Source organism: Trichogramma pretiosum, unplaced genomic scaffold (genome assembly GCF_000599845.2).
Source record: "Trichogramma pretiosum strain Unisexual culture from Peru unplaced genomic scaffold, Tpre_2.0 scaffold20, whole genome shotgun sequence".
Classification (NCBI taxonomy): domain Eukaryota; kingdom Metazoa; phylum Arthropoda; class Insecta; order Hymenoptera; family Trichogrammatidae; genus Trichogramma; species Trichogramma pretiosum.
In genome coordinates, this window is record NW_019641696.1 from 1,430,627 (window position 1) to 1,551,832 (window position 121,206).

Below are 121,206 nucleotides of genomic sequence, written 5' to 3' on the forward strand. Positions count from 1 at the left end.
TAGCGTAGCATATATAGAGAGAAACATCGACGTACGTTCGTTAGCTTTGGAAAATTTGCAACCAAGCGTGTATATATATACGTATACCTATACCTTTGCCACGCGCTATATAGCTATAGCTATATACAGATGCATACGTGTGTTTGCTGCTGCATGGCATCACAGTGAACTCGCGTATGCCCGAGTCCACCTCTCGGGCCATCCCATTCTGTTTTCGCAATGTCGACTCCAAAGTTTAAATCAAAAGCGGCTACTTGCGGTCGTACATCGCTGCTCCCCGCGCAGCCATGCGTAAGTACGTAAACGCGCAGAGAGACAGAGAGAGAGAGAGAGCTGCATAGAGATGCGAACTTTCAACTAATCATCGCGTTATTACTTTTCGGCTCGTACGTACGTGGTCGTTTCTCGTGCAGAGCTTCGAGCTTTTTTTCAACGTCAATTCTCGCAAGGCTCGCAGCCACTTACACTCAGGAAATATAAGCCGATCTAGATCTCTATCGCTCTGTATCTACGTCGGAGACGTTAGAGAGCAGAGAGAAAGAGGTCTAAAACGGCCATGCACTTGTGTGTCGCGTACTCGTGCAGCTTTGAGCATCTTATCGTTTGCTTGGAGCTGTGCTGCAAGGGCCGATCGGCCGAGTCGAGTTCGCAGCTTGTGGCTCGCAACGCTTTACATAGCTGCTTCGGCTTTATACGGCACTCGAGGCGTGCGTCGAGTCTCGGCTGCCTCTCTCGACTCGTCGCCTCTTCGTACGAGGGGAACAAAAAAGGTAAAAAAACAAAAAAAATGGACGTCCCGCATACATAAGAGTCGGGAAAGCGAAAATTTACACTCCAAGAGGATCGACAGCTGGAGAAGTATAGGAGGATGAGGAGGAGGAGGAAACTTATTCGCTCTAACACTTGCCGACAATACTTGTGGCTCTATACAAGCTACATATATAAGCGTGTGTAGCACCGCAAAGAAGAAAAAAACACAATAGATCTTCTCTCTTCTCGCATAACGCTAATGAGAAAAAAATAGAAAAAAATGCACCTGGCCACCACAGAGCTCCGTCATCATTGTTTAAAGAAGATATATACACATAGCCGTCGTTGTCGGCTGCTTTTTTTTTTGCTGCCTATAATGCGCCGCGCTCCCGCGTGGCGAGACACGAAATAAGCGACCCGACGATCATCGAGAACGAGGTCTCGCGCCTCGAAACTATAAGAAGAGAGGTGTCCGTGCGTAAATTCACGTTCTCCCGGTTCTTTTATTTATAATAATACTACCGACGCGCAGCGTCAGCGAGAAAAGGTGAGCTCGACACACACACACACACAGGGCCTCTTCTTGCCTTTTTCTCGCTACCACTCGACACAAATTATTATTCCCATATACGGTATATATAGGTACGTCGCGATCGTTTCGCTAATTAAAAACAAAACGAGACGCGCGGAGCTTTTGTGCGTCCCTTTACATATATGTATATAAATATAAATGACGCGACTCCGCGCGCGCAGATATATATATCAATTGTTTTTCTCTTCGCGCGTTGTAACTATAACATACTGTACACGTGTAGTAGCGCACGTATATATATAGGAACCACGCGCGATTCAGCCTAGATTGTAAATACATAGATACAGCGCGAGGAAAATTTTAATCTCGCTTCGCGCGCAGACGAGCGACGACAAGCGACAACGACGCGCGTTTCTCGCGCGCAGTAATTATCATTGCAATAACGTACCGAAACGGTTTTCTTCATTATTATTGTAATCGTTATTGTTGTTGTCATTATGATTATTATTATGTACGTGCGCCAGGGCCAAAACTCATATGCGTCGCGTCGCTATAGAAGTTTGAGAAATTGCACTAAAACTAAGCGATGATTAATACCTGCAGATACGTTCTTCGATTTTGCCTCTCGAGCTCGCGCGGAGGGCGATTTCGTTAGCAAATATATAATATATATACATCGGCGCACGTGAGTCTGCGTGTGTGGGTGTGCGTGTGTGTCAGTCGCTCTACATGTACGAGTGCAGCACAGCTTGCATCGCCGCCCCATTGTCTCTCGAAACTCGCGCTCCTGCTATATGAAAAGTAATCTCATGAAAATTCAAACTATCTCTCTCTCTCGCGCGCTCTGCCGTCGCCAGATGGATGTGTACGTATAGCATATACCATATATATATATATAATATTACACAAAAGTCAAGCCCAGCTCCAGAGCGAGAGAGAGAGAAAGGCATGACTTTTCAACTCGGCTGCACACCCCGACGAGGTTATTTTAATCAACGACCCTTCCAACAACTTTAAAAAAAAAAAAAAAAAAAAAGGAAAATAATAAAAGAGAGAAACGAACGAAGAGCAAGAAAGAGAGAGAGAGAGAAAAACAACGTCCTCGGGTGCGTTTCTTCTTCTCTTACTATTTTCTTTCTTTCTTCTTCTTTTTTTTTTGTCCATCTGTGCCTCTAATGCGATGAGTATAAAATGATAATTGCACTCGGGGCCTCGTTGTGCACGTATACGTATATGCGCTTGTGTCAAGCTCGAGCTAAAAGCCGAGGTACGAGACTCGCGAGCGCGGCTGGGCGCAAAAAAAAACTGCATTTTCATTAAAGCTCTCTCTCTCTCGTAAAAAAAAAAGGGGCGAAGAGAGTAAAGTACTGCTGCACATGTCGGAGGGACAGACACACATATATACGTACACGCGAAACGCGATGCATTGTTTTCTGCAACATTTGGCCTCTCGCTCTGTTTTTGCGCTGTACACTGTGCTAGACTCGCTCTCTCTCTCTCTCTATCTCTCTCTGATGAGATTCTCGTTGGGCTTTTACAAAAAAAAAAGGTAGAAAAAGAGAAAAAAAGAGAAGTGAGAGAAAGAGAGACGCTGCGCTGCGCCGTTGATGTTGAAATGGCCCGCCGAGACTTTTGTCTTTTTCAATTCATTTTGAATTACTCTACGTAGGCTGTGCAGTGCTGTGCGATGCATATATGCTGTTACACACACACACATACACGACTGCAACGACGATACACCCACGCAGCAGCAGCCAAAGCTCATTGTCGTCGTGCTCTCGTGTTCGGCAAATGTCAATCAATCAATCAGCATAGGCTGGGAATTACTACTCGTATATAACTCATTTCAGTCCGTACTTTATAGCATACTATTATAAAGTCGAGGCGAGCTGCTGCCGCTTATACGTATTATACACAAAAGGAGAGAAATGAAAAAATCTCATTCATCGGGGCGTGCATAACGCAAGCCGCAATCTCGTCGTCACGCACCGTACAGTAGTAAAGACAACGTCGGTATAGCAAACAAAAACGCACCGGCGAAAGCTTATATTTTATATTTCGTGCTGTATACGCGCGCGTGTGTGTGTGTGTGTATCAAGTAAGCGAACCCGGGGGTGGCTCACGCGAGAAAAAAAAGTCAATTAACGAGGCCGCGCACGAGCGAAATCGAAACGTTTTTATATAAAGCTATTGTTTCGCCGCTCGTACATAAATATAGAATACAAGTCACATGCGTACGTAGGCGTATAATAATCGAGCTATAGTAGCTAACGCAGAGAGATTTTTTCCGCGCTTAGCTCGTATGCAGCTTCGATGATTTTTCACTCTTTTTTTTGCTTCTACTCTCTTTCGCTTTATATATCTTATTGTTTTGCTACTCGTGTGCTTGTGCGCGTATCAGGCATACGCTTGTACGCACGCATATATATATAGTGGAGCGGATCAATCCACTTCTATAATCATTAGCTCTCTACTGCTTATGCGCTGCGAGTCCAAAACTCCAATATCCATCCTCTCTCTTTCTCTCTCTCTCTCTCAGCCGGGATGAAGACAAGTTTTCCGCGCAAACAATGAGCTCCGAATCAAAAAACTACACACACACGTGTGTGCAGTGCGGTACAGAAAAAAAAGAGACCATCGTCGTCGCAGAGAAAGAGAGAGAGAGAGAGAGCAAGAGTTGAGAAAGAGAAAAGGAGAAAAATCGCATAACAGCTTCCGATAGAGATACTATGTGCAGAGAGAGGGAGAGAGACGAAATTTTTCCGCGCCGTTTCATATCCGTTAATGCGTCCATGTAGATGATAGGCGCATGATAATACGCGCGGCACTTTGAAGACTCGACTCGACTCGAGCGAGCGAGGTATATATGTGCTACTGCAGCTCGAGTCCCTCCCTATTGTCGTACTGCGAACTTGTGTGTGTGTGTGTGTGTGTGTGTGTGTGTGTGTGTGTGCGAATCATGCGATTTCTTTGTTCGACTGGAAAGTCTCGATTTTTACAAAGACCTCTGCGCTTCGCTACTACATCACCTACATATGTATAGGCTTCTATACCACATCGGCTTAATTATCAACTGTGTGCAGTAGTAGCTGCACTGCTGCTGGAGGCGCACATATTCGCGTATCGCCCATTATTAGCTCTATATGCCGATCTGATCTCTTTTCTTTTCTTTTTTTTTTTTTTTTTTTTTGCCTCGTACTCGCACAGTCGAATAGCTTATATATACGGGTTATTATTGACGTCGTCTTTGATGTGCGTGAAATAATATACGAATATATAGACAAAGAATAGTGTCAATTGATCACGGGCACTTTGAATATTTTAAAATATCAATTTTTTCAACGAAAAAATTTTCTCGTATCGCGGACCTATGTGTATATAATGGACCGCGAGACGAAAAGAAAGGACAGGAGAAACGTTCGTATAGGTGGATAATAATGATAAAAGAATAAAAAAAAAAAAAAAAAGAGGAAGAGGAAAGAAACGAAGGATGTACAGAGAGAGAGAGAGAGAGAGAGAGAATAGGCGGGGCTCTCGTGGCACGGCGCTATACATATTATACGCGCTCCCTTCGCGGGGAGCTCGTTTGAGAGAGAAAGAGAGACTAAACTAATGAAAGGGGGCGTATTATACAAATCTGCGCGCTGTTGTTGTGCGTAGCCTCTCTGCTGTAGCTGCGTTGTCAGTCCTGCACCCACGCGCGTATTACGCAATGTAATATCTTGTCTGACGTATTATAATCTCTCTTTTCAGCCTCGTAACAATGGCGCTTCTGTTTTCGTGCAATATACACATATTCTATGAATATGGCACCGATACATTTCTGTATACAGATTGGACTCTGGGCGCAGAGCCTCGGAATCGTCGATCTAATTACGATTCGTGTATAATTTCACTCGCTTCGTATTGCTAAAAAAGTATATATAAGCAAAAAAGTTTATGCTTTGCATCCTGCACTCGTCGTAATGCTCGCTGATGATGCACTTGCACGGGGCAGCGGTGCAGCGGCACGGCTGCGAACGCGATACTCATCGCCGCGTGACTCGCGGCCCTGCCGGACTCGAGTCTCGAATATTTTTATTTTCTCTCTCGAAAAAAAAAATTCAATCTAGACAGCGGCATCAAAAATAGGAAAGAGAGAAAAGGAAGAGAAAATTTACGCCAGTGACTGGTGCGCGCGTTGATTTTGCAAGCTCGACGCTCTCTCTCTCTCTCTCTCTCTCTCTTTCGTCGGCCTGGGCTACATCTTATAAAAATATATATTACTACTCGCGTACGTGTATTTGTGCAGTAGCAGTAGTCGGTCGGTGGTGGTAGTCGGCAGCGCGCGTGTACACAGACAGACGAAGCCAGAGAGAAGAGAGAGAGAGAGAGAGAGAGAGAGAGAGAAACAGACAGTCGAGAAAAAAAATAGGCGCAATCTTTTTAATTATGAAAACGGCGCTTTGTAAAGGCTGTTTTGTGTCGTCTATGCATATGAGTCATTTCAAGTCAAGTCTCCTAGCGCGGCGCCCGCGCGGCATTATTAATCGAAATTGTTCAATTTGTAACTCGCCAGAAAAGTACCTAAATGCACCCAGAAAAAATATGTGCCATATGATTTTGATAGGAAATTTTCTCAGCTTTACGATGATGAGATCAGATTTTCCAAAATTTCCCATTTTCCCCGGAAAAACTTGACATAAACTTTCAAACTCAAATTTCTCAAAAACGGCATTTTTAAGATTTTTTTAAATAGTGCCAATCGAAAGCTGAGGAAATTTCCTATCGATATGAAAGTTTTCAGAGAGTACTTTTGATAATTACTCAATGAAAGACAGCGACGAACGTGTAAAAACGTGAGATTTTGCGCCGCGCGGGGTACTGCGCGCGGGAACAGCTGCCGCACGGGCCGAAATGTCACGTTTTTACACGTTCGTCGCTGTATTTCATTGAGTAATTATCAAAAGTACTCTCTGAAAACTTGCATATCGATAGGAAATTTCCTCAGCTTTCGATTGGCACTATTTAAAAAAATCTTAAAAATGCTGTTTTTGAGAAATTTGAGTTTGAAAATTTATGTCAAGTTTTTCCGGGGAAAATGGAAAATTTTGGAAAATCTGACCTCATCATCGTAAAGCTGAGAAAATTTCCTATCAAAATCATATGGCACATATTTTTTCTGGGTGCATTTAGCTACTTTTCTGGCGAGTTACAAATTGAGCAATTTCGATTAATAATGCCGCGCGGGCGCCGCGCTAGGAGACTTGACGTGAAATGACTCATATATACTATATATATACTCGCCTCTCTCTCCCTCCCTCTACCCTCTCTGTCGCAAAAGCGCGCGCGCCCTTAACACCCCCGACCCCCTTTTAGCCTCATGCCCCCCATCCTACCTTTTTTTTTAGTTCTTCTTCTCTATTCTGTACGACTCGCTCTCTCTCTCTCTCTCACCCGCGCACTGCTACTGCTGCTTTTTTTCTTTATATTATAAGAGGGAGAGCGAGAGAGGGAGGCACGTAGGGAGGAAGGAGGGTGTGCTATGCCGCTGCTGCTGCTGAGAAGATTGCTTTAGTAATGAATTACATGGCCTCGGGCTCTGTGCTTGCTGCTGATGCCGCTGCTTGATGCTCTATACTAGCACTAATACTAGAGTCACACAGTACTATAGTGGATTTTATAATCTCTCTCCCTCTCGCACCCTTTTCTTGTTTCGCTTATGCGCTCAAGCTGCTTTGGACTTTCGGGCGCGAGAAAATTTCTTCTTCTTCTTATTCTTCTTCCCTGTTGTCGTCGTCGTCGTCGTCGTCGTAGCAGTCCTTTTTTTCTTTCTTCTTTTTTTTTTTCTTTACCCTTTTTTTCCGTTGAGAGCACAAGGCGGCAGCTACACAAGCCTCTTCCATGGAAAAATGCCTACCATCGTCCCTCGGCGCGCTGATGAAATTTTTTTCTCCCGTTTTTTCTTTTTTTTTCGAGGCTTCGTTCCGTTGCAACGTTAAGAGAGATATGCTTTTTTTCTCGCGCAAGCGAGCTTATATATGTATTATAAATTTTGCCGGCTGACGATGCCGCTTACCCCTGATTGGATGATCGATTTTGCACCGGCTCGATGATCGGTCGCAAGCGCGGTCGATAGCTCGTCTTGGATATTCTTCACGATCGATACTCTTTATATGTAAAAGAATGAACAATTACAAAATGATAGCAATCTGAAAGGAAAAAATAGTTTCCGCAATTAGAAGCATTTGAACACCTGACCACTGCTCAAAGATGGAAAAGTATCCAGAAAAAGCAGACGTATGCTTGATTGATTGAAAAAGAAAAAAAAATGATTAAGCAATACAAGGCAAGCTCGTAAGCCGCTACAGTGCACATAAGTGGCGAAGGTCTCGCGCTTGAATTCGGCAAAATGAATCGACGCGTTAGACTACATATAGAGGCATCATCGCTCGCTACGAGCTACTGTACTACTTCGCGTGCGAAAGTAAAAGACAGCTTATGTATATATAAATATAGCGACAAACCGCAGCGCAAGTCGAGTTTGCGCGCACAATCGTTGTCGTCGTGTGCAGAGGCGAGTATTTAAAAAAGAGTAAGAGAGAGAGAGAGAGAGAGAGAGAGAAAACGCAGCGCGAGCGGATCACACAGTTACATAGAAGGGGTTGATACGAGAAGCTCCGCCCTTCGAGGCTTGGAGTCAGCCAATCGAGCTCGAGTCCTCGACGGCGCATGTCACCCTCTGCAAGGGTTGCTGCTGCTGCTGCTGCTGGAGTAGGGTAGGGTAGGGGTTGGCTACTGCTGCTGCTGACAGTGCGTACATCAAGTAGTTTAACCCTGAGTCGAGAGCAGGGATCATCAGTCGCTCATCGACTCGTGACTTTCGAAGGTCGACGACTCGCCAGCAAATACGGAGACGACTACTAAGTGAAGACCTGATTCAGAGCCTGTCGATTTAGGCCTAAGTATCAGTGATCCTTGATAAGTCAGTGCGCGTCGAGTCTCGATTGTGCCAATTGTGACGTACGTAGAATCATTACCTCGAGCCGAGATGGCTGGGCCTTACTTGTCGCCGCTGGGGCCGCAAGCCGATCTGCTGACCGAGTACATGTTCGGTCGACGTCGTCAGGTCAGTGTACGTTTTGTTCTTGAATTTTTGATTTATTTACCCCAGCATGAAATCCCCGACATTCAATTTTGTGTATAATCGATCGTCCTTCGCAATTTTGTCCTTACGCGGCGCAAAAAAAACACACACACGCACACACGACCACAGAGACGGAATCGAACGACGTTCACGCCGCAGCAGCTTCAAGAGCTCGAGTCGCTGTTCCAAAAGACCCACTATCCGGACGTGTTCCTGCGCGAGGAAGTGGCCATGAGGATCTCGCTGTCGGAGGCCCGCGTGCAGGTAGGCGAATCGGCTCTGCCACTTTCTTTTTCTTTTTTTTTTTTTTTTTTTCGTACAAAGGATAAAGTATATACTCGATCGTGCACAACAGGTCTGGTTCCAAAATCGCCGCGCCAAGTGGCGCAAGCAGGCGCGACTGCAACTGCTCCAGGACGCCTGGCGGATGCGCTGCCTCGGCTTGGGTAGCGCGGCGCCTCTGCTGCTCCGACCCCCGCCGCAGCAGCCACCGGGAGGTATGCAGCAGGACAGCGGCAGACTCGAGGACTGCTCGTCGACGTCACCGCCACCGGTGACTACTCAACCGACTTCAGCAGCAGCAGCAGCAGCAGCAGCCCCAACGACGTCTTCCCCGAGCACGACTACGAGCGGATCGACAGCCCCGCAGCCCGCTCTCTCGCCCCATAATCCGACGATCGGCAAGGATTCGCCGAGCAGAGATTACCGGCTACTGCAGGCACCAGCGGCGCCGCTGCCACCTTCGTCGTCGTCCTCAGCGTCGTCGATTCAAGGGTAAGTTTGTAAGAGGAAAAATCACGATAAACGACCGACGGTGTGAAAAATTATAATTGTGTATAGATTCGCAGCGACGCTCACGGCATCGCGAGAAAAGTCGCCATCCGTTCTCAACAACAAGTGCGGCGGCTGCTCGCCGTCCTCGTCGCCGGGTTCCATGTCGTCGTGCTCGTCGTCCTCGTCGCCCGACGACTCGCGCCACAACGACGACTCTCCGCGTCTGCGACCGCCCCAGGAGGCCGAGATCGACCTCACGATGAAGACGACGTCGTCGTCGTCGTCGTCGTCTCAGACGCAGACGGCCCAGCCGATATTGCGCCAGCCTATGATTCAGCCACCCGGTGGTATGACTTTGTCGGCTGCTGCTGGCCCACCGCCACCGGGTTCTTCTCAACTTTTCCACCATTTGGCCGCTCACCATCATTTGCAGCATCACCACCACCACCATCATCAACAACAACAACAGCAGCATCATCATCTTCTCCATCATCATCATCATCATCAGCAGCAACAGCAACAACAGCAACAGCAGCAACATCATCATCAACAGCTGCAACAACAGTTGCAGGCTCAAGATCTGAGCCCACCCGCTGGCTCGCGTAGTTCTCCGATAATGGACGACCAGCCGCTCGACGTCACTCTCAACGGGCCGAAAAAATAATTACCAGTGCATCGAGTTTTCAAATAATCTACAACTGAATAAATGGACAATTGTTTCATCCCACGAGACTAGTCAAAACGCGGATAGCTTTAATCGATATTCTTAGATAGATAATTTTTCTGCATTAGCCATAAAGCTTGAGTCTGCAAAAATCGACCCGTTGTATAAATTCCCCTGCCGGTACATTCACTCGTAACACATAAGGTAAATCATCCTATAAATTACATAAATATTGATATTAGAAGAAAGCGTGATAGACGCAATCGTTTCGAGACCGTGACGCATTTGATCTATGTAAATAATCCCCCCTCATGTCTTACGTGTGCTAACAATCGCATTACATATATTATTATAATACATCGCGTGCGTCGCTATGTGTAATGTAACAATGTTCTTCGTTCGTTCAATAATGTGCCAAAGTGAATTAATTTTAAAATTTTTTTATCCAATGCATCGTGTGAATACATTATGTAAACTGTATAAATTTAATTATTTATCGCGTGCCGCCGCTCCGCTACGCTGCGTCGCAGTCGGTGCGCATAAAAAAGTAGTGGATTAAGCAATATAAAGAACGAAATCGCGCATGCGTGTGCGTAAATGCACTATAACGTTGGATGAATTATATATTCTCTAATCTGTATAACGTCTCTCGTCGATTGTAATTCGCGATTATACAAATATATATATATTATAATTATGTTGTATGATTAAAACCAAAAAGGAAGAGAGGAGAATAATGAGATTAGGCGCAGCGAAGCCAAAGATTCGAGATTGATCAATAAAATTGATACGTAACAAAAAAAAAAAAAAAAAAAAAAAAAAAAAGAACGAATTTTTAATCTCTCGCATGTAACTTGCATAATTTCCTCTCGCGCGCGCGATCGTATGGCATATAGCGGATGATAAATGCGACGATCGCGCTCGCGCGCGCGATAATCGATAAAACGGCAACGCGCGCGTACGTACCGAGGCGCAATCCGATTGTCCATGTATGCAATGCTAATGTGCAGCATCGTCGAGCCATGCCGTCATCGTCATCTTCCGCATATCTCGCGCGTTTACATATTGGACACGTACGCTATATATTTTATACATTCGACAAATCTGCGTTCAATTTTTTTTTCATCTAATTGGACGCATCTGCACCGCGGCGGAGGCGAAAAAAAAATCGCGTCTCTTCTTCTTCTTTTCTCAATTATAAATTCGCCACGAGGATGCGCGTCGATTATGACTTTATATATCGGCATTACCATTTTTGCGAGCGGAGCGTCGTGTGCCGCGACCGCAAATTACCTCTCTACTCGACGCGCGCACGTGCGCTCGACGCGCGGGCATTTGTATTATTTACCGCGTTACGGAGTCGAGGCAAGACAAAAAAATATAGGTCGATGCTGCGGAGACCGTCGTCTCTCTTTCTTTTATGCGTTATTCGCGACAAGACGCGTTATCTCTTTCCGGGCGTTGAATTTCCCTCGCGCTGCCACAACGAGAGCTCCGCGTCGCTGTCGGGACCTATATAATATATATAAACAATGCACTTTTGGTCGTTTGCTCAATTACTTCGATCCAATTATTCGACGTGTCTTTCGCAATTCGCAATACCCCTATACAAAACTTTATTAAGCGGTATTCAAACAGCAAAAATGAAAGTTACACTGGAGAAACAAACGGAGGAAAAAAACAACACGCCAAGCGGAATATAATGATTTAATGACAGATACGAAGCCCGCACACACATATAATATATATAATAAAAAGCCGTCAACGAGTTCACGCTCAAACATATATATATATTGTATAGCTGTGTAAATAATAAAAAGTGTAAGTATAAACGAAGGAAAGAAAAGAGGCAACGGGCTTTCGACGACGCGTACAATATACCACTATCGCTCGCCTATATGGAAACGACAAGCGCCGATAAATGCATTATCTCGAGGCCTGTAAAATATTTAGTCCGCTGCACGGAGCACTTTGTTTCGTTACAAATGTTGCAACTGGGGGGCCGACGCGATCAATTTTTTACCGCGGCCATTATTATATTAAATAAAAAATCCAAACTCGGATTAAAAGTTCGAACGTGAAAATATGAAGACACGAGCTCGGCCGATTCGTTTGGCCTTTAAAATCTATAATATGAAAAGAGGCGCACGAGTGCGGGCTCGCGTCGATCAAGTGCGTGTATCAAAAGATGGATTGGCCAATTTCCATATTGGACGCGTGCAGCCCGGTTATTAGTATCGCGAGTGGTATATATAGCGACGCGTGTGCGCGGCATCTCTCTCTCTCTCTATCTATCGGTATCAAGCGTATATAATATATACAGACATGGCTTGTGCTTGGATCGTCGCGCGCTCATGACGCGGTATAATGTAAACGCCGCCACCAGCACAGAAAGCAGAACTCACACACACACACAGTACACACACGCACACATGTAATAATAAGCTGAATCGCTGCAGCTGGCCTGCGACCGCTGCCGCTGCCACTGCTGCTGCTGCTGCTCTATTATACATTACGTACTTACACACATTATAAATATGAAAGGCGAGGCAAAGATGTCGTTGAGGCAGTAGGCTCGAGACTGGCCGACAGTTCGGGCCGCTCGCGGGACAGTGTAATTATCATCGCGTCGTTTGAGTGTTGTTTTCTTCTTCTTCTTTTTTATTTTGATGTGAAACATCTATACTCGCGTTTGGTGTCAGAGGTAAACCCGTAAAAACCGAGCGTCCGTCCGTCCGTCCGTCTGTCCGAGCGAGCGCAACTTTTTTTGTTTTCATTTTTGACTTTTATACGCGCACCGACTGTCGGAAGGGGGACCAACACGTGCTACTATCTGCTTGGGCATTTCTTCGGTGATCAAAATTTTCATCGACTGTATCTAAAGGTAAGTTCCTTTATTGAATTATACTCGTTTGCGATTGTTATTTATTTTTTTTAAATTTTCTATACCGGCGTGTACGTATCGCCGAAAACTATCTACGCAAGTCGACGCGTGCTGCGGGTCGTTAACCTCTCGGACGATGCAGCGGCACACATGCACCACTATATATATCTAGCTATCTTTTGATCATCTTTTGACTGCGCGCGCGCGACGACTGCGGGACCCTCGTTAAAGAGAGCTCGCTTACATCATTGTGCCTATATATGCGATATGTGCTCTTTCAAATGTATACTCGAGTCGAGTGTGTGTCCGAAATGTTCAAAGACTGTAAGTGACTCGATGGCTGCATTAATGCTCGTTTCGACAAATGAATTTATTAGCCGTCGTCGAGCTCCGAGTGCACGAGGCAGAATCCTCAATTTGACGCTATGGAAGTTTGTACATATACACGAGATTCGAAGCCGGATCTCTTTTTATCGATTTTCTCTCGGTTTATTATGCGCAGCGATAAGGTGATAAGAATCGTATGGAGCCCGAAGCGTCGTGGGGGAATCGTCGCATGGTACGCACAGTGGCGACCGTTGTTTGCCAAAATTTTTGTTTATGAAACAATTAAAAATGTCAACAATTACAAATGTCACATTGAAAAACAAAAACATTAATTTTACTAAAAAAAAGAAAAAAAAATTATTTAAACGTACATTCAGCGGCAGAGTCACAACTAAATGAATAAAAATTTAATCTTTAATTTCATCATTAAAACTTCGTAAAAAATTAGCGAAGATTTGCGCTATTTCACTTCTCTATTGATTGTCGATCGCAGTATTTATTTACGGCCGATATACGCCGTAATATATGCAATAGACGCTCCAAAACGATAAGTTAAAATTACACGTATTAATGGAGGTGTACGTATGACAGATGTCATTTCGATCATTAGTTCTTTATTTACCAATTAAAGTCACGTCAATTGCGCTATCATCGAGTCAATCTCCGCTATATATAATATCGTGATTATCCGCCTATAATTTAACGCGCTCATTGTTCTAGGCATTGACAGCTCGAATTCGCGGGCAAGGCCACAGTGGACGATCGATATGCATGTCTTGCTCTATACTGTTTTCATCGCTGTATATACATGCTGCAATTCGTTTTTTTTTTCGCCAAACTACACAACGATGTATATATTTACATTAGCCGTCGACTCATCGCGACCGAATCGCGTCTATATAGTCTCACGAAGACGTCTCTCTCTCTCTCTCTCTCTCTCGTCATTATGTGTGCCTGTGCATCGGCTCGAGTACATACGCAGGCACGCGATTTTCGCTTCGCCGCGCGGATCGTTATATACGACGACTAAGATGATTTATTGCGCATTGGCAAATTCAAAGAGCGCACGTAAGCTTCATTCTGCGAAATTTGTGTACAGGTATTACACACACGTATCTAGGATTGGACAAAGATTTGAGCGACGCTTCCGCCGCCAGCCGCACTCAGAGGCTCTTTTTTTGTATAAGCTCGCGCGATGAAGCATCTACTTGTCCACGTCTGCCTGTTACTGGTGCTCGACTCCGCATCGTCGGCGCGTCTCAGATCGTAAGTATATATATACCCGTTTAGCGTATCGTAAAATAAATTCGGCCCAGATCGTTGAATCAATCGAATCGATTATCATCTCATAGCAACGGCAACGGCAACCCCTCGAGTCGCAAACCGCCACCGGCGGCCTACCCGAGCTACGAGTGCGTCCAAGGCCTCAGATGCGAACGAGTGACTCGGCCCCTGCAGAGCAGCTGCTCGCAGCAGCGATCACTCGCTGATTCTACCTCGTCCAACAGCCAGCCACAGCAGCAGCAGCAGCACCGCGTCCACGCGAGTCTTCAGGCATGCCGACTCGTCTGCGGAAAGACGGCCGGTCTCTGGCCCCTGCCCACTGGTCGGCTCGTCCTTGGCAGTAACGTGAGTTCGCCTGCACCCTCCACACACATACACACATTTGTGTGCCACTTTTGTTTCGATCGATGCACTAAATTTCTTTTTCTTTGCAGTACGTTGCCTTTCACCCGCGCAATCTGCAATTCATCGTCGTGAACGACCAAATGTCCCCCGAAGCCCGTGACTTCGTGTCCGTAGCCGTCGACACGTTCCTCGACAACATCCGCGCCTACTGCAAAGCCGGTGGGAAGAATCGCGAGTGTCGCTTTCCCCCGGGACCCGAACGATCGATCCGCGTCCACGTCAAGGTCGAGTCGTCGGCCATGCGGCTCGACTGGCGGACCAACGAGAGCTACGAGCTCGAGATCGACAACAAGGGCGGCGGCGGCAGCTCCGACGATCTTGTCTCGGTGCTCGTGACGGCGCAGACCGTCTACGGGGCCAGACACGCGCTGGAGACGCTGTCGCAGTTGGTGGCCGCGAGGCCGGCCACGAATTGCGAGGACGATGGCGGCGACGACTCGACGTCGAGCCTTGGTAGCCGCCACCGCGAGCTGGTGATGCTCGACGAGGCCAACGTCAAGGACAAGCCCGTTTTCGCTCACAGGGGATTGCTGGTGGACACGGGTCGAAATTTTCTGCCCCTGGAGAGTCTGCTGAGGACCGTGGACGCCCTGGCGGCCAACAAAATGAACGTGCTGCACTGGCACGCGACCGACAGTCAGAGCTTCCCGCTGGAGCTCAAGAGCGTGCCCCTCATGTCTTTGTGAGTTTATTGCGATAACTAACAAAAAAACAAATTTTTTTAGACCAACCTTTGATTAAGGAGGCTGCAGCGAAAATAAAAAAAAACTTCAGATCGAAGTGAAATTTTAAGCGATGATAGTTTATGAAAATTACAAGATATTTGGTAAAAAAATATTTCGGGTTTCCAAGCAAACTTGGGAAATAATGAGATCCTATATCCAAATCACTTTACAAGTTAATGAAATTAATATAAGTGATCGAAAAGTTCATTAGCTTTCGAATGATATAATACGAAAAACTGTCAATTTCCATAAGAGCGAATGTTCAATGGCCAAAATTTTGGATCTCATTATTTCCCAAGTTCGCATGGAAATCCCAATTTCAATTTTTTGTTCGATCTAAAGTTTTTTTCGTTTTCGCTACAGCCTCCTCAATGAAATTTACTAAATAATCATAATTAATGATATATTCAGTTAATTTAACCATATACTATTATTGATTCAAGTATTTGAGTAAATCTTTATAAAAAAATTATAGTTCGATGAATTTAATGTTTTGCATAATCAACCAAATGTTTCAACTCATTATAAATACACTATAAACTAAACTAATTATTCAATCGAATCGATACAAATATTTTTCTCGATATATCTTGTAAAGCATATCTTACTAAAACTGTGCGGTTTTGTCACGCACAGATGGGGAGCCTACGACGCCGACAAGATCTACAGCCGCCGCGACATGGAGTCCGTCGTGACGTACGCCCGATCTCGGGGGGTCCGCGTCATCCTCGAGATCGACTCTCCCTCCCACGCTGGGGCCGGCTGGCAGTGGGGCCCCAGTCAGGGCCTCGGCAACTTGGCCGTCTGCGTCGATCAGCAGCCCTGGCGCGACTACTGCATACAGCCGCCCTGCGGCCAGCTCAACCCGGTGAATCCCAATACCTACTCGGTGCTGCGCAGCATCTACAGGGAGCTGCTGGGCGTGTTCGGTCGCGGCGGTCTGGCGCATCTGGGCGGCGACGAGCTGTTCGTCAAGTGCTGGAACTCGACCGCGGAGGTGGTCCAGGGCATGGCTCGCATGGGCCTGGGTCGCGAGCCCGCGGACTTTCTCAAGATCTGGTCGGAGGTGCACAAGCGCCAACTGGAAATGCTGAACGAGGACACGAAGGAGGACGAGGACGACAGCGTCATCCTCTGGAGCTCTCAGCTCACCCAGCCCGAGACGATCGAGCGCTACCTGGACAAGCGGCGATTCGTCGTACAGACCTGGGTCGAGGCCGGCAAGGATCTGAACGAGCGGCTGCTCGAGCTCGGCTATCGGCTCGTGATCTCGACGAAGGACGCCTGGTACCTCGACCACGGCTTCTGGGGCGTGACCAAGTATCACTCGTGGCGCGACGCCTATCGCAATCGCATACCGCAGAAACCCGGTGTCCTGGGCGGCGAGGCCTGCATGTGGGGCGAGTACGTGAACGAGGGCAATCTGCTGGCGAGGGTCTGGCCGAGGGCCGCAGCCGTGGCGGAGAGGCTGTGGGCCGACCCGGACAAGCTGGGCCCGAGCCAGGCCACCGCCGAGGCCGAGCCGAGGCTGCAGGCGCAGATCGCCAGGCTCAACAGCCGCGGGGTGCAGTCGGAGTCGCTGGCCCCGGAGTGGTGCAATCAGCACGAGACGCAGTGCTACTGACGATCGCGAGATAGCAGAGAGAGAGAGAAAGACACATTCCTTTTGTACATAATTTTCCTTAGGATATAGACGAAGTAGCTCGTAAGTTTATATTATATTTTCGTACGCAGACAGATTTTTTGTAACTACATAATATAATGAATGCGAATAAATGTTTATTGTGATATTTGAATATAGAAAGAAAAAAGTAGTCATCGACTTTCATTTTAATCCTAATCCTTTATTGATGCCGATCGATATCGGGTAATACAACAAACACACCTCTTATTTACGCCGGATATATCACATATATCGCACGATTTAGCTGCCGCTACTATCAACGTAAACACTGTGCCGTACTCATCGGCACGTGTAGGAATTTTCAACTTGTGTATTGGTAGGAAAAATACCACCGCGAACTATGCCACTACGTAATACAAATCATTCGCCGTGGCCGTTGGTCGCTACGTCGTCGCTGTCCAGCGCACCCTGCAACGCGATCAGCTTCGCCTGCTCGAGTTTCTGATAGTACTCGGGATTGTCCGTGTCCATGGGCTCGACGTAGAGCTGCGGCAAAAAGAAGAAAAAAAAAAAAAATAAAAATGACATCGATTTTACACGATCGTGCGCGCTGTCGTGGTATATGGCCGACCTCGTGACCGCGATAAGGATAGAAGAAGAAGGTCTGGTCCATGTGGAGGAACCAGTCGCGATAGCCGACGAGCTTCTGCACCTGGCGCCGATGGCTCTCGGCGAGGCTGTGCGCGCTCGTGCCCTGCAGCTCGGCCGGTAGAGCGTCCAGAGGGATGATCCTGGCGATGCTGTCGATCGTCGGGTGCAAGTGAAACTGTACCGATGAACGAAAAATCGTTAAATGCTCGAGTTTCTCGATGACAAGCTCTCGAGAATACTTCAAGTAGACACTTGCCAACTCGTGAAAGTGCGTCTCGATCGACAGCTCCTCGGCGAACTGCCTCTTGCTCCTCCTGCAGAGATTGTCCTCGCCGGGCTTGAGATCGAGATAGTGCAGCCCGTGCCACCTGGCCGGACAGCAGTCCCTGAAGTAGGCGAAGAAGTTGCGTAGCCGCGACACCGAGAGCTCGTTCCTGTGCAGCTGCGTGACGTTGCTCAGATCGAAGAGGAATATGTAGCCGCCCGGATCGCAGCCGTTCTCGTGGATCAGCGCGTCCAGCACCATCGACAGGTACTTGGTGGCGATCAGGAAGTCGTAGCGATGGGGATCGGTGTCGAGCAGACGAGCCAGCACGACGGTGCGGCCCCGATGGCTCTTCTTTTCCAACGGGTACACGGTCCTGAATTCGCGCTCCGATATAACTAAATTTTTTTTTTTTTTTAACACTAGACAGCTTGTATATTGCGTTATACTCACAGGGTGTTGAATAAGGTTCTGAGCTGCGACGAGTCCGGATCCCTCTGGCCGAAGAAGCAGCCCAGCCGCCGCCTCATGCCGAAGAAGTTCTCCAGCAGCAGCTTGGCCCTCTCGCAGTCGTAGTTGCGGGCGTGAAGAAACAGAGCCGCGTCGGACTCGCCGAGCGAGGGCAGATCGTAGCGTCTCTCGGACCAGCTCTTGACCGAGATCACGTCGGCCTCGGCGAGCTTGTGGTTCTTCGAGAGCTCGACCTCCAGCGGCACACCGTTCAGGCAGGAGGACGGTAGCAGCTGCTGCTGCTGCTGCTGCTGCGGCGGCGGTACAGGCGACTCCGAGGGTGAAGGCATTTTTTTAACTTATATTATATTAAAACTCGCGTTGTTTATGCACAATCGCTTGTAACTACATGTATCGAACGGAGCTATTGATGGTCGCGCTGTAAGGTCGATCTGCGCTGATCAGCTGCGAATCCTGATCGATACTGGCGAGAGAACTTGGTACTTTTGACGTTTCGCACGTGCGCTATCAAGACGCAGAGGGAGAGAGAGAAAACAGCTGATCTGCAGAGTCAATATTGACTCCTCGATCTTTCCATGCTTATCGACATGGGTATCAATGAAATATAATTCAAGGAATCGAATGGTGCTTGTATCGCGAGATATGAGCAAAAAAAACTGCTTCATTTTCCAATTTTCACGGCTTTACCGGACGTTCGGGTGAAAAATTATTCGATATTCGGATTTCCGTTGAATTTGGCTTGAGAAATATGTTGTCACGCTCCACTTGCAGAGAATCGATCTGACGAGGATGCGTTTAAACGAAATTATAATCCAATTTAAACGCAAGTTAATCTCCGAGGCTACGCAGTTGAACTTTAATTCTATCAAATCCAAAAACAAAATTATACACTTTGATTATAATGAAAGTTATATAATAAAAATAAGTTATTTTTTTCTAATTTTTTGATAAATTCGAAAAAGCACATTAGAGCTTGGAAACAAATGAAAATATTTGGACATTTACAGTTGAAAAGTATCATGCAAATATCATGCATATATTTTATGGGACTATTACTTGGATCGAGGGTAAAAAAAAGCATCAACTTCTATACATTTTTTAGTTCTTTTATTAAATATTTACATGTACATTTTCCAACGATTTTAAAGAGTGAAAAATTGGTATACCAAAAAACTTTTTTCAGTTTTTGGCTTTTATTTTTATGTAATTATTAGACACAGAGATTTATAAGAAAAAATTAAAATTTATTTGAAGGAAAAATAACGAAAATATGTTCGGAAAGCAACTTTGTTTCTCTTCATGTATTAGTTTATATTTTGTTATCCTCTTCTTCCGTCTACAAATTGTTTAATATATCGTTATTTATGCTTAAAAAAGTGACAGAGTCTAGCTGTTTTTCCGAATGTGATGAAGAGCAAGCACATGATGGAAGTTATCCTAATCCTAATTTTTAAAGTTATACCGCCGCATAAAGCGATCTGAATGCTGCGATGTAAGATAATGATTTTTTTATAACCTATAATGAAATTTGTATTATAAGTTGTGATTTTGTAAAAAATGAGAGTGTATGTGGCCGAAAATTATTTGATTCTAATAAAATGAACATCTTACTGGACTGCAAGTTTCAAAATTCAAATCGACAAAGTTCCCAGCTTGTATTAGTAAATTTTTCTGTGTCCTTATTAAAAGCATTACCATAAAAAGTCTCGCTTTTGGTGAATATTTATACCAATTGATGCAATAACTTCGGGATAGTTCATTAACATATGTGGGTTATTTATTTTGAGCATTTTAAATTTCCAACAAAAATTTTACCTTTCATTAAACATGTTGAAGCTGGCATTATATAGAATTTGACTTGGAGTACACATTGCTGTAATTATTAATATTTCAGTCCAATAAACGAACATCATTTTTTCAGCCAGTGGAAAGTTAGTATTAATTGACATTACTGCCTAAATTATCGAGACATATAAAAATCGTTAAAAACTATACCTCGATAAAATTCAACTTAGAACGAATGGTAGAATAAACAATTAATTCAACAAAACTCCTTACACCCTTATGGGCTCAAAATTTGTTGGCGAATGTAAACTCAAAATTTAATGTATTATAACAGTAAAAAAATTGTTATTGATTCGCAAATTCGTCGGTTAATGATATCAATTTGACGTACGGGTGACACTAAACCAAAACTAAACGTTCGCTTTTCAGGTACCCACACACCCGTACTTGATTTAAATATTTGAAGAAATTTAACTACTTATAAAATTAAAAGTCGCACTATCATCAGAGTTTGAAAAAATTTCAAAATAATTCAACAATATCTTGGACAATTACCGAAGAGCCGCTTGTAACGAGAACACATGAGATGCCTAGAAGCGCCACAAATTTTATTGAATTAGCCAATCCTTGCAGCCTTTCGTGAAGCCTATCAAACAAATTGCGATGTCTTTAAGTTTTCCAAATTTTGGGTTTTAGGAAAATTTTGAAGAAGGAATTAATTTTCAATAGTTTTTAGCCCAATTGGTATTTAATCAGTATCTAATCATATCTGGACATAGAAATCAAATTTTTAATTGTATGTTTCGATATTTTCCGGGAATATTTTTTTAATAAACTCTATAACAACCAAGAGAACACAAAATTGAAGGATACCATAGGACCTTCTAACAAAATCTTTTACAGAAGTTTCAAAGCACAGAATTGAAAATTTATCGAGGCTAGTATAAAATCTAAACTCACTCGATACATTTGTTATGTTTTTTTGAAACATTTGAGTTTCATCTATCCAATTGTAAAATGCTTCAACGTCGACTTGAATATCCATGTTTAAAATATGCGATGAATCTAAATAATTTTTCAAAACTATATTACTTTGCGAGTCTAGCAAGTTTCTTCTTCTAATGCATTATGCAATGGAACAGCCCGAGTTTGAGGAATTGTTTTAAAAATGTTTATTTACTTATTTAGAAAAATGTAGTGATTTTCAACGCACGCGAACTCTGTCATTGTTTGAATGATGCAATGAGTAATTGAAAATGACGAAAAAAGTTATGCATTGGCGTAACTCACAATCCACCTCGAATGCCACCAGGTATACAGCCGATGCATACATAATGGTCATGTATCGCTTCACCGAATCGATGTGAATTTTAAAATTATCTTTTCGTCTAAAAATCAGCTTGCATGTATCGTGTGACGATATGCCGCTAGAGGTCGCTTTGCGGGCGTTAGTTCCCGCAAGTGGCTAGGATTTTGAGAGTATGTATATAAGTATACGCGTCTCTGCACTCAAAGTCAATTTGCACATCGTCAAGCTCATTTTTATGATGTATCCTACATTCTTCAAGCGTCTGTAATGAAATATCGAGTCATATATGTTTACTACATAAATTCTTACTGCGAATAATCTGCGAAGAATCGAATACTTTAGATTAAGTATTTTACCATAATAATTTCGTAATTGAAAATTCTCGTAGAATAAAAATTAATTACATTACCCGCTCAAAATCTCGTTGGCGATTGATTGTTTGGGTAATAATTTCAAATCATTAAGCTAAATTTAATTCAATAATATACTTACAAATCGTCGTATCGAATTTTTGGCTAACCTATGTAAGGAGAGCTACACTAAGTCATGAATAATTATTTTTCATAAATATTTCGATTGAACAAATTTTTTTTTAAAACAGGGAGCTAAGTTTAATTAAAAGCTTGCGAGCCCATTTCCGAAGTGTTTTTTTTATAAAAAAGCTTGTATTTGACACATTTACCGATTTACCAAGATACACCGCGATAACATCAAATCAATGAATCTAAGTTTTCGGAGTACGTTGTATACAGAAAAATGCAAAGTGGAAGAGGATAAGATCGCGCGGCTCAAGGCACACAGCCTCCAACGATTCGAATTCTCTCGAATGCTCGGCCATATGCGTTCGAGTCATTAGAGCTCGTGATAATCGACACCATGTAGTAATTATATCGAGTAGAAAATAATTAGCTTTTTCATCATCGACGAAATTTCGATTAGATAAACTAAGCGGTGTATCGCTCGCTGCTAATTTCGCGAACTGTTGTGCCAGTGACCAGATTGGCGAATTCTTTAAATACGATAGTTGTAGTCCGCGAGATGGCAGTAACGGACGGTAACCTACGGCCCCGCATAACTCGTAATTGCCGTGGTAGATATAAGACACTCGAGAGCAGAAAATGCACATTATATTTCCGATATATGTTTCTTTTCTTCTCGCGATAACCGAGTAAACTACCGCGAATAGCAAATTCGCTAATTTCGGAGTCGATCGCGATTCGTCGTATAAAATCTTCGGGTCATCGGTCATGGATATAGGCAGCCGATCGGCTTGGTACGCACATCGCACAGTGCACCGCGAGTGCACAGTACATAAAGTGAGTCGTGGAATCGCGCGCGAGTAACTTTACCGGTCGAGTCATTGCGCCCACTATCTGCCTATGCAGCGCTGCCTACCTTAATACCTATATACAACTCTTACGGACTTTTTGCCATTTACTGTTGCGCGCTCCACTCTCGCGACGCTCGCGCAACATACATACGCTATACTAGTCACACACCCTACCTACCTACCTATATATCCTATATGTGCGTGTAATAGAGTCTGAAAAAAGTCTCGAAAGGAGCGAGTACAAGCGAGAGAGAAAGAGACGTGACGCTCGCGCGGAGTGAGAGCGCGCCGCGAAATACATTAGTTTGCCATATATTACACAGCATAATACACACACATGCACACAAGGCTTGAGAGAACTGGAGTTATATAGAGGATATGCGTGGACAAAGAAAAAGCCCAAAAAAAGATCAGCGACTGCGATCGAGCAGCAGTAGTTAGTACACAACTTAGCGCGGGTTGCTGCAGGCGCAGGCTATCAATCACACCACATACACACACACACACACACACATCGGAATATTAGCACGCAGTTCGCGACTGCGAGGCAGCAGTGGAGTAAATCACAGTGCCTATATTCATACAAATGAATCCCCAGTGCCGTATTTTATAAGTAAAAAAGAGTGCGCGAGGAGAGAAATTGACGTGTGCGACAAGAGCTCCGATCGAGAGTCGAGTTTCGCGGTGAGGAGTGTATACCATCTCGGCGCGAGCGTCGAGTGTTCCCCTCGAGTATAATATAGTCGAGACTCGAGAGCAGTACAGTGACGAGTGCGAAATAGCAACAACGCCACGCACAGACGCAAACCTTTACTACCTGATATTACAATGTATCGATATAAAGCACAGCGATGTTATTACGAGCATAAGTAGAGTCAACTTTTTCATTGTACCCGTTTTCTGCTTGGCCACGACGATACTACTGTCTGTTAACGGGCCTGCAGTGGCACAGACACATACATGTATATAATTGGTATATACATGAGTACAGCAAATATAGATAGCAGCGAGATAGTAGCAGCAGCAGCGAGTGTGGTGCGTGCGTTTGTGCCAGCGATGCAAGCGTGTTTCGAGGTTATAAAATTTCGCAGCAGCAGCAGCAACAGCAGTAGTAGTATAGGCAGCAGCAGCAACAATCAGGACACTTCCTGAAAGATATAGACATAGATATATATATATTTTTATTTGGAGTTTGGAGCTTGGCTCGCGGGGCACCTGGCGCACGACAACGACGACGATACGCCCGTGTACATAATCTGTCTAATACAGCGAGCAGAGGCAAGAAGTCATAGAAGATCTCTCTCTCTCTCTCTCTCTCTCTTTCTAGTGGTGCGTATTATACATCACGTACTCACGCACGCACGCACGCACGCACATTAAAGAAACGATATCCGATATCTCCTCCGCGGGCGCAGCCATCGCACCTTCTTGTGTGTATTCTAATACAAAACTTCTATACAGGCATCAGTCGTGTGCGAGAAACCGAAGTGAGAGAAGCAAAACATCTAGTATAAGTATAGTGTCAAGTATAGCAGCAACGGCGACGACGACGACGACGACGACGACCACAAGGACGCAGACCTCATGAGAGAACGGAGTAAGAGCCAGAGCAGCAGCGGTCCGAGCGCCGCCGCCGTTGTGGCCCATCAACAGCAGCAGCAGCAGCAACAACAACAACAACAACAACAACAGCAGCAGCAGCAGGCGAACAACGCGTCCAACCAGGCCAACAACATGGCCAATAACAGCGGAGGTGGCAGCGGCGGCAGCAGCAGCAACAACGTCGACTCGCACACCAAGTACCTGAAAGAGTTCAGGGTCGAGCAGTGCCCGCTGTTCATTCAGCGCAAGTGCACCCAGCACCGGCCCTTCACCTGCTTCAATTGGCACTTCATGAATCAGCGCAGACGCCGACCCACGCGAAAGCGCGACAGGACCTTCAACTACAGCGCGGACAATTACTGCACCAAGTACGACGAGACTCTGGGGATATGTCCGGATGGCGACGAGTGAGTACCCCACACACACAAAAAAAGTCACTTCGAACCGGTTAATTCTGGTATTATTGTCTATCGAGCCGCGAACCAGCCGCCCGCTAATACGCGATAATACGTATACGAGTCAGAAGCGGCGCACACGTGCTTGCATTCGTTACATCCGTTGAGAGAGACTCTGATGCAATAGCAAAGTAGATTTCGAGGCACCAATTAAAAAGAGTAATTCTCATCCTCGACTTTCTTTCCTCGCAGATGTCCAAATCTACATAGGACGGCGGGCGACACCGAGCGTCGCTATCACCTGCGCTACTACAAAACGTGCATGTGCGTGCACGACACCGACGCCCGTGGCTTCTGCGTCAAGAACGGGCCCCACTGTGCCTTCGCCCACGGCAATCACGATCTGCGACCACCGGTCTACGATCTCAAGGAGCTCCAGGCCATCGAGAATCCGGACCTCGAGGGCAACGGATCCGGCAACGGACCCAACGTCCTCGACAAGGAGCGCAACCTCATGAACGAGGACCCCAAGTGGCAGGACACCACCTACGTGCTGAGCAATTACAAGACCGAGCCGTGCAAGCGACCGCCCCGTCTGTGCAGGCAGGGCTACGCCTGTCCCCAGTACCACAACGGCAAGGACAAGCGGCGCAGCCCGCGCAAGTACAAGTATCGCTCGACGCCCTGCCCCAACGTCAAGCACGGCGAGGAATGGGGCGAGCCGTCCAACTGCGAGCAGGGCGACAACTGCGTCTACTGTCACACTCGTACCGAGCAGCAGTTCCATCCGGAGATCTACAAGTCGACCAAGTGCAACGACGTGCAGCAGGCGGGCTACTGCCCGCGCGGCGTGTTCTGCGCCTTCGCCCACGTCGACCCCGTGATGCCCGCCGAGGACAGCCTGGCGTTGGCCAGCGGCCGCGACCTGGTCGGCTCCCTGCCCAACTCGCAGACCCTCGAGTGCACCAGCAATCTGGCGGATCTGCTGAGCGGCGCCCTGCCCGGTGCCAACGACGCCGGCGGCAACAGCGCCAACAAGCGCTCCAACAACGATCCCAACAAGGACAAGGACGGCAGCGTAAGTGTTAGGATAAATGACCAAGTCCTTAGCCATTATTATTCTTGTATCGCCAATCGGCCAAGTCCCAAGCCTCGCGAGTATCCTTTATAATTAATATTTTGTCATTAGTTGGCTCCATTGCAGAACGGCAGCAGCGACTTGTCCGAGTCGGCGAGCATCTGCAGCCTCGGCAGCAACGGCTCGCAGAGCAAGGCGCCGGGCTCGCAGCTGCATCACAACAATTCCAACTCCCAGTCGAAACTCGTGGGCTCAAACAGTGCCGCCGGGGTGCTCTTTAACAATGCTCTGTCCAGTGCCGTGAGTACTTTATACCGACCTGTCTTAAATTTTTCATCGATTGAGATTATTTACAATCTTCTTTCTTTGGTCAGGCGGATTTCTTCGATATTCGAAAGCAGTGCGACATTCGCAAACAACTCATGGCGATCGAAAACGATCCTCTGCTCACCAAAGCAGAGAAAGCTCAGAAAAAGCAAAATATCTGTCTCGCTTACAACATCAACCCTCTCACCACTCTGAGATCGTCTGTTTCTTCTCCGCTATCTAACTCTTTCTATCCCAATGATACCGTTGAATCGGTTGTTGGTGCGTATTTCGTTGATGTTATTCTTTTCTCATTTCAATTTTCGAATTTTTAACCATATTTTTAATTTTTTTTCTGCAGGTAACGCGTTGGATGACTTGCATTTAGACGATCCTCTGGGATTGGTCGATTCGCTGCACAGGGATGCCAATTCCCCGATAGCAAATTCCATTTCGGCTGGTTTGGCCAGTTCCGGTCTATTGAGCAGCTCTGCTCCAGTCAACATTCCAGGAATGGCAGAGCGCTCGGTGCTCTCGAACTTCTCGCCGTCTGCCTCGAGTCCTCTCCAACCTCTTCACTCGGCTGCCAGCAGTTTTCTCACCGCGGGTTCGCGATTCTCGTATCAAGACTCACTAGAAACTGTAATTTTACCACTACGACTGGTTAAAGAATTTGGCGTTTACAGTTATTACTTATCTTTATCGTGTCTTTTTATATTCTAGTCCATGTCATCTTATATGAATCACGTAACTGACACATTCAATAATCACGTCTCTCAATCAGCTGGCTCAGCGTCTAAACTAGGAGGATTCAACAACAGTCTCTTTGATTTCAATAATCAAGGCATGTCCCCGTCGTCTCGCACACAACCATTGGCAGCATCGCCCTTAGTCGGTGCCTTTTCGATGAGCCCAAGCAACAGTAACGCGACCGGTTCACTATCGGAAGTACGGGCGTGACTTTTTCAAATTTTTTTCTAAACCATTGAATCATCCAAATATACATTCAATATCAAGTTACAGTTACAGAGACTGAGGGAGGAATTGTCGTCCAGTCGTGCTCAATTAGCTTCCTGGGACGAAAGAATTAATCAGGCACAAGCTGCTTGCTCCGCATGGCAAATAGAATGCGAGGAGTCCAAAAGAAAAGCCGTCATGGCTGAACAGCAAAGAGATGAGGCTCTTATGCAGTTAAAGACTCTCAAAGCTGAAAAAGAAGCTACGAATGGGGGTGGACCTTATTTAAGTACACTAGGAAGAACCAGCGATCTTAAAACATTGTCAATCACAGCTCTAAAATCAATGCAAGCTCAATTAAGATCTGACCTTGAAGAAATAGAAAATGTAAGATAATGCAATGACTCAATTAACATAATTTCTTGTTGATGACCATTATATCTTTATTGTTACCATCATTATAGGTACTATATAGAGAAACCGCAACAAAATGTATGGTATGTGAAGAGCAAAATCGTGCTGTTACGCTGTCACCCTGCAATCATTATGTTGTCTGTTCTACTTGCGCACCTAATCAACGAGAATGTCCTTACTGCCAAACACCAGTTGTTTCGACCAGTTAGTCTCTCATAATTTGTCGGTAGATTTTACTTAAAATTATTTTAATTCTAAATCTTGATTTTTACAATATGCTTAAAAAAACTTCAGAACTTCGATTTTGTTTTATTCCATTGATAGACTTAAAAAAAATAGTCGACTTGTTCTAATTAAACTGATGAAAAAAATCAATCAATTGAGCTATTGAAAACGTTAAGCCGTACTTTTTTACTATATCAAATTATTTACGTAGACTGCAAAACATAGTAGCTTTAGTTTTGATGGAAATATTTTTAGTATACCGTTAAAAATTATTGTATTTGTAAATAAATAGGATTTTTTAATTGTACCTTGTTCTATGAGGTAATTAGAATTTTAATTAATACTGGTAGTATTATTCATTTCGTAACTTTTTAACCGTTTTGGCAACAGTTTGACGTATTCGTATCGTTCATACTGTGTATGTATTGTGATCGTTTGTGTTGATGAATTTAACGGTCAATCGGAATTTATCGATTTCTCCGCCTACTTTATGCCACATTTTATATATTTGGCTCAACTCACTATACAAAGAGGAAAAAGTATTCTAAAAGACTTGATTAGTATGTTCTTCCAACATAATCTAAAGTTTTACGAAAATTGTAATAGATAATGATTAATTTAAAAATCGTTCTACAAATTCAAGTACAAAATTACATCAGGAGTTCACTCTATTTTTATATTCATTTTTATCCTAGTATAAGTTACAATAAATAACTTTAAATTCTTCTCTGTAGAATTTTAATTTCAGTGCATTTAGATTTAAATAAAATTGTAAATTATAGATTATGAAGGAAATTTATTTATTTGTACATATGGGAATGATTCATTGAACATAATCAAATTATAGTTTGTCTAACTATGAATTTCAGAAAAAAAATGTTTACCAAAGTAAAGTAAATGCAGGTTTTTCAATTTAAATAAAAGAGATTGATTCATTAGAAATTGAGAAAATTAACATTGATATTCAAAATTGTGAAAGTTATACTTTTTCCAGCAGTACACTTGCACAATTTTATCTAAAAAGTTTCCTATATAAATGTCTTCACTGGTTACTAGAATAAAAAAAAATCATAGGAACTTAATTTTGATTCAACTATGATTACTTTATATGATATCTTAATATATAATATTATGATGAGGTAATGATATTTAATCAACTATGGAGTTGGCTGATTATCAGTTAACATTTTAATTTACCAATGATCATTTTTTTAAACATATTCTTGTAAAACATGTACTCAAATTAAGCGGAAGAGATTTTATTACTTCTAATAACTCGAAATTATTGAGCAAATGATAGATTTACGACAATAAAAAAAGACAAGCTGACATGTCTAATCAATTAATGTTCGCTTTTTATATTCTTCTACAAATGTTTTGCTTCAAACTTTTAAGCAAATTTTTTGTTAGCAACTATAGTCATTTAAATCAAAGTTATTACATTAGGTACTAACTCTACGGTTTTTAATTTTATCAAATGCAACACATTGTTAGATTAAATATTTTATCACAAAACAAATATGTTATTTATGGCTTAACGTTTTCAAGATCATGCAAATTGTCTATTATTTTTATTTAATTTCTAATTGTATTTTAATATAATTTAATGACTATAATATTTTATTAATTCAATAACTTGCTAGTTATTTAAATGGGGTATGAATTGATGTTATAGAAAATTTTTCAATATATAAAACATTTCAATGTATAATGTAAGTAGAATGCTATCAAATTGTCACTTTGCACTTATGAAAAGACTATAAAAATGTTAACAGTGCCCAATTTTTTAAGACTTTATTATTTAAATAATATATTTTATATAAAAAAAGTTTCAAAATATGTGTGGTACCGTATAAATTACAAGTATAAAAGAATTTGAGAATTACAATACTTCAGAGTCTGGTTTTACTTATTGAACTTAGATATTAGAATTAATTTTTTGGTATTGAAGTTTCATAAAAAAAATTGTTTCATGAAAGCTTGATCTTTTTAGCTTGCACTGTTCCTGCAGGTTCAACTATACAATGTTAAATATTTGTCTATGTCTTTAAGTTTATAAACTCATTTTTACATCATCACTATTATTCTTGTATCAAACATGAGGCCAAAAAGAATAGAATGTTTATACATAACAGTTTTTAATGTATATTGGAAAAAATGTATCAATATGTTCAAAAAGATGAAGTAACATAGAAATTCTAGTATAGTTCTAATTATTTATAACTATGTAATTGTAATTGTCAAATAAGAATTGAAATTTAGATAATTTTTATTTAAATTTTTAAATTCATTTTAATAAATCTCTAATTAATTATTAAAATTAAATATCGATATAAATTATCTAAGTTTGAACAAATTTTACATTGCAGACAATGTATTTTTATCAGATTATTTGTAAGATCTCTAAATGGACTTCACAACCAAAAATTCTAACTGATATCCGACCCATGGTTACTTAAAACGTTATTGTTTAAAGGGTTCGAACATGATTTAAAATCTATGCAAGGAATTTTTTCCACTTTTTTATAGTTTGATCAAATTGTAAAAATTATAAACTTTTATGAGTCTTTAGGCTTGATGCATTTAATCAAGTATGTCAAAAAAATAAAAAGGTGTATGAACACAATGAGTAATTAACAATTTTTAATAGGTTAATAGGAAAATGAAAAGATAATGTTAAACAATAACTATTTTGATCAATAAATGTTTAAAATGATCCAAAAAATTATGTCTGCAAGAAAAACCTTTGTATCACTTGCTGTATTTCGTACAAACAGAAGCGTAACACTTATCCTATTTTTCTAAATGATGTGCGAGTAAAAACTGACTCATACTTGAATGAATATTCATGGCAATATTTAAAATGAACGTTGAAAACTAATAATACAGGACAATCTAGGATTACAAAACTGGTCAATGATGGCAAAAATATACAAATCACTTATAAGAATAAAGTAATATATTTTTGACTTATTGTACATGATAAAAGATACCGATTGGACTACAAATGTCTCTACATCAATGAATTTTTTACCATTGACAGTCTATAATACAATAAAAATAATTAAATTTATTGACATTTTATGACCAGTATCTTCCTAAACAATCGATACACAATAACATTAATGAATTAAAACCTTAGATTCAGGTCCAATTTTTTTAAAGCAAAATAATAAATATTTTATACATGGAAGCAAAAATTGTATCCGAAATGAACGTAGTAAACAAACAACTGCAATAGAGTAAAATGAGCTTTTAAAGTTTGTTACTAATTTTTCAATAAAAAAAGGGAATACACCTCATAAATTCATTTATAAATCTTGAATTGAATTTTTACAGGTAAACGATTCAAAATGATTACGCTATGATGCACGTTGACAAAAGAATTGGGAGTGTTGCGATGCGCTTAACTCTTGAGTCAAGAGAGTGCCATTCATTGAACGAAATAGCCTAAATATTTTCATAAATACTATAAAACAAAAACGCAAGGATTGGGGTATCAAACGAAAAACAAGTACATGATACCCTCAGAGCTTTTGAATTTCTAACGAAAATGTTGTTATTCTAAAAAAGAAACGGCATGATCAATCGCTATATAGCAAGTGCGATCGTAAAAAACATCTCAAACTCTTTGTCTGCTTGGAGTTTTTTTACTCGCGAGTCTTCCTAGAACTGAGAAATCCTGATGTAAATATCTGTATTTATTCGTGTCGGCGAAAGAACAAAGCTATACTGGACTGAACAATTTTGAAAAGTTGAAATAAAAACCTATTGTTAACGATGTATTTTGAATAGAGAGTGCAGTACGACGGAGAGAATATATTTTATAAGTGCATATTATGGAATTTTTGGCAAACTCAAGTAGGTGCCTCTTTCTTATTGCATATAAAGTGGTAAAGCTCACTGCGACAATGACTGCGTGGATCATAATATTTTAAATCTTTCATACCCAATTCCGCAAGTACGTTATAAACTACGTGTGAAATGAAAATCAAAAGTTTTTCGAACCCCAGAGGTGTAAAAATCAATAATTATCCAAAATGTGCTTTTGCCCTGAATGTATCTATGTATAATCAAGCAAATTTCGAGAACCCCATACATTTACACGCTTGAATCTTATAAATGAATGTTGACGAACTTGCGCTTGTAAACAAAGAACTCGTGAAAATCGAAAGAGACAAAAAAAAGTCAAACGACTGCTGCTACAATAGACTGATGAATTACGCCCCAAGTACAAAACACGTGGCTAAAACGTAAACTAGCGCAATGAAAATGTGGAAATTGATCGGAAAAATGAATATCGACGAACGAATTTAATTGTAAAATGTATACGAACAATGTAAAAACTGGACGTTTTTAGTATCTATTTATAGAAACTTGACGATCGCATTATTAGCTGAAAATAATGTAAGCAATTATATTTTTCGCAATTGACAAAACTAATATCGTATGTAAAGCTGTGATATACAGCGAGAGAGTACAAATTTTGCTGTATAATAGAAAAACAAATTCTTAGGGACTCGTTAATAAACGAGTCCCATGTAACTTTGAACAAAATAGTAATGTGCATTTTTAAACTAAAGCGTGCCAATCATCGATAAAAAAAACGTTATGCTGAAAACTAGTACAAATGAGCGATTTATAATGAAGTAAAAATAATGTTGATGGGTTAACCTATGCTTATCAAGGCAACAATACAAAAGAAGTACCCTACTTTTTTAATGATATAAAAATTATAATTTTTATTGCTCTTGAAATAGTAACTAGGAAAAATTGTCATTGTGTGTATACTTGTGTGTGTATATGTCGAGTTGTTGTGTGTCGCTACGGGAAAATTGAAATTACAAAACAATTATTATTATACGTATACGTGTTTCGTGAATGAATTTTCATCTCTTGTAAGGCAATACACAAGGATTCGTAGAACGAATTTACACGAAGAAAAATATTATTAATTAATTGTATACAAATAAGCTTCTGAAAATGGTTTGCGAATTACTCGTAGTTATTATTGTAACTATCATTGTATATTATTATTATTATAAATAAAATTGTGTACGAAATAGTGTTACAATTAACGAATTGTCATCAATTGTACGTAAAAATCGTGGCTTTCCAATCTACGTAGGTATATTTACTTTATAAGCGTCGATAGAGATAAATTAAATACTTGAAATTTAGAGATTATAAACAAATTACAATCGATTAATAAATCAAGGTCGTTTTGTCAAAATCTTTTTGTGCTTGTGTTTATTGTCAATTTTCCATGGCCAAAATCCTCGCTCGACTCGAGAACCAACGTAGAGAACGCTGAATGTATACAGCTATGAAAATCACGTGGACGATGGTGATTAATTTTTTGTTGTTGAGGTTACGAAAACGAAGGATTTCCGGTCATCTTGGCTGACTCGATGACTCGAGAGGATCAGATCAAACATCATTGTTGTTGCAAAAAGATCAAAATTTGTCTATTTAGGGTCGGGTTGGGCATCGCGCTCGTCGAGAGCTCACAAGTACCGAAAATAATTGTAATTTTCATCCTGAAACTACGAATAAACATCTGCATCAAATTGTTTTCAAGCGACGGTTAAGCAAAAGTCTCATTGTCGCATTTCTGCTTCCAGTTCCACCTGATTTTGCTAAACTAGCAGCTAAGAAACGATAGCATGCATTTCATTGGCTACCCTAGCATGTAAACATATACCATCCCTTCATCGTTAAATAACTGAAAAAGTCCTGTAACGAAATAAAACGAATTTCCGAACGTACCACACGCTCGCGAGATTGTCAAAAAAGCTTCGAGCTTCTTCGGGTCTTATATATTATGGCTGCGTGCGCAGCAGCAGCAGCAGCAGTAACAGAGAAGAGAACGTTTCGCCGCGCTCGAATTTTGATTTTGTAAATAAACAGACGAAATGTGCTGTTGTACAACACGGAGCTGAGCGGCGCTCGGGGTCTTGGTGATTCTCGATATACACCTAACACCAGCTGCGAGAGTCGCTACAGTCTGTCGCTGCCCCCACTCTATCCCCCTCCCCCCCTCTCTTTACCAGCTCCAACGACGAGGACAGTCGCATATTTCCATCTTTTTTTCTCTCCCTGTACTCCCTATGCGATCCTCCCCACTCTTCCTCCTTTTCTCGCCGCCGACACCGCCGCCGCCGCCGCCAAGTGTAGCGGCTCGCGCGGCTCGCTCTCCTCGCAGCACCAACATCATTGCTTGACAGAGCGACCGAGCGTCAGTTGAGTTCCATCGTCTGCAGCAGTTGCACGTGTCTCTCCGCTACAGCCGAGCGCCTAGCCCACTACAACCGTCGTACTTCACACGCAGTACCCAGTGTCAATTAGTGCTCGCACAGAACCGACTTTTCAGTCTTTTTCAAACAGCAAACAGAAGGTAAGTCACGGATTCTCGTTTTCTTCTTGAATGTTCTCTCGGGCGCTTCCGTTTATTCTGAAAAATCTTCTACTACGCGTCGACATCAACCGCGGGTGAAAGGGCGACTCGATACTTTGTCTCTCCTTCGCGTTCAAGAATCTCGCCAGACTCTCTGGCGTACCTCGGAAATGCTCTGCTGTCTCTCGTCGAGCGCGCGCGTCTCTCTCTCTCTCTCGGTGCGGCCGCCATTTTCGTTGTTGTTCGCGTTGTGCTGCTGCGCGGCGACGCTTCCTTTTCGATGTCGTTGTTGTTCTCTCTCTCTCTCTCTCTCGTTCTCTCTCGCGGTACAGCAGGGAAAGCCATCTAATGTTCGTGTGTATGCGCCTTTCGCGCCCACTCCCCCTCTATGTACGTATATGCCTTTAATGCAACTTTATCGTCGTTATTCACGGCTCTGCGTCTCTGTATTCGCCGTAGTGGTAGTGGTGCTTGGGCGAGAAACTCGCGCTTCGATCGAGATCAACGTTGAGAGAGAGAGAGAGAGAGAGCCAATACTATCGTCATTGTTATTATAGCGAGAGAGAGAGACCGTCGAACGCGGAAATATCATCAAAGAGTCGCTAGCTTTTTTCGCACTTGCGGTAAATAGGTAAGAGGCTATGTGTGTGTATACGGCGATCGATATTTGGCGCGCAATTGTAAACTTTGTTTATTTTATTTTTGTTTATATACGCGAGTGGTACTTTGACTAAATTTGTAAACTAGCAACAACGAAACCCATCGACGTGAGTCGGCGGAGTGGGGGATATCGCGCCTTTTTATTCTCTTTCTCTCTCGTTCTGCTTGGCTTTTCGACTTATTCGCTCACTTGTGCCTTTCAATACTTTTGTAATTTAGAGACGTTGTTTCGCGCACTGTCCGTGTAGTAGTGCCTAATGGTGCGTCGTTCTCCGTGAAACAAATTTTACTCGGTACACACCTTAGTGCTGTTGCGACTTCCGTACACGTGCCATAGTCAACTCGTGTTTCAAACTTTTTTTTCTTTTTATTTATTTTATATCGGTATTATTTTTTATCCAAATTGTTCATTATATTATTGTTAAACAAATTATTAAACAATTTTTCTTATTCACAGAAATGGCCCGTACCAAGCAGACAGCCCGTAAATCCACCGGAGGAAAAGCTCCCAGGAAGCAGTTGGCCACCAAGGCAGCCCGTAAATCGGCGCCTTCCACCGGAGGAGTAAAGAAACCCCATCGTTACAGGTAAGCGTCTTAACCACGTGATTTAAAAAAATTATACATATTTTCTTGGTTGTGCCACGTTGTGCTAACTCTCTGCTTTGTTTCCGATCAACAGGCCCGGTACCGTCGCTCTTCGTGAGATCCGTCGTTACCAGAAATCCACTGAGCTCCTCATCAGGAAGCTGCCCTTCCAGCGTCTGGTGCGTGAAATCGCCCAGGACTTCAAGACGGATCTGCGTTTCCAGAGCGCGGCCATCGGCGCCCTCCAGGAGGCGTCCGAGGCCTACTTGGTCGGTCTCTTTGAAGACACCAACTTGTGCGCCATCCACGCCAAGCGAGTAACCATCATGCCGAAAGACATCCAGCTCGCTCGACGAATCCGTGGAGAACGTGCTTAAATTATTAATTTTATCCATCATAATGCTTTCTATTTTGTCTCATTTATAATATTCAAACAAATGGTATTAAGGCAAGTAGTTAGCAGCATTTTAGTTTGGTTCGTGTTCGAACGTTTAATTACAATTATCACTGCCAACTATTGGGTGAATAATGCACTTTTTGTTTAGAAATTTATCGATTATTCCATAATAATCTGTATTCTGTTCCATTTAATTAAATTTATTTTTTTAAATCGAAACTCTTTTATAAAACAAAATTAATAGAAAATACACTATTAACGATTATTAAAAGTTGCAAAGAATGTCTTTGATTCAGCTCATAATTAAATTTTACACGGGAAAATTGACGTATTTACGTTTCTTGTACTTTTCTAGAATATATTTCGTAAATGTATTGTTGCTAACATAAGAGACGCACTGTAGTTGATTATTCCAATTAGCTATTGAAAGGCTAGATTAAGAGTATTCAACAAGTAATAATATTGAATAAAATTACAATGCAAGATTATTAATGCATTGACTTGCAAAGTTTCTGGAGCTGATAAAATTCGGATTAATAGTCTTGAACGAATTGGCCCTGTCTCTTTTCTCTAATAAATATAAATAAATCTCTAAGCGCTGGGAACTACTAATCTTGCATCGTGATGAAAATTTTGTAATACTGAATAATCTTTTTGTAGCTTCAATGTTTCAGAACAATTTTATGGGATAAATGTGAAGTCTTTGAAATTCAATGAATTTTAGATTTTAGTGATACTATACTAGTTAACTTATAATTAAAAAAATGAAAACTATTATTTTAGTTTGAAGATTAGATATACATATTGTTCGCAGTTCTAGTTTCAATGTCTGATCTGGTATAAAAGAAAGAAAAGAAAGAAAATGTTAACTTCCGTAGTAAAAACATGTAACCTGTATAACTGTGAAAAAGATCCCTCAAGCAATGCAAAATGGTCTTAGTAATTATCATGAGTTTAATAGAGATATCAAACGAGACTTGTTCATTTTAGGTGTGTTGAACACGACATTTTTAAACTTAATTAACTTGTAACCTGTACATTATTAAAAAACTAAATGTCTGACAATCTGGAACATTTAGCAATAAGATCATTTCAGACAAACAAAATATAATGAATTTGTGACTAAGATCTCAAGACCTTTTGAAAACAACTGCATTGTATGTAGTATAATATTGAAAAATATATACAAATGATATAAAACCTAACCCTGTGACTTTTATCTTGATATCCTAAAACTCAAAATCTCAAAAAATATTTATTAATTGATTTTTAAACTTCAAAATGTCGTTATTACGACTTCTATTTTTGATGTTAAATCAGAAAACGGTACCTAAATTTTGTTACACTGAGTATAGTAAAGTGATTAAAATCATAGATAAATATCAATCATAACGATGAAAAAACATTCAAAATTTATAATATTGAAGTTAAAAGTGATGAACTACCCATCAATTAACGGCCATTGAACATTTATCTGTCGTCCGTGTCGGCGCATCATAACGCGTCATCAATATGGGGCGGTCTCGAACCGCCGCCGCCTGCCTGCAAGTCCGTACAGGCATCGTACAAATCCCAGCCTGTACAAATTTTATCTAATTGCACAACGTTAGATAATCGTAAAACGTTATGCGCACCAATTGTTTAGATTCGAGCAAATCCTTTGAGTTTAGTCGTAACTCGTTATTCGAAAAACTCACTCGATGTTCTTATCAGCGCGAATATAACATCTCGGCACGTAGCTACGAAGCATTAGAGTTGAATTTTACGTTGGATTTACGAAAATGGATGACAACGTGTAAAAGATCTTGGAGTACACAAAGAATATGGACGTTAGCTTTGAAATTACAGAGAATCGATTTTTAATTGCCTGATGAATTTCTGTAGGTATACAGTGTCAGAAAAAAAGTGTATATAAGTAGCGTAGAATCTTTGACCTGTATAGGTGTCGTATAACGAGTACATAAAAATGAAAATTGAGAAGCACTCCGTGTGCCGCACACGTTTTATGTAGTGCATCGTCCAAAAAAAAAAAAGGCAACTCGACACCTCGCTTGTGAGTTGGCACGCATCGAGAAAAGCTCTCAATGAAATTATCATATAGTCATTGCCCGATCCTCGACGACGCACATATTTTTACGATCAAAACTCTCCGCGCAAGAGACTGTCCATAAAAGTAATCAATTTTTATTGGGAATTACACTCTACGGTCGCTGCGCCGAGTCGTTGTTTGTGTGTGTGTGTGTGTGTGTGTGTGTGTGTGCGCGCGCGATCACCCATACTTACGAGCACACGAGACAAAGGAAAGGACAAATGTAAAAGTTTCGTAAGAGATACGATAAGAAATCGTTTTTTATTCGTTCAGCCGAAAGCTGTAATACTACTCGGAAGATTTTTAAAAATAAATTCGAACTCATTTGTTTCAAAATGTATAATCGTCCAGTATTATTATGATTATTGAAGTAAATTTTTATCGAATTGTTTTGATGCACGATCAAATTTCAAGTATCAAAAATAAAGGGTTCTTGATGATTTTACGATGCACGCGAGAAAAGTAACGTTTGTAAATTTATCCAAAAGAGAAAACACGGTTCTAATCTCAACTGTCTCGACTTCGGAGAAAACCAGGTGTTGCGCGCTGCTCTCATTACCCAGCGCCAAGTCGTGCGCTCCTATTGTTTCCCTTTTAAGTTCTCGGAAACGCATCGACTGGACAATAACGTATCGATGATTTTTCATCACAGCATATAGAAAATCCATATGGCATCTTAAGATTGTCATATGGTTCGCAGATTGGAAGCCATCATAAATAATGAGTAATGCACTCCTCGGACGTGCACGTACTTGCGTACCGAGAGAAAGAGACAGATAGGTAAGAAAAGTGAGCCAAGCGGAAACAAATATGGCGTCAATCCAGAGAGAGAGAGAGAGACCCAGAGTGTATGTATACATAAATGTGCTGTGTGCTTGTATAGGCCACCACAAGAGATAGATAGATACGCGGGCCGTGCGCGGTATAACAGCAAGACGGGTTGCAATTGCCCATACAGCGGAGCTCGCGTACAACGTAAAAGAGAGCGAGAAAGAAAGAGAGTCGCAGTCACGGGGGGAGAGAGTAAGAGAGAGAGATAGCTATGAACCCAACTTTATAACATTAAACTCGGGCATTGAAAATTGGAAAGGAGAGCCATGCGAGGCTCTCCGCCGCGGCGGTCCGATCGATGTTTCTTTCTCTCTCTCTCTCTCTCTCTCTCTCTCTCTCTCTCTCTCTCTCTCTCTCTCTTTTTCGCGTGTTGCTGCAAGTATAGAGCCCAACTCGAGCGAGCGATCGAAAAGTTGCACGAGAGATATACACGTATATTATTGCAAGTGGCCCGACATCGCCTCCATTGTTCCTTGTTACACGTATAAGTAAATACGTGGAAAAAGACCCCGTGAATTTTCGCAGGGAGAGAGACGACGCCCTACTGCGACGCTTATCCCAAAAATATTCTCTCTCTCTCTCTCTCTCTCTCACTTTATGTCGCGAGTAATGGCTTTTCGAGTTAGATGCAACTCTGCACAGAGAGAAAGAGCCTAGAGCGTACAACACCAGACGCGTAGTACCGCCGAGCACAGTGCGCTATATGCAAGCCACTTGGTGCTGCTGTTTAGAGCTGCTCCATGCGGGCGCACACGATGTGTCCCTGCAGTGGTGCACACCTCCCACCACCACCACCGCCGCCACCAGTGACCAGCTTCGGCGGCGCGGCGGTGCATTAAAGCTATAGCTGCAGCAGCGCCTGCGCGTATGTCTTAACTCCCGCGAGCTATTCCTCCTCCCCGCTCCGCCACCCGCGCCAAAAAAGTCGGCGGCAGCCTTTTCCGATCATGTTCGAGATCTCTTATATTATATGCATGCAATAATAAACATAATTGCGAACGGTCGTCATCAGGCGTGGCGTGTATGTATAGCTGCAGTTGTATATTATTATTATTATTATTATTATTATTATTACAAGAGACAACCTAACAAAAAGTCACGATGACGCATGGACGTGCTACAATTACATGTATGCTCGATCAAAGCGAGCGAGCCTTTTCTGCCTGCGTATTAATGTAATGAATAATGTAACGTCGTAGTTACACCGACCATATGTTACAAAAGTAAACGTACTTGTTTTATTACGCGCGGACGAGATGACGACTCGAAGGAAAATTCGAGAAAATCTCAAGAAAAATAATAATAACAATGATAATGTCTATGCTATATCGATCAATATCGTCATTCGTAACTGCGTACTCGGTACAATTTATTCAACGACAATTTTCCAATTTTTACTGGCGAAAGCAGCTTTGCGCCTATACGGCCCGCGAGCTTTTCGCGCCAGCCACAGCCCATCACGCTACTGTACATACGCACGAAACGAAGGAGCCAAGTTCGAAAACGCTCTCCTCTCTCGCTGCAATTTTGCGGCGCAATATCCCTTTTACCCTTAGATAATATATCTATATGTGTACGAGGTAATGCACGTCGTCGTCAGGTATATCCGCGCGCGCGAAACGAAGCGAAGCGGCCGGGGGGAGTGGGGGTCGGGCGGCCGACGAAGACCTCAACACTCGCGAGCACGCACACGACGACGAGCATCGGCAACAGCAGCCCTCGAGTACGAGTACATATACAGTAGAGATTACTATTGTGTGTACATAACTATATAGGTCTGCTGCTACCGCGACGAAAGAGCGAGAGAGAGAGAGAGAGAGAGAGAGAAGAGAGAGAGAGAGACTCTCGGAGCGCCTCACACGTACACACACGAACATACGTGTCGTCAGTCCACTGCCAACCAAGTGAAGGAAACGACGCGTCTACCGTCCCAACTCGTGGCTCTCCGTCAACGCATCATCCACAGGTAAAGGTAAGTCGAGCACCAGTGTCCACATTATACATCATCGTCGAGATCGAGTTACCGACCACCCCCTCGTGCTATCAAGGACGATCCCGGGCCTCGTGGACGACGTCGACGAGGCGAAACGTCGCGGCGCGTTTCGTAGTCACAGCTCTCGCACTGGTCGGCTTCCATTTTGTTTGCGCCGTTTCGTGTGCTGTGTGCCACGAAATACGTATCTACCGTTTGTTGAATTTGAAAGAGAGAGAGAGAGAGAGAGCCTCCGCTCTCGCACGTGTCGCGAAATTATTTTATAACAAAAGCTCCTCGTGGTTCAACTCGCCGATGTCAATAACGCGACACCCTCGTCGAGACACATCCTGGTCGAAGACGTGTCAGCGAGCCGAGATGCACCACCTCGCGCCGAGCGAGCGCATATCGGTTCCGCGGACTCTAATCCGTAAGCGCTCGCGCGAGCCAGCCTAGGACGATTTCCCTCGTTATATAGAGTCAATCATCCTCCTCTACTTCTCGTTCGTATACACAGCAGCAGCAGCACATATTGTATTGTGCAGCAGCAGCAGGTAGTGCGCCGCAGTCAACGAATTTCGGCCCGATTCCGCGCATGTCTGCTCCCGCGAGTCTGTTGGCCGTCTGTTATTAGAGGCTTTCTCCTCCGTCCGCTGCCCCCTCCCTTTGTTTATAATACGCGACGCATGCGCTCGGCTGAGTCAAGGGGGAGGCTGTTCTCCGCTCTGCTCTGCACTCTGTCTGTCTCGCTCGTACTCGTACTGCATATAGTCCCCCTTCTCTCGCGCGTTGTCCCCCCCCCTCTCGAACATCTCGCGGCAAGCAAGCAAGCGTGCGTCAGTTTTTTAACCTACCTCGTGTGTAGCGGCTATTCTGTCAATCGCCTTTCGGACTTCGCTACAGTACAGACGTACTTGAGCTCCAGAAAATATCATTCACTAACTCTCAAATCTTCTACGACAGATTTCAATCTTGAACAATGGCCCGTACCAAGCAGACAGCCCGTAAATCCACCGGAGGAAAAGCTCCCAGGAAGCAGTTGGCCACCAAGGCAGCCCGTAAATCGGCGCCTTCCACCGGAGGAGTAAAGAAACCCCATCGTTACAGGTAAGCGTCTTAACCACGTGATTTAAAAAAATTATACATATTTTCTTGGTTGTGCCACGTTGTGCTAACTCTCTGCTTTGTTTCCGATCAACAGGCCCGGTACCGTCGCTCTTCGTGAGATCCGTCGTTACCAGAAATCCACTGAGCTCCTCATCAGGAAGCTGCCCTTCCAGCGTCTGGTGCGTGAAATCGCCCAGGACTTCAAGACGGATCTGCGTTTCCAGAGCGCGGCCATCGGCGCCCTCCAGGAGGCGTCCGAGGCCTACTTGGTCGGTCTCTTTGAAGACACCAACTTGTGCGCCATCCACGCCAAGCGAGTGACCATCATGCCGAAAGACATTCAGCTGGCCCGACGAATTCGTGGCGAGCGTGCTTAAATTATGCATCTCAATATAAACCTAATTATATTTAAATATTATATAATGATTAATCATAGTTTGATCTTAAAATTATTATATATAGTGGATGAGAATGCACATTCATTTAAGTCCACCTACTGTGTTGTGTAGATTATCATGTAAGCCCCCTAACCTTTAGCATCTTAAACAAAGAAAAAGACCTAGCTTCAAACTGTACCATCATCTTCGTTGAATTTTCTCTTTAGTATATATCTTCCATGTGTTTGTATTCTTTCTCGTATCATCAAAACTTATTGTTGTTTTTGCAATTTGTTTATTTTATTTTACTCAAAATAAATTTATCCATAATGCTTGGAATTTTAATTCCATAAAAAATCATTTGTTAAAATTTATTATTTGTATTTAACCAAGATGTTTATTTAAATGTATGTGTAACGATGGTGGCTTATACATGTTAATATATATAAAAAGCACTCATTAAACACGTGCTTATAGAACATAAGATCTCTTTTTATAGTGTAATTTGACATGAAAAAAATGACTGTATAAAAATTACAGCACTGAACCTGGACTATATGAATCAATGTTCTTTGTGTAAGATATGCGTTTCATAAATAAATAAAAGGTAATGCTAAAAAATACATATTTTTATTTTAACCCAAACAATCAACATTTATCAGTTCAAGGATATTGATGAAATGATTCAGATTTAAGATGCAATTAATTGTTTCTTTCAATTTAGAAAGAGACAAAAATGTTTATTAGCCAATGCGTATTTAAATATATTTCTACATGAAAATAATTTTCTTCCATTAACAAAGTGATGTGATTCCGATTTGCTTGTAATTTACAGTTTTCAATACATTTCACTTCTTTATCGAGTTATAGTTTCTATCTATATACAATTGCTAGTTATCAGAAATAATTCATGTTTACAAGTTTATTCTTTTAACTATAATTTTTGGCTGCTCCATTATCAATTATCAAGAGAACTAAAAACTATTTTTACGTTTTTATAAAATAGTCTTACAGAAAGTTATACTAATAAACTGCATTCTTAGTCGATTCTACAACGTGATCGTACGAAACGAGGTAAAGAAATCATTTGCACTCTGTCTAATTTATCATATAACCATTCGATTAAGCATTGCGAACATAATTGAAAAATTAATAAAATTTCCCAACGCATTTTACAAAATATTTTTTGTGGTTTTAGCTGATACATATTATGTATTACCAAATTATTTGGAATTTTACAACTAAAACACAGGCGTTGTCGTTAAGTGGAAATGCCAGTTTTCCGAAAATTTTAACAAAAGTTACAATGCAAATCTTTTGATTGCCTACAACAAACATCTATTAAGATTTTTAAAAAAATCATATTTTTACAGTAACAATATACAATTAGAGAAATTTTTCTTTTGGCGCGAGTGAACATGAACAAATCATAATTTATTTCCTATGAGGATGATGAGATTTCGGATTTTAACGCGCTTAATATCTTATATGGTTGTTGTTCCCTACTGCCGTGGTGGTTCGTGGTTGCCTTCTATTCCTAATGCAAAACAGACATGGAATATCAATTTATAGAATACCACAATTCATAACACCAATTTTTGACATGGACAGATACATGAATAGTTTTCAAGAACAAAACGAAAGCATGTCATGCAAAACATAAAGGTGCAGCCTCTCTTGAAAAAATTACATGAAATCATATTACTATTTTTGTATTTATTTCATCATTATTTTAGAAGCCAGCTAAGAATGATGAATTTTTTATATTTTGTACATTAAAGTAGTTATTGCTTTTACATTGTTCATTTAGACTATTTTTCAATTGAGATATTAATTAAATAAAATTTTTCTAGTCAGATCTATAACTAATTTGAAACTCAGGTACATATATTTTTCAATTGTACATTGAGTTAAAAATTAAATTAATAATATTATACTGCGGATTTATTGCTTTGTTTTCATTTTCATAGAAATGCTTACTATAAAATGCGCTTTAAAGTCAATATTCTGTACAACTACAACTATTAGTGCTACAAATGGAATTGAAATAAAATTAATCGTAGGAAATTAATAGTCAGATGCATGAATAAGTATTCAATGTTAAACCATGTACCACAAAGATCTGTAAGTAATCTCAATGAAAAACTTATAAATGTAAAATTTATAAATCACATCATTTTGTTACATACATGACCACGTAAATATTTAGGTACATGGTTTCTTTTTCCAAAAAAACCATAATACTAATGATTAAACTAAAACTGAAAGCTAACACAACACTTGGTTTCAATAACGTTGGTGTTACCTGTAGAGGTCACGCACAGTCGGATCTTCTCTTGAAGAGTTATTTCTACAAGTGCTCAGCCTATTTTCCAATGCCTGTTAAAAAAAAGAAATTTACATTAGAATTATAAAAATTACTTGTAATAAGCTAGGTAAGTTTAGACTCTATTCAAATTGAATAAACTAACAAGGAGAGCTTTTCAGGTGCGGGTCATGGATTTGCTCCAAAATTTTTTTGCGGGCTCCTGGTACCCAATACTGAAGCTCCCTGTGCTTACTTTAATCCAATGGGCCTTAGGGACCATTTTGTAGAGGATTTTCCACATTATAAAAAAATCGTTGTTATTTTCTATATCGAAATAGAAGTACTTAAACGAAAAAATGGGACGATCAAAAGTCTTAAAATTTTTCAAAGAATCTGCTTGAATTTTTTCAGAATTTTTGGGACCATCTACCACTCTCTTTACGAAGTCCTAAAATCTACTAAAAAAAGCGTCAAATTTGGGCCTCTTGAATTAAGTGATAGATGGCCCCAAAAATCCTGAAAAAATTCAAGCAGATTCTTTGAAAAATTTTAAGACTTTTGATCGTCCCATTTTTTCGTTTGAGTACTTCTATTTCGATATAGAAAATAACAAAGATTTTTTTATAATGTGGAAAATCCTCTACAAAATGGGCCTTAAGGCCCATTGGATCAAACTAAGCACAGAGAGCTTCAGTTTTGGGTACCAGGAGACTGCAAAAAAATTTTGGAGCAAATCCATGACCCGCACCTGAAAAGCTCTCCTTGTAAGTAGAAATTAATGGTAATAGTAACCTTCACCAACATAGAAAATGATAAGATAATAGTGTAGAAATGTGGGATAACCATAAATTAATGGTACATAATGTATTAATAATAACAATGAGTAGGATAAAAAATTGTTGAGTAATCAAAAAACTGATGAAAAACAAAATTAAAACCTGCATTGTGAGAAATAATTTGAATACAATCGTTTCAAGAACATCAAGAACTGTTGGTCTGACAATGAGTTGTAGTCAGATTTTGTGTATTGGACTGTCTACTTTTTCCCCCTGGACAAGTACATTTCACCTTGTGACATTCCATGCAGACCCATCTGTCAATCTATCAATAAACTAGGCTACAGTACATGTTTCACAATAGTGTTTTTTGAATACATTAGTAAACTAGGTGAACTGTTATTGTACCTTATGAAAAATTGCTTTTATACTATTTAAAATGAAATAATTTTTTTGTGGAAATATCAGAACAGAAATTGAGTCATATGGGATGTGTATTGAACTTGAACGATTGCATGCATTTGAAAAAAAATGATTTTAAATATTGAAATATTTATAAATTCACTCACCCCAACTTTTCTCATGAGGTCACCAATCATGTTCATAGCCAGTATTCTTGTACATGGCGCCAAAGGAGGTTGATTGATATTATTGTTGATATTGTTACCATTCACACCTCCCATGCCATTTCCAACTATCACAATTAATAAGAATAATTACAAAAAAGTAAAATTTAAGGTATTAATACAACACAACAAAACAAGCAAAAAAAAAGATAAAAAAAAGAAAGTATACCTTAATTATTATTTTTATTATATGCAAATGAAAAAATATATCTTTTACATTAGTATGTATTTTTAGGAGTTAATTTAGTTCTTTTGAAATTTCGAAATATTAGAAAATTATTCTAATATTTTAAAAAGAACTGGAAGAATTCGAGATTTGTACATAGAGTATTCATTATTACTACAAAAAAAGTAACTTTGGTTTGTTAAGAATTGGAGGCACAGAAGCATAAAAACTTGATTGATCAGATATTAGAGCTTTTGGTTTAGACTTTTTGGTCTGCTGCTTTTTCATTTTCATATTTGTACATGGCACGAAAAAATACTTTGTTTTACGGAAGGCATTACGCATCTTACTTTTCATTGGAGATGAGGTTACATTTGTTGTTGGTAGATTTGTAGAAACATTCATTGGGCTGGCCGGTGGAGTTTGAGTTTCCAGTTCAACTAACAACTTATTACTATCTATATAATTCCGCGACTTTTCAACAGCAGCAGATTTGTCATTATCAGCTTGATGCCGAACTTGAATACTTAACTCTTGCTTTAAATCTATTAAAAGAACAAAATGTTTAAATAATTGCTTGTGGTCTATGAAACAAAGAATAATTATTAGTTTACCTCTGATTTCATCTTTTAATCGTTGAATGGTAGCTCTGAGTGTTTCTTTTTCATCTAGTTCTGACTCTAAAAGTGCAGTCTTTTCAATAGCAGAATTAAATTTAGCCTCCATTTCTTCTTCTGTGACTTTGCTTACCCTGTTGCAAAAAAAAGATTCAGTTAAAAACTTGTTAAAATTATCGAAAATACTTTGCTGCATTTAAAACTAACCTATGGGCTCTTTCTAAATCGTCATTTTTTTGTTCTAGCTCTCTGACGTATTTGAGTAATTGATTATTTTGTACTTCTAATTCTTGAGCCCTGGTCTGAAATACAGAGCAATCGATAGTGTGTTGGTCCAGGCGGCTCCTTAATTGCTCGATCTCTGAGACGTATCGATTATTTCTTTGGCGCAGTTCTAGATTCGTTTTTTCGGCCTGCTCGAGCGATGCCTCCAATTCTTTCTCTAGGAGTTGTGAGTTTTCTTGAAATTCCTCGAGTTCTCGCTCCACATCGTCTTTCCTGCATAGAAAATTATGAGAACCGATCGTCAAGTAACTTCAGAAATACGAAGATAATGCGTGTACCGAAATGATGATAAAAATACCTTTGTTGCAGCTGATGCGCAAGATCCATCCAGTATTGGACCTCGTCATCCTTGTTGTTGAATTGAGGCGTCGACGAGTCAACCTCCATCATGTTGTATTATTGCTTGTTTTGTAAAAGTCGACGATAAAAATATACAATATTCTTCCTCTTCTTCTTGCACAATCCCCTCGGGGTTGTCGAGATGCAGCTATATATATGTGTCGATGCAGAGTGAGCGAGAGCGGTGGTGGCACTTAACTGCAGGCAGGCGGCTCACGTCAAGATAAATCCACGCATAACTCTGAGAAAATAAAAACAGGATGAGACCAACTTGTCTCCGGAAAAAGTACTCGAAGTTAATTTTAGAATTTAAGATGCATTAGTAGGAAATAATGATGTCATTAGAGCGAGAGTCTTTAAGCGAGATAAGAAGGATTAGAATCTATTAGCGCAGGGCCGCAAGATCGGGAAAATAATTATGACAGCAGGGGCTTAGTAGGCCCGAGAGTCATAGTAATGTATACCGATGTCTCGTAAGGCATGTGCGGTGTTTGTATGAGTCACTTTCGAAACGATGGCCGCAAAAGAGAAAAAAAGAGAGAGGCACAGCAGGTCGCGCATGAGACACACGCGAGATGTATTCCAATACATAGATAAATATATAATAAATACTAAAGCCCGAAGATGTGTTAAGGTATGTGAGAGGATGGACGATGGCATACATATATACAGGGAAAGGTGTAAACAGATCTCAAACTCACCTACGTTATAAAAGTATGCTTTATGGAGTAGCTGCCGAACGTCGTTGTATTAGTTGCTCCTCGCAGCAGCAATATGTATATATTTTATTTATATATGCGTGTGTAGTAGTAGTAGTAGTAATGCTGACAGTCAAGCACGCAGAGCAGCAATTGTAGTACTTCACCAGAGAAGGTGGGTTAGAGAGAGAGAATGTATCATGCACACTCAGACAGAAACTCACGCACAGACTATATATAGTATATATTATAAGCTAACGCAACCTTAGTAAACGTCGAACGATAGTCGATTGGTATAACACACAGGTGTATAGGTATAGGACTACCTACCTACCCGCAGTATATAAGAGAGCAAGAGAGAGAGAGAGAGAGAGAGAGAGGGATCGATATATAGGCTCTACTTTATGAGCTTCCAACAAGCGAAGCACTTTTTATACATTATACAACGATAGCCACACGATTTCTGCTATAAAATGTATATATCATAAATAAATCGTTGCAAAAGGTTTCAACGGGAAGGAAATTGCCCCAATGTCCTTTTTTTCACAACGCTTATGCCTCTGCCTGTCACCGCACACAGCTGATAATCAATTCACGTCCTCTCGAGAGAGCAAACTACGTCAAACGGACGGATGGATGCGCGCACATCGAGACAGCAACACAAAAAGGAGCAAACGATGCAGCAGCAGCAAAAAAACGAGGAATGACACACGCGCGAGAAATTACGCGTCGATGATGAATCGAGAGCGTCACTCGACAATATCTTAATGAACTGCACCTCTCGTTCGCACACTTCGGAGCCTCTCGCGGCTGAATAACAGACGCGCAGCAGCAGCGAACGTTACCACGAAATATCGTTCGTTCGTCGGGATGCTAATGCCAACACACGACTGATAAATATCGCGTCGTCGCGAGTATAAGCGTGCCTGAGGCTGGCTGAGCAGCAGCAGCGATTCTACTGTTACACATTACGCTCACGCAGCAGCAGCAGCACACATATACAAAAACACAAACATATCTGCACACATACGCGATGGATGTGTCACATTATCGCGGGCACACGCACACACACAGGCCCCGCGAGTATTATATACGAAGCGAGCGAAAGCTTAGAAAATGGAGGCGGATTACTTATGTATGCGTATAATACGCGAGGTGCTGCTACCTTCGGCGAATGCGCCAAGCTTCGTGATTATAGCAAACTGCTGCTTCTGCGAGCGCAAACGTTGAGAGATCGCAGATTCGCGAGACACGGCGCAATATAAAAGTATAGCCAACCGCGCCGTGTACCGCTATATACGTATTTCATGATACATAACGACGCTCCGAAAGTCGAGCACGATACTCGCTCGAATTCGGAGCAAGAGACGAGGCTAGCTAGTAGCGTCGAGTCGATTCCACAGATGGCGTTACGTGTCGTACTTCGCTCCGCGATGTTCGAATTACTATATGAATGAACGTGTCTCGTTTGAATGGAGCAATTTCCGCGCGCGCGCGCGACGGCGGCCTATGTTTCTCAATTATTCGCAGACTTGAAGTATTGGCTTTATTGAAACAATTTTTTTCTGTATAAAATACGCGCATCGATTACGCAGAATATTATTATAAGGTCCCTCTTTGCCTGGTGATAAATGGATGTACCTACTGCTATACACGCGTTAATGGGGCGAGTCTCTCGATCGTCGTTATTTAAAAGCGTGACGTTAATCTCGTTATGTATTGGTGCTGCGGTTCTTTTTTTTTCTTTGGAACCAATGCTCGTCGATCATTGTATTAAATCGAAATGACCCAGACTATTGTGTCTGCTGCGAGTGAAATTGCCGAAATTCTCTTTCACTCGTTTACTTCTGTCTGTCTCTCTCTTTCAAAGTCGGCAAGTAAATTTATCATCAATCGCTAGATATATAAGGATACACTCTTACAAGGTTATCAATGCGATTCCTCGTCGATATATGGAAATTTTCATACATTAGACGTACACAATGAGCCGGTGTGTAAAAACCCCGCGATATATGGAAGATGTGACTGTTGTGTCTGCTTATATAGAAATGCACGTAGAGCGAGTCTTATCAGTTATTGTCAACAAACGATTGTTCATATTGTATTCGTGTATAATCTGTCACCGAGTCTTTCGAAAGGGTTCACGAGACCAGAAAAGAAAAAAAGATAGATAAAAAGATGCAAAAAGTGCCCTGTCACGCAGAGGCCGTAGACGACGTTGCCGATACATTCAACACCTGTACCTAATAATAAGGCGGGTTTACGGTGTGTGTAATTTAACTTTCAGGGGGCTAGCTCGAGCTCCGTCCGTCTCTCACGTGCTCTCGCGGGTGTGTGTACGCATACCCGTAGCTGGTGGGGGTAGCCAGACACAATGGAACGCGTCGCGCGAGGCCTAATATAGATTTTTCATATTATTAATCGATATCGACGCGGTTGTTTCTTCTCTCTCTCTCGTTCTCTCTCCTCGAAAATTCGAACGGTTACTTACTTGCGTTTTTTTTTTTTTCGTAACGAGATTAATGTCACGGAGTAATTAGGCCCCCAGACAACACTCACGGAGTGTGTAATGGATGAATTCACACGCAGCGCGAAATCGTGTTATGGTATCGGCATATAGTGTATAAGGTGAACGGTTTTCGGCGCGAACCGCCGCATACCGCAGACATCGAGAAAACATTGTATCTCGTATTCTTTTTTTTTTTTTTTTTATGTGATTTTAATATCAGACGCGCGCGCGTTCGATTAAATTTATGATTCGCGAGGCTATTACGCCGCAGTCGAGTGTGCGCGCTAATTGACTTTTTTTTAAATATGCAATTATATTGCCCGAAAACGATCGCGACGACGATCGTGTAATACGTCTGGCGCGCCGAACTCTTTTATCTCTTTCGCAGCTTTTCAAAAGAAAAAAAAAATGTATTTCTGGTAAATTGCCGATGACCGTGAGGAGAAAAAGTTAGTAACATAAGCAGCGCTCGGTTATATATTATGATTAGTCGTTGTTTTTGTTTTCTTTTTGCTCTCTCTCTCTCTCTCGTGTACTTCGAAAAAAGCTCCTAATGCTCCATTTCGCCGCGCGATAACACAATGACTCACTTATAAGTATTTCATAAAGATGTTTTTGCAATGGTACAGTTCGAACTTAAATTTTTCATCGTGGAACTCGTCGTCAGGTGTTAATAATAAACCCCGTGGTATAGCCTCGAAACTCTTCCTTAAATGGCTAGCCCGCCAAGACAAAGTTAAGCAGCTAAAAGTATAAGTATAGTATAAACTATCTAGCCTCGGTGTACGCAGAGCCACCCACGCATCTCACTCATGATGTCTGCCTCGCGCGGCACATATAAACTTCGTACAATTATTATACAATATATATATATAGCAGTTGTAATCTGCGCCGCCGCCGCCGCCGTTTTTAATATATAAATAAACATAGGAACGAGGCGTTATTTTGAACTTTTGCCCATGTGGCGTCGCAGCCTGGAATCCAGATCGCAAAAAGCGAGCCTATACTGCCCGACGAGTGCTGCTACACCTATGAGTATATTATGCGTGCGAGATAGGTCATACACTATTACTCCCACACGTCGATGTAGATACTATGCGTTTCCAAAAAAATATACTTACATCATTGCGCAAAGCTACTTATGGCTTATATGGCGATTTCAAAATTGGCGGATAGAGCACTTAAAGCGCATATTAGCACGAGAGACTATATTTAATACACACATTTATTGTTGTGAAACTGTTTCGATTCAAAATTTTCCAATATTATAAATGTATAAATATTGGTAACCGATCGCTTTGTGTTTAAGTAATGCGATATCGCTTTATGAAAATATTTATAAATCCAATTGGTCTTCTTCTAGGCCACTTACTTACTTAGCCACGCCGTGCCAGAAGTTGCAAAATACATTGAAAAAAAATGTTTCAATGCAACTCCAATCTCGATGCTTTTTTCCATAATCAGAGTCTTCAACCCTATATATGGGCATGGATGTTAAAAAAAAATCGAACGATCCAGCCATGTCGTCGGCCGCTGCGCGGCGGACTCTAGCGGCAGCGAATTGCGCACCCGCGACACCACGACCGTTTACTGTAGACGACGTATATTTCTAGCCTAACTGCAAAGAATCGCTCGCGATCTTGTGTTCTCTCTTCGTTTGCGAATTTGCGAGTTTTTCTTCTATTGCAGAGCACGAATTGTTATTTGTTGATCACGAGTTGTGTGCAGTGCATCCTCGACTCCAACCAACGCAGCTAATCCCCATCGCCGCGAAAATGGTGAGCCAAGTAGAAATAATTACTCAGAGTGAGAGATGTAGAAGATTTGAGCCGAAAGAGAGAGACTTTTTCTGTCGGCGACCATGAGGGCTATGCCACATCATGTGCTCTTTTTTTCCTAGTGCGCTTTGTGACTCGAATTCTTCTTGACATTCTTATCAATTGTTATTGTCACGGCTTAATCCTTTTGTTATAAACCAATTCATTAAAGTATTAACGCTTTAAAATCGTAGCCGCACCTTTCTAACCTTAAAAAATGAATGGCCCCTTTTTCACATGTATGACACGCTGTATTTATAAAAATAACTCAATGGCGTTGGTTTGAGAGTCATGTGCACACATGATTCGAAACCTACTATTTATGAGTTGATCAATTATGTTATGACATTTGTTCAGTCCAATAGAAACAATGTTTTTTTTCTCAAACAGCAACCTCAAATCATTCTCCTCAAAGAGGGCACAGACTCTTCGCAAGGCAAGCCCCAACTCATTTCCAACATCAATGCTTGCCAATCGGTCGCTGAAGCAGTCAGAACGACTTTGGGCCCTCGTGGTATGGACAAATTGATCGTAGATCAAAATGGAAAAGGTACCATTTCCAACGACGGAGCAACTATTTTGAAGCTTCTTGACATCGTGCATCCAGCAGCTAAGACCCTTGTTGATATCGCAAAATCTCAAGATGCTGAGGTAAATGGGAATATAAAATGTCAATTGTTGAAACTAAAAGTTGCAAATTGCTTATAATCTATTATTTTAGATCGGTGATGGAACTACCAGTGTTGTTTTACTCACTGGAGAATTCTTGAAACAAATCAAACCATTTGTTGAAGAAGGAGTACATGCGAGAACAATGATTAAATCTATCAGGAAAGCTACTGATTTAGCCATTAGAAAAATTAATGAATTGAGCATCAAAATTGAAAAATCAGATCCTCAAAAAACACGAAGCACATTGGAAGAATGTGCATCCACAGCTTTAAACTCAAAGTTGATCCATCAACAAAAGAAATTCTTCAGCACAATGGTTGTTGATGCAGTCTTAATTTTGGATGAACTCTTACCATTGTCCATGATTGGTATGAAAAAGGTAAGATTGATCTTTGGACTTTTGACATCAAAAATTTGTTCAATTATCACACTTTACTACAATTGCAACTTATCATGTAGATTTCTGGAGGTGCTTTGGAAGACTCTATGTTAGTTGCCGGTGTTGCCTTTAAAAAAACGTTTTCCTATGCTGGATTTGAAATGCAGCCAAAAACATACTCTCCTTGCAAAATTGCTTTGTTGAACATCGAGTTGGAACTGAAGGCCGAACGTGACAACGCCGAAGTCCGAGTCGACAACGTCAAAGAGTACCAGAAAATCGTCGACGCAGAATGGCAAATTTTGTACGACAAACTCGAAAAAATCTACAAGAGCGGCGCCAACGTTGTTCTATCAAAATTGCCCATCGGAGATGTTGCCACTCAGTACTTCGCCGACAGAAACATGTTCTGCGCTGGTCGCGTCGTCGACGAAGATCTGAAGAGAACGATGAAGGCCTGCGGCGGTGCTGTCATCACCACGGCCAACGATATGAGCGAGAAAGTCTTGGGCCACTGCGAGCTCTTCGAAGAGAAGCAAATCGGTGGTGAACGTTTCAACTTCTTCACCGGCTGTCCCAACGCCAAGACCTGCACTTTCATCCTGAGAGGAGGTGCAGAGCAGTTTTTGGAAGAGACCGAGAGATCATTGCACGACGCTATCATGATCGTCAGGCGAATGATCAAGAACGACGCTGTCGTGGCCGGTGGCGGTGCCATCGAAATGGAACTTTCGAAAACTCTCCGCGATTACTCTCGCACCATCGCAGGCAAGGAACAGCTCATTATCGGAGCTATCGCTCGTGCCCTGGAAGTCATCCCAAGGTAAATTTCAACGCACAAGCACTTTACTAAAAATTGATAAAAAGAATAAATAATTAATTTTATAAATGTAATTTTCTAGACAATTGTGCGACAACGCTGGATTCGATGCCACGAACATCCTCAATAAACTTCGTCAAAAGCATCACGCCGGCAAGTGCTGGTACGGAGTCGACATCAACAACGAGGACATCGCCGACAACTGGGAGAGCTGCGTCTGGGAGCCCGCCGTAGTCAAGATCAACGCTCTGACCGCAGCCAGCGAGGCCACCTGCCTGATTTTGTCCGTCGACGAGACGATCAAAAGCCCCAAGAGCGGCGGCGGCGAGGCACCACAGATGCCCGGTCGCGGCATGGGTAGACCCATGTAAGCACAAAATAAAGAAGAAGAAGAAGAAGAAGAAGAAGAAGAAGATTGAAGAAGAAAGAGATGCTACTTAAAATCATCGTCATCACGTCATCATCGTTTACTGGAGAGAGAGTCCGTGACAGCAGATGGATCACCCTTTATTATACTTATATAATAATAATATATTTATGTTACAAAAATGAAATGCAAAGACTGGTTTTTGTGCAGAAGCATATTTTGTAAATAAATATATACCCACAGACAATTTTTACACGCAAACGCAATTCTCAAGCACTTCGTTCCAATTTAACGCATTTTATTATATAGAAAAAGATTGTGTTAAGAGATTAGTACCGCTAGACACCTAGTGTTTGATAACAAACAAAACAACAAAACGACGAACACCGCTGTTATGTATTTTTGTAAAAGCCAGCAGTCTCAGAATTATTATATTATTTACAAAAAAAAACAAACAAAATAAAAAAACAAAACCTAGCTTTAAGGGCAAAAAAAAGTGAAAAAAAAAATTTTGACTCGATCTCTTCAATCATTGAGACACACACATCCCATACATAACGATAATGATAATAATAGTAATTTTTGCGAAAAACGAAAGCTGTACCGGAGTGTGTTACAAGTACAACGCGCGGCGTGATAAATAGGTCGTTCGTCTGGGTCGTCTGGGTCGTCGCGAGCCATCAGCGAGTCGGCAATAAAGACTTGCCGATCCGGGGCGATCGCGAGACACCTGCATCGAGTGCGTAATAACACGTAACAATCGATCGAAAATCAATCATCGACGTCTGCCTGATTTGCTCTGCTCTTCTCTCTCTCTCTTTTTCCATATTATATACACATCCTTGTATCGCGCGCTCGCCGGTTTCGCGTTATTTTATCATGATGATTATTGGTCGGTTTTGGTAATACTCGGCGCATTTGGGAAATTCCAGAAAAAAAAAGAAGAAGAGACGAATCTTGCGGCGTGCGCCCATATAGAGAGTGAGTACGAGCGGTGAGAGATCGCGAGAGGAGGGCGAGATCCGTTGCGATTGGCGGCGGCGGCGGCGACGGGCCGACCGAAGGCGCCCTCTGAAATCGCCTCGCGTTAACTAACTAACTCGCACAACGCGAAAGTCGGAGTAGCGCAGCGAATCGCGCGTCCATGCCTCCGTATACGTGTAATACGCGAGTCAGTGTGTGCGTGCCGATACTATATATATACAGCGATATACTAGTATATACTGATTTCGCGCGGGTGTGTGTGCGTGTGTGCTGTGCTCCTCGCTCTGGCATTACAAGAGCCGCGCGAGAGACTCGACGCGGTCGCGCAGCGGATTCAGTACGCGCCGCGCTGCCTTGCCGGCCACACACAGAGAGCTTTTTCGAGGGGTGTTAAAGAACGACGACGTTCCGCGCCGAGCGGGGGGCAAAGCCGAGAGAGACTCCGATTTTTGCTCGATTCTTCGTCGCCGTCGCAAGTGTGTGCCGCGCGCGGACCGAACTTAATTTACTACGCGGAGCTGTTGTGTACACAGTGCGTAAAGAGCTCTGTCATCGTAAGAAGCTCTACGCGCGAGGCGTTTTTTTTTCTATTATCATTAATTTTTTTTTTCGATAAATCGCGCGTGTGCGGGAAGGAGAGAGCTTGCACGCGCGTACCTACGCATAAAAATAAGCAACGTACACGCGCGTGTATGCATGCCTGCTGCGATAGGACGTGATGGTGATGTGCAGTGCAGCAGCAGCAGCAGCAGCAGCCGCACGTATCAATGATAAAAAGCGAAAAATTGATGAACGTTTTCGAATAATAGGACGATGCAAGTGAAATAGAGGATTTGGTTCGCAACGTTACCCCGCTGAAAGGGCATTATAAGTGCATGTGCGTCGTCGTGTCGATCGTGTGTCGATCGTCGTCGTCGTCGTCGTCGTCGTCGTCGTCGTGTGGTGTCGTCGTAGCCGCGCGTTTCCCCCCCGCGCGAGTGCAGTGAGCAGTGCAGAACCCGCCTGCTGTAGTATATATACATATACAGTCAAAGAGAGAGAGAGAAAGAGACTGCACCGGATCTGCACTCAGCAGCAGCAGCGAAGAAATCGCTCGCAGTACTGCAGCGGTACAGATAGCGATCCTCCCCCGGTCTCTTCTCGATTTTCGCGCGCTGCGCAACTGCAGCTTTTGTTACATTTATAAATAATAATATAAATCGATGTAAAAATAAGTGCGTCGGTGCTCGTGCGGTGTGCGGCTCTTCGAGTGCAAAGAGACTGATCGAGAGACGAAATCGTGTTCTCAGCGCAGTCGGTTCAGCCAGTCAGTGTGTGTTTTATATATATATCTATAAAATATATCGGAGCGCGCGGCCGCGAGTCAGACAGACAGCTACGTCGCGCAGCGGAAAATTCCAAAGTTGGCGCGCTATCGCAAGCAGCAGCAGCAGCAGCAGCAACAGAAAGAGTCAAGTCCGTCGTCGTCGCGCTATAATACAACGCAGCAGCAGCAGCAGCAGCAGCAGATATAATACGCACACACACACACATTCGGACGACTTTGAGTTACATCGCAGAGTTGCTCGGCGCGCCGATCTGCCATACTCACATACACATGCATGAATTATATATACGTATATAAAGCAGATCTCTCTCTCTCTCCGTGAGCGAGTGAGTGTTTCGCATACCAGTAAAAGTGCTCCGTATATATAACTACTGCGTGTGTCAAGCCTCGCATGCTTATATACAAATACTCACGTATTACTACTACGCTGCTCTAACGTTATAGCAGTGTGTTTGCACTCGGACTGTGCGTGTGTGTGTCGGTGCGTGTGTGTAAGCGCGTCCACATAAATACATACATACGTACGTACGTACACGAGCTGTGCCTCGCTGTGCTCCGCTGCAGAGCAAAAGAGAGAGAAAGAGAATTCGCCTCGAGCACGCTACTATACGGAGGAGAGGAGAGGAGCGGCTAGTCCGTTTCTCTCTCTTTCGTTTTTTTTGCTCTCTCTCTCTCTGAAGACTGCGAGACCAGTAGTATCGTGCGTGTGTGCGCGTGGTGGATCGTGCATATATCCGTGTGTCCGTGTGCCTTATATATATATACATACATATAGCTCGGCCGCTGCCGCCGACGACGCTCCAATTTTTGCGCCGCGCGATAAGCGCAGCGAAACAAGCCGCGCGAGTGTTGCAAAGTGAGTGTGTATATATACGAGTCAGTGTTGTACGATTTCGGCACGAAGATAGGCCGAAGGCACGAGGAGGAGCAGCCGCCACAGCAGCAGCTGGAGTGGTGGCCGCCGCGACCTCACGACAACAGTAGCAGCAGCAGCAGCGGCAGTCCACCCTCCAACAGCGGCCTCACCATTGCCGCCCAAGCCATGGATTTCGAGACCGGACTGATGGATTCGGTCATACCGTTCGACTGCGACGGCGACTTCGGGCCGCAGCAGAGGGCCAGGTCGAACACGTGGCCCTGCCCGAGGCCCGACAGTTTCATCGAGCCCGGCCAGGTCGGGCCGCCGATCAAGGACGTCATGCCCGGCGAGGCCGGGGCTCAGGCCGGTGCTCAAGCCGGAGCCACGGGACCGCTCACCCCCGGTGGCAGTGTCGCCGGTGGTGCTTCGGCCGCCTCCGCCGCCGCCGCCGGTCCATCCGGTCTCATACCGATCAAGAAGAACAGCTCGCGTCGCAACGCCTGGGGCAATCTCAGCTACGCCGATCTCATAACGCAGGCGATCAGCTCGGCGCCGGACAAGCGCCTGACCCTGTCGCAGATCTACGAGTGGATGGTGCAGAACGTGGCCTACTTCAAGGACAAGGGCGACAGCAACAGCAGCGCCGGCTGGAAGGTAAGTCGAGGACTTTCTGTTTTTCTTTCGTGACATCTGTCTCTTTCTGGTACTCCTCGTCTTAAATATTATTATCTCGCCGCAGCGGCGGCACATGTAAATATAAACACGCGCTCGTATACTCGTCGTAGTGTAATACGCGCTACGTTGTCCCTCTCTCCCCCGCCGATACCACGCTTAGTTCGTATACGTACGTAGAGTATATATAACATAATACAGTGCGCGAGTGCGAGGCGAGCGCGCGAAAACTGCACTGGCTACGCTGTGTACTGCTACACGTGCTTTTCGTGGCGCACGTGTCATTGTTGTTGTTTTTGTTGTTGTTATTACACTGCTACCACTACTATTACTACTACGACTACTATATACACTGCTGCCTCTCGCGTTGCTATTGTCGGCGAGCACTTGTCACGAGCGGTGCGGCATTGTCATTCGGTGGCACTCTGCAGTGCGTTGCGTAGTAGTAGCAATAGTTTGACTCGATCGCGCGACGCGCATCATTTCCTTTATTACAATTTCCGCGCTGAACTGCGCACGTCGTAGTAGTCCGATATGTAGCAGCGTCATATATACAGGCTCTGATCTCTGCTCTGCTTTTTCTCTCTCGCTCTGTCTATCCTTCGTGTAACGATAGACAGTATGGCGCGAGCGTGTAGCTATACATGGAGGTCAGGTGTCAAAGGCCCACTATACGCAGCTCTCGATTGTAATGGCAAAGAGTTGCTGGCCCACTTTGAGAGCCGACTCGAACTGCATACACGGCTTTTTCTCTCTCTCTCTCTACGCGAACTACATCGGTTATGTACAGTTAGAAATTGTCGGGCCAACGTCAAAACATTAGCATAATGTAACGACGCTGCAATACCGCGAGTCGAAAAAGAAAGCGCGCGCGGTTGACACTTTTTGACATCTAATACAGCGTAACGCAACGTAAGCGTCGTATATAAAATACGCGCGTGTTTTTTGGAGCCTCGGGTACAAGCTGAGGCAAGGCAGCTGGGCAACGAATGAGAACCTCGTTGGTCGTTGCGAGGAAAGAGAGAAGCAGAGAGAGAGAGAGAGACGACGCGCGCGACCAACGCACAGCGGCGGCGGGATAAATAATAAAATGTAAAATTTGGCGGGCGCGAAGATGCATCCGAGCAGCAGCAGCAGCAGCAAACGAAGAAGAAGAGGAGGCAAAAGACGACGAGGCCTGCGGTATTCCGATACCATAACGCATCGACCTCACAAAATATTATGAAATTCGACGCTCGCAGCCTCGATGAAACCCAAATCGCGCGCGGCCTGGTGTATATTAGTATATAGCGTGGAGCAGCGGAGTCGCCGCCGCCGCCGCCGCCGCGTGAGCCAAACAGAGAGCGAGAGAGAGAGAGACTGCACTAACTGGCCGGTAACTCAACTCACACACGTACACGAACGAACGAATACAAACACGCACACGCTTTAGCTGCCGCTGCTGCTATACACAGCTCTCGGCAATTTCGTCGCTGGAATGCAGTAAGATCAGGCCTCGGCGCTGCTGCTCCTTTCTCCTAGGACTTTTTCGCGGACTTTGGCGCGCGACGGCGGCGGCGGCGGCGTTGGTAGGCAGGCAGGCACAGCACAAGGCCGTGCCGTGCGCCGCGCCGCGTGCTGCATGCTATACAGTAGGATACTACTACACTCGGCAATGGCACAAACTCTCGCAAGAGAGCTCCGTTATAGATTCCTGCCGATCTGTGCTGCAGAAAATATAAGGCGAAGGAAGCAGCAGAGTATATAATATATATATTATATATATACAAGTAAGCCTGCAGTGCGCGCCAATTGCAACGCGGCCTCCTTTTTTCCTCTTTCTTCGCAACACGGCTCTCGCTGCTCCGATGTGTTGCGATTATAAGAGAGTCTCCGCGACGTTAATGAAAGGCCAGCGATCGATCGTCGGAACGTACCGTCCCTCCCGCGAATACACATTCATATACTTTTTGTACGTACCACCGATGATGCTATTCTATTCTGTTCTCTCTGTATACAAGCATATATAAAAAAAAAAAAAAAGCTCCACGCGATGACACTGCTAAAAAGATGCTAAGAAGTGGGCTCGCGCCCGTGCCTATGCACTATTATATAGGAGGGCTAACGACCTCTTTCTTGCTCTGTCTCTCGGCATACTATTTACGATTTTATATTATTATTATCGTTATTATACGCCAGCCTTTGCGGGGCAATTTTATGACCACTACGGTGGCGGCGGGATATCGTCGTCGAGGAGGTGCAGCAGCAGCTTTTAATAGTAAGGCGATCGCAGGCGCTGGCGTATATATACTATATGCATTATAATATGCACGTGGCATTTGGCGCGCTTATACGTGTGCGCTTCGAGGCAGCCGCAGCCGCAGCAGCAACAGGTCCCTCCTCCCTTTTCTGCTAGCGGCAGCGTGACTCTCTCGCGCACACACACATACGTATACACACGTATATACCGAGCTCCTTCGCCCCCTTGGCTTGGCTCCCGCGTTCCGTTGTCGCTGCGCCGATGCCGCCGCTGCTACGTTTTCTCGTTTTACTATAAAACACTGCAGCCAAGCGGTATTTCGTATACCAAGATCTATATGACTTCAATGTCTTGCTTGTATATATATGTAGGAAAATCGCGGAAAGCTCGAAATCAACAACTTCAGTTCCGTCTCTATTAGAAAGACGCATTATTTTCGCGCGACAAAGATCGACTCAGACTCGAGACTCGACTCGACGTTACATAGAGATGCGCGTCGCAGTTCGAAAGCTACGTCGCGATCGTCGTCGAGTCTTAATAATAGCTCTCGACGCGTAATAGCAGCGGTAGCAAGTATATAACATTGCGACTTGCAGCTTACAGCTTGTGCGAGCTTGTGTGCAACGAGGAAAGTCCGAGACTGCGGCGCCGCAGTCGTAGTAGCACAATATATTCGTGTATACACCGAAGTAGAGTTAAAAATATACGAATGCGAGACGCAGTGCGCTGCAGTCTCGCATATATATTATGATGCGCGAGTTAGCTAAGCGCGCGAAAACGAACTACGACGAGGTCCGGTCGCGTACCAAAGCGGAGTTAGTTTGTACTTAAGTGCGCAGCGAAGGAGCCTAGCGCGTGCACAAATGTGTGTGTGTGTGTGCAAGTGTCCCAGAGCGAGTCTCGGCTTTCCTCTCTGTGGCATCTAACTAACACAAGCTCGCTCGACTTGTGCAGACTTTTATCGTCGCACATGTGTGTATATATATATGCGTTCGAGAGCTCTATATAGTATAACTGCAGCTCGAGGTTGGCGTTGGCGCGAGTATAAGCAGCAGCAGCGGGCACACGTGATCTCTTTCAGAACGATCGGTGTGTGCGTGCGTTGCAATGCAAAAAGAACATACACGTATTATATAGTAGTTTAGAGTCGGAGCTCGCTGCGATCGAGCTCTCTCGGTTATATAGTCGTCGGTTATACGCTCGCACAACGCAGACTGCACAAATGCATGCATAAAACACGTACGTGTGTGTGTGTGTGTGCGTGTGCGAGCACACGAGCGCATGTATATATCGTTACTTGCTATATACTGTATAGCGTTTTACACACATGCCTCCTATATATATAATATACTATATATACTACTGCGTAGTAAGCCCGAGCCGACCAATCGGCGTTAGGGGCGCGACGATAGCCGCCGCCGTCGCCGCCGCACTTCGCAACAGCAGTTCGAGTTCGGAGTAAAGTATATATTACGAGAGTGTGTTCCCCCTCGCGTCCCCTCGCGTGCTTGCTACTCTTCGTCGTCGTCTCGTTTTGCGCCGAGCACACACCTACGTTATACTATAATAACACGCTATAGCTGCTGACCAACGAAAAATCGCGTCGTCGGTGTGCGTATATGCCTACTCGCTGTATACGTACTTTACTCTTTGCACTTCTTTTTTTTTTCTTTTTCGCCGTCGTCCACTACTACTACTATATATACTGTTGCTGCTGCTGCTGCTGCATCGCCATGCATGCACGCATGCCTGCGCGCGTATGCACCTTGACGGGCAAGCGAGCAACGGCGGCGCATAAACATCATACTCTTTTCTCGCTCTCTCGGCGTTTCGGAGCGCGAGCAGTGCAGCTCGTTTATATACATACGCGTTCGCTTCCGATGTATATATTCTCGCCAAACACATTATTATCAAAAAAAAAAAAAAAAAAAATTAAGAGATTAAAAGTTCGAGAGAGAGAGAGAGAGAGAGAGAGAGAGAGGAGAGCAGAGCTGAGAGCCACGTCAGGCACACACGCTGCTGCTGCTCCTCGCGCGCTCCAATAATCAAAGCATCGATAATATGCGCGCCTGAAATATCGTCTCGCTGTAATAATAACGATAAGCGCACGCATCCGCCCGCGGTAGCAGTTTTTGCGTTACGTTACGCGTGTGTCGATACTCGTAAGACGCAGCGCGCAGCTCTTTATTATAACTGCATCATCGGTGACTCGCTGCGCGGCACGATAACCCCGCTTCGTTCTGCCTGCTGCTGCTGTCACTTTTCAGCGCACAGGCGATCACACGCGACATTTAAGTTTATAATGCACTCACGCATTAACCGACGCGTCTTGTGTGTCTGCGCACGATTAGTCGGTGTAATATAGATATTATGTGTGTGTGTGTGCCTCTGCACAAATGCGCGACGACCGACTGCGACTCGCGAGAGAGAGAGAGAGAATTGCGTAACTTAGAGGCACACAATTGCAGCATGTACGAGGTAATAATGATCAGCCGCGTCGCGTATATTACTCGATCGATTTCGAAGCTCTCGTCGCCCCGATATTATTATCATTATATATCGTTACGATCGTTATTATTATTATTATTACGATAGAACGTATACACGACACGTGGCGGTTCACGGATATACACGACGATGCACGTGCTCTCCTCTCTCTCTATCTCTCGTCTCTCTCTCTCTCGTTTGCGCACTATAATCCGCGAGCGAGACCGCAACGCGGAACCTCGCGGCAGCATCGTGTGCCAGCAGCTCCGTAATCGAGATAGCGCGTATACGTACGCGTTATATACACACACACACACCTATATGTATATAAGCTGCGAGATCGTGTGTACGCACATGCAGCAGGCAGGCACAAGCTATATAATAATAAAAGGTGCGTACTTCGTGTGTCTGTGTCTGTGTATTATTTATGCGACCTTGGCCTTGTGCTCTACGCCAGTTACTACTACTACTACTACTACTGCTGCTGCTCTCTGCGTGTTATAACTTTATATATATGTAGTATGAGCAGGCTCTGATTGTCTGCTGTACGCTGTTCAAGCTCGCATCTGGCCTTGGACTCATGCTGCTGCTGATACACCTCTCCTCCTCCCACGCACTAGCAGACTTGGTCAGTAGCAGCAGCAGCAGAACTCCGAAGCGTTAATTACGTAAATGAAGTTGGCGCGGGCTTCTTTTGTCTGTTTCGCTCGCGACGCGCCGACTAAAGCAGCGAAATTTATCTATAGCTACGCTTACACACGTACAATAGAAAATCGAAGTCATCGCGCATTACTCCATTGTGCGCGCGATATATTATATTAGGTATAATATATATATATATATAGAGCTCCCGCAGAGAACGCGCGGCAGAGATAACCCGTAATGTGCGTACGGAGGCTCGACCGTCGACACTCGCCTCGTCGATTTTCAAAATATTATTCCCAAAAAAAAAAAAAATAACTTTTTTCGAGGTCGCTATATCGCTTTATATAAGCTTTTGTTACACACACACACACACACACACACACACACATACGCAAGTTCGTCGAATCGCGCATATCAGCTTATATAGCGCGCGTAGCAGCTAGCCACCACACTTCGCTGGCCTATTTATTGCGCGCGTATATATACGCACACGCCTCTGCGCGATCATCTTTTTCCTATATACACACATCGTCAGACATTAACTCATCGACACGTATATATGTATAATATTAGTTCTCGTACTATGGTATATAGTAACGTCGATATCTCGGCGGGCCAAAATAAAAACGAGAGTGTGCTTAATAATGTATAGAGGCTATCCTATACGTGACATCAACAATCACGTGAGAGACTCGCACCGAGAATTAGGATAACAAACATTGGCGATGTGTATCATCGATGCGCGCGCGCGGGGACATCATCTCTCGCGCTAGCTCTCGCAGGGCAGCAGCAGCACTTTACGCTGTCACTACTACCACTACGCGTCGATACATTATACGATATACGATATAATTTGTATTTGAGAATTACGGTCGCCCGTCGGCGGTGGCCGAGCATATGTCGCGACGAAAAAATATGGACTGTGTGTATATATGGGCCAATAATTGCACGTGTATTAAATTTACTCGGAAAAAAAAAATGCATCTCATGAAATGCCCGTACGTCTATATCGATCAATCTGACTATCTTCGTGCGTCGAGTGTAGTAGGCCCACGCGTGGCTGCTGTAGCTACTATCTGCTACTTTACTGCGTAACGTTATACAACCGGGCCGAGAAATCGATAAATATAGAACGACGACGACGACGAGGCAGCAGCGGCAGCGGCAACTTCTCGTTTTATGCGCGAGCGAAGCTGTATCTATCTCCTATAGCATTATGTATAGAACTCCAACAATTCCCAGCTTTCAAGCGCCAATCGAGTTTTACGCATACTAGAAATTCAGCCCGAAATTACTTTACTTCTTCTTTCTCTCTGATTTTCTGAAGTTCGAACTTCGAAATTTATATATATACACGTGTGTTGCCCCATGGATACGAATATATATTTATATTATAATCGTACGATTTAAAGCCCATAATATCGTAGCTTACACACACGCACCCGTGGAATTCCCACGTGTCACCTCCAGCAGCTTCGATTACTGCGACTTTTTTTTTTTTGTTTACCGCGAGTGACACAGGCTAATTCCTATCGATCTATCTACTTTGCGTTCCTTCCCTTTTTTCATTTCTTTTCCCTCTGTGTATTTCTTTTACTTTTTTGGAGCACTAGCTTCTTTCTCTCTATTGCCTCTACTCTGTATGGAAATGCGTCTCGAGCGGGCCAACGACGTTTGGCAAAAGACGGAGTCCGTCCCATATCTCTCTCTCTCTCTCTCTCCTTGCTTATACTTATTATGAATCAATCAGTTTTGCCCGGAGTCGCGAGTGTGCATCATTCTCCGTTGCGGGATTTTCCCCTGTATGCAAAAAAAACAACAAAAGTAATACATCGGCGACTACGACGACGACGGAGGCGTCGGTAAGAAATATTGTGTATCGTCTTCATATCTCATCTTCGCGGCGCGGCGCGAGCGAACGAGTTTGTTTTGTTGTTGAATTGCGCACACGACGCATACACGTGTTATATACTGGCTGCAACGCTCGTCCCTGATACAATCACAATGCGGAGTATCAAGAAAAAGTTCTATTTGCCTAAAATTTCCCTCTGCCTGCGCTTTTTTATGAAAAAAAAGGAGTATACTAGATACAGGGATAGAAAAGACGATCGATGATGCTAGCAGTGTAGCAAAACCTCGACCTTTGTCAAATGACGACGACGACGACGACAAGCGAGACTCGTTTGCAATTCCGTTTGTGTTGCGCACATGAGTTCGCTACTGCTACTGCTACATGCAGCGCGCACACACACACACACACAATGTCGCGCGCGTTGCACCATATTTCTCCTTCTCTCTCTCTCTCTCTCTCTCTCTCTCTCTCTGCCGTCGTCGATTTTTTTTTCTTTTTTTTTCTTTTTACTTTTTTCATGGCTATTTCCGCATACTGCGTCGCGCGCGGCGTACGCGTTGCGTCGATGCTGCTGCAACAAAACGCATTTCTCGTTTCTCGCTGCGGCTTACTTACTTACTATACTGGCGCGACGGCAGCAGCAGCAGCAGCGGCGAGCGAGCGACGACATTCCTGCGCGCGATCGGCAAAACGAGACACACGCCGTAAAACACACGCGCATATGGGTAGAGGTAGGTAGGTAGTAGATATACATGCAAGAAACTCGAACACGTGTACGGCACAGGTATGTATACATGAAAAACGGAAGAGCGAGGAATATAACGCGTGCGTACGAGCTCGCGCATTATAAAAGGAGCTCTCTCACTCTTACTCGTCGATTTTGCATACGTGTGTTTTAATAATCGCTCGGGGTGATCGCAACGCAACGCGAGATATATATCTATACATTAAGACGAACTTTGACCGCTACGCGCTCGAACGAGTTTATATTATGATAATCATATTTTCAAGAATATATATAAGACCCGCTGCCGTCGCTGCTCGCGATTCCATATGCACGCGCGCGCGCGTGCGGGACAGTCGGCGGCTCATTTAAACGATCGGATTTATTGAGTTCTATATGATATTATATAGGCGCGCGCGTGTGTATATCTATGTCGCAACCGCAACGCAGATAAAAAAAAAGAAGAGAAATACGCACAAATGTGTGGTACATTAACTCGAGAGAGAGAGAGAGAGGCTTGCGAAACTCTTGAGAGCTGCTGCTGTTACTACTACTACGAGTTGCCGCTGAGGAGGATAAAGTCGCCAGTAAAAAATCCGATAAGACGCGTGTGGCGTTTCTGTAGTTAATACACACACACACACTTGTATATGTATTAAGTACAGTATATAGTAAGAGGAAAAACGATCGCTACGCGGCCACAGTCGTAAAAAAATGTGCGAACGAGAATCGTCATATTTATAATATACAGGCGCTGCGCGGCGTGTGTGTGCTGCGCTGCGCTGATGCACGAATAATATTATACTCGTTATCAGCTGCTTCTGCTGCTGCTGATGTTGCTGTTGCTGCTGCTGTTGCTGCTGCGCGGGGTTATCGCTCGCTTTGCTCTCTCTCTCTCTCTCTCCCGACGTAGCAGCAGCAACGCAACCGACGACGACGACGATCGAGCGAGCTTTATAGGCGACTGCGACGATCGTTTCGTTCGTTCGTCAACGCAGCAGCCTCTCCGTCAATTGACACGACTCGTCCTCGTTATAATAATAATAATAATAATAATAATAATAATAATAATAATAATGATAATAATGTACGAAAGCTCGAACATGCGTACCTGTATAAGTATCGTATTATCGTATTATTATACGCATGCTACGTGTGTATCGTATGATTTTATTATTATGCCTCGCTCGAGCTTAGCAGCTGATAATTTATTTATATAAGTGTAATATTAATTTCGCGGTAAGAAGTGGGTGTGTTTATTATGGCTATGAGTATGTACACGTATATATTATATATATAGGTGCAACGAGTATAAGAACTCGTGTCGTTGGCTGAAATCTCTCACTGTATAGTAGTAGTAGTAGTAGTAGTAGTAGTGGTAACGTTTATACATCTCAGCTTGCAAATGCGACGAGAGTGAATGACTCGAGAGAGAGAGAGAGAGAGAGAGAGAGAGAGAGTTCAATTAGCCCATGCCACACGATCGTGCATAACTCTCTCTCTCGTATAGCAGCAGCTCGAGCTCAAGCAGCGGCTCAGAGCTGCTCGTAGAGAATGCGTATAACTTGACATTATATACAATTATTATATTATTATATATGCGAGTCGAGTAGTGCGACTTTGCTATAATAATATTGCAGCTTCTCGTATCACGCATACGCGTGTATCAAGACCCACCCCATTCACGGATACTTGCGTATAATATTTTCTAACTTATATAGGTACGTGGGTGCGTGTGTATTTGTCGCGACGGGCCACTTGTTGCTTGCTCGTCGAAAGCCGTGCCACGGAGTGCACTCCGAGCAGAGTCCCCGCGCGGCCTCGTGTGGTCGTTCGCGCGCCTGCGCCTATCTCGGATATGCTCCGTATATATATATATGCATATACGGAGCATTATATTATAATATGTAGGAGCAGCAGCTAATTGATAACGCACGCAGCAGCGGTACAGTACGATACACGCATAGCTCGCTGCAAAGTTGGCATTATATCGAGTATAGTCGTGCAGCTATAATATACTAGCTGGCGCAAAAGTTAAAGCGTTATAGGTGTCGACAACGACGACGTGCCGCGACGGAATCGAGAGAGGCACACGTTATAGCGCCTCAACAACGCGCGTTGACTGTGTGTGTGTGTGTGTGTCAAAAGCCGAATGAGAGCCACTGCAGAGCAGGCAAGTGTTGCTACTGCTGCTCAAACACACACACACACACACACACACACACACATGCGTCCGTCGAGACTGCACCAGTGTGTGCAGCGCACACGATTGCCAATACGTATATATATATATAATATACATAAGACGCGCACTTGCGAGCGAGCGTGTGGCACACTACAGCGGACGAGCACACGACGTCGTGAGTGAATATTACGGCGCGGCATTCCGATGCCCGCCAACCGCCACCGCTACTGCGCTTTTGCGAACGCGCGCGCGCTATAAGCTCGGCGCTGCACACACGCACACACACACAGCCTGTATCATTAAGCGCTCCGATTTTTTTTCTTTCGCTCTGTCTCTCTCTTTCTCTCTCTCTCTCGTATCCATTTTTTCCCTCCTCTTTGAATTTTCATTAAAAGTCACGCTCTCTCTCTCTCTCGTGTGTGTTTGTGTATGTATGTGCGCGCGTAAAGCGAGCTCGACGATAAGAAGAACGAGTCAAACCTGCTGCTGGCCGAGGCGCGACAACGACTGGCTTCTCCTCCTCCTCTTCCTCCTCTTGCTCTCGCTCTCTTACACCGATCGGCCAGAGACGAGAGAGAGAGAGAGAAAGAACACGACTGAAAAAAATTACTTTTTTTTTCATCTACATATTCGCATATTACGTATATAACGTTATAGGCGTTTGGAGCGATCAGCGTATAGCGAGAGCTGCTGCGGTGTAGTGGGTATAATGGCAAGTAAGGCGCGCCGCGATCGCAGCAGCTAACAACTATCGGGGGCTATGTATAAATATATTAATTATATATGCAAGCGCGAGCGGCGAACGACGTTTCCGATGCGCGTCGAAACGCGTGTCTATTCGTCGCTATTGCGTCTGTAATATGCATATAATAGGCGCCGCGTGCGAGGCTAGAACTCCTCGTTTGTGTGCGGTAGCAAGCGGCAAGTGCAAAAGTGCAAGAGCCGCGACATTGCCCACCGACACCGCAGTCCGACGTCGTAGTCGCTCGCAGTCGATTAACAGGTTGCAATATATAAGTAGTAGTAGCTCGTGAAAAAGTCTCGAGCGAGAATATAATGTATTCGTAAGTGTGCGACGATATCGTATAGCCCGCAGCCAGCTGGGCTCGATCCAACTACGCTTATACAATACTATTATATACGCGCGTACACTGCGAGCTGCGACTGCGACTGCTGCTGTTGCACTTATCGCTGCGACGAAAGAGAAGCTCGAGAGAGAGATAAATCGCAGTTATAACGTATTACACATATGTAGGCGCGTCGATCGCCTGTGTGTCGCAGCAGCAGCAGCAGCTCGTCGTCGCGTCGAATCTCGCTCGATTCGCGACGAAGCGCGATCGAAAATCACGGCGTAAATTATTAAGCTCGAACTGCACGCGCGCTACAGTTGCAATCGGCATTTTCGTTATATATACAATATGTGTATAGATGGTTGCGCAGCTTATACGTGCCTGCCTCGTCGATTGCCCGATATATCCTCTGCACGAGACGGATCGGCAATGAAAAGCGATCGTTATAAATCCGTACTGCGACGCGTGCTCGTGCCGCGCGTGTATATATATAATCTATATGGACTTGAGTCCGTTTCGCGAAAAGCGTGGAGAGGCAAAACGACTCGAGTACATATTTTTTGCTCCGCATCATCGCTACGATGCGCCTTTCAATTTCATAAGTACATATGTTCTAAAGCTACCTGAAAGTAGCTTAAAACATCATAAGTTCAAACCTCAACTCGTGCGCGTCTAGTTATAGGCTGGCACAATCAACTTCAAACTAGTTTTTCTCGAAAATACGAAAAATGGACTCGAGTCGTTATGCCTGTCCACCACAGATATATTATAAACGATGATCGTGCTGCGTCACTCTCTCTCTCTCTCTCTTTGCGTCCGATTCGAGGCGACGAGCAGCGAGCTTCATATATATGCGATCTTGGCTCGTCTCTCTTATAAATAACATTATAAGCTCTCGGCCATCATCGTCGCTCAGCAGCAGCAGCAGCAGCAACAGATCGTTGTATATATGTGCCGCGCGAATTCGCGCATATAGTCCAGCAGCAGCAGCAGCAGCAGGCGATCATCCACCGCAGCGATGATCAATGTTGGTCGATAAGATAATATTTAAGCTCGCTCGACCGATCCGCGTGTGTGTCCTCTGCTGCTGCCGCTGCAAAAGTAGATAAGCGATCTATCGCACTCGGCTCGACGCGCGGTTTATATAGTCGAGCTGAGAGATGCGCGCCAAAGGCTAAGAGGCACGTAATGTATAATTACATCGCGCGGCGAGTGGCAGCAAACGTGTGTGCTGGCCGAGAAAACGACAGCAGCATGGCACACACGCGACACGTACGTACACGTATTATACTCGCGGATAGGAAAAAGCCTCGAGCATCGAAATAGCGTGGTTTATAGGTATGGAGGAGCAGCCAAAGCCAGTTTTCCTCGTTTTCCTCGTTTTCATGCCGCTTGCGCGAACGAGAGAGAGAGAGAGAGAACTGCATAATATAGAGCGAGAACGAGGCGATTATGTGTGTGCGTGTGTGTAGCTAGCTCGATCGCTTCGTGCTGGCAGCGGACTTACGTAAGCTCTCGAGCACGAGCGCGCAAGCGGCAATCTCCGCTTCGCTCCGCGCGTTAGTAGCTCCGATATTATATACAATATATATATATATTATATGCAGCTCCGTAGCAGCAGACCAAGCCACGAGGCACACGTGCGTTTGTGTACATGTTGCTGCTACTGCTGCTGCTGCCTGCGATGTTGGGCGCCGCGCAAAAGTAGCCGATTCATCCTGTACACAGCTGAGCTGCGAGCCGGTCGTCGTGTAGTAGTAGTAGTGTAGCATTACAGCAGTAAAGCTACAGAGAACGACGTCGAGCGCCGCACGAGCTACACGCGCGAAACTACCATACCTATATGTGTATACGCCGATTTATTATATATATATATATATGCTGTATCGTCGTTGCTGTGTGCGTAGTAGCGGTGGTGGTGGTGGTGGTGGTGGTGGAGGAGGCGCGCAGGTGTATCGTATACGTGCGACGTTGTAGCCTATAGTAGTAGTGGTAATAGCTTAGCGCTGAATCGAGCGGTAGTAGTAGTGGCAGCGACTCGACGCACTGCCAACGAGCAGCAACGGCGCAGTTACTATATATACTACCACTATATGCTACTATACACCGACACGATCGTCGTATATAGCGAGGTCGTCGCGTATAGTCGCTCAAGGTTGCGCCTTATATTATATAGCAGCAGCAGCACGCAGTGTAGACGGACTATATATCGCGGCTCGTCCGCCCGCCTCGCTAAAGAGCGCAGCAGCAGCAGTCTGTGTATATAATGTATTATAGCGGTGACGCAATCGCGCCTCGTTTCACGCAGCACGGCACGCATCTCTTCAGCTCCCTCGTCCTCTCTCTCTCTCTCTCTCTGATCGTTATAGCATTTATTACGCGCGAGAGAGTCCCGCGCGACGACCGATTTAGTTGCCGTGCGGTGGTAAAGGAAGAATAAGAAGAAAAGGAGTGATCCCGACGTCATCGTGCTCCAAACTACTATTTATGGGGGGTGCATCATCGAGTAGCTCTCCTTTGACGTTAAATAGACAAGGTACTCGTGTGAGAAGACCCGTCGAAGCTACTACTAATTGCCCATGTCGATACGGCCAGCTACGCGTTTCCTGCGTATACACACACACACACGGTGGAACGCAGGGTATTACGAATCGGAATACGGAGCAGCTTCCGCGAGACGCTGCTGCAACAATAGCTCGCGCGCTGGACCCGAGATTTGCGGGACTGTCCCACGGTGCTACTGCCGTACTGCTGCAATATAAGACTCAAGACTATGCGTGTGTGTACATTATGCGTCGCTCGCTCCCTCGTGTGAATGGACATCGTTATATGCACGCGGCGCTTTTCTTTCCTAGTACTATATATAAACAAGCACGAGCGGAAGAACAGTACGCCACATACAGCATCCAGAGAGAGAGAGAGAGAGAGAGAGAGAGTGGCGATTCGCGCGTTATATAGTCGAGTACAATGAGAGACCCGTGCGCGCGCGCTCAAAGACAGAGAAAAAGAGAATGAGAGAGACTGGTCACCAAGAGTCTGCGTGTGCAACTGCTCGTTTCGTGAATACACATAGCTGCTGCTGCAATGGCACAATCCTGCGTTTATATACAAACACAATGTGTAAGCAGCCTCTCCAGCCCCCTCATTCTGGTTCATTTCTCGATTACTCTCGCACTCCTCGCTATTTTTACCCATTCACTTATGTATATACAACAAATTAAAGGATTCTGCCACCACCACCACCAACGCAGTGTGTCGTTGTTGCCTTATATTCACGCTGTACTACAACGTCTTGGAGAGCTTCGGGGATAAATAGTGCCCCGTATTTGCTCCGAAACGATGAAATAAAATGTGCGCGTATATAAGTATACGCGTCGTCGTCGGGTGCTGCTGCACGCAGAAGAATATAGATGACGGTACTGCGGTGGTGGTGCCGCTCGCTCTCTGATCGGGACCAAGGCTGCTGCTACTGCTGCTGCTGCTGCTTCTCGGTCCGGGCTATTTTCAAACTTATACCGTCTATATAGGTATACCTAATGTGCGTATTGTGCGCGATGTCGAGATGCGAACGCAGATCGTCGATCTGACGGCGACGGCGACGGAGGTGGAATGTTACATGCGCAGTTCCGATTCATTTTTTATAATTCTCTCGCTAGGCTCTTGTCACTTTCGAGGCTTTTATATTTTTGCCATTTTGTTTTGTTTTTTTTTTCTTTTACTGATTTAATATCATCGATCGTTGGTCAGTCGGTTGGTGTGTATGTGTGTAGATAGAAGCTACAACGACGTCACTGAAAACGATGCACGCACCTAGATAACTGGTTCAGCTCTCTCTCTCGCCCTGATGTATGCAAATTCGTCTCGTGCGCGGGCGCTAATGATTATTTCAGCGGCAGGCTTGTGTCTGTGTCGACATTCCCCCCCCCCCCCCCCCNCCTTCTATGCCTTTATTATTTATTAATCTTATACAGAAGCACATTTTTTTTGCCGTTACTTGGGTCGCGAGTCGCTCTAGTCGTGCTCAAATCGCAGCGAGCTCCGAGATAATGTAACGCGCGCCGCGTGTGCCGCGGCGGCTGAATTATAATTCATACCTGCACACGGTGCACAGTGCACTGCCACGCGATGATGATACTGCACAGCTCGTATATTAAATGTACGAAGCTCGTGTGTTGGCACTTCATTCATTATTTCCCTCTTATATTATCTCTATATATACCCGATGTACAGATATAGGCAGTGCGCGGCCGCGCGTCGCCTCGCGTGCTGTTATTATGTTGTTGCGCGCATTTATATGCCATGCTCGAAGGGCCAAACGGCAAACACACACAACTCGAGTTCCGGAAATTTGCAAAAAATCGAATGATTGGCTCCCTTGTACCATACGTGCGTGTTTTCAATCAACAAGGAGGAATGCATGCGTACTCCGTTTGTGGAGAAGTGCCGCGCGCGCCTCTCTGCCTATTTATAGGACCTCTTTATAGCAATTCTGCCGCGCACGATCAGGACGTAAACAAGATTAATTATTCCGTATATATATATGTATCTGTTTCTGTTTCTGATGCTGTTGCTGTTGCTGCTGCTGCTGGTGCACGGGACCGCCGGCCGGGCCTCGTTTCCTACTACTATATACTAAGGCTGTCGTATTATTTGCCGCGCGCGAAGAGATGAATGGCCTCTTCGTTATCTAGAGTATGTGCCACGCTGCGGATTCGTCGCGCGGCTGTTTTCGTCGGCTCGATATACATATTTATAGGTATCTCGTGCAACAACAGAGCATCGGCAATAGAGCAACAACAACAACAGCAGGGCCAAGGGCCTCGTGCGAATTGGGAAAACAACAAGGCGCGTGAATCGGTTTCGCGTTCGGTTCAGTGTCCTTGCTCGTCGCAGTGGTCGTATACGTCTCTTTTTGACTTGTTTGTTGGCGCTGCTTAGCTTCTTCGGGCCCAAAAAGAGACGCTGTTTATTCTCTTTATATCCTTGTGTTATATACCTATTCGCGATGATCGGCGCGTGCGATCGACGAGCATAGCTCCATTCTATTCTAGATCTAAACAAAGCGGGCTTCGACAGCGGCTTTAAGGCGGCTTATAGTCGGCGAAGGCGCTAGTATATATATGGTCGGAGCGATCCACGGTTGCGTGTCTCTCGTCGGTACACATAAGCCGGCTATATGTATACGCGCGCGAACCTCCTGGAAGTTTGTTTACCAACACTCGCACGTGCATTCCAGCGCGGCGCAGCACCGAGATCGCAGGCAACAGACTGCTGCTGCTGCATATGGGCAATTATGTTTTGCTCGTCGCTCGCACCGTTTGTTGCCCCTTGGATCGCTGCGACTGTGTGTGTGTGTGCGTCGTGTCCGTGTGCGCAATGTTGTTGTGTACATCGCGCGCTTGTTTGGGCCGCCTCTCCCCAGTTTCACGCGCCACTGCCGCGCTCGGCTTGTTTTTCTCTCTCTCTCTTTTACTCTTTCTTACTCTTTTTCACTTGCTGCTCTCCGTATAGTGCGGCTGCTCGCTCACTCGCGCGCGTCCACTACTACACGCTCTGCTCCTTTCTCTCTCTCTCTCTCTCCCCCTCGAGGCGATGCCGGTGCTACGGCGACTACGGCGGCTTCGTAGAAATCGGGGCCCTTTTAGCCTCGCGTGCTCACCGCTATTATATTCGTCGTCGTCGTACTACTACTACTACAGGCAGGCAGCATATTCGGGGTTGATGCCCCATTGTGCGCTATGTGTTGTTTAGCTCGCGCGTTCAAGGCTTACTCTCTCTCTCTCTCTCTCGCCTTGCGTTGTTTTTCCTCTTACTTATGTACTGTCTTGTGTAGCATAATACACGTACTACGGGGCGGCTATTTGCATCGAGAGACGCGCGCGCGGATTTTAAGTGCGAATTTTGAACACACACACACACACATGATGAGACACTAAAACGATCTCGAGACGCATACACACTCGTTATAAATACCGTGTTTGTTGCTGCTCCATAATAAGAGTCGCGCAGCAGCAGCAGCAGCAGCAGCTTAAATCCGATGAGAGCCCACAGGTGGATTTATCGGTGCGCGCAGTTAGCTCAACAGGTGGGCCTCGCGTCGTCGTCACCGTCGCAGCCGCTCTTCGGTGTGTCCACACTGGTTATATTATATGTATCTACCGCCATATACCTATATATATCACTGTCTGTCGCTCGCGCGGCAGCATCACAGCTCACAGCAGCATGTGCTGCGCTATACATAACGATGGAGATGAATCGATCGCGTGCGCGCTGCGGTGCAGTACGCGATGCAGCAGCCCGCAGCTATATTCGAGCGTCCATCTGCGTATGGCCTAGGCTCGTAGTATAGTTAAGGGGGGGGGTTATGCGGCTCAGATTATCGAACTTCATTTTCTCGCGCGCCAATTTTCCCTTCGTCTTCGAGTCTCGAGCTTTTGTGTATATACACATAATAAAAGAATAGATCGGGCCGCGCGGTGGAAAACGAGTTTGCCGCGCGCGATCGCACCGAGAGTGGATTCTTCCTTCCTGCCATTCGGAGTAGTTCCCGCCGCTCGCTTTTCTCTCTTCTTACACCCTTCGCTTACTTTTGTTTCTTCACATAAATCTATAAGTTGCGCGTCGATAATGATACAAATATCATTCGTGTATGCGTGTATGCCGGTCGAGCCCCCCTGAGTACACATATACGTGTATCGAGTGACGCCCTTTTGCGGAGAGTTCACCCTTCCGCGTGCACCGTACGTACAGAGAGGCGCCCCCCACACGTCCGCTCTCATAATCGAGCGTCTCCGAGACGTTACCGATACAGTAGAGGTAGTATAAGCTTCGAGTCGCAATCGCATACGAGGTACGGTACGTATACGTCGCTAGTGTGTGCACTGGTGCGATCGATCGATCAGTCAATCTTCTGGTCCTATACCGAAGCTTGTGCAGTGCACACGCACACACACACACAATCGATTATGTAGGCCAGAGCATTACATCACGCATACACACAGAAGAGTACGCTGTGCGCGAGATAGGAGTAGAAACATACGCGCGTGCTGTATACGGTATGGGCGGGGGCGGGCGGGGGCGACTCAGTCACTTGGCACGCTCGACTGACTCGTCGTCCTCGACGTCGCCTCTCTATATCAGCGGCAGCGGCAGCTCGAGAAACGTCGAGCCTCGTAGGGGGATGAGAAAGACGAGAAGTGTGCGCAGCAGTACTAGTACCTCCATCCTATTCACTCGCTCACTTATACGATCGTTCGGCTCGTATCTTTGCTCTCTAGACGAGAGAGTGCCTATGTATATAGTATATACATAGTATACCAAGCACATTCATACGGTTAGAGCCGAGAGCTGTAACCAAGTGCGGCTACAATTTGGTTATCTATCGGCGCCCAACTCTATATAGCGAGCTAGCTGGTCGGCCCTCGCGCGAGGAGGAGCTGGAGAGCTCGCCGCGCCGCTAATCGAGTGTAAAAAGTCACGCTGCGAGTTATCGCCAGGCAACTCGTAAAAAATCCAGTCCTCCGCTTCCTCTCTCTCTCTCTCTCGGTTCAGCTCGGCTCAGCGCTTGGCCAGCGATCTACAACTACTCTACTATTATATGGCTCTCGATGCTGCTGCTGCTGCTGCTGCTGCTACTGGTCGATCGGTAATTAAGTAAAGGCTAATAGAGAGAGAGAGCAAGAGCGAGTGGATGCTTCGACAGTAGCAGCAGAGAAAGAATTAGAGGCCGCCGCGCGAGCAAGAAGACTTATCGGTCAAGGGGGGAGCTAGCTAGCTACTATAGGTATAGCTTCGAACTCCGTGCAGTTTTTCTATTATATATATCTATATATATACGCGCAGTAGTAGTAGTAGTAGTAGCTGGGGGGTGAAGCTGCTGCCGAGCGTTTAGAGGAGCTGCTGTATCTGCTACCGAGGGCTGCTGGCTGCGGGGGCGTCAAGTGGCGGATAGACTAGGACCGGGTTAGCTCTGCTGCCGTAGAGCTCTGGCTGCGGCGGCGGCGCCAGAGAAACGCCGAGGCCTGTGTGCAGCGAGAGAGAGAGAGAGAGAGAGCCGCGCCGTAGCCGAGCGAGCATCCGCGCCAACGCGACGCCAGGCGCCACCAGACTTTGGGTTTCAGATTAATGGATCATTTTTCTTCCGTCGACTCGGGGCTCTCTCTTTCTCTGCTGAGCAGCAGCAGCAGCAGCCGCACCTATATAGTCTAGTATGTGCAATGCATAGAGCTGCTACTGCTACACTGTACTATACTCTCTCACTCGCAGCAAAGTCTTCTCTCTCTCTCTCTCTCTCTCCTCCTTCTTCTTCTTCCTACTTCGCCCTCTTCCTTCGCGAATTTCCTACTTGCGGAATGTCTGCTCGAGTTTTACGCGCGCGGCGCTAGAGCTAGAGACTTTGTGTGCTGCTGCTGCTAGCTGCTAGCTGCAAAAGCGCGCAACTTTTCACCCGGCGTATAACGCGAAGTTGCAAGCCCGAGTGAGAGCAGCCCCGAAGAGAAAGAGAGAGAAGAAAACTCTACCTATCGATTACACACTCACTCTTGTCGTCGTCGTCGTCGTCGTCGGGAGTATACGCGCGCCACCGAGAAAGACTACAAGTGCTCGCTCTGCATTTTTTCCTCTCACTCTCTCTCTCTTTCTTTAGAGCTACAAAGCAGAAGCGGCAGCAATCCGGAGATACCCGAGCGCTGATAACCAGACACCGTTCTTGGGTGCGCGCGAGCTCGCGATAGCTAGCTATACGCGCGCTCGCGGACTCGCACCAACATCAATGTAATAAATTGATGAGCTTGAAGCCCGCCACCTTATCGCGTACCTACTTAAATCGGAACTATTGTCTCTGTATCTCTGCTCGTATGGAAATAAGTTCACTTATAGCCCTGCACCCAACCACTCGCGGTATTCCTCCCAAAAAAATTCGTCCGCGTCGTTCCGATCGACCGACCTTTCTTACTTATACTCTTCTCGTCTTTTTGCCGATATCGCCAGCTAGCTCGTCGCTCGTCGCGCGAGCTGCGATTGCGTCCGTCAGCTAGCCGCAGTCCTTTCCCGATGAGTCTCGATACACACGCGTACACCAGCTATTTATCGAGCACACTGTGCTACTCATGGCGTGACCGCGCGCGTGTGTCTCGTATATATATCTGCTGTACGTACGTATTATACCTCCTTCCCTCCTTTCAGCAGCAGCCTCGGGATCGACTTTGATAAACTTTTTCTATATACTTACTTAGCTACTCGCCGCAGCAGCAGCAGCAGCAGCAGTATAGAGTAGAGTCTAAGTGCGCGGAGCCATTGTCCGACCTTGTTCGCGCGACGCCGACGACGACGATCTGCCGATCGCAAAATCCAATTCAATCTCCGAGCGAGCCTTACGTCTATCTATATACACTTCCGATCCGTTTCGCTTATAATCTCGAGCTTCGTGGACTTTTGTTTCCCGACGACATTTATACACTATATTCTATATTGCGTTGCACGAAAAGGCCAAAGAGTAGAGAAAGAAAAATAGTAGAAATGTATAACCGAGTCCTCGATCGCGTTAGCGCCGATCGGATCAGGAGACGAGCGAGGGTGCGTGCGTGGTCGAGGCAAAAAAGTAATAGGGCAAAAGAAAGAAGAGGTCAAAGGAGCGCGACATCGAGGCCAATGCCTCGTACCGCTGCTTGGGAGGGTCATTGCAGAACGAAAAGGGGTGCTCGATCGACCGTATGTATAGCCGCGCGATGATAATGTTAATGAGCTATGTACACCACGGAGGAGACGCAAAAGAATTTTCGGCTCGCGCCCATTTATGTCATTTTGTAAACACATCGCGCGTCGATTACGAACGTTATTTTGGAGAATCGATCGCAGATCGTGTCGCGCATAATCGCGTGTATTTTTTATTTACATCGTGTTTATGAATTTCAAGTAGCTGCGCGCGCGCGCGATTTATTTTTCAATAATTCACTTTCATTTTTTTGTACTTTTTAATTCGTTCGCGCATACAATGTATCGGTATACATGCGTATTCGAGAAATATATAAAGACGAGAGCCGCTCGAGCGCGCGCGTGATTATAATCGAGCCGCTCGCGATGCGCCGCGCGATCTGCCACTCGCCGTTGTTGTGCTGCTGCTGCTGCTGCGGGGTTATCCGCATCGCGTTATAGCCACGATCGACGCGCTACAATCTAATCTTATCGACGTTTATATAAAGTACGAGAGTCGAATTAAACTGTCGTCGATCGGCTTGTACATACATATTTTATATATATTTTTTTTTTTTTACATCGACTGTATGTACTTAAACGCACCGTCGCATTTACGCGATCGAAAGACTCGAAAACGAGGAGAATCGATAAGAAAGATCAAGAAGAGAGAAGAAGAAATTGCGCTAATTATCGGGAGAGACTTGGCGCAGAAGAAAGCAGCGGCTCGAGTTGCGAGTTCCGATCGACGCGTCGCGCGAGCCGAGCCGATCGATGCACTTTCGAGGCATTTCCCGATGAGCTTGCACTATGTAATTACATATTTGCAAGTCTACGCATACAATGTACGGATAGCGGCGCGTAAAAAGTGCGCGCGGTATCGTCCTTCGGATCAAGTGCGAATGTACATTTCGCCTTTCTTAAATTGCTCCTTAATTTTCGATTCGCGCGAGAGCCATATAGTGTACACGAGCAGACAGCACAAACTTTCCATTGATTCAAAAACCGCAGAGGATCGAGCTAGATTTTTAAGCAATCTCACAAAGTACGTCGATCGCGTGTATGCATACTAATTTTTTTTGTTTCCTTCTTACAAATTTTCATCCCGTATATATATACACGCCCCGTTTTCTTTTTTGCTTCTTCTTTCGGTATTACATATACGTAAGCGCGACGAAGATCGCCTGCGCTGCAATCCCAATTGGCTCAATAACGCTTGTATATAATACATAGTATTTGCGAATTATTGAGTGCGACGACGACGTTGACAACGAAGCGATGTTCGTTGCAGCGGTGCCCCTCGTCTCTCGCGACGCAGTTGCACCCGTTATTAACGAGTTGATATTCTATTTATTTATCGCTGCAGCTTATACACTGTGCTGCAGCAGTGGCATCAGCAGCGAAGATCAGAGATTCCCTGACTCGTTTCGTCGTCGTCGGCGCGCTTTTGCATAAACTGCAGAGCCAAACTGCGTGTAGCATAAAAGTCTCCAAAGTCCGATGCCGCACGCGATAAATCTCTGCACCTCGTGCGTAAAATTCCATCTCTCGCTCTCGGTCAGCCGCCCGTGTGTGTGTGTGTGTGTGTGTGTGTGTGTGTGTGTGTGTGTGTTGGTAAGAGATCGCTCTGCTGCTGCTGCTCGTCGTAAATAATAGCCAATAATTGCGTGCGACACTTTTTTTGCTGCTGCTGCTACCCACACGTGAGCACGCACGACCGCACAACTCTTAAATACGAGTGCAAAGTGATAAAAAAATAAAGATGGAAATAAAAATAAAAGAAAAATAAATAAAAATGCTGCTGATGATGATGATGATGGAATTGTGTGTTATGAAACAACGTCTATACACATTGCAATTGCGTGCGTACATACACTTAACACGTTATCGTGTGGCTTTGTTGCTGCTGCTGCTGCTGCTGCTGCCTGCGCCTCTCTCATTAATTCATGTATTTAATATCGTATTTTAAAGAGCTCTCTCGCGAACGAGCGAGTAATAATCGCGCCTCGCCGCCACCGCCGCTGCTCCAAGGTCGAAAAAACGTTTATGTGTGTAGCAATATACGCGCAGCTCGAAAGAGATACATAAATTCGAGCGTTTGTGTGTGTGTGTGTGTGTGTGTATACTCCTATGGTCATTGACGCGCGCCGCGAGGCTCTCGATAGACATTTCATTAGACGCCGATCGTGTATATATATATAGCTGCGAGGACATCGTGCGCGACGATGAGGAAACTTTTTCGAGTTTGTAAAACTCCGGCTTTTTCGAAAGCTGCTGCTGCTGCTACACGATGATCTCGTTTTTGGGACACACTCATTATACATTCGCGCGCGTTGAATGTTTTGTTGTGTGTGTGTGTCCCCGCGATATTATAACGCAGAGATTCTCGGAATGATCGATGCAGCTACGCGACGAACTCGCAAGCTGCGCATACACGCGAGCGACGACGACGATGATTCTCTGAGCGCTCGAGCTATACATCGAACACAACTGCGACTGCTGCCTGCGCCAAGCCGCGCGATCTGCATGAGAAATGAAGTGGCATTAGCCTTGATTCGACTTTGTGGCAGCAGCAGCAGCAGCGGCAACGGCAACGGCGGCGGCGCGCGTGTAAAATCTCTGTGTAATACGTCGCCGTGTCCAAGATAGCGTGCCGAAGCAGCAGCAGCAGCAGCAGCAGCTATAGCAACTCGCACATTGTGTTGCATAATTCACCGAGCTGCTGAGTACAGTAGTATAAGTAGTAGGGAAAACCCGCCGCGCTCTCGTACCAAAAGAGTCCGATGATCGTCGCTGCGCGCGGAAGGCCTATACACATGTGCGCTGTATATATTCCGCACGATGTGCAGGCTATAATACGACGATTGAAAATCATTTATTCACGACGAGCAGCAGTAAGGCAGTATATTGCCGATATGTCGCGTAATTGCAGCTCGTACGACAACACAAAGTCCGCAAGTTGCTGTCCCCCCGCGCGAGTACTTTTCCCTTCAAAGTCGAGTGCGTTGTTGTATGGACAGCTCCCACGCATACTTACACAAAAGCACGTATACGCACGCGTCCACGCGCGCCGCGAGCTTAATTGGCAATCTTATCGCGGTTTTTTCGTCCAGGCGAGGATGTGGTCTATTATATTATGCAGCGCATATATAGCTCTCTCTCTCTCTCACATGACCGAATATTGTACGTATCTCGGCTTATTATATACGTACACTTTTGGCTAGCTATCAAACGCCGTGACCCCTGGCCCGATAAGGAGTCAAAGATAAGGCTGCTGCCGAGAGAGAGAGAGAAGATGTGCCTGCCTTACTTTTATAATAAGTCGATACGAATCGCCCAATGACTCGGCCGTAATTTCTTCCTTCCTATATCTCTCGCTCTCTTTCTTTCTTTCATCGTGACGAAATAATAATATATTTATAAACGCGCTTATGAATTGCGTGATTGCAGAACTCGATCCGGCACAATCTCTCGCTGCACAATCGCTTCATGAGGGTGCAGAACGAGGGCACGGGCAAGAGCTCCTGGTGGATGATCAATCCGGACGCGAAGCCGGGCAAGTCGGCGCGCCGACGAGCCACCTCCATGGAGACGAGCAAGTTCGAGAAGCGACGCGGCCGCGCCAAGAAGAAGGTCGAGGCCATACGCAACGGCAGCGTGGGCTCGAGCAATCTGCAGGCAGCGGCGGCCAGGGCCGCGGCGTCGGCGGCCGCCGCGGCATCCTCGATCGCGGGAGGAGCGGCGGGAGGCAGCGGCGGCATCAACGTGAGCAGCGGCGCCGACGAGGATCCGAGTCCGCACAGCAGCGCCAGCGAGGGATTGGACGTGTTTCCCGACAGTCCGTTACAGACCACTTTTCAACTGTCGCCAGATTTCCGGTGAGTCCGCGTTGATTACTGGTAAAAAAAAGGATATTTTAATGCAGATTCTGTGTAAAATCTGATGTTAAATTTGAAGGGTTTGAGACTGGGTTTCTGGTTCAAAAATGCATGAAGATTTAACTGAATACAATATTTTATTTTTTAATAAAAAAAAAGGAATAAAAAAGATTCAATTATCTATTTAAATTTAAAAATTGTGATTGAGACCGCTCAAATAATTCATTGAAATTCAATCATAATTGAAACCAACATTCACCACTAGACGGCGAGAACCTTTATTTGTAAATCTGCAAATGGTAAAGTCAAAATAATTGTATGAGTCGAAGCAACGTTTACATAAATTCAATCGTTCGGATTTAAAAAGATTCATAATCGTACTTTTTCATAGGTCCGAAAGAATAACAATTAATGAGATATGCGTAAAATCAAAATAATTTTACATAAAATCCCATTGATCTTTGCGGAGGAAAAAGCTTCGTCTACTTTCACACCAATATTGATGGAAATATTTTTAAAAGTGTATTCCATTACACAGTATAAAATTTAATGCTAATTTAATGTAAAATCACACATTAAAATTAAAGTAACAGATACCGAATTTTATTGAATGTGTTTTTATTGCTGTAATTTATTATTTTTTTTCGCGAAAGATGCAAGAAAATGCAACGCAAAAAAGGATTCATGCAATTCCATGCTCGAATTTAAACACATCCATTGAAAATTAATATTTTAATACTGTTTGAGTTTTTGCGTTGATTGTACAAACGATTTAAAAACACAAATTAACTATAATTAAATTCAGTCTCTACCACTAGATGGCGAATATACCTTTATATCTGTAAATCCGCAAGTGTCAAAGTCAAAATAATTTCATAAGTAAAGCGCGATTAGGAATAAATATAACCTTCTATATTCTTGAAATGTTTGATACTAAAGATTCCATCTTTTCATCTGGGTACTTTTTTGCAGGCCGCGCGCTTCGAGCAACGCCTCGTCGTGCAGCCGACTGAGTCCCATTCCGGCGGTGATCAGCGAGACCGACTGGCAGCCGAATTACACGTCGTCCTACAGTCCGGCCGAGGCGCTTGCCGGCAATCTGGCCGAGTCGATGAACATCGCCTCGGGCGCCTACCAGATGTACCAGACCTCGCCGCCTTCCACGAGCTCGGCTCAGCAGCAATCGACGCAACAGCAGCAGCAGCAGCAAACGCAGCAGCAGCAGCAACAGTCACAAACTCAAACTGCGCAGACGAGTCAGCAACAACAGCAACAGCAGCAACAGACGCAGCAGCAGCAGCAGCAGCAACAGAGCCAGCAACAGTCGAACGGCCAGACCGGACCGCCGCCGTCGTACTTCGAGGCGCAGTTCCAGAGGAACAACGGCGCGAGTCTGTGCAACAGTCCGACGGCTTATCACCTACCGCCCACGCCCCAGTCGACCAGTCAGCAGCCCAGGTGTCCGATACATCATCTGCAGCCTTGCAGCTGTCAAATGGTAGATAATTCTCTCTCTTCTTGATGATTTTTCGTATATATTTATGTTGCATGATTATAAATTTTTTGTACATCGCAGCAATCGAACATGAACCTCGTTTCCTCGTACCAGCAAAACGACGCCGTCTCGACTCCAGTCAGTCAAGCCCAAACTGCGGCGATTCAGCAATACTTGATGCAGCGACAGCAGCAACAAGTCGAGCAGCAGCAGCAAGTACAGTCGCCGAGTCAACAACAGTCACAGCAGCAGCAGCAGCAGCAACAAGCGCAAACGAATCAGGCGCAGCAGCAGCAGATCACGCCACCGGACTCGCCGATACCGAGCACGATGATGGGCCAGCTGATGGGCGCACTGAACAACTCTAGCATCCTGGACGACCTGAACATCAACATCGAGAATCTGCAGGGCTTCGACTGCGACATCGACGAGGTCATCAATCACGAGCTCCAGCTCACGGGCAAGCTGGATTTCGGCCCCGTGGGCCTCGGTCCGTTCCTGGGCAACGGCCCCGCGACCGGCAACGGCATCCCGGAGACCGGCGAGGCGAGCTTGGAACAATTGGCCGCCGAAGCCCTGCAGCATCATCATCTGACGACGGCGGATCTGCTCCAGCAGAACGGCATGATCGTGACCACGCAAGCTCAGCAGCAACAGAACCTCGTTCAGCAGCAGCAGCAGCAGCAGCAGCAACAGATGCAGGTGGGTAGCAACGCGGCAGCCGCGGCGGCCGTGTACGCCTCGAGCCAGGCGGCGACCCCTGCGACGGCCAGCGCCGCGGCCGCCTCGCCCTCCTGGGTTCACTAGCACTGGGTGCCCCTGCCCTCGACGCCACCGCAGCTGTCGAGCGAGCAGCCCAGGACTTACCAGGACTTGGCTAGAATCAGGCTCTCCGGTAAGTCCACTTCACAAGCAGCGGAGCATTTTGCGAGCCAACGCGCGCAGCGGGAAGGTCGATGGTGGTGGTCGAAAAGCAGCGCATAGCCTTTGCCTCGAGCGCGCGCGAAAAAAATCGATCCTCCCTCGCTCCATTCCCGGGGAGAGTTGCTTGCCGCGCGCGTATCCATACACGTTTATTAAAAAAGATAGAAGATTGTACGTGCACATACGGGGATTGAAAGCGCGCACTTTTTCTACAAACATCGCAGCGTGGTGGGCTACTACCAACGCTGCTCTACGCGCGCGCGCTTCAGAAAGAAGTAATCGAAAAACACGCTGTAATGTTGAGAGAGGGAGAGAGAACTGCACGCACGCAGAGCCTCGGGTGCTAATAGCCCGAGTCCCGCGCGCGCTTTTTTTCCTCCCTGCGTAGCAGCAGTGCTCCTCTCTCTCTCTCTCTCTCTCTGCGCAAGTTCAAATATTTTTCTCAATTTTTTGTTTATATCTTTCCATTCGCGTTAAATACCTACAGCAGCAGCGTGCGAGTGGTATTTCGATGTTGCGGTTCTTCGAGCTCTCCCGAGCGTTGTGTGTCGCGTTTGACGGGAGGAAAACAGCCGCGCTCTGTGTGAGGCACACGATAATGGTAAACATGAAATTTTGTACCGTGCACTACTGCAAGGGGGGTAGGGGGGCCGGCGCAAGGAATGCAATTGATCTTAGTCGTGCTGCCAGAGTAAGAGAGAGATAGAGAGAGAGAGAAAAGTCACGCGAGGGGAGTTAATAAAAAAAATAAAGGAGACTCGAGCGCACAGAAAAAGAAAGAAGTCTTAGGAACCGAGAGGTAGAGAGGACTCAATTATGGTTTTCTTCCGCGCGCGGCTTCCGAAATTGTTATACGTACACGGAGAGAGAATGAGAGTAAACGAACGAACGCGGGCTTCTCGCAGAACGCGGCGCGCTGGAAGTGATTCGCGGGGTGGATATAGAGGTAGGTAATATCGATCGACCATGTACTTTTGCTCTGGCTCTCTTTTGTGCCCTCTTCATCGCGCGCAATTTCCAACGGCAATTTAGTATAGTGGAAGCATGAGTAGCAAAAGCAGCAGCAGCAGCAGTAGCAACAGAGCGATCTTGACTGCGGTTATAGTATAGGCAGAGAGAGAGAGAGAGAGAGAGAGAGAGACGACGACGACCTTGCTGAATATGCATGAATACGCAGCTTAGTCGCGTCCCGCAAGCCAAGCGCGAGCCAAGACCGAGAGAGAGAGAGATAGAGAGAAATTACACGGATCGCGGCAATATTATATATTATGTATCTCTTTGAATACGCGTGCGTGCGCGACGCAGCGCACAAGTAGGCCGCGAGACGTCCACGGTCACTCCCGCGAGCTGCTTTAAACGCGCGCTTCTTACAATGATCTCTTTTTTATATCCAATATAGTATAGTGTAAATTTATAATAATCATGGCGATGATTAATAATAATAATAATAATAACAATGTACGATAGGCTCACCTCGCCGCTGCGTAGTACATTATAAGATGGCGTCATGCAGTCGGTCGAGCGAGCGGCCAAGCCGCGCCGCAGCAACCGGTCGACCTCGTCTGGTAACCCTCGTGCGATGCAGGAGACGCCGCCGCCGCCGCCGCCGTTGCCTCCGCGTGCGCTTATCGTCGTCGCGGCGCGCGTATAATAAAGAGCCGGTTTTCCCCACCTTTCGAGGAAACAAGACATTATTACGTTTCTTACGCATACACGCGCCGCAAGTACGAGCGAGCGCGTCCTTTAACACGACAGTTTCGTGCCCCGCGCGCATTTATAAGGAATTATGTAAATGGCGCGTTTCCCGTTCGAGAACAGTAGAGAGGAGGTGGAGGAGTAAGAGGGAGTGCGTAGTGTGTATATAAGACGCTAACGCCTTGATTGGTGACAAACGTTATTCTAATAGATTCAAAATGCTCCAGGGCTCTCTCTCAGGCTCTCTTGTCTCGTCGCCAAAGCGGAGCAGCTCTCGGGCGTTATTATGCTAATATGATTCGGTCCTGCAGCTTCGTCCACGCGCGCGCGTTTCTTCGTCGTTGCGTACTTTGTGCGTTTCCGCGTTTATATAATAATATATATAGAGGAGAGCGATTATCGAAAGCCTCCTTCGTGCAGTCAGCTGCGCCGCGACTACTAGCGGAGCAACACAAGGGAGGAAGGAAATGAGCTAAAGAGCGAGAGAGAGAGAGAGAGAGAAGCGAAACGCGCGTGTATCGCCAAGTATCTCTGCCAAGTAGCGCGCTAGTCCAGCAGCAGCAGCAGCAGCACTTGTTGCTGCTGGCACGCGCGTTATTATATTGCCAACTGCTGCTACGCGGAGTCGCGCGAGCGAGGAATCGCAAAACGAGCATCGGGAACAGACTATCCGAATAATCTCGGATAGAGAGCTGCGAGCTTTTTTGCAAGCTCGCGCTCGCAGATAGAGAGAGAGAGAGAGCAACAAGCTCCTCTCTGCGCCCGTTGCCAAACGTATTACAGAGATCGAAGAGGCGGCGCACGCCCCTAGAGAGAAAGAGAGAGAGAGAGAGAGAGAGAAACGAAGCTACTGCTGCCGAACATCGCTGATAATTAGCATTGGCTCGACGAGCTCGATGAGCCATGGAGCTTTCGCGCGATTAGCTCAGCGAGCTTGCAGCAGCTGAAAACTGCCTGCAGTGAGCCGCTCGGCTCGAGATAAGGAAACTGGCTCGGCAAGAGAGAGAGAGAGAGAGATCGGTGGCTCATCGGACAAATCGCATTATGTGCTGCCTGCCCGGCTGCGACTTGGCTCGAGCCGCGCTACTCATTCTTCTTTCCGTCCAGCTAGCTAGCTACTCCTACAACTGCTGCTGCCGCTGCTGGCTCCTTCTTCTTTTCTGCCGGACGATTGTTTGATGATTTAATTTATACGAACAAACGAGCTGCCGCTACTGCTTCCTTATTCGCTCGCTAATCTCATTCTGGGCGAGCTGGCTAACTAGCCCCTTCTCGAAAGAGAGAGAGTACAGTATAGAGCTTTTCTCTGGGCTCACTGCGATCGGTCCGTCGGTCGTCGTCGTCTCTCTCTCCGGGGCGACTTTTCCGAAAACGTCCGCGTCGTAATATTTCACTTAAGCCCGAAAGAAGGAGAGCAACAGCAGCAGCAGCAGTAAGAAGAAGAAGAAGAAGTAAAAGAAGTATAGAAGAAGATGAGGAGAGGGTGGGAGAGAGAGAGGGCAGTAAGTCATTCACGGGTAGTTAGAGCTTGCAAGCTCGCAAGCTCGGCCTCGACGACGACGAGTGAGCGAGCGAAGGGAAGAAATCCAGGGCAAATTATTTATGCACAGAGAGAGAGAGAGAGAGAGCTTTCGTGCATCGTCGTCGTCCTGTGTGTCCGCGCGCCGTCGCGAGCTTTATACATACTTATACATAGATAGATAGATATAGAGAGGATCGACGACATTGCGCCGCGCGTTCCCCGTTTCTCGACCGAGTCTCGGTGTCATCGGTTCGAGAGCTCTGCTCTGCGGAGCAAGTAAGACGACGACGACGACGACGACGACGACGCGATGACGCAGTCTTATATTATATACATACATATTGACGGCGGTGGTGGTGGTGGTGCGCGGCGCGTTCATATGTGCGATAGCACTTGAAATATCTCGTCGCCGGAGCCGAGAGAGGAAAGCGAGAAACTTTGGCCCACCAGAGGCTCTGAGAATGTTGGTGGTAGTGGTAGTTTTAGCGTGTGCGTGGTATAGTAGTCGCCACCCACGGCAGCAGCAGCGTAAGCTCCGAAACGCGAAAGATGCTGACGCAAGCCACCGCCATAAAGATGGCTCGCTACGACGAGAGTAAGACAGAGAGAGAGAGAGAGAGAGAGAAAATCTACGAGGCAAGAAGGGAAGGGGCGCAGAGAAAAGCAGCAGCAGAACTTTTCTTCTTCTTCTTCTTCTACTTCTTCTACTTCGTTCCATCGCTGCTATGCCGCACACTGGAAGCAGCAGCAGCCGTCGTTTTTGGTGATGACCGACTGGTACCTCGAGGTGGCGGACTAGACTCTTTCTCTCTCTCTCTCTCTATCTCTATCTCGCGAGCGCAGAGCACATAGCGCCTTAAGCTGCTGCATCGAGCTCCGCTAGCTCTGATCGCTCGAACTCTCGCCTATATCTTAGCCTCCACTGCTGCTGCTGCTGTCTCTCGCTTTCTCTCTCCCTCTCGGCGTCCTCCTGGCGCCGAGACGGCGCGTCGCCGACGAGCACAGCAACGCCGCTCTCTTTTGCACAGAGAGAGAGAGAGAGGCGCATATAGCTGCTCTGCCTCTCTTCTCTCTCTCTCTCTACTATGCGACGTCGTTGTCGTCGTCGTCGTCGACCGTCGACCGTCGTCATGTGTATAAATACATGTATATCCATACAGCGTGGTGAACAGATAATGTGCACGTGGATAGAAAGAGAGAGAGAGAGAGAGAGAACGACGAGTCTGCTGCTGCTGCTGCTGCTACTGCTACTAGTGCAGCCGTTTCTATGCGAAAAATCGCTCGGCGTTTTAGCGATGAATTTTCTTTTTTTTTAATTTTTCCCAAAAGCTCGCCACGCACCCGCGCGCGTAAATAAGCCGTGCAGTAGTAGTACGTACTGCGAACGCGTTGATCGTAATTTTTCCTGCTCTCGGACAGGCTTCGAATCGGGGGTGGAGTGAGAGAGAAAAAATCAGCGGCCGCGCGCTAAACCGAACCCGTTTCGGGGGTAACGAGCGACAAATAGCCAGTAGTAGTAGTCGTCCTTTTTTTCTATATCCGCGCGCTGCACCGCGACCTATGTGCAGTACCAGAGAGCGAGAGAGAGAGAGAGAGATCACCAATCATGCGGCATCGTGGATACATACATTTATGCAACACTCGCGCGCTCGCTTTTTTTTTGTAGGCGAGACGCGCGCGCGGAAAAAGCCCTACTGTATAGTACGCCGCGAGAGAGAGAGAGAGAGTCGAAAACGTCGTCGCGGCTGAAAGTCATATACGTAGTCGCATTTCTCTCTCTCTCTCTCTCTAATGGATTTGCCACACTCTCTGGGGTTCGCAACTTGCGCAAAGCTCCGTTGTATTTAATATCGCGTCGCACGTCGGGCTACGTTACTATACCAACGCCTCGTGCGCTTTTTTTTCGTTTTTTTCTTTTTTTTTTTTTTTTTTGCTACTATAAATACTTCTAAAACCAATCGATAACGAACATAACTCTAAATTTCGTCGTATTTTTTTCTACGGACATTTTTGCAGATGAACAGCCGATGGTGCGGGGGCCACAATTTGTGATAAGAAATCGAACGAGCCGCGACAACAGATTGAGCCGCCAGCGCTACACGTACAACTACAGCAGGAATCTACGCTGATGACGACGACGTAGACGTAGACGACGATATCACGCGCCAAAAAAGAAGAAGAAGAAGGAATAGCAAGCAGCATCGTCACGCACACGGGGAGCAGCGGACACATTCATTTGTGCAGAGAGAAGGGCAGCATCACGATCAGCTGTGGCGCGAGACGAGAAGCCTACTTTCGGGCGCTTCGCTCGCCTCGCAAGCTCTGCTGCTGCGGCTGCTGCTCTCTTCCCCCATGTACACATGCGAGTACGAACGTGTATCATACGTAAGCTCGAGCCAAATTATAATACATATTATGTGAGTGGAGTAGCGCGTCGTGTATCCGTACGATGTCGCACCGCTGCTGACTTGGCTATCGTCTCGTACTCCAACCCGATGATACGCCGAATACGATTTCATTTGGACGACGATGCCCTACATCATCGCACAGATGATGGGCCGCTGCTGCTCCGCGAGGAGGGTGCGTGCGTGTCTGTGTTGCGTTCGTAGCTTTTTCGTGTGTGTATGTGTGTGTAGTATAGGCGCGCTTTTTTTCTGTTCGTCGACTCTGTTCACACTACGTAGGAATTATTTAATGCTATTTAGGTCGTATACTCTGAATATATGTTACGTTATGTTATTATAGACATATTATAGATTACCTGAATTATGTTGAATCGTGCAAACTACTATTATTATATTTTATGTTTATTGATTATTGCCTAATTTTTTAGATATCGTCTACCTATTACCTATAGTGTATCTTATACATTATATTATTGCCTTTTTTTCATTGTTGTTGATGAAATCGTTATCGCATAGCAATATTTACATTTAGACATGTAAGCATTGATTTACATTATTAAGTTTACAATCATGCTCCTTATTAATTGAGATTCTATATATATTATGGTTTAAGATAATCATTAATACCATGTTACTATATATTGTAAAAGCAGTTACGTTTCGTCGTGCACTCGAGAAACGAGATGAGTTATCTTTCGTTCGAACGCGCGTTGTTTGCCGTTGTACAATCGACACAACCGGTCATGCCATTGAACAATTTTTGATTTGCGTACATCTACGTTTTTGTAAGATTTTTTTTATTGTACACGTCGCAGACGTATATAAAGACGATGCAATTATCGCCATCACAGAAGGTGGAATGATTTTTTTTGGGTGAAAATCATTACTGCGGGCATTTTTTGTTCTATCCTTTTCTCTCTTTTTTTAACTTGCATATAATACGAAAAATAGCTAACGAGCAGAGCGACAGACGCATATGCGTCGGTAGTAGGCCGAAAATCTATAATCTTATAGTCATCTCGCTCAGCCAAGGTCAATACCTATACGATGCGTGTGCGAGCGTGCGCGCTTCGGTGCGTATGTGTGTGTGCGTGTGCGTGTGTGTGAGTTTGTTGGTACATGTGTGCGTGAACAAATCAATAAAGTTTACCATTGTGTCAGAAAAGAGAGGCCGTGCGCTGAATATACTCGAAAAAATCGTTTGCGCGCCTCTACACGTGTGTGAGTGTGTGTAAAAAAGACGTGTGTACTTTGTCAAAAGTACTTTTACCTACGTGAACGATGCTACTCTGCGGAATCAATCGTTGAAATTGCGAGATGCTAATGAAATATAGATATGCATTATATTACGCTACATCGAAGTCCTATGTGCGAAAGAAACACACACACACACAACTTTTTAATCGACAATAATCTCTGCGAAAAAAATCATATGAATTTTTGTAAATTCTTAAATTTACTCGAGAATAGTTACACTATGAAAGTAAATTAAAATAAGTATATTGCTGTATTAATGGATGTTTTAACGAATTAAAAAGAGGCGCGAATGCATTCAGAATTGAGATGCTTTGCATCAGGGCAGACCCGCGGGCGAGTACTTGTTAAAATTGTGTTTGCGTAATGTAATCGAAAATTGATACTTATACATGGATTCGAGCTTGCAAAAGAAAGTAAAAAAAACGTAGTGAACGCGGAAATTTTTCGAGATTCTTATTGCGCACAAAATGTAAATATGTTTAAATCAAAAAATGCTCGAAGATTGATGCCGTAAAATAGCGTACGTACTTGTATGACTGGATCAAATGATGGATGCGATGCAACGCATTCTTCAATATCAACTATTACGCGCGCACATACACGTAAATGTTTTATTAACTAATTTATGCTATAAGGGTTGTTATACGATGACAATAAAAGGTTTCATGGCGAAAGCACGGAGTAGTCAAATTTTGCGCTTGCTTTGGTATAACCGGAAATCCGAATCATTACGATATCCGTTTAGGACACGCACACGCGCATAGCATAAAATGAAATAGGAAAATGCATACGATATACATACATACTTATACATACAAATAATTGTGATCGCGGGAAACGCAGAGGAAAAAAGAGGGGCGTTCGCTATAAACGATGATTACCCGTCATCGTCAATGATAATTCAATAATCAAGGCAAGTTAAATCTGGCTATTACCCGGTGAGGCAACGTTAAGCACTTATTTATAGGGAAAAATGTTCCCTGCAATCGGTAGACAATCATCATTTTACCCTAGAAAATAAATTATACGTATCACACAGACATATATACAGACACACGTACACATACACGTGTACACACTCATATTTAAACTTAGCATTTATTATAAGCTTATACACAACGTAGTGAATTAAAACGAGCCATACATAATATTTATCGATTAGGCCCTGAAGAAAAGATATAAACGAGACGGACACACAAGACAACATTTACACACATACACACACACGTATATATTTATTATTATTGAAATGAGTGCGTACACAACGAAGACTACCCCAAAAAAGCCAAAAAAAAGCTCTCGTGCGCACACGTCTGCGATAAGTAGAAAGTATAATCTTAATGTAGCATCAAAAAAATGTAACAAAATTATATAAGACTTTGTCAATTCTCAATGATTGTGACTGAATTTCAAATTACATCAATGGTAGTAGACGTCTCTATTATTAAAAAAAAAAAAAAAGCTGCGAGCGCCTTTTCACTATCTTAATATATTCATAGCAATCAATTAAAAAACGACGTACGAGCTTTCACGTAGATTTTAGAGAGCCTCTGCCAGTGTATGTAATAATAAATATATCGACGGTGCGCGACGAAGGAAAGTAAAAGACGTTTGTGGCGATCTCGACAAGGGGCTGCGTATTATATAGACACGAGCCACGGCGTGCAAAATCAATGTATATAATGTATGTGTATGTGTGGGTACGGAGTAGCACAGCCCCTCTCGTCGCGTTGAAGACTCGAAAGAGACTTTTGTAAGTTTTCCGTCGCAAGCGCGCGCAATATTTGACTTGTGCGCGAGCACTTACATCATTTATTAATAACACACACATGATGTCTGTAGCAAAGCTTAAACGGCTGTGAATGAAAACGATTTCAACGAAGGCCCTAAACAAAAAAAAAAAAAAAAAAATTAAAATAGATAAAATGAAACGAAGCAAAATTGTGGAATCAATTGTAGTAGAGACATGCATGCCCATCATAGATAATTTTTTGCACACAATAGTGTCGTGGGTGTGCGTGTGTGCGGGCGCCTCGTTGATGTTTTATTATACCCGTATATAAGACAACGAACTCTCTGTCTCGCTTCGTATATATTATTCTTATATATTAAACATGTTCTGCGTGTAAAAGCGATCAGAGACGATCCAAAGCGCAATTAGAGTGTGACCTTTGGCCTGCTGCGTGCGAGTAGTTGAAGTAGTAGTAGTATCATCCGAATTTCGGCGACGATCGGTCTGTTGTTGTTACCGTTGCTGCCGTCGTCGTCGTCGTCGTCAACGTCGTGGGTAATTGTTACACGTTGATGATGCATGAATTAGGTGAATGTGTTCGCGTGTATGGGTGTGTTTGAGTTTGCGTGTGCGTACAAACACCATTGGCTTGACCTGATGCCAAATAAAAAAAAATCGCGTCCGAGCTGCAATGTACATTTATTATTATATGAGATGCCGCGCGCGATTAATTTGTATATCATTTAATATGTACCGTGTTATTCATCTTTAATCGTTTAACCGATCCAATCATTTTTGGCAAATGTGTTCATGCGTATGTACGTGGAGAAGAGTCGTGCGAAAAAAAACTCAAACCTCTGTATGTGGCGTTAGAGGAAAAAAAAAGAGAACTCTGGCTGGGTACCATTGCCCGAACTCTCATTGTGCGACTCATCTCTACGTATGTATTTTATTTCATACGTAATTATATTTTAATTTATTTGTATCGTCATATTATAAATATAACGTCAAAATGATTTTATTTAAGTTTACAATTATTGTGTACATTTGATGAATTTTTGTTGTTGTTTCTACGGGATATAACTACTCTGTATGCGTGTATGCGTGGGAAAATTGCCGCGTCGAAAGTTGTGAGCACGAGAAAAAGTTAATTATAAATATAAATATTAATACACAACGATGCACGAGAGTAAAGTGTATATGTCACGTAACCGTTGAAGCTCTAACAATTATTGTTCCGCGCAGCGACTACGAGGGGTCGAGAGTTGATATTAAACCCCATGGTTGTAAGCTGTGTGTGCAAATGCCGAGAACCCGTGCGAGCGATTGACTCTGACTGACTAACTGTGCGCGGCTTGAGTATCGGAAAACGAGAGAGAGAGAGAGAGAGAGAGAGAGAAAGAGAGAGTTGAGAAAGTGAATTTGTACATTTGTAGAGATATTACAATTAACATATTATTATTATGGTTATACACGTATCGGCATCGCATTCACGTTCGCTTATATGTCGATAATGATGACGATGATATAAGTAACGCGATCGACCGTACATGAGTGTGTAATTTATAAATAAAAAAAAATTATACATATATGAGAATATGAAAATATCTACACATAAAAACATATAAATATATAAATATATATATATTAAATAAACGGGTTGTATAGAAAAAATATACACAAGCTGATTTGTCATTTGCAAAAATAATCCTGCTTATCCTCGAGACGCGTTCCTTCGATCCATACAGCGAGAGAGAACCCCGACGGAAAAAAATTCCTTCAAGAAAAAGTAAAAGTAGCAACTAAAACCATCATATTGAATTGTAAAATGTAATAAAATGGAAAAAAATGTAAAATTACTAGCGATTTCGCATGGCCAATGCATTAAAAAAGGCAGCAGAAAATCACATTTTTCACACTTTTTTACATTTTCTTCAATATGCTATCCGCGCGCGATCGCATCGGCCGCAGCAAGTGATTTTCGTGAAAAAAATGTATTAATTTTCATGAATAAATAAGACAAATTATGATGGATATATATATCTGTGGTGGAAAGGGAGAACCGACCAACTCCATTTTTCATGTTTTCGAGAAAAACGTGTTTAAAGTTGCGTATGAATTCGTAGCTAGACGCAGGTGGCTAGAAGTCTGTAAGTATGGTATTTTAACATACTATGAGGTATCTTTTGGGCCATGTATCTATGAAATCGAAAGGTGCACTAGAGCGTGAGCACGAAGCAAAAAGTATGGACTTGGTCGGTTTGTCCGGGAAACGTTTGTGCGACCAAGTCCACTGGTCGCGGAAACTGATGACTTTAAAATGAATATTTCTCCATAGTTTTGTATTGATTACGTGTTATTCATCTTCTGACTTGAAAAAATAACTCCTAATCAATACGATTGTGTCGAGTGGAGAATCGAGACGCCGCACATCACTAGGCCGCGACGCGCCTCGGAGTGAGCCAATTGTCGCACTGCGATAGGCCGGTATAGCATCCAATGACGCGAAAATTATACTTACACGTCGTCCGAATATTATTTTCTATTATTTTAAACAAAAGTATATTCCATTACACGTTGTGGGTCTCGTTCGAGGTGGACTTGGTCGGTTTGACCGGTCACCGTTTCTCATGAAATGGACTTAATCGGTTTGGCATTGTTCTGTACCAAGCGATTGACGCGATTTTCGGCCATTCAGACACTTGCACATCAAAGTTGACACTAAATGTACATGTTTAACGTCATAAACTCGATTTCGAAAAAAATGGAGTTGGTCGGTTCTCCCTTTCCACCACAGAATATACAAAACCAAATTCAGTCATCTCAGTACTCCCCAGTACATCTATGATGATGTTATAAGGCTTTCTGCTGCATTAGAGTGAATTCAATTTTTTCACGAAAATCACTTGCTGCTGTCCCAAATTGTATCATTTAAAATTATTATTACCGAATTTTATGTTTTTTTACACTTTTTTAGTTTTTCCATGTAACTTTAATAAGCCTCATTCATAGGTTTTTCATCTCTCTAATTATAGGTAAACAAATGTAATAAACTGTAATAAAAAGTAAATAAGAGTAGAAAAAAGTATCACATGTCCGAAGTCGTTAGTAATCTTACATTTTTTTACTTTTTATTACAGTTTACAACATTATTATGCACTTTATTAAAAAAAAAAAAAAATGTTCGCTGGGGAGTATTTAAACGTTTATTTTTTAAGCGTTCCATCGATCATTCGTCAGCCGAGGGCGGCGCAGTATAGTTATATAGTGCACAGACCACCTGTCGCGTCGCGCAATTCGTCCGTGCCCCGCGAGTGATTCGTCTATATATTATATATGCGAGAGCTTGCAAGAGAGCTTTTCATCGTATACAACGGGAACGTACGCACGAGCCACACGATGCAATCGATACAAGATTAAAAGAAGAGGCCCCTCTGGCTTGCCAGCGTCCGATATCTGTTTAAATATCTATATACTACGACTACCAAGCGCATGTGCTGCTGCTGCTGCACTGCTCTCTCTCTCTCTCTCGCTTAAAATGTAAATTTTTCCGTAAAGTAACTTTGCCCCAACAGCTGCTGCTGCTGCTGCTGCATTGGCCATAGAGAGTCAAGACGAGAGCGACTCGCTCTCGCCCTCTCCCGAGCGCGCGCGCGTCTCGGGACTTTCTTTTAATTCAATTAGCCGAGAAAGAGCCCCCCGAATCTTTTCCGCTCGACTATTCAGTCGAGTCGTGTACATCTATATATATATAAGCTATATATGTGCCGCTGTGCTGCGAGCTTCGACAATGAGGCACGCGACTGACTCTCCTCGTCCTTTTCCTATACCTTCCCTCGTCCCTCCCTCGCTCGCTCGCATGCATAATGCGGAGCCGCAGTAGCAGAGCTGCTGCTGCTGCTGCGTGTGAAATTTTTTCTAAATTAAATTCAACGGCCAGCTGACTACCGTTCTGATTCCGAGGGAGAAGAAACGGGAACTTGCGAGGATCCTTTTTTCCTTCGCTGCGCGTGTCTACGACCGACGATCCTCGCTTTACGGACGATGGATTTTTGCCGCTCGACTATCTTTTTTTTTTTTTTTTCGGGTCAAAAAGTGCGTATCCTGCGCACCGTAAGCTCGAGCTGTTGCTCGATCCCGCAGCCCTTCCGGCCACGAATGCTAGCGCACGGTGAACTTTATTGTTTACTTCGAGTACATACTCGCGTTTCAATATTCATAGTCATGTAACTTCCGCAGCTAGATTCGAATTCTCGTGACACATATTTTCATAGATATCCAGTCGAGCGCAGGCCGTGAGAAATCCAATAACAATGTTTATACGGATGCGCAACAAATCTACGCAACTAAATATGCAAGGACACGTAACGTAGTAATCCACGCGTGTTTTTCGCCGTCAACTAGAATCTAATGCAATACATTTTTCGAAAAAAATTAAAAAAATAAAAAAAAGGAACGAAGCCCCACGCACGAAGCAGTTTGTACCAATGTGCAGACACAAAAATCGGTTTATGCAGCATTCGAGTATAAAATCTTGGATATATCTCACGTATAGGCAATCTCGCGGAACGTTAGTGCCATCACAAGTAGATATCGGTAAGTTCGAAGGTAATGGATCGACGGTCGGCATAATACGGAACTCGAGCTTGCGGCTAGAGGTCGCAGAAAATCCGTGCGACGAGTCGGGAAAGAAGTTTTCCTCGCGGGGGTCGGTCGGCGATGCAGATCTCTACACAGCGCAGACACGAGCTTGCAAGCAGTTCCCGCTAGTCGCAAGCTCGGCTCTTGTATAGATTCAGCCGCGTTCGGTCGAGATTGTTCGAGGGGTAAACTATAGGCAATGCGATCGTCGTCGTCGTCGTCGTCGTCGCCCGGCGCGCGCCTCTTTCGATGTGCCGCAACGGGCAGGAAAAGACCGCTCGAACAAGCGTCAAAGGAAACAAAAGCGAGCAAAAGTAAAAGAGAAAGAACGAGAGTGGAGGGTGGCAAAAGGCCTAAGCGGGTAAACTCTCGGTCACTTGTTGCCTACTCAGCTGCTGCTTCGCTCGAATGCCCTAGGCCCTGTGCAGCCAAAGAAAGGTACGTAAGATCAAAAAGCGGTTGCATCGCACGCGGAACTCCGCTCGCGCTGCGACTCGATTTCGGGGGGCGCTGCTTCACAGTGCGCAGCGATAAGTGCAACGTACATATATATAGGATAGGTGCGTGAGAGAGCGCGAATGCGTGTATACACACATGGAGGGTGGTAAGCGCAATTCCTGAAAGAGAGGAGTAGCGGGGGGGGTGGGGGCGGTGGTGGTGGTGGTGCATAGAGCGACAGATCACAGTGTGTATCTCGCCGCCGCCGTTGCGCTGGCGCACACAGAGTAGTACCTACAGCAGCAGCAGCAGCAGCAGCAGCAGGACGATACGACGACTCGAGTGCAGCACAGACCAGCACGGAGTGTGTGTGCGAGAGGAGGAACAGCGAGCTGAACTGGCCGCGAGCAGACAGGCAGGCAGACGCAGCAGGATCAGTCGGTCGCCGCTCGCTCGACGAAGCCCGTGTGCAGCAGCAGCAGCAGAGAGCTTGCAAAAAGCTTGCGCGTGATTATTAAACTGGCGGTGCGTCGAGGAGGGCTGCGTGATGGATCGGTCGAGTAGTAGTAGTAGTAGTAGTAGTAGCAGCAGTAGTAGCGCCTGAAGACGGTGCAGCAGGATATAATTTTGTCTAAGGGCCGGGGGCTGGGCTGGTCATGACTGCTCGACGACAACGAGCAGCAGCAGCAGCAGCAGCAGCAGATTGTAGCAGCGGGCCAAGTCAGGTGAGTGTATACGAGCGTTTTATTAAACGCGCCCGAATTGCGTTCAGCGGCTGCTGCGTCGGCGGCGCGGGGGATATGGACTCGCTCGAAACACGAGTCCTCTACATTTACTCCGCTCTCAGCAAACTAATTTCATACGTATCATCTGGCTTTGCAGGATCAGTAGCTCTGCGTTGGCACTCAGCTAAGAGAGTAGAAAGAAGAAGAAGAAGCAGTTAGTCCAGTTAGAGGAGGAAGAGGATCGATCGTCGACGTTCAACATCGCAAGCTCTCTCTCTCTCTCTCATTCCGGACCGCGACTCGCGCTAACGAGCTGCTGCACACGGATCAGGAGGAGGAGGAGGAGTGGATATCAGTGGCATAAGCCGAGCTTGCGGGGCTTTTTTCGTTGTTGTTAAGTGCCACGAAGACGACGACGACGACGACGACGACGACGATTACGACGACGACTAGACGATGGGCCGAGGCGACAAGAAGACGGGCTCGCAGCGCGAAGGTGAGCATCGCTTGTAACACAAAACTTAATACACAGTACACACACGCGCGCACACACACACACACACACACACACTTCTGTAGGTAGCGAGAGATACTACTCGGACAAAATTCGAAGCGAAAGCTTATACGGGGGTGGGGGTGAAGAAGGAGCGAGCGCGCAGGAGGGCTGTATAGCACCTACCTACCTACCTACCTACATATATATAAGTGTTACATACAAGCAGCAGTGTGACACAGTGTCTGGCTGCCCGCGACGGGGTGACTCGAGACTCGGCTCTCGAGCTTTTCTCGACACGTACGGGGTGGAAAGGCACGTCGCTGCTACACCTGTTGTGTGCTGGGGTCCTTTGATCGGCGCCTGCCTGCCACTTGCGCTGCTGCCGCTGGCAACGCCTCTCTCTCTCTCTCTCTCTCTCTCTCTCTCTCTCTCTCGATCGATCTTCGCATTTCTATACTGGCTGCGTGCGTGCGCTATTACGGGCTGCTGCTCCTGCACTTTGCAAGCTCTCCATAAACGAGAGCTTTTTAATGTAATTGCGGTGTATATGGGTGATTGTTTTTTTTTTATTCGTTCGAACGATCTCTACGATATAACGCGTGCTTTGATCATTTTCCTATATGTACTATATACATGGAAAGCACTGCACACACACCGGCTGTGTACATATATAAGCGAATAGAGTGGGTGAAAGACGAAACGACGAGAGAGGAATATAAAAAAGCCGAAAGCTCCCCTGTACTTGATGCACATATATGTAGGACGAAGAAAGTATTCGCAAGCACACGGCATTATTATTATCATCATCATCAGGTGTATATAAAAGAGGATCGCCTGTTGCTTTTTGGCACGAGAGCAGCTAGCTCTCCGTCCTACTACTACCACCATCTATCTATCTATACAATCTCTCTCTGGCAGGCTTCGTAAAGCATTATATATAATACGTATATATACGTAGGGGCGGCTCGCGTGCTCGCGACTCGGCGGCCACAGCTGATCGCGACTGGTGCATTATACGAAATCACACGCAGCAGCGGCACACGAGCGAGAGCCGCGCTTGGCACGCGCGCGCGTTATGTCACACACACACACACACGAGCACATACTCGAGGTAAAGTATAGTAGTACAGAATGTATATTATGCCGCGCGGATAAGAGCGAGAAAGAGATACGAAGAGAATGCTGGCAAAAAGCGCCGTGCCAGATGCAACAAGCTGATTATATAGGTAGTGTGTACACCCACACCCAGCTGCGCGTCGCAAGAGCACAGAAGAGAGAACACACAATGACACTCTCTCGCGAGATCCGCTGCTACTTCTCTCGCGCGTTGATATTCTCGCCGCTGCTGCATTTGTTCTCCGCATGCACACATATTATTCTTCTTCTTCTCTCTCTCTCTCTCTCTCTCTCTCCTATATTCTATTATAATACCTGAGAGTGCGCGAGAGAAGCTATTCTAATTTTCTTCACGCGTCTCTGCGCGCCTTTATATATTATTGTACGTACACGCGAGTAGGTATATATGTACATAGTCAAATAGACAAACGCGCGCGCGCGCGAAACTCGGCCACTCTCGAGAGGTACGTACGCATACATTGCATTATGTATCTATACGTACGTAGCATACGTGCACGATTATTCTTTGTGCAGCAGCTCTTCGTGTGCGATCCTACGTATATATCCTCTTTATTTACCGTTACGCTACTCTCGCGCTGCAGCAGCAGCAGCAGCGGGCCAATTATTATTATATCTCGGCGTAGGCGCAGGAGTGGCCAAATATAATGCGCTAATGTATATATTACGCGCGCCACGCCGACCATGTATAGCTGGTGTAAAGCCTCCCCCGGCACGATCGTAATTGCCAATTCAGTGTATATAGCGAGTCGAGAGAGAGAAAATAGACGCGATCGGCTTTTAATAAAATAAATCATTTATTGACTGAGAAAATAATTTACATTTGTATAAATCAAAGTACATACGTGTAATATTGTCTGTTGTTGTTATTATTATTATTGTTGTTTCTCTCTGCTTATTGTCGGGGATTATTTGTCACTGATTTATTCACATAATATTGGCCGATTAATCGACCATCGCTCGTATGCGTTGTATACATGCTACAGAGAGAAAGAGATATTTATCGATAGATAATTTTGAATGTAAGTCGCGCCTGCCAGCTCACATTCACACTTATTATATATTATTATTATTACATTACAATATTATTTCCTTAATGCACAGAATCTGTTAAGTAATGAATGCGTTATAAAATAATCGGAGCAAGCTATTATATATAATTGTATTATCGAGGCAAATTCGCTCTTCTCGTCGTCGTTAAATATTGTAATATTCGGTAAATAGCGCATCATAAGTATAACGTCATCGTTGGGCAGTGGCAGTGGTTCTGGCCGCGGCGCTTCCCCGATAAAACTGGCCGACCTCGTGATTGGCGGCGCCGACGATCGGCGGCGCGCAGCGTCCCTCGTCCCAGTTGCCGTCCGGACAGTTGATGGCCTCGAAGCAGCGCACGAGCTTCTCCTGGTCGCGCTGCACGCGGCAGCAGACGACGACGGCCCAGACGCAGGCCGAGGGTGATCTGGCCGCGGGCGGTGCTCGGGGGGTCGGAGGCGCCGGGAAATTCGAGGCCACGGGGCCGGGACGGTCGGGCCTCAGACCGCGCTGAAACAGACGGGAGCAAAACAAACGTTCGGACATCACAAACGCACACAGACATTAAAGGCATTAGAGATGAAAGAGCTTGCGATAATATACGCGATCGATTTCGCTGTGTATCGTGAGTTTGTATGTGCGAATGTGTGCGCGACGATGACGCGAAGGCGATCTCTAAACGAGACTCTCGAGTTGTCGGAAATATCGTCTCCTCTCGTGCGGCGCCACAGCCCGAAGGTCCTAGAGTTCGCGCGAGATAGATAGAATTTCTCCTCCAAACTCGAGAGACTCTCTTCGCTGTACACCTTACATATAGCAGCAGCAGCAACCAGCGTAACGAGTTGATGCAGAGTCTCAAAAGCAATATGTAGAGCACGAGGAAAATTTAGAGAGAGAGAGAGCGAGAGAGCCTCGAGACAGTCGTAATTAGTCTTTGCTCGCTGCTGCCGGGCGACTATCGATCGAAATTCGCGCTACATCGCACGCGACGATGCTGCTGCTGGTGCTTGCTGCTGCTGCATCTCTCTTTCTCTCTCTCTCTCTCTCTCTGACTCACCATAAAATCGATCGCGTTATCGTTGCGCCGAAGCGCGTTCGGGGCGCGATTCTCGCTCGTCGTCGCGTTCCTGCTGCTCGCCTGCACCGGCGTCGTTGTTGTTGCTGGAGGCCTGCTCGTCGTATGGTTAGCGTTAAGCTGTCGTCCTGACTCTGGCTGCTGCTGCTGCTGCTGCTTGACAGGATTCGTGCCCGGGGCGACTGCCTCGTTCCGACGATGCTCCTCGTACCTGCGTGTGGGGTAGCAAGTATATAGTAGTAGATGGATCGTTACACGCAACATGATCACGACCTCGACGCGCGCGCGCGCACCTCTGCAGGCGATAATCACACAGCGCAGCGCAGCACACACACACACAGCGCAGCAAACAGCGTGTGCCATATCCCTTAATGTGTATAATATACTGTCTGTGTGTGTGTGTGTGTGTGGGTGTGTGTCGTGTCATGTATGTTACACGCGTTTTCGAGCTATAGTCGATCCTCGATTATTTCGAAATCGATGCTGAACCAACCTGACGTTGCTCGTGCTGCCGGCCTGGTCGTCGTCGCCGTCGACGTCGGAATGATTGGGCCGGGCTGCTGCTGCTGCTGCTGGATGACTGCCGTAACGAGAAGACGGTGCTCCTGCGGACTGCGGTCGCTGCGGACGCGTTGGCTCCTGCTGCTCTCGACCGCTATCTCTGCCGGAGCTATCGCAACGATTCGATTCGCAAAATGTAATATCGATTTTGTTTCAATTTATTTATCGCGGACGCATCTGTGGCGAGAATATCGACTGTCCGTTGTTACACGTGACATTTAACTACGATACTAGTATAAGTCTATATTATAGGTATTATTGCGATCGAAACGCGTCGGGAATGAACTCGGCGATAATTACAACGGTTATATCGCAATTATTATATATATACGATACGTATTTTTGCGCGAGCCGCGCAATTTTACGACCGTAGCTAGACACGCTACTACCACACGTGCAGCTCGAGGCCATTTAATACGCGAGAGTCAAGTTCAATTATAAATCTGCGACGTATAAAAAGTAATCGCGCGCGGCGAGCGAGACTTACTGCGACGACGAGGACGACTCGGCAGGATCGCCGCCGGCTCGATGGTAGCTGGCCTGATAGACTCGATTCCAGACCTCCGGCTGGAGCGTCTCCTGTCCGTCGTCGTTGGGCCTGCCGTTGCTCGAGCTACCCTTGCTGGCCGCCGGCTGGATCCTCGTGGCATCCTCGGCCCTCCTCATCTCCTCGTATCTCCTCCAATCCGGCTCCGACTGCTCGTCCCCGTATCTGCCCGCTGGCGGTGGCGTCACTACTCCCTTGTTCTGCTCGGCCCTGTATCTGGCCTCCTCCTGGGCCCTCCTCGACTCCTCGTAAGGCGCCGGGGCCGGTCCCTTGTTCCGCTGGGCCAGGTATCTGGCCTCCTCGGCGCGACGCAGCTCGGCGTACGGATCCACCACGGGTCCCTTGTTCTGCTCGGCCCTCCATCTGGCCTCGGCGGCGCGCACCTGCTCCTCGTACCGATTGTCCGGCTCGGGTCCCTTGCTCTGCTCCGGTCGGTATCTCGACTCCTGGGTGCGTCTGTACTGCTCGTACGGGTCCCGATCGTTGCTCGGACCCTTGGTCTCACCTCTCGATTGATGCGGCGGTGGACAGGGCCGACCGTCGGGCCCGCGATTGGCGTAGCGAGCGTCGCCGTAGGGTGGATAGGGCCCGCTGGCGCACGGATCGACCACGGCGCCCTTGATCGAGCTCGCGGGAGGTGGTCGGCGCTGGGCTTGTCCTTTGACACCGCTATGGTCGCTGCTGGTTTGATTGCAGCCCGTCTTCTCTCGCAGATGGTCCTGCTGCAGTCGCCGCCTGTACTCGTCCTCGCGCTGTCGGGCCTGACGCTCGAACTCCTGCCTCGCGGGCCCCTGCAGTTGGGCCAACTGCATCTCCAGGCGCTCGTGGTACTCGGCGATCTGGCGCTCGTCCTCGGGCGTCAGCTGCTGCTGCTCTCCACTACCGCCTTCGTGATGACGACTTCGTTCGGGCTCGTTGTAGTTGTAGGCCGGATAGCCTCGCTGCTCGTGAGACTCGTAGGGATCTCGCTGACCAGCAGGCCAAGGCTGTCGACTCGCCGGGGGCCTACTGTGAGCCATCAGCTGACCCCTGCCCGGGGCGTTGATCGGCGTGTTGCGCTCGATGTAGTCCTGCAGCTTGCGCTCGTTCTCCGCCTCGTCGTCGGTCAGGGAGCCCGGCGGTGCTCGCTGGACGTTGCTGGGTGCCGACTGCGAGACCGGCGGGCCCAGTGGTCGCACCGTCAGCGCCTCGTACTCCTTCTCGCGCTCGCGCACCAGTCGGTCGTGCTCCTCTTTTTGTCGCTGCCACTCGCGCAGTCGCTCCTCGTAAGTCGGTCGCCGAGTCGTGGGCCTTTAACGTATAATAACATTAGAATTGAATCGGGGGCTCGTGCGAGGGTCAATTGGTATTCATCTGGTAGAAATGCTCGATATTTTACGACATCTCATTTTATCTATAGTCACGCACTATTGAATAGAAACTGGTGATCAAATTTTACTTCAACCTTGTGTTACGGTTATACAATTATGTTTGCTTTGCCACTTGTGGATTTATAGGTACACGAGTACTCGCCATCTGGCGGTAGAGGCTTAAAGAAACGATTTAATTGTCATATTTTCAAGTCGAGTAAAATACGCTTGACACTCGAGTAACGCGATCGTATCCGAAAAATGACCAAAAACTAGCCGAAATCGAGCATCGCTAGCGCAGAAGCTACGATAACAACAATACGAACTGGGGTGGCTCCTCGGGCCTCGGCGGCTCGTGGGCCCTCCTGCGCTCCTCGTCCACTCGTCTCCTCTCCTGCTGCTCCCACAGTCTGCGGCGTCGCTCCTCCTCCTCGGGACTATTATGCTGACTGCGTCGCTTGTGCTTGCGCCTGACTCTCCGAGCCTCGTGGCGAATCTCGTCCTCGGCGAGTTGCTGCAGCTCCACCGGCAGCCAGACATCGCGTCGAATCCTCGTCGAATCCAAACGACGTCGTTCGTTGCTGGATGAGAGTTCGGTCGGCTGGTCGAATCCGTCGGTCGGGCTCGGGGAGAGCGCGAGCAGCAGCAACGAGGCCAGCAGCAGCGGCATCCAGGCCGCCGCCGCGCCTTTGCCCTCCATCATCGTCGTATCCTCTATACGTCCCTTTTTTCCAACTAGCGCTGCTCTGCACATATGTAGAGGAAAATATAGAGCTTATCGTGTTCGTTTATTCGCATATGTATAAATGTATATATAAGTCATTTATTGTGTCGCGTGCAGCAGCAGCAGCAGCAGCACAGTCAAAGAGATTATAAGTGCGTCGTCGTCGTCGTCGTCGTCTCTCTCTCTCTTTGTATAGATCGATAAAAGAGCGCGCGAGTCTCTCGCGAGCGCGCACAAGTTTATTACTCTTTGTATGTGCGCCTGTAAATGCAATGCGCGCACATATATGAGAGAGCCGAACGAGCTGCCGCATATGTAGGCCAGCTGCCGAGCAGCATAGTATATAAGAAAAGCTGCTGCTGCCGCGCGTAAGTCGCGAGTGCGTGTAAATGTCCCGAAGCGCTTCTCTCTCTCTCTCTCGAGTATGCAATAATATATAGACCATATGTATATATGCAAGAAGCGAAACAAATGAGCCGGGCGTATACACGCGCGCACGCACACACACACGAGCTGTGTGCAGTATGGAAGAGAGAGAGAGAGAAAGAATCGCTCGCGAGACTGATTAGCTACGTGCCGAGAGAGAGAGAGAGAAAGTATATAGAGCTTCCGGCAGGCAAGTGATTCGCGCGCGCCGCCGACGACGTTGCAATCGAAATAAAGCTCGACTACTACCACTACTACTACGCGACTCCACTTGGTCGGAGCTGCTGGCGAGTAATCGGAGAGAAAGCAGCAGCAGCAGCAGCAGCAAAAGAGGCATATAAAGTCATATATGTGTGTGTGTGTGTGTATGTGTTGGTACGAGAATATAAGAGTAAGAGCTGAGATAAAATAAGAGCGTGGAAAAAAAAGGCGGCCATCGCGTAATCCGAACTGTTGCAACGGCGATACACAGTACACACATATAAACTGCGCGAGCTATATTTTATTGTTATTCTCGAAATGTCTCGAGCATTGTATACACACAACGCTATAGACTGCCCCGAAGCTCTCTCGCGTGATGACTTTTCTCTCTCTTTCTCGCCGTGTCGAGAGCTTCTCTCGCGCTCGGGGGACGCTTATCGGGGAATTCGTTTGTAGTCGGTTTTCATTTCGCATTAAATCTGCCGCGGCCGATCGGCTTTCGTCGCCAGCCCTGCGCGCGGGGGCCAACTTAATACCGCTGCTATGTATAACGATACACATTTGCGGGCGCGATCGAGTTGCATATATATACATATAAATTTTTGTGATATCGCGCGTCGCCGCCGCCGCCGCCGCTGGAGAAGTGTTTATGTTTTTGTCCTTTGGCGCATAACTCTCTGCCACGAGTGAGAGAGTGAGAGAGTGGGAATCCCTGCACGCACGCCATTTATTTTTATTTCGCTCATAAATTCGCAACGAGTAGATATACGCGTGTAACGTTATATATATAATAAAAGCTGCATACATGTAAATTCATCGAGTGCTATGGTATACAGCTCGCACGAGTCTCGCGCGCGAGTCGTCCGCGATGTTGTTACTCTCTCTCTCTCTCTTTCCCTGCAGACACACATATGCAGCACTGCATATATAATTAATAGCACGTGCGGAGCGCGAGAGACGACGACGTCTCTATGCGCGCGGATCGAGCCGAGCACATAGGGCACGCGCTGTATACTGCCTGCGTTATATAGCTTTTTTTTTTTTTTTATACATTCGCCGTTTTTATTTAGTCTGGCTGGCGATGAATGCAGCTCGTCAGAGCCGCGCACACACACATGTATATCGGAGTCGGGAGATGCTGCTGCCCCTTCCTCTCTCTCTCGAATCGGATTTTCTCATTTCCGCGAATAAATCACGCGCGCCGCGCTTCTCTCGAATGGCTTTTTGCTCTTTATACTCGAGTCGCGCAGTGCATTTATTTATACGAGGAATTATCGACGTGCCAGCTATATACGTATTTCCAAATGACAATTGCCGAGTGTTTAAGCATCGCGTCCATATAACAATACAATGGATCTCTCTCGCGACGACGGAGAGAGATGCAAATGAAGTTTACGATCGTAGTCGCGCGCGTTGATTGTCGCCGACGTGAACGACGACGACGACGACGACGACGACGACGACCTTGGGGGAGGAGCGCAACGATTATTACGGTATATACAGATCAATTAGTCACGTCGCGGCCGCGGCTCGCCAAGTGCCGATCCGGATTATTATATATGTGGGGTAGCTATTTTTCTCTCCTTTTTTTCTCTCTCTCTCTCTCGCGCGCGCGACACGCGAATACATATATATATAGCGAGCCGCATCATGTGCTCTCCGATGTATGCCAGAGTGTATAGCGTCATGTACGCCTCTTATAACCGACTGACGTAATACACGCACGTATGCTACAATAGCTGTGTATAGTGTATGTAACGCACAAGGCACACGCACAACAAGTACTCGCTCGCTGCGCTCGGACTTTTATGATTCAGCGGCGGCAGATGCGGGGATTAATGCCGCTCCGCGGCGGACCTCGCGCGCGATGCGCTCATACTTCATTGTGTATATATCTAGCAATATACAAATGAATATCGCGCTTGCCTATTAAACACAAATGCGTTCTGCGTGCACCTTATACGTATCGCGCAATTGAAAATAGACTTCCTCGAATTGAAAAGCCCCGATCGAGGCGGCCGCGAGCCATATTTCATCGTATTTCGAATATCGCTTATTCTTTTTCTGCGCTCCCGTCTTTTCGTTTGCTGACGTCCGCTCGACGAATCTCGAGATGCGCCAATCAAGCCTCGCGGCTATGTGTAGCTTCGAATTTCGCGTGCGTCGGCACGATATTTAGTGCTCGATGTCTGAAAGACACGCTATATGCCGCGGACTCGACGTTATATTATACACGTAGCCGCACGTGCAGCGTGCAGGTGTCCGTATATAGAGAATGATATTCGCGACGAACGCTAAAATATGAATCTCGAGTATATAAAATGTGGATGTACCATCGTACTCGCGACTGGAGAATACATTAGCCTATCCAGCAGCTACTATATGCCCACACATATAAGATGCACATTATACAGTCCCTCGCATCGCGGGTAATCGCGCGCCTCGATCTCTCGACTCCGATATTCCGGTGTATACATACGACGGCGTAACTTTTGGCCCGCGGGGCTGCATATATACATAGCTATATGTGTTCTGTACGCGACGAATCGATCAGCTTCGCTTTTTGCCAGCAGCCCCTTATCTGCCCGAGCGAAAGCTACTTTTTCCCTGTATCAGACTGTGCATATATAGCCGAGTTTTGATTCATGCGCAGAACATTGAGGAGCTCGATTCCGAGAGTCGCGTACTCGATATACAGCTGTCACGGATCGCGCGCGACGGATAATTATTACGCGAGATCGTCTCGAGGTAGCAGCAGCCTCGTGGGCCTAAACTTGACCTTGCAATGGACAATTTGGGATGCGAAAAAACAAAAAAGATCAAAGCTATTTCAGCCGGGAGTACAATAAAGCGATGTACGCGTCGTAGCACGATCCGACACGATTGTTCTCTGGCAGCAGCTTGATCTCTCTCGGCTTCTCTACGCTGCAAGCTCTCTGCGCGCAGGGCCCGATGTGTGTGTGTGTGCGTGTGTGTGTGCTTACCGATCAGCAGCAGCACTACAAGCTTGCGACGTCTTTATTTAGCAGGGCCGGGTGTACGATTGGAAGGCAGCGAGGAATTCGCAGCGCACAAGCTCGTTTCTCGTCTCTCGTCTCGCTGCAGCTGGGGCTTGTGGCTGTGCACGCACATATATGCATTGGCTATGCGCGGCTCTCTATATTGGCAGGTCGACCGATCGGTTATACATAAAGCAGGCGTGTGCGTGCGTGTGTGCCGTTGTGTGCATTGCGAAATTGCGAAAGCGTGTGTGCGCGTGGCCGATATTATTCCGAAGAGCGGCGCATAGGAGGTCAGCTGCCTTCTCGTACAGTATATAGTCGGCTTCGAAATGCCTCGAGTGCACGCGCGTACAAATTCTTTTCGACACGATTGTGTATACATATATAACGTATAATAGCGATGCTCGGCGTCCAGACTAAATAAATAATCCCAAAAAAAGACTCACGCGTTCGAGGGGAGGTATCCCTTTGTAGGTCGCTCGAAGCTCGGTCCCTCTTGATGCGTTGCGCCGATCGCTACTCGTTTATACCTTGATCGAGACGAAAGAAAAAAGTCGTGCGACGATCGGTGAACAAGACGATCGCGCTGCCGACCCGCGAGCGGAATAGGCTGCGCGGATGCGGTGCGAGTTGTATACTGCAGCGACCAAGTGCCCCGCACGAATGGTAAATACACGCACTGCCTGCCTGCCGCTGCTGCTGCTGCTTTACTTTTGCGCGCTGAGACGTCCTCGCGTGCGGAGGCGCTCTACGAGTGAGTTCCGAGAGACACGCGCTCGCACAGCGGCGGGGCCTGCCTCTCTCGAGCCGGCAGCAGCTCCTTCTACTCCCACTAACCGGATCGTCGTCGTCGTAAGCGCGCAAACTTTTTGACCGTCCCCCGCGCTCTACCCCCCCCCCCCCCCCCCCCCCCCCCCCCCCCCCCCCCCCCCCCCCCCCCCCCCCCCCCCCCCCCCCCCCCCCCCCCCCCCCCCCCCCCCCCCCCCCCCCCCCCCCCCCCCCCCCCCCCCCCCCCCCCCCCCCCCCCCCCCCCCCCCCCCCCCCCCCCCCCCCCCCCCCCCCCCCCCCCCCCCCCCCCCCCCCCCCCCCCCCCCCCCCCCCCCCCCCCCCCCCCCCCCCCCCCCCCCCCCCCCCCCCCCCCCCCCCCCCCCCCCCCCCCCCCCCCCCCCCCCCCCCCCCCCCCCCCCCGCGTCCATCCAATAGGCTTATATAGTAGGCTCTTTTCTTCACTCTCCGTATCTCGAGCACGACACAATGTATAGTAGTAGTAGTTCGAGCGTGCGGGGCCTGTACAAGCTCGATCCCGTGCGAGCTGTGCACCTGACCCTCCTGCACACACTCACACACACACACAGCGCAAACACACCGTCGCAGTCAGGATGACAGAGAGAGAGAGAGAGAGAGAGAGAGACTTGCACAGAGCTCTATGTGCGTAATCGGATTTTACGCTTCGACGGACGCTCGACTCTTTGTATATATACGTCAGTTGCCGCCACTACCACAGCCTCTCTCTCTATTGTCGTCGTCGTCGTCGAGCGAATTGGAGCTCTCTCTCTCTCTCTCTCTCTCTCTCTCTGTCTGTATATATGCCAGCACACACGCATCGACGACGACGACGACGACGATCGTCGGGCCGAGCGTCGGTTGGGCAACAACCACGCGCCGAGTATAAGCGACGGAGAGAGTCGACCAAAGCCTATATTGTTATATACCCACTAACGAGTAATATAGCGACCGACCAAGTCGATAAATCGATTATATCGACTTGACTTTTTCTCTCTCTCTCTGCCTCTCGCGCGCACACGCGTGCACCACGCTACACCGCTGCTTTGTCCTATATACCTATATATATGTCACGTGTGTATCAACGATAAGAATATTTGTGAACGCGAAAATCGTTGCTATCGTTTGCTACTTACTATATAGGCGCGCTACTGCATCATCAAGCAGAGTACTCGCGAGGCATCGTCATCTCGCGATCGCAGAAATAACTATACTCGTATCTATGAGAGAGAGAGAAAGATCATAATAAGCTCTGACTGGTCTGTTTATCAATTATTCATGAGTTCCGAGAGCAAAACGTGTCTCTCTCTCTCTTTGTCGAGGTCGTGGGTCGTGTCATATTCTCTCTCGAGAACCGAGACAGGAGCACCTCGACTTTATTTCTTCTTCTTCTCTCTCTCTCTCTCTCTTTTACTCTTCTCTTTCGTCTTGTGTTTCTTTTTTTTTTCTTCCTTGCTCATATACTTACTCGCGTATGCGTGGAACGATTCCTCGCTCGAGAGTCCTGCCATGCTGCCTCGCGATGATTTACACCGGCGTTAAACGATGTAAAACACAACAAAAATCCCTTCACTTTTTTGCGCGCAGCTCAGGGCTACGTATATAAAAGCCTTTATTATATTACCGAGCCAGGAGCTCGCTCGTGTTGCTATAGCTGTTTCCGAAAATAAAATTAATGATTGGCGTGACGAGATGACTTCTTCTTCTTCTTCTTTTTTTTTGCCGGTCCTTCGATCGCTTGCAAATATTGACGCAATAGCTCAAACCTAATCCTGTAAGTTTCCATTTTTCCTACGAGTCCCAATCATTGCCTCGAAATATCTTCACTCGCTGCATCATGTGTGTGTGTGTGTACAGTTTGGGCTAAACTATCTCTAGTATACCCTCGATAAAGTTAGCACTTTCGAGAATAATATAAAGTATCGTGATCGAGTCGCGCGAGTCTGAAAATCAGCTGGTTAAGTTTCAACTTTGACACTACACACAGCGCCAAGGCATTATATCGAGGCTTTAAGTTACCTCGGCGTTATTACCACATCGCTCGCATACACAGGCTCGCATCTTTACTCAACAGTCTCAACTTTATCTTTCGCAAAAATATATATATATATATGTGCACGTATATAAGTTTACGAGCAAATATTGATCTGCTAGCTATAAGCGAGTATATCGTTACTCTCGATGTAAGCGAGCGCGCGAGAGTCTTTTATGCCGCCTCGTCGAGATAAGGCGATTTTACCAAATTTATGGGGAGTTGCCGCCGCCACCGAAGTATTACACAACTTGAATGTATATACAGCACCGAGTGCCGCGTTCTATAGTCTAATAATGAGCTATCGCTGCAGCCTAACAAGTATACTATACAGGGATGCGGCTTATATACAGTAGCGCCTTGTCGAACGATTCAAGTTAAGCGTGTAGCGGGCACAATACGACAGCTTTGCAGTGTGACAATAACGACCAACTTGGTGTTATATTTGTTTCTTCGTGCCAAATCGTAAGGGTTTCGCGCTCGAATGCAAACTTCGCCAAGTATTTCAATCGTCGCAACAGCTATCTCTCTGCAATCGCGAGAGCTGCTGCTGCCGCCGCTTCGCTATAGAGACGATAAAAAGATAATACAATTAGGCCTGCTAACGCGATTCGAGGATTATGAAATCGAGTTTCGATCGCGGGGCCGCGCGCGCAAGTTGAAAAAAAAAATATATATATATATAAAATCCTAAGGATAATTAGAAAAAAATAATAATACGATAATAATGCAGGAAGCTCGAGACAGCAGCCACTGCAGCCGACGACGACGATCGAGAGGGTGGCAAAATGGCTCCCGGAATCGTATATACGCAGCTCGATAGAACGAGCTATTTCGTATTATCTATATACGCGCGGATTGCGGAAAAAGGCATCTCTCGTCGTTCGTGGGGGGGTACATAAAAACGGTATGTATATAGGCTTGCTGCGAGCTTGCGACTAGTTCTGTGCTTGCGCGCAATTCTGGCTACGGTCAATGCAACAATGTATATGGGAGGGCTTTTATACAGTTTGTATACCAGTGTTATACAGTGGTGGTAGTGTGGTAGCGGTCGCGAAACAAACGACACAAAGCGACCCCCGCGCGCTAGTTGAAATACTCTATGTGTACAGCATGCGGCTCGTAGGCCAAAAAGCGGCTTCGGGATCCGTCAAAGCCTCGTCGTTTTCTCTCTCTCTCTCTCTCTTTCCCTCTATATAGTCCAATATAGCATTCGCAGCAGCAGCAGCAACAACGTCGCGCTGGGTGATAAGTAAATTTTCGCTCGATACTCGTCGAGAGAGAGAGAGCAGCTCAAGCCGCAGATTCAGTTTGCTGCTGCTGCCGCTGCTACTGCCATGCTACTGGGCTTATACACGGAGAGAAACTCTCGTCGACTCGAGGTGAGAAGAAGCTTCGCTGCTCTCCGTGGATTAGTTATGATATATACAGAGCCGTGGTGATAAGTCGCGGTGTTATACAGGCGATATAACCCTTGGAAAATTAATAGAGATCATGGCTAAGCAGGAACAACAGCAGCAGCAAAACAATATAAACAGGAGCTCGATGCGCAACTCTCGCATCGTGCGCAGTGAGTTCGTTCGTGGCTACCCGCACCTATACCCACCCCACACCCCCACCTCCGATTCGAACGAAAGCTCGATCGTGACGTGACATAATGAGCGAACGATTTCTGTATCTATTTCGTTTTTGTGTTCGCAGCGAGCACGAATCTCGTGGGCAAGTTCACGCAGAGCGTCAGGCGCATCGTGCAGGACGTCAAAGACGAGGGCACTGCCAGTGAGTATTATTACGACTATTATGCATTGCCTCGTAATTCGATTTAATTTCTTCTTTTTTTTGTTTTATTTCGAAAGGCGGACAAACGAAGGAGGAGGTGATCGAGACGAACGAGCGTCTGCGCGCCGTGCGCATCCGCCTCGAGGGCAGCTACGAGACGGCGAAGAAGGCCCTGGTCGAGCTCATGCGCAAGTACACGGACAGCAAGCAGGTGCGCAACGTGTTCGAGCGCTACGCCCTGCTCAAGGCCATGATCAAGCAGGTGGTGAAGCTCGAGACGCAGTACTGGACGCTGGTCGACATACCGCGGCAGGAGAAGCAGGAGACGGTGCCGGCCTTCGTGCTGAGGGCCTGCACGATCATGGAGAAGAGCCACAAAAGCGGTGGAGCGGCCGGCAACAACAGCAGCAACGACCAGCAGAAGACGTCGGCGAGGCTCGCCGAGGAGGCCGAATCGAGGCGAGAGCGCATAGATCGACTCGAGAGTGAGTACATAACAACGATCGCGACTTGGATGCACCGGTTGTTTTCGAGTACAAAAGAACTGCCACGATTTATACGACCCTCTTGCAGACATGACGATATCGCAGATCGAGGCCGAGAACACGCAGATGACCAACGACCTGTATCGGCTGCTCAAGAAGTACACGGGCCTGCGGAACCTCATCAAAGAGCTGAAGGAGGAGTACAACAGCTCGAAGCTGTACCCGATCGTGCCGCGCTACACCATGCTCAAGGACATGATCAAGGACATAATGCACAATCCCGACTACATGGAGGTCTGTCACGAGCTCGACTGCACATAGTCCTCGTAGACCGGCCACCAGCAGATCGTGGCCAGCGGCAGTTGCGGCAGAAAGAACAAGGGCAGTCTGAGGAGCTTGCGCTGAATCGAGTTCGCCGGCATATACACGTTTTCTCGAACAAGCCTTAAGTATATTATAATATACGATACGAAACGAACGAATGTAGCGCCGAGGCGTGCATATAGCGGCCGATCATGGGAGAATTCGAATCGTATCTCCAAGGGAGAGACCACGTCCGGATCGCTTAGGATATTATCGTACTCGTGCAATACTTCGAGCCCAAGTCGTGTATACACTGCATGTACACATTCAACAAGTCGGACTTTTATCGCGTAGGCTCGTTTTCTATTATTTACGATATTATAACACTTGTGTGTGGTGCGCGTCGATATAGGGAGAGAGCTACTTATTGTACCTACAGATCGAGTATAAAATTAGGATTTTATGATCGTAGTTTATATGATGAAAAAAAAAAAATAATAATAATAATAAGGCGCTCGCGAGTCGACGACGACGGGCGTCAAGGCCTCGATTAGCTATATCATTAAACATCGTACGTTATAAAAATAGTATAATAGAGAATTTTACCTGTACACCGATAAAAAAATTCGGCAGAGTGTAGCTTTTCTGTAATTAACGAGAAGAAACGCTGTTTCTCGGGATAAAGCGCGTGGCTAACGTTATGGCTTTTATATACATAATACGGTCCGATCTCGCGGACTTTTTTCCACGTTACCAAAAAAAAGCAGCGAAAAAGCTCCGCTACATAAATCTCTCGGCGCGTTAATCTCTCGTTTGCGTGCGCGGGCGGGCGTTTATACTCGAGCGTCGACGTCGCGCGCGTTATTCTATGTATATAGTGCCTATTATTGCAGCCACAGAGATAATGGCATAATTATTGGGACGAGCCGCCGCCGCCGCACGCAGAGATTTAGCCCCCCGCGCGCCGCGTACTGTACCAACGTATTATATAGCCGCTGTCACGTATGCTCAAGCGAAATACACACACACAATGTACACGTACGCACACATAGACATACACATAGCTAGAGATCCGCCCTCCCTTTCTCTATTTGTGTGCCACTCTGCTGTAGCGTTATTTAAGCCTATATATATGCATAATATGCGTGTGCAGCAGTAGCAGCAGCTGTTGCTAATATCAGCTGATGCCACTGCTCTCTTTCTCTCTCTCTCTCTCTCTCTCTCTCTCTCTCTCTCTCTCTCTCTAGCACATTGTTGTGTCCTATATATATATGCATGAGAGATGTTGTTGTATAGTATACAGCGTAAGCGAGATCTCCCTTCGTGTGTACCTATAGATAGTTCAGCCCGCGCCGAGCTCTATGCATTCGGTACGAGCAGCCACGTACGATATATATATACGAGCGAAGCGCGCAACAACGTACCTATATCCCCATATACACACCGATCGCCACCGTTATTATTACTCTCGCGTACGAGATGCACACACAAGTTCCTATATATGAATAAAGTCCCGCGCGGCTCGAGCGCAACCACGGCACGGGCATCGTCTTCTCTCTTTCTCCTTGAAGAAGCAGCGAGCGATGATCGTTTTTCGCCATAATTAATACACACGTGGAAAAATAAGAGAGCAGAAAAGCGCCTCGCGTATATATAAGACAGTCGTGCTGTGCACACGTGCGATCGATACTACGCTATTTTCATCGGCACACAGCTCTCTGTCTCTTCTCGTGTGTATACAAACAGCAGCAGCAACATCCACACATGTATACAGCTCTTATACATACGTTCCATATATATTCATGTATACGAGTCCGAAAGCACATCGCGCAGCCTATAGGCAGCTGGAGCTTTTCGCGCCTCGTCCTATAGTCGTCGTTCGAGTCTCGAACTTTATTAAAGAACCTCCCCCCTATTCATACGTACACACATATATAATATATATATATATACGTTCGTGCGCAACTCGTTTAAACTACCTTCTCCAGCTGCCTATAGTATATATAGTATAGCATGGTAGAAGGAGGTGCCAGTTGCAGGCGATAGTAGTGCTGTACGTATATCGAGAGAAAGGGAGAAAGCGACTACTCCGCAAGCTCCTCTAATTTCGAGACTCTTAGGCAAGCGCATCTTCGCGCGCCCGCTCGAGCTTTATACTTTACTTTATACTTTGTTTCTTATATAGTAGTATAGTAGGTATATGTGTATATACGGAGAAAGAGAGAAAGAGAGAGAGAGCGAGACTATTCTGCACACCTGCGGTGCTTGCTGCTGCTGCGCTAGGCGCCTTGCTCGCGTATAGTATTATACAGCGTGCGTCTTTTCGAGCTCACTCCCGACCCCGACGAAATAATATTGTATACAAAAATTTATGCATTATATAAGGCGGACAGGACCATGATCGGTGCCGATGTTTATATTGTATACGTGCCGATAATTTGACGAAAAAAACGAACGAATATTCGAGCCCAATTTTTTTTCTCTCTGCATGACTTTTGAGCTTCGCGTTGGCGCTTGCGAATCCCGGAAAAGTTCCTTACTATACGCACACATATCATTGACTCGCCCCGGCTGCGCAGCAAGTGCAGAAAATGTCGAATATATATTTTTTTTTCGCTTACTCGCTTGCTTTACTCTCTTCAAACACTTTCTCGGCTCTAATATAATTCGATATGTATACACACACACACACGCGCGGGCGCGCGCGTATATTTGAGGCAGCGTGAAACACTCGAGAGCCTAGTAACGCGCGCGCGCCAAAAAGTCAAGGCAATATTTTTCTTCATTCGCAATAATATTATAACGAACGTCGCGCGTTTTGCAAAAAAAAAAGAAAAGAAATATATATATTATACGCGTTAGAGGATTCCGGTTACAAGGTATATATAATGGCGCGCGCGCGCGCAGCTATAGTATACATTATGCGGCCCAGTGTTCGTGTGTGTGTGTGTGTGTGCGCGCGCTATCGAGTTGCAAAAGAGTCTAAAATATATTTCATTCGAGTCCGAAATATTTTCAAGCGTATAATACGTTACAATGTAACGCAGTGCCGAAAGAAATATACGCGCAAAGGCGAGCATATTATTATAATTATTATTAACTTCTATGCAAGTTGAACGAGGCAGTCGAGGCTGTACAAAAATTTCGCGCGAGGCTTAAACGCAGCGATGCAACGAGAGAGAAACTTTGTCGCGGATAGGAATAATTCACCTCGATCGAAGTCCGCAGCTCGATCTCTGGAAAAATGGCATTACACACGAACCGCGACGAGACAACTATATGTTCAAAAGCAAAGATAATCGCTCTCTCGAATGACACTTTTCCTTGTCTCTCGTCTACCCAAGAGTCGCACAGCACAGCTATATGCAGCTTATAATTTAAGCTCTGCGACAGCATTGCAGGCACCGAATCGTCGTCACGTATACCGGCTTTTAATGCGTATTATATATAGGCTTGTGTGCCGCGCGATACACACAACATAATATATAATGGCCCGATGTAAGCCGCTACTGACAATTCGATCGTTAACCTGTGTTGCGTTGTACTTGGTGCATATTATAGGGCCACAGTACCTTGCACGCGAACATACGCCGCGTGTATAAACGTAAAATTTGAGCACCTGCGCCAGCAGCAGCAGCAGTAGATATAGGTACATCGCTTGACTCGCGAAACTGCACAATTGATTCTCGCCGAGGAATTCCCGTTACTATGTGTCCTATGCACTTGAACATATCGCTATTGTATTGTACCGTACAAAATAAACAACAATATCCACACACACGCACACACACGACCAATGCGAAAAAAATCGTCCAATAAACCGATATCCGATTACGATATATTCTATTCTTATAAATGTCTCAGCCGTTGATAATTACGTTTTTCACTATACAACCTTCCTTTCTATATATCGTAACAATCGTAATAAGTGGTAGAAGAAGAAGAAGAAGAAGTAAGAAATAGTCGCGACGCAATGACTTTGAATTGAATAAGTAGCTATTATATACATAGACAGGAGTGCTCCTAAGTCGAGAGTCCGCATGTATAATGTCTATATGTACATATAATAGAGATGACAAGAGAGCACCACTATAATACACAACGTATCTGCAATGTTTTCATCTTTACACTAGCTACACGTACGTAAATAGAGAGAGAGAGAGAGAAAGAGAGAGTTGAAAGTTTTTTGCTATATTCTATATGTATCGTGTGTCGTCGCGAACGAGTTGTAAAGACGTTTTGACATGTGACAATTTTCTTCAAACGACCATATCGCCACGCGAGTAACAAAAGGTGTGCACGAATCAATAATTCGTCATCTTCTGTCTTTGCATGTATGTACGTCTATGGTTATAAATTCGAACGAATTTTGTCACACGCGTTTGAGATATGAGTACGATGCCGTGACGACGACGACGATCCTCCGCGACCATAGTCACGTGTAGCGTATGCATTATTATCATCACAGCGACGCATGTAGGGCGTTTATTGATTAGTGCAGCCTATTACCTGTATCCTATATAGACGCATATACGACTTTTCTCCCATTTCACGTCCGATATACGTGCGCTCGCACGCACGAGCCTATCAAACCGTTCGACTGTGAATATTCGAAGCATCAAAAGTCAGAGACTCGCGTGGAGCTTTGAACACAAAATTATAAGAGGCGAATCAAACCGTTGCGTATTGCAATAAGATTCACACGAGGCCGTACGCGTAAATCTGTGTTTTAACTACTCTATAAGAATTAAGGATTTGACCAATCTATTTGTCTAAGTAGAGTTTTGAATCAAAACTTTCTTAATATATATATTCTTCTGACTTTTATTGATAACACAGTGTAGGGTGACTGCATCGATACTTCGACAAACGATCATTAAGTTTGATTTAAATGTTCGTCTGAATTATCCAAGAAAATATCCACGTACTAAAATATCCTCGATGCTCAATTGATACAGTCATCCTACGCGACAAATATATTTAAAGAAAAAGAAACAAAAAAAAAAATAAAATAACTATCAAACAAATAATACTTATAAAAAAAAAGCTCGTGTGCTTTTCCGGTACTGGGCCAATATATCACAACCAAAAAACTCCATTTTTTCGACTTTTGAATTTAATATATAATAATATAGAGATTATTGATAATATA

General features: G+C 45.5%; 11 protein-coding genes across 24 annotated transcripts; 8 read left to right on the forward strand and 3 right to left on the reverse strand.

Moving 5' to 3' along the window:
- Positions 1–8,144: 8,144 nt before the first annotated feature.
- On the forward strand, positions 8,145–9,766 carry LOC106656472 (homeobox protein orthopedia). The gene is made up of 5 exons (XM_023462118.1): positions 8,145–8,390; positions 8,538–8,672; positions 8,764–9,182; positions 9,249–9,665; positions 9,736–9,766. Exons 1-5 carry the CDS (start codon positions 8,313–8,315, stop codon positions 9,764–9,766), a joined length of 1,080 nt encoding a protein of 359 aa, XP_023317886.1. The 5' UTR covers positions 8,145–8,312.
- A 2,792-nt stretch (positions 9,767–12,558) lies between these two features.
- On the forward strand, positions 12,559–17,192 carry LOC106656516 (chitooligosaccharidolytic beta-N-acetylglucosaminidase). Its single transcript, XM_014377525.2, has 5 exons — positions 12,559–12,730; positions 14,157–14,323; positions 14,410–14,686; positions 14,776–15,428; positions 16,108–17,192. Exons 2-5 carry the CDS (start codon positions 14,253–14,255, stop codon positions 17,093–17,095), a joined length of 1,989 nt encoding a protein of 662 aa, XP_014233011.1. The 5' UTR covers positions 12,559–12,730; positions 14,157–14,252; the 3' UTR covers positions 17,096–17,192.
- Positions 17,193–17,294: 102 nt separating this feature from the next.
- On the reverse strand, positions 17,295–18,957 carry LOC106656522. Of its 2 annotated transcripts, none has more exons than XM_014377534.2 (4): positions 18,465–18,957; positions 18,003–18,387; positions 17,727–17,921; positions 17,295–17,641 (listed from the first exon to the last, which is right to left on the reverse strand). In XM_014377534.2, exons 1-4 carry the CDS (start codon positions 18,809–18,811, stop codon positions 17,516–17,518), a joined length of 1,053 nt encoding a protein of 350 aa, XP_014233020.1. In that variant the 5' UTR covers positions 18,812–18,957; the 3' UTR covers positions 17,295–17,515. The 2 variants fall into 2 exon arrangements, with proteins under 2 accessions (XP_014233020.1, XP_014233019.1); XM_014377533.2 differs by having other exon boundaries at positions 18,003–18,409.
- Positions 18,958–23,405: 4,448 nt separating this feature from the next.
- Positions 23,406–27,964, forward strand: LOC106656563 (RING finger protein unkempt). 5 transcript variants are annotated; one of them, XM_023462045.1, is made up of 9 exons: positions 23,406–24,235; positions 24,368–24,915; positions 25,156–25,981; positions 26,093–26,281; positions 26,356–26,569; positions 26,649–26,929; positions 27,011–27,235; positions 27,305–27,631; positions 27,709–27,964. In XM_023462045.1, exons 2-9 carry the CDS (start codon positions 24,491–24,493, stop codon positions 27,865–27,867), a joined length of 2,646 nt encoding a protein of 881 aa, XP_023317813.1. In that variant the 5' UTR covers positions 23,406–24,235; positions 24,368–24,490; the 3' UTR covers positions 27,868–27,964. The 5 variants fall into 5 exon arrangements, with proteins under 5 accessions (XP_023317813.1, XP_023317812.1, XP_014233096.1 ...); XM_023462044.1 differs by having other exon boundaries at positions 23,406–24,915; XM_014377610.2 differs by having other exon boundaries at positions 23,406–24,915; positions 27,311–27,631.
- Positions 27,965–34,081: 6,117 nt separating this feature from the next.
- LOC111694339 (histone H3.3) lies at positions 34,082–37,129 on the forward strand. 2 transcript variants are annotated; one of them, XM_023462131.1, is made up of 3 exons: positions 34,082–34,280; positions 35,398–35,527; positions 35,622–37,129. In XM_023462131.1, exons 2-3 carry the CDS (start codon positions 35,400–35,402, stop codon positions 35,902–35,904), a joined length of 411 nt encoding a protein of 136 aa, XP_023317899.1. In that variant the 5' UTR covers positions 34,082–34,280; positions 35,398–35,399; the 3' UTR covers positions 35,905–37,129. The 2 variants fall into 2 exon arrangements, with proteins under 2 accessions (XP_023317899.1, XP_023317900.1); XM_023462132.1 differs by lacking the exon at positions 34,082–34,280 and adding an exon at positions 35,170–35,324.
- Positions 37,130–40,579: 3,450 nt separating this feature from the next.
- Positions 40,580–42,897, forward strand: LOC106656471 (histone H3.3). 2 transcript variants are annotated; one of them, XM_023462135.1, is made up of 3 exons: positions 40,580–40,810; positions 41,780–41,923; positions 42,018–42,897. In XM_023462135.1, the coding sequence occupies exons 2-3, from the start codon at positions 41,796–41,798 to the stop codon at positions 42,298–42,300; spliced, it is 411 nt and encodes a 136-aa protein (XP_023317903.1). In that variant the 5' UTR covers positions 40,580–40,810; positions 41,780–41,795; the 3' UTR covers positions 42,301–42,897. The 2 variants fall into 2 exon arrangements, with proteins under 2 accessions (XP_023317903.1, XP_023317901.1); XM_023462133.1 differs by having other exon boundaries at positions 40,584–40,816.
- Positions 42,898–42,990: 93 nt separating this feature from the next.
- Positions 42,991–49,399, reverse strand: LOC106656527 (nuclear distribution protein nudE-like 1). Of its 3 annotated transcripts, none has more exons than XM_014377539.2 (8): positions 48,119–49,392; positions 47,377–47,658; positions 47,001–47,291; positions 46,791–46,927; positions 46,527–46,721; positions 45,954–46,078; positions 44,606–44,679; positions 42,991–43,837 (listed from the first exon to the last, which is right to left on the reverse strand). In XM_014377539.2, the coding sequence occupies exons 2-8, from the start codon at positions 47,466–47,468 to the stop codon at positions 43,777–43,779; spliced, it is 975 nt and encodes a 324-aa protein (XP_014233025.1). In that variant the 5' UTR covers positions 47,469–47,658; positions 48,119–49,392; the 3' UTR covers positions 42,991–43,776. The 3 variants fall into 3 exon arrangements, with proteins under 3 accessions (XP_014233025.1, XP_014233026.1, XP_023317898.1); XM_014377540.2 differs by having other exon boundaries at positions 43,777–43,837; positions 48,123–49,395; XM_023462130.1 differs by lacking the exons at positions 42,991–43,837; positions 44,606–44,679 and adding an exon at positions 45,460–45,709 and having other exon boundaries at positions 48,119–49,399.
- Positions 49,400–52,209: 2,810 nt separating this feature from the next.
- Positions 52,210–55,162, forward strand: LOC106656511 (T-complex protein 1 subunit eta). The gene is made up of 5 exons (XM_014377519.2): positions 52,210–52,402; positions 52,832–53,092; positions 53,163–53,492; positions 53,573–54,315; positions 54,395–55,162. Exons 1-5 carry the CDS (start codon positions 52,400–52,402, stop codon positions 54,681–54,683), a joined length of 1,626 nt encoding a protein of 541 aa, XP_014233005.1. The 5' UTR covers positions 52,210–52,399; the 3' UTR covers positions 54,684–55,162.
- Positions 55,163–56,014: 852 nt separating this feature from the next.
- LOC106656552 (forkhead box protein O) lies at positions 56,015–94,500 on the forward strand. 3 transcript variants are annotated; one of them, XR_002763603.1, is made up of 6 exons: positions 56,015–58,503; positions 82,864–83,291; positions 84,264–84,789; positions 84,868–85,002; positions 85,033–85,681; positions 90,944–94,500. XR_002763603.1 is itself a non-coding variant. In XM_023462129.1 (5 exons), exons 1-5 carry the CDS (start codon positions 58,033–58,035, stop codon positions 90,977–90,979), a joined length of 2,082 nt encoding a protein of 693 aa, XP_023317897.1. In that variant the 5' UTR covers positions 56,015–58,032; the 3' UTR covers positions 90,980–94,500. The 3 variants fall into 3 exon arrangements, 1 of the variants encoding a protein (XP_023317897.1); XR_002763602.1 differs by having other exon boundaries at positions 84,868–85,681; XM_023462129.1 differs by having other exon boundaries at positions 84,868–85,488.
- A 5,280-nt stretch (positions 94,501–99,780) lies between these two features.
- On the forward strand, positions 99,781–118,863 carry LOC106656573. The gene is made up of 5 exons (XM_014377628.2): positions 99,781–100,125; positions 100,283–100,621; positions 115,189–115,266; positions 115,344–115,751; positions 115,840–118,863. The coding sequence occupies exons 2-5, from the start codon at positions 100,582–100,584 to the stop codon at positions 116,070–116,072; spliced, it is 759 nt and encodes a 252-aa protein (XP_014233114.1). The 5' UTR covers positions 99,781–100,125; positions 100,283–100,581; the 3' UTR covers positions 116,073–118,863.
- LOC106656572 (glutactin-like) lies at positions 102,534–111,468 on the reverse strand. 3 transcript variants are annotated; one of them, XM_023462140.1, is made up of 6 exons: positions 111,119–111,466; positions 106,646–107,060; positions 104,911–106,260; positions 104,356–104,532; positions 103,845–104,073; positions 102,534–103,297 (listed from the first exon to the last, which is right to left on the reverse strand). In XM_023462140.1, the coding sequence occupies exons 2-6, from the start codon at positions 107,020–107,022 to the stop codon at positions 102,998–103,000; spliced, it is 2,433 nt and encodes an 810-aa protein (XP_023317908.1). In that variant the 5' UTR covers positions 107,023–107,060; positions 111,119–111,466; the 3' UTR covers positions 102,534–102,997. The 3 variants fall into 3 exon arrangements, with proteins under 3 accessions (XP_023317908.1, XP_014233113.1, XP_023317909.1); XM_014377627.2 differs by having other exon boundaries at positions 106,646–107,065; XM_023462141.1 differs by lacking the exon at positions 103,845–104,073 and having other exon boundaries at positions 103,208–103,297; positions 106,646–107,065; positions 111,119–111,468.
- Positions 118,864–121,206: the final 2,343 nt, after the last annotated feature.

Coding starts and splice junctions, on each gene's coding strand:
- LOC106656522 (XM_014377533.2), bottom strand. CDS start 18,811: ATGCCTTCACCCTCGGAGTCGCCTGTACCGCCGCCGCAGCAGCAGCAG. Junction 18,410..18,464: donor AGAACCTTATTCAACACCCT/GTGAGTATAACG, acceptor AAAAAAATTTAG/TTATATCGGAGCGCGAATTC. Junction 17,922..18,002: donor AGACGCACTTTCACGAGTTG/GCAAGTGTCTAC, acceptor TCATCGGTACAG/TTTCACTTGCACCCGACGAT.
- LOC106656471 (XM_023462135.1), top strand. CDS start 41,796: ATGGCCCGTACCAAGCAGACAGCCCGTAAATCCACCGGAGGAAAAGCT. Junction 41,924..42,017: donor AAGAAACCCCATCGTTACAG/GTAAGCGTCTTA, acceptor TCCGATCAACAG/GCCCGGTACCGTCGCTCTTC.
- LOC111694339 (XM_023462131.1), top strand. CDS start 35,400: ATGGCCCGTACCAAGCAGACAGCCCGTAAATCCACCGGAGGAAAAGCT. Junction 35,528..35,621: donor AAGAAACCCCATCGTTACAG/GTAAGCGTCTTA, acceptor TCCGATCAACAG/GCCCGGTACCGTCGCTCTTC.
- LOC106656516 (XM_014377525.2), top strand. CDS start 14,253: ATGAAGCATCTACTTGTCCACGTCTGCCTGTTACTGGTGCTCGACTCC. Junction 14,324..14,409: donor TCGTCGGCGCGTCTCAGATC/GTAAGTATATAT, acceptor ATCATCTCATAG/CAACGGCAACGGCAACCCCT. Junction 14,687..14,775: donor GGCTCGTCCTTGGCAGTAAC/GTGAGTTCGCCT, acceptor TTTTCTTTGCAG/TACGTTGCCTTTCACCCGCG.
- LOC106656572 (XM_023462140.1), bottom strand. CDS start 107,022: ATGATGGAGGGCAAAGGCGCGGCGGCGGCCTGGATGCCGCTGCTGCTG. Junction 104,074..104,355: donor GGCAGCACGAGCAACGTCAG/GTTGGTTCAGCA, acceptor CCCCACACGCAG/GTACGAGGAGCATCGTCGGA. Junction 103,298..103,844: donor ATAACGCGATCGATTTTATG/GTGAGTCAGAGA, acceptor CGTCTGTTTCAG/CGCGGTCTGAGGCCCGACCG.
- LOC106656573 (XM_014377628.2), top strand. CDS start 100,582: ATGGGCCGAGGCGACAAGAAGACGGGCTCGCAGCGCGAAG. Junction 100,622..115,188: donor GACGGGCTCGCAGCGCGAAG/GTGAGCATCGCT, acceptor TTGTGTTCGCAG/CGAGCACGAATCTCGTGGGC. Junction 115,752..115,839: donor GCGCATAGATCGACTCGAGA/GTGAGTACATAA, acceptor ACCCTCTTGCAG/ACATGACGATATCGCAGATC.
- LOC106656472 (XM_023462118.1), top strand. CDS start 8,313: ATGGCTGGGCCTTACTTGTCGCCGCTGGGGCCGCAAGCCGATCTGCTG. Junction 8,673..8,763: donor TGTCGGAGGCCCGCGTGCAG/GTAGGCGAATCG, acceptor CGTGCACAACAG/GTCTGGTTCCAAAATCGCCG. Junction 9,183..9,248: donor TCAGCGTCGTCGATTCAAGG/GTAAGTTTGTAA, acceptor AATTGTGTATAG/ATTCGCAGCGACGCTCACGG.
- LOC106656511 (XM_014377519.2), top strand. Junction 53,093..53,162: donor CAAAATCTCAAGATGCTGAG/GTAAATGGGAAT, acceptor CTATTATTTTAG/ATCGGTGATGGAACTACCAG. Junction 53,493..53,572: donor CCATGATTGGTATGAAAAAG/GTAAGATTGATC, acceptor CTTATCATGTAG/ATTTCTGGAGGTGCTTTGGA.
- LOC106656552 (XM_023462129.1), top strand. CDS start 58,033: ATGGATTTCGAGACCGGACTGATGGATTCGGTCATACCGTTCGACTGC. Junction 58,504..82,863: donor ACAGCAGCGCCGGCTGGAAG/GTAAGTCGAGGA, acceptor GCGTGATTGCAG/AACTCGATCCGGCACAATCT. Junction 83,292..84,263: donor CAACTGTCGCCAGATTTCCG/GTGAGTCCGCGT, acceptor ACTTTTTTGCAG/GCCGCGCGCTTCGAGCAACG.
- LOC106656563 (XM_023462044.1), top strand. CDS start 24,491: ATGAGAGAACGGAGTAAGAGCCAGAGCAGCAGCGGTCCGAGCGCCGCC. Junction 26,570..26,648: donor TACCGTTGAATCGGTTGTTG/GTGCGTATTTCG, acceptor TTTTTTCTGCAG/GTAACGCGTTGGATGACTTG. Junction 26,930..27,010: donor ATCAAGACTCACTAGAAACT/GTAATTTTACCA, acceptor TTTATATTCTAG/TCCATGTCATCTTATATGAA.
- LOC106656527 (XM_014377539.2), bottom strand. CDS start 47,468: ATGATGGAGGTTGACTCGTCGACGCCTCAATTCAACAACAAGGATGAC. Junction 46,722..46,790: donor ATTAAAAGATGAAATCAGAG/GTAAACTAATAA, acceptor TTCTTTTAATAG/ATTTAAAGCAAGAGTTAAGT. Junction 43,838..44,605: donor ACTGTGCGTGACCTCTACAG/GTAACACCAACG, acceptor GTTTTGCATTAG/GAATAGAAGGCAACCACGAA.